Here is a 114,298-nt window from a genome sequence, read left to right as displayed (position 1 = left end):
CTAGCAAGTTTGGTTAGCAAGCTGAATGCATAAACAGTATGAGTGCATCACACAGACACAGATATGTGCTAAATTAAAGTTCAACTGAACAAACGTCAAACAGAAAACTGATTAAACAGAAGTGTGAGATGGTCGAAAATTTACTCGTGTTATATTTTAGGGAGCAAGGAGCAGACGACTGAGTTTATTAAACTCCACCAAGACAACTGGTGACGCAAATCTGAAGGTTAGACTGTCCCATTTCACAGCCTCGCACTTCCGGCCTTCTCGGATTTTGAAGGACCCGGCCCACGTGGACCGCGAAGGCCAGGTCCTTAGAAGGACGCAGCCTAGGAGTTGGGCATAGCTTATGTGGTGTGACTCACTGTTAAAGCCAACCTCAAGTAGACTTTAGAAGAACTGCAGCTTAGAACAACATGACTAAATTGAAACTACGACTCAACCCAGTTTATATGTATTTGCATCTGCTCTCATCTAGATCAATCAGACCTAAGGTGCAAATATACAACTTTCTAACACACTAAATGTTCAGACCTTCACCATACTTAACCATAAATCCCACCACAGTTTCCATGCACATACGAGATTTCCAACACATTTCTGAACGGTACCTTTTTTTAATGCTTTCATATTCAACATGCATGCGCATTTAAAACTCTAAAACCACGAACACTTCTGACCAGTTTAGACATTAACAGCATTTGTTTGCAGCAGTCAGCTTTCTGTGCAGCCCTTGCAGGCAGTAATCTCCATGGATGATATCTGATATTTAATTAAAGGCGGATAAATCTTTATTTCCTCTGTGTGTTCGGCCCTCTTGTCCCTGCACTGTCTTATCAGTGTGTACATTAGTTGTCAGCACGTCTCTGCATTAATGTCACCAAGACAAATCCCTGTGCATTCATTGTGCTTGGCGATTAAAGTGATGCTGGTTGTGATGTGCTGCAGGGACGTGGGCAGGGTGATGTGGGTACTTGTGCGTGAGGAGCCCTAAGTTGCAGAGGTTTTTTTCTAATTGAGTCAGGGACTTATGCTGGCAAGGTAGGCGTGCGAGTGGGGGGGAGACTAATCCCAAGCTGCTGTTGTTTTTCGTGCCTGCTGGCTCGAGATCAAAAACTTAACAGCAATAATCATGCAAAATGTGTGGCTGCACTTCAAAGCCTGCCTCAACTTTGCTCACACCCTTGTAGCTTGCATTGTTTCATCATTTCTACCAGTTTTTCTTCTCTACTCCTTCCTCTCCTGCAAGGGATTTTTTCCCCCCCCATTCTTTTTGTCGCATTTCAGCCTGTCAGCATGCGAGATGAGATGCCGATCTGATAGGTAGTCGTGACCTTTTTTTTCAGCAGCCCCAAATTAATACACTTAACAGATTAATCACACCTTCAGATCAGCTCAGAGCTGAGGTGTTTGTCACGCACAGACACACACCACACTGGAGGCCGCTGGTTTCCCTCTGACTGCAGTGTGTGGTCGTGGCTGAGGGAGTGTCAGCCTCTGCCTGGAGATAGCAGACATGTCAGACGTCAGCAGCGTTCTCAGGGTGAAGACGCTGTGGGCGGTGAGGGTCGCTGAGGCCTGTACGTGGCCAAAATGGGCAAATCCCCTCTACGTCAGCCCACGGCCTGTCAGCAGGGAGCTGCAGGGCTTCCCACTGAAGCTTTACAGGTGTTTTTGCAGAGCATTTTTAAACCAGCAGAAAAACTCCACCGCCTCAGTGACGCTTGGCTCATTTGTTTCTAAACCCAGGACTTTCATTACACAGTAAATGATGCAGGTTTGTCCTGAGAGTGACCTTTTTAATTTGCAAAAATAAAAAAAGCATCATGTTCCTCTGAATGTCAGGATTTTTCCAGTTGTGATAAATCCTTAAATGTCCCAATGGTGCGTCTGTTATGATACACGTATTTGTTTTTAGCTTATTCTCTCTTTATGAATGTGCATCACACTGTAAAATTTCAAAGGTACACCGTGTGGGAACAAGATGAGAATGTGCTTTGCTTATTAAGTTCAATACGCAGATGAGATTAAATTAAAATCCCCCAGAAGAACCCCACCTACTTAAAAAAAAGTTTTGACGCACCACCGACCCAACTCAGCGCCAGTATTTCATAGTATTGTAACCAAGTCATAATTTTTTTTTTAATTAATCTACCTTTACAGCTGTGTATTCTGTAAATTATGCTAAAAACAAAGATTTTCACAAATATAGCAAAGTACATGAGCGGAGTAAGTAATGTAGCCTCAGTTTATTGAGTAAAAATGACTAATCTCTGGGATGTGATTATTCTATTCATCAGACACACTCTGATTATACGTGATGTATACATATGTGATATCTCACGAGCAGTATGTCAGACACTCGATTGCTTTAGGGCAGAAAATGGGAACAAAGTGAACCTTGTAGAGTTTGTAGTGAGAGGAGGTGGAGGAAGAAGCTGTTTCCATTTGTCATCTGAGAATTTACCACACTTACTTCACTCACTACGATTTTTGTTTGGTTGTATTTTAGCTAAAGTCGCATAGAACCGTTGATTAAGGCTATAGATTTCAATATAAGTATTTTTTTCAAAAGCATCTTGTTATCAGTTAAACTCATAGTGTGCAATGCTGAGTGGACCTTGAGGTTTGATATTGATGAAGAAGCACCAAATCGAGTGACACATCAGAGGAAGTGTGACGGTCGATTGGCTTTTGTAGCGATTTAACCTTTCAGCTACAGTTCAGTCGTTCTGATCACAAGGCCACTCTGCCACACGCTGAGCCCACTTCAGAGGAGAATGAGTCACTTTCAACATGTGTCACATCGAGATAACACATGGGAACGAGGCACCTTGAATATTCCCTCAAAAACTTGATATTAAAGCTGCAAATTTGCATGTCGGGATTTAAACCATGCTGCGTTTGTCAGTGAGTCAGTTGGTATTTTAGTCATTTTGTCGTTGAGGGTCTGTCTACAAAAAGCAGGCATAGACCGCCTTTGCGCATTAGTATATGGTGCCATTTTTTATGCCTCTCGCCTCACTGAAGTTATGTGAAGGTCTGTTCGTCAGCAAGATCGTGCAAAAACGACCTTGCAGAACTTCATGCAACTCAAGGCAGAGGTGGAGCAATCACTGCCCTGCCGCCAGAACGCCCACGCTCTCCTTTTAGGCGAAAACAGCCACTGTTAAAGCACTAAAGTGACCAGATCCCAGTGGTGTTTCTGGGGGATAATGTGTCCAGCCCTGTCTCAAAACAAAATGTGAAACAGTGAGCACAAATGAGTACGTAATGTCTTTTAATAAGAAGGACATTTTGTGTCAGAAGCCCATGTGACCAAGAAAACAAAGCTTTAAAAGATGTGGCAAGTGTTGTATTTTAAACTAAACTGTGATCTTTTTCTAAACTGAACCTGGTAGTTTTTAGTCATTTTTTGTGCCTAACCCTCACTTAATCCTATCATATTTGAAAATGAAATGAAGAAGAAGATACTATTACATCAGATGTCCTTCCTGACACAACTCCAAAGGGATTTGTGTCTGCTCGGGAGATCGAACCAGGGATCTTTTGCTTGTTAGGCGACTGTGTAAACCAAAATTTGTGATGCCACCCCTCCAACTTCCAAATTTAGACTTTTTTTTTCCTTTTGAAAAAGAAAAGTGTGAAATTATTAATTTTTTCTACATGGACTCAAGCCAGTACAACAAAATTGGACAGATGACATGCTGTGCTCAGGGACATTCGTGTTGAGGAAGACAAATTAGCCACAAGACCGTGATGCTTGGGGCTCGTCTGAAATTTAGATGTCTAACTTAAAAAGATAAAAACATAATAAGTCAGTTGTTAATAATAATGAATTGCATTTATATAGCGCTTTTCAAGACCCTCAAAGCGCTTTACAATTCCACTATTCAGTCACTCACTGGTGGAGGCAAGCTACAGTTGTAGCCACAGCTGCCATATCGTGCCATCGGCCCCTCTGGCCATCACCAGGTAGGTGAAGTGTCTTGCCCCAGGACACAACGACCAAGACAGACAGAGCTGGGGATTGAACCGGCAACCTTCCGGTTGCCAGATGAGCTTCTCTACCCCCTTCACCATTGTCGCCCCCTGTAGTTTGCATGGAAGACCCAACACGTCGGCAAAAACAGTTCCTAACTAAGTGACGCTAAGAACTTTTGCCATCACCTTTTTAAACATGATGGTTTCTATATACAACTTTTACTTTAAAAGTGAACAGACTCTCATTTACAGTGTGGTTGCACTTTTTCACAGTTTCTCTACAGCTTAGTGAGTGGTTAGCAAGTATTTGCCAACAAGTTGGCATCTTTCAAACTACGCAAACTACGTTCTGGCCTTTGTTAACAGCACAAAAAGGCAAAACAGGCGCCCCATCTGCTGGCGGAATTACAACTGCACAACTGTTGTCGTTTTGGTCAGCAGTGCTCCTCTTAATTTTTGTAACCTCATGTGCAATGCTGGTGGAGAAGATTGCAAACACAAATGGATGTGGCTCTCTTATGACATTTTATCAGCATGTGAAGCGACCAATGTGGCGAGCATAAATGGGCCGTAAAGGTGGCTGCTGCAATCTCTTATCGACCAAAGCAACCACAATAAGGTTTTCAGTGCAGACCCATACACCACTTTGCAACCAGTTTCACCAGGCATAGCAGGCAACATCCAGGAACCACTCCCAAACTGGTCAGGGAATACAACTTTCCTTAGCAACCTATGGTTACCAGATGCTAACCATAGTATGGTTGGTCTATAATCCTTCATGACGGAGACTTTAGTCTCACAGCAGTTTGTGAATCAGTCCCAAATTCTAATCTACTGATTAGATCTACAGATCTGCTGTTTTTGAACTCAAATGTTTTTGTCTCCCTGAACACATTTTTTTCATTTTTCTTTCCGCTCTTATATGTTCTGATTTGTATCCATGTATATGAAATCAATATTTTCCATTTTTAAAGGGTGAAAAAGTCCAGATTTGAGAGTTGGTGAGGTCAGTGGTGGAGTGAATCATTTCAGGGCTCATGCCTGAGACTGAAGTGTGACTCATGCATTTTCATTCATTATTTTTATTATTTGTAATACATCCATCCATCCATCCATCTTCATCCGCTTTATCCGGGGCCGGGTCGCGGGGGCAGCAGCCTAAGCAAAGAATCGCAACCTTATCGTGGCCGTAGATTACGTAATACATTTAAATATTTAATGTCTAGAAAATTATATAAAAAAATTCTCTTTACTTCTTTTATGTGGTGGTTTCCAATTAATTTAGCCCAAAGCAGTAGAGCTGGCAATTTTTTTGGTCACCTTTCGCAGTTGGGCAGCAAAAGACAGGTTAACCTATGATAAAATGCCTGTCATTGAGCTCTCTGTGTGAATCAAATAAAAGACAGACATTGGAAAAGTACATGTCCTGTAGATCTAATCAAAATATGGGACATCTGGTCACCCTAGTGGGCACCCAGTTTAAAATCCAGAATCTAAAATCTGCTGTGTCGTGTTCTGTATGTAAACAGTTTAATTAAAAGAGTAGACATACGGACAATAAAAGAAATGTGTGGTTTTAGGTCATTCACAGACATGACGAAAGTGGTCAGTTGTGGGACTCAGTAAGTCAGTATGTGTAACAGTGGCCTCTTTTGCTTCTTTGTTGTTCTTTGTGTTTTTTTCCTCCATTTCTGTATTCATATTGTGTCAGTGTGTTTTGGTTATTTGTTTTCTCATGTATCTTCAATTCAGTTTTATTTACGCAGCACCAAATCACAACAACAGTTGGCTCAAGGCACTTTATATTGAAAGGCAAAGGGCCCTACAATCATATGAGCCCCTATGAGCAAGCGCTGGGCTTAATCCTGTATATAAATCCAAGTTTTACCTTCAGTGGTCTTTAGCTAGCATCCATTCAGAGTACAAAGTATTTATAACAATCAGCAGTGTCAATGTTATGATCATAAAGGGTTTGAATATGTATAGTGGGCTGAAAGAGTTGAACGAAATCCATTTTTGGCAGATTTCTGATATATGTTAAAAGCAGACTTTAGTCTGCTTAAGAGAATATCGGACAGAATCATCTGCATTAAAAAAATGTGCAACAATTTTGGGTGGCAATGGTAATTTTTATATGTGGTGAATTTAAGAGGACTAAGAATGGATCCCTGAGGAACACCTTAAATAATGTCAAGGAGACTTAACCTCAAATCTTTAGAAATGCCTGAGTTCTGCCAGAAATATAGTCATGGAGCCATTTTGCCTTTTTACTGTCACAAAGCCATCTACTACATTATAATAGGACTATGAAAAGTGAAGCTCAGTATTAATGATTTTCTCATGGGAAAACGTGCAATAGTCAACACAAAGGAAACTGTTTATTTGTGTACATGGAGACAAATTGTCTTGTTATTTCACCAAGAGTTTCTCATACAGAAAAAAAACAACATTAGAAGCCCTGTAGGGAGCTAACAGCCTCTGAGTTGATTGTTTTTATGTCTTTTTTTTGTTATTACTTTTTTTCTATTTGAAGTTTAAGCATTGAAACCACTTGGTTTGGGTTACAAAGTAGTGTCAGTGTCAGATAGCTTTGCACATTGTATACTTTTTTCACATTGCTGCTGAAGGTTTCTTATCTATAGGCCAAAACAGTTTGCACAAACAACCTTGGGGATCTCAAAACAAGCACTTTGGCATGACACTTGTATTTTTCCCTTAAAAATTTTCCAGGTTTTTGCCGAATTAATGTGCATTTCTATCATAGTCTACATATAGAAGATGGTCCATCATTTCACTTACTGCTTTTGAACATTTTTAAGCATCAACATTTTTTTTAGCCATGTCTAGATATGATTATGGATCACTAACATAGCAAAGTGCATTCATATTCACCAAAACTCAATCACAGACTTCTTGGAAGCGCTGCTAGCCTTATTTAAACACATAGCAAGTCTTATTGACTCTGATAATTGCATTAAAAATGCTCCAAAGGGCCCACAGAAATATTGAGAGGTCCAGTTTAGTGAACTGAATTAACAGTTGTGGGTTTTTTGTTCTGCAGAATGCAATTTTATTTCGCATAAGTCTGACTTTACTAATCCCTGTAGTGTCAGGGAGAAATGCAAAAAAAGACAAAAAGGAGCATAGTGATTGAAAGTGAAAAAACTGATTTGAATATTGGAGTATTTTTTGGAAGAGAGATCTAAAATGAAGCCCCTGTCAGGACGAGACAAGTCCAGTCTTTCATTCTCAAACGCAAAAGAAATACTATTTGTGGTGTCCTTTTAAGCACTCTGCCGTGACACATTTTCAGAGTGTTTCTTCTTCTCTGAGGTGATTTCAACTTAAAGTAGCAGTAGATGCGAAGTGAAAGCAGCAGATTTCCATGCTGGCACATTTGCAGGCAGCTCGGCCCCTATAGCTGTTTGTGCAGTCCACACTCTGCAGCAAAGTTTCACACACATAAACACACTGCAGGAACACTGCAGTCTCTATCTGTATGTCACATAACCTCCGCCTACGCTCACTACACCCACACACATCCTTGCCCAAAACGCCCACACGAGTGTAATGTGTGCAAAGACACACATACACACTCACACACACATCGCCCCTATACACACTCCCCGCCCACACAGGCACACACGTGTTCAGTCAGACATAAGCCGCTCATACCATCCCACACTTTCTCAACAGACACAAAGTAAGACTCTGCTAACAGGGAGGCTGTGCAAACACACACACAGACACACACACATATTCCCTCCGTACACACAAGCTGTGGCCTCGTACTGCATCGTAAACTCAAAGAATATGTCCTGCTTTTGCTGAAAGACAACCTGCACTGCTGCTTTAGCAGGTAGGATTTAACAAAAAAACCCCAAAAAACAATTCCACAATGTGAAGTCACATCCACGCCCGTCTAAAATGTGCCTGCCACCCAGGGAAAAAAACACCAACACAACTCTGAGTGTAGACGACAATAAGAGGCACCAAACTCCAGACAAGAGAGGCATTTGTTTAGTTTTTTTCTCTCTCTCTTTATTAAATTCTTTAACTCCTGTTTTTGGCATCACAGTCATCCTGTAACCCATATTCCCTCCAAATGAAAAGGGACACTCCATGACAAGCACTACCACCGCCTGGAGACTGAATCACGCCGCTCCGTTGTTCCTCCTCTTTTCTTTTTTTCCTTTCCTCCTAAAGAGGAACTTGGATGAAAAGAGCTGCTTTTTTAGAGCGCAAAGTGTCGAGGATGTGGGTTGATGGGAAAGGGAGGAGAGGGGAAGGGAAGAGACAGAGGGGAGGGAGAAGGGGAGCAGAGCAGTGTGGGCGCTCTGACAGGGCGAGGGGCTGACAGGCCCAGGCGTGGGCGTGTCATTGAAATGTGTTTCTACTCCAGGGGGGAGAAGAAGAAGGAGAAGAAGACAAAGGGAAAAGAAAGTTGCAAGGAATAAGAAAAAGGAGAAGAAGAAAATGAGGGAGAGAGAGAGAAAAGATGGTGGAGAAATTAAACGAACAGGCGTCTCGTGAAAAGTGAAATATGAAGAGGCTCCCTGCCAAATGAGATACATCCACTGTTTGGAGGCTTGGAAGGGGAGGGGAGGACGCAAAAAAAAAAAAGAAGTGACGCCTACTCTGCGGAGATGATTGACAGAGCGACATGAAAGCAGATTGCTGCTGTCATGTGGAAACCTTCTAACTCTTGCTCTCGGGGGTTTTTAATGTTTTTAGGACTGAATTGGAGGACGAGTCGAGTTCTTTAGTTTGTGGAAACATATCAAAACCTAATCGCATCAACTGAAAAAAGAAGGTGATGAACCTGGGATGCAAGGATTAATGCCAAAAGCAGTAGCTCTTCAAGTCAAAACATTACAGTTAATAAGATGTGGGCATATACAGTCTACTCTTAGTGCTCGCTGTGACTTGGGTGTTTAGTCCTATAAAAGAAATACTTTTACTAGTTCTTCTATATGTTATTGTTCTCTAGGGAGCTATACATTTTGACTTGTGCTAAAAATGTAGTTCCAATGTATGGGCTGGGTAAGCTGGTGAGTATGTGTTGCTTACAGCACCCGTGAGACAGAAATAAATCAGGCTGTCCCGTCGGAGTAGCAGAATAATAATGTCATGTACTGGCACATTTATTTATTTCCATCGTCCTCATTGAGGCTAGTGCTAGCACAAGCAACATAGCCAGGTTTTCATTGCATTAGCTGGCTTGACGAAACGTGAAACCCCAGTCAGAGATAAAAAGTATCAGGGCGATGGTCATCAACTTTCATTATTAGCTTCGAGCTGTTAATCCTCTGGATTCTACAGACTTGCTGATGTGTCCAAATCACATTAGCGATTTAAGATAAAGTAGCAGCTAAATGCTGCCTCGCCGAGCCTCTGTTTAAACTTGTGTCAAAAATTAGACTTCACACTAAATATCAGTTTTTGATCGTAACTGATTTTATTGACAGTTTAATGTATACAACACAAAAATGGATTGAAACCAACAAAGTAACCATGCTTAAGTCGTCTATGTTGTAGAAACATCTTACTGTAAGTATCACAGGAGCAGTTTAGATATTTTATGCTGTGATAATGATACTGTTAAACTATGTCAAATAACACATACAAAACGCAAAAATGTTCTAAATCATTTAGTGTTATAATTTAGATCATCTCGATAGACGTTTGGGATTCTGGTATTTGTTTTAGTTTGATATTGCAAAGCACTGTTTGCAGGCAGTGGTTGGTGCAGCTCTCCCAGTGTGTAGAGTAGGATTAGGGTTAGCACATATGATGACGTAGACATCAGAGGGTTACATAAAAGGGGGTCTTAGACACACTATTTGAGACTGCCTGTAAGAAAATCTTGATTGTGAATTTATCATCATGTTTAATACACCAAGTTCCAGACTTACTAAATGGGCCAAAATAGCACGTGAGTGCAATTCCCAAACAGCACTCATGGTTTGGTTAGTTTTACGGGTGATTTACAGAAGCTCACCCCCAACTGGTCGCGGCAGATGTCTATCTCTACCTAAGCCTAGATCGGCAAGGGAGTTTATCCTTCCCACTGTCACCAAAGAGCTTGCTCATAGGGGTCGTCTGATTATTGGGGGTTCTGTGTATTATTGTAGTGTCTTTATCTTATAATATTAAGTGTCTTTTTGGTGACCGTTGTTGTGTTTTGGTGCAATATAAATAAAATTGAATAGAATTGACTTCAGAAGACAGAAAAGCGGTATTTAATAATAATGGATTGCAGTTATATAGCGCTTTTCGAGACCCTCAAAGCGCTTTACAATTTCACTATTCAGTCACTCTCACATTCACACACTGGTGGAGGCAAGCTACAGTCGTAGCCACAGCTGCCCTGACAGAAACGAGGCTGCCATATCATGCCATCAGCCCCTCTGGCCATCACCAGTAGGTAAAGTGTCTTGTCCAAGGACACAACGACCGAGTCTGTCCAGTCCGGGGCTCGAACCGGCAACCTTCTGATTACAAGACGAACTACCAACTCTTGAGCCACGATCGCACGAGTTGTTTAAGCACAAAAAAATAAGACGTGTTTTTTGGGTGTAATTAGTATTAAATGTTAGTAAATTATTTTGTGTGGCTAATTTAAACATTCTCCTCCCAAAAGAACTCCCAGCAAGACATATGCAACAGGGTCAGTCACAAACATCTCAAGTTTGCACCGCTTACAGTTAATAATGATCTTCAATCTTCTCATTGCACTGTTTTTGTAAATATAAACAGCACTTTTTTTTTTTTTACATCATAACCCAGTTTGTACTTCAAGTGACAAAAAATCTATTAACTCAAGTAAATAGATTTATTTATCGGTTTTGCTGTTCTATCTTAAGTTTTAAATTTTGGAGTAAATTTAAAAAAGAAAAAAAGAAACAACAGCCAGCTGTGAGCTTAACATCTACAAATAGTTTTTACTTTTAAACTTTTACTTAAATTGAATTTACCCTCATTTAGCCTTGAACACTTTGTACTTCTTAGTGAACATTTTGACCATTAATAAACAAAAAAGGATCAGGACTTAAACATGAATTCATGTTAAAATAAGGTTAAATATCTTAAATGTAGGCATTTCTCTTAAAGCCCATGACTGGGTCAACGCCTGGTGCCGTGTCATAACATGAAATAAGTTGAAAAAAAAGCTTTTGTCTTTCATTGTGCAGTGATTACAAGTTCAACACTCAAAGTTTGGCGTGTTGCGTGTGTTTGATTAGCTAACGCAGTGCTTTCATTGCATTGCGCCATTGATTGAGTCAGAGCTGACATTGGTCTGAACATGACCTTTGATTTGCAGCTCATTAAGTTAAAAAATTATGAAACTATTGATGAGATGGAAACCATTGGACTGTTTTCTGCTGCAGGATCTATCAAACCTTTGTTAGACACTAAAAACTAGATTTAAATGCTAAAAACTACTCAGTTATATTACTAACCCTAATAATTACATTAGTAACCCTAGTAATCATTACTAAGCCTTTGTACATGTTAGATACTAAAAATAACGATTTGGTTAAGGCACAAAAAATTATTCACCATTAACTACTGTGTTAGGTTTAATTAGTAAAAGTTACTTGGTTATATTTAGGAATAAAATACAACTTGGTTTGGTTTAGGTAATAAAAGTTGTTTGGTTACATTTAGGCATTACAGGCTACTTGGTTAGGTTTTATGACCAAAAACTTCTCTGTTAGGTATAAGTACTAGAAGCTAATCGGTTATGTTTAGTTAGTAGGTTTAGACATGAAAAACTACTTGGTTAGGTTTATTCACCAATAACCAAGCTACTTGGTGATGTTTAGTTACTAAAAACTACTTAAAACTAACACATTTAAACTAACACAGTAGTTTCTGGTGAAATAAACCTAATAAAGTAATTATTAGTAACTAAACCTCACTGAAAGTACTAAAGGCTACTTTGTTAGATTTGGGCATAAACAAAACTACTTGGTTATGTTTAGGTAATGAAAATAACTTGGTTTGGTTGAGGTAACAGTTTACGTAATAACAACTGCTCAGTTAGGTTTGGTAGTCTCGGGTAAAACATGCTCCTTCGCCACAGTTGCCCAACACGTTGAATGATGAGTAGTTGGGAGTCATGGTCCAGCTCCCTGATACCCTCCCTGATACCCTCCCTTCTTCTCTGCGTAAATTACCTACAGCGGCAGCTTCAGTGTTCACAGTTTCCACAAACATGTCAAAAAACTGTTTTATACTCTTCTGTGTGTGTACAGTAGCTGCAGTATCAACCTACACCCAACCATCTTTACAAATGATTCCTCCCTGCCAAAAACTGTGGAGAATGATATAAGATTGTTTTTCCAATTATTCCCAGACAGGAGCAGGCTGTGGCCTTTTATTTACTAGACAGACGTGAGAGTGGAATCGATCTTCTCATCCGACTCTGAGCCAGAAAGTGAACCGGAGGATCTTCCAAAATGTCATGCTATTTTTAAGCATGCTTTTGAGTCAGTTTGGGGGGTAAAGCGGTACAGTTTTCACGCAATAAACCCTCATTAAGTGCTGAATAAGGGCAGCTGTGTAAAATGTGGTAAACTGGGAAGCTGGGACTTGTGGGAACAGGCAGCCTGGGTGTCAACCTACCTCACAGTGTGGGTGGACATCCTATTTCCTGCCAGTGTTTTAATTTGCTCTTGTTTGGTGCTGGTTGTTAGATATCAAGCGCAATATGTGTGTGTAGGTGAGAGGAGGGAGAGACTGGGGGAGTGAAGTGGGTGAGGAGAGAGGTCATATCACAGAGATATGGAGCTGATATTCTCCTCTTCGCTTATTTCAGAGCTTGATTTGATCCCCGTCTGCTCGGAAGCTGATCCATGGGAACGCCGTTAGAAGGTCATATCTGCATAATTACGCACGCACACACACACACACACACACACACACACACACACACACACACACACACACACACACACACACACACACACACACACACAGTGAGCAGCCAGACGTGGATCTAGAGGCTGAAGGTGGGCGGACTGGAATCCTACCTGCCTACCTGCTCCATGTGTGCGTTTGGAAAATACATCACGAGCATCAAAGTTCATCCTCGACCTTAGATGCACGCTGTGTGACAAAACAGTCCAACTCAGGCTGCTTTTATTAGCGTTTGCCTGAGCTTTAAGACACATGACATGGCCTTCTTCAACCGATAAACGCAGGCAAGCTGTCTCCTGTACAAAGTTTGTTTCCATACAACAAACGTGTCAGAGGCAGATTACAACAGAAACACTCAATATTTCTTCTAACAGAGTTAATCAATACCTTCATACAGATATCCTGTCAGACTTGCTAACTAATGTTACATTTTGTTATCAACACAGTATTCCTTCAGGATTTTATATTCCAGCTTAATCTGCAGTTTAGCTTTGATATTTGTTTTATTTTCCTTCTGAAATTAATTAGAAGGATCTGAGAAGCAAGCAGTTGCACCCACCTCCCCTTTCACTAGCTCTTTCACTCCCCCACTCTGCAAATACTAGTTTTCTCATCATTTGGGCTTTTTGAAAGCACATGAAAGGAGTTGCAGCTCTGAGTGTAAATTGTACTTCTTTGTATTTTGTTTTATTCTATTCTGCTGCATTCAGGGTGTTATGGCGGTGGTGGTGGGAGGGCAAGGGGGCGTTGACAGAAGCCGCTCTAGTTCTTGTCCCTTGGGTGTTTCACTGGTGGCGGCTGGCCTAATTCCCCAAAATAGCTCATTGATGGGGAATCAGGAACAGTCAAAGAGATCGCGTGGAGATTTGATCCGAGCTGCTGGCGGTCCTGATGAGCGTCGAGGCCGTCGCTCTGCAATCTACCGGGAGAGCGCCATTTACGTGCTTCTTCTTACATGCAAATGCACAAAGCTTCACCTAGTGTGTGAGAGCGCTATCTGCAGTTCTTTATGGAGTCGATCCTTCAAAAAGCTGCAGGAGACGCGCTTTAACTCGTTGCCTCAGTGTCAGTAATGCTTCTCATTTACGGTTGTCGGACACTGTGACACCATGACCCCATGACCCACTTGTTGGTTGCAAAGATGATGCTTCAGGAAGTGAAACTTCTTTTGATGTTTGCACAAGAGTGTGAGATGAAAATCAGTAATAAGCAGTGGCTTTTACAGAAAGGCAAACTCAGCCAATGAACCAGCTAGCATCCACTTCACCGGAACATCCACCCTGGACTCGTGGCAAAACGTGAAAAGAACGTGTAAAGGACTGTAAAGGACTTTTTTTTTTAATTTGTTTGTTTGTTTTTCATGATATACTTTATCAAGAACACTGTCAACACACTAATGTGAGGAGATGCTACACCCTGTTGACCAACAAAATGGAGCTTTGCAAAAAGTGTCTAAAGTTTTTGGTTTTTAGGTTTTTTTTTAACCCAGACATTTATTTTTTCTAAACCTAATGATGCAGGAAGGTAACAACTGATACTTAGAAGTTGGACAAACTAAATAGGAGGTTTTTATTTTAAAGATCTGGCACCTTTAACTGATAAACTTTTGCAACTGACTACAGGCTTTTATTTTAGTTTTTAGTTGTTTTTTTTGTTTTGTTTTGTTTTTCTGTGAGATGAAAAAAATAATCCTTTTGAATTCCTATAACTATCCCAGGGTTTTTATTTTGAAAACCAGACACCACTGTGGTCTACCGCATAACTTTATGTGTGTAAATAAGAGATTTTATGTTGAAAAGCTGCCAGAGACCAGGTGTTTCTGTGCTGCTGTCTGTTGTCCAGCAGTATGTGTCTGTGAGAAAGACTGACCAATCTGTCTCATAGAAGTCTATGGGAAAACAGTCCTCACTGGCTAAGTGACCTTAGTAAACTTTCCTGATGCATTTATGGGCTTAATCACTGATTTTAAGACTTTAAGACTTAATGAATAAAATGTGAAGTTAATGTTACAAATTATGGACCCAAATTTTATAGTCTCTGACTATAACTGTAATTGTAACAGTGAAAACTGAGCCAGGGGCGCTGCTGCTGCTCGCCACTCAGCTTTGCCAAGCTTCACCCTTCATTAAGAAAAAAACGGCACGTCAATAAAAATGACAATGACAGACAGGTAGTAAATCTAAAGGCAACAGCCACAGTGACCTCTGGTCACTAAGGGAAAATGTGTATTCCTTGACTAGTTAGTGAGTGGTTGTTGGGTCGCAAATAGGGTTAAGCACTAAAAACCTCCTTGTAGTTGTTTTGGTCACTAGCAGATTGCCATAGTTGTCTATAGGAAGCATGGAAGACCCCAACTTGTCTGCAAACACTTGCCAACCACTTGCTGAATGGTGGTGAAACTTGAAAAACTGTGATAAAAACCACAAAAGGAAAACATTTTCCTTCAAAGTTAAAGTTGTACATTACCACTGACACTAGTGTATTTCAAAAGGAACAACTTTAACTTGAAGATGAATGTTGTGCAATTCTGATTATGTTGCACTTTTTTCAATTATCACTACCATTTGGCAAATAGTTGCCAAGTGTTTGCAGACAAGTCAATGTCTTCAATGCAAACTATTCACAGCTGCAGGAACCTGCTAATGACCAAAGCAACTGCAAGGAGGTTTTCTAATTGCAGCACCTTATAACTCTTTGCAACCATTTCATCCAGCTACTGCTAGCAACCTCCAGCATCCACTTGCCAACCAGCTGGGTATTATACCTTTTTCTCTACCTACTCTTAGTTTCCAGGCTCACTGGCTGGTCTCCAGGCATGTACGACGAGGACTTTGACAACGTATGACAGCAACTGCTCAAAACCAATCAGGGAATACAGATTTGTTCCTAGTTAGCTTGTGGTTGCCAGGTGGTCACCAACCGGTCTCTAGGCCTGTGTGATTGGGATCTTACCAAGCTTGCTGGTGTTAGTTAATAGTTTGTCACTCCTCTGTAGTCAATTCTGCCCCCCCCCCCCCCAAAAAAAGTCAGCATTAAGGCTTCAAAATGTGTGAAATGAATACATGTGACACCACAATGTCTACATCCAACTTTTCTCATTCTAACTAATGCATGATTTTAGATTTAATTATTCAAGCTGATAGTAGTAACAGTATTAGAGAATATAGTTTCAGTTGCAGGAATAGTAGTAATGGTACTGTGTAATGTGCTAGAATTTCTTCTAGTAATACGAGTACTATGCATATTGGTAATAGAGTCTGTTATGATGGTAGTACTTTACAAATAAAAAGTTTGTATTTATGGTTTTGTAATGCAATAGTAGACGTTAAAGTAAAATAAGCATTGGAAAGAGTACTACTTGTAGAAGTATGTGTTGTTTAGTACTAGCAAAATTGTAGCATCGACAACAAAAGAAGCATTGGTATCCGTTTCTGTCAGACCTAGTTGGGGTATTTGTGTTAGTAGTAGCAATATTAAAGCACTGGGTTAAGTACAAGCAATAGCAAAAGTACCAGTAGTTGTCATAGTAATTTTATTAATAGTAGTATTACTGTCACTGACACCACAGCTGCTGCAGCTTTACCCCCTTCAGTAAAAATTAACTACAGTAATGGTTGTGTTGTCAGTAATTGTTGTTCAATAATAATAAAAAATTTCAGAATAATAATGCTGTGTGTGAAAGTCACTTTTGGGAAACACTTGAAATGCTAAGTCAGGTTCACATAGTCACACACACACACACACACACACACACTTTTCAGAGGGCTTCCTGCTACCCACTTCCCTGTGTTGGAAACCATTTGCATGCCCTGTGACACCGTAGACAAATGAAAAATTGTGAAATCTCGATTGAGCATTTGCATACGGGCGTGTTTCACTGACGCACTTGTGTGGTGCACAACTTTACAAACTCGCACGTGACCAAATCTGCCTGTTTAGATATCACTCAGCGCTAACGACAGCGTGCTGCTGCCACAGTCATAATGTGACACCTTTGAAAGTCAAAATCAAAGCTTGTCCGGGTTCAACTCATTGTTATTTTTATCAGATGATGGGAATGTTTTTCTTTGTTTACTTATGCAAGGGTCTTCCTGTCACAGTCACCCCGAAGTAGGAACCGTAAGAACCACGGCTGGAATATTTCCACCAACTTTTTTCGAGGAGGAAGAAAATTTCCAGTTGACACATTAGAAAAGTGGAGTTTATTCGTTCCAGAAACAAGCCGTGAGTTTTTTTTAAAGATAAGATGAAACGAGATACTTTTTTATCCCAAATGTTGTGAAATTCCAATGTATAAGCAGTCAAAACATTAAACACGACCTATAACAGAGGTAGGATACATCGATAGTACAACAAAAATGGTGCTTGGTAAGTTAAAATATAAATAAAATACAAATAAAGGAAAATTAAAATGCTGTGAAAAAAAAGCTCAATACAGTACATTAAAGTAGCTTTACAATGTAAAAATATATCAAATGCAACAGGTTTGTTTTATATTTTCCCCCAAATGCTAACTTATGTAAATTTACAAATACTGCCATTCTTCACCTGATTCCAACACAAACTATAAACTGACAGGCATGCTGTAACAAAAGTATATTCATATGAGCACATTATACACTTTATTCTGGACTACATGTTCATTTGGACACAGTGTATATACTGCAGTAGGCTACAATACATTATGACAGTAAAAGTAATACTTGAGAAGTGAAGATGCACTTCTCTAACATCTATTTATAGAAAAACATTAACTTTTACATTTTTTATGCCTCATTTAGAGCAGTTTACATGCTTGCACCACAGCCCTGAGTTCTTCTAGACAGCTGTCCAGCCGGTGCTCTGATGTCTAATGCACTTTGACAGGGTGTTGAACAGTCTTTAACCTGCCAACTGCTGAGGAATACTGTGGAAAATACCCAGCCAGGATTTTCCCCAAATTGCCCAAACTCATGTGTGAAAACAGGTTGAGATGACATACTGGTATTTTTTCAGTATACTTTACATGTACGTTTGCAAATGTAGAATATAGACAATGTTTACAATGTTCAAATGATATATATTTAAGTATAAAATAAATGTAATAAACATACTGTAAACATTGCAAATGTATATGCAGAAACAATGTAAAAGTCAGTGAAAGTGTCGCCTGCATAGACAATATGTAATAACTAAATGCACAGCTATAAAACATACGTACATTTTTCTGGGTAAATGTCTACACTGGACACATTGTACATATAAAACATAGATAATGCAAATGTAAATGTACACACTGCATGAAGAAAATGCATATATGAAAGCATTTTATGTAGCTAAATATAAAAAACTACATAAAATATAGACATTTATAGGGATTTAAAAATGTTTAGTTATGCACAATTTGAAAGAAAACTCACTGTGTGATGTGTTGCCAATCGTGTGTGTGTATGTAGAAATACATGTATGGAGGAAATGTACTGTATATACAGAAAATAATATGAAGTATTTTATAGATATTACAAGGTTACGCTGATATGCTCATCAGTTTTACAGGTGTTCATCATTAAGAGAGGTATATAAAGTGCATTTTATAGAAACATTTGAAGTTATATATAATATAAAGACATGCATTTGTTTTGTTTTGGGTTAGGGCTTTCTTAAGAGAAGCATCAGAAGACCACACTGGGTGCTACTCCTTGCAGGTAAGAACTGGAAAGGGGATGCAGTTAACACAACCTCACCAGAATTGAACATGTGTATGTAATGAAGTGGACAGTGAGTCTAAACACAGCTAGTGTCTAAAGCAGCTCAAGCCATTACAGGTGTATAGGCATGAATGCAGATGCATATTGAACGGTTTATATATTGAGAGGGACACATTTACACATAAAACAATGACTATATATAGAGATGCAGTACTGATGCCCACATTCACAGGCGTGCACACTGTTAATGTGAAAAAGAAAACAACATTAAAACATATAAGAAAGTTTGAAGGTGGAGCAGCTTGTAAGAATGCACGGTGATCAGGTTCAGTATTCACCGACTACTTGTTCTGACAATATTTACAGCTGAGGATCAAATAATGAGATAACATCCGCAGTAATCGTTCAGTTCGAGAGCATGAAGTGTGCAAACTGCTGTGTCTCTCTGTCTCTCTGTGGGTGTTGAACCTGCCTGTGTTTGGTATTCCGTGCAGAAAGCCTCCCACGCCCCGTGTGTCCGCCCACGCGCGGATTTGCGTCACGCAGGGAGCAGCGTGGGCGAGAAGGAGCGAGCGAGAGAGAGAGAGAGAGAGAGAGAGAGAGGCTCTGTGGCAACCGCGCGGAATATCCCACTTTCTGCGGCTGCCGCATCAAGCCGTGCGCGCTCACGACGCGTCAGACAGGAAGAGCTGGCAAAATAAAAGCGTCGTTCTGTTTGAGCTGATTTAAGCTCTCTTTATGGCAGTTTAATGTATGTAGTGAACGTTTAGTCGAATTTTTTTTTATTTTTTTTATTTACTTATTTATTTCGTTTTACTTTAATTTAATTTAATTTTTCTGCATTTTTTCATAGTTTTGCAAAACTACAGACACTGTCTGTGCTTAAAGTCAAACAGTCTGAACACTTTGTGCAGTTTCTCTGTGACTGTTAAACGTCTGATTTATTGATAATTGAATATCCAGGCATGTCAGCACTTTTAAAAACACTCCCAGGTTCTATTTCCAGTAAAATAGTTTAAAATATGAATCTGGTTCCCTGTTACGTCCGCCATGGAGGGTCACTGATGTGATTGACGTTTTAGTCAAGCAGATGAACCCCTCATTTGCATGCATTAGCTTTAATCCAGTTTAATCCCTGAGATGTCTTAATAGAAGAAAAACTGCGATTTCAACAGTACGTCTCAGTTTTTCCACAAGATAAAGAAATGCTGTAAATGAAACAATCTGAAGAGAACACGTTAGTGCTTCTTCTTCTTCTTTCTTTTTTAGGGCTCACCACAGCTTCTCCTGTCGTCGTTTATACCTCACAGATCCATAAACCATAAAACATCCAACATTTTTGTAGCTCTTATTTCAACGTGTTCTTTCTTTCTTTTCTTTTCCCGCCCACTTTTCCTCTATTCAGAAGTGCGTCCGCACCTTCACCCAGTACCTTGTGCTTTAATTCTTTTTTTCATTTTTTTTTGCGTAAACGCAGGCGGAAGCGCGGGATCGCACTACCGCGTCCGACTTGACGGTGCGGAAGGGGGAGTGGAGAGACGCTGGGAGAGGACTCAAACACTCACTCACATACACTCACACACACACACACACACACGCATTCATCATCCTCGCACATACACACACTCACACACACTCACTCACACACACTTTGGAGGAGGAAGAAGACGCACCGAAAGACGCACGAAGGTCAGCGGCTTTTTTACTCATATTCTGCGGTTTTTTCCCCTCCTTTCTCTTAACGGCAGTCGAGAGAGAAAAGTTTCCAGAAACAGAGAGGAGAGGAGTGTGGCTCGGTCTGAGCACGCAAACACAAGCAGGCGCGCTTCTTTTTGTCTGTGTGCGCCTTGGAGATAATTCTTGTCTTTATTCGTCTTTTGAATTTAGATTTTTTTTCCTCTCTTTTGAATTTTACGCACTTCGCTGCTGCTGCGGGACCTCTCCTTTGCGGGTTTCTTTGTGCGCAAATTGACACTCAGGAGGGGTAGTGTGAAAAGAAGAAGAAGGAGGAGAAGGAGAAAGGGAAGACGAGGAACCGGACCAGGGCGGACCAGAGGGGGGCAAAAACTCACCAGGTAGGCTCAATTAAAGACGGTGACCGTGCATGTAACCTGCTGCTGCTGCTGCTGCTAATAATAATAATAATAATAATAATAATAATAATAATAGTGATTGGAAATGTTTTGCAAATATACATTTTATGATTTTTATTTTTTATTTTTTTGGAAATGCTTGCAAACATTACTGCATGTGCTTTAAAGTCAGCTTAAAAATTCTATGAGGGGACGTAAAAACAGCTTTAAAGTCATTTTTACGCGCTGTAGCAAAACTATCTGCCTGTGTTATAAGACTGTAGGGATAATAATATCCACATGAGCGGGAGGTAAACACAAACCAAACCGTTTATTTATTTTTTAAAAACGGGATGGGAATGCCTCTAAATACACATTTATATCCAAATTTCTAGCATCCTATGCAGGGTGGGTTGGTTTGCGGAGAGTGTCACGAGAGTGTCAACGGACAAGTTGCTACAGGAATATTTGAGGAAAGAGCGAGAGGATCTCCGATGTATTGTGCGTCATTTTGTGCCGTTTTTAGCTGCTTCATCACTGGAGCGAATGCCGGGTTTGAGTGGCTCTTTTTTCACAAAGGGTTGGAGTAACATCCCAGACAGTCTGGCAGATGAGCTGATGGTTTCCAGGCCGCTCGGGTGATGATATCAAACAGTAGTTCTGGGAATTTCCTCCTGAATCACAGTGAAATCAAAGGATTTCTCAGCTCGCTGAGGGAGGACTGCTGCTGCTGCTTCTGCGTGGCACTTCACCTGGAAATCCACTCATCATGAATGCGTGTACATGTGTTTTGTGTGTGTGCCATTGTGGCAGCGCACGCCTCGTTTCTCCAGGTGAAAAGATCCAACTGGCAAAACTCGCTTTTGTGGAGCAGGACTTCACTTAAGATTCTGCCATTCACACACACGCATTCATCATCCTCGCGCACACAGACGCACACACACATACGCCTGCTGTGATGAAACTAGAGTAACATGGCTGGGAGTGTTTGTGCAGATGGTTGAAAGAATTGACAACAAGTGGAACTGAAGTGGAGTGAATGAATTCAGGGTTTCTATTTGTAGGCACACAGCAGTGTAGAGGGACAGATAACCTTCTGCTGCTGAAAACACTTATTGAACAAGAAAACTCCTCTAATCATTTCATTGTTAGTTCATCTGGTGGTTATTCTCTTTTTTCTGAAAGGAGGCACGCTTCGTATTCATTTTACTATCTTACATCACCGAGAAATCCCCAAAGAAATCATCCTATACTGTTCAACTTTTCCAGCTTTTGCTGCATTTAAGTCACAGCAGCTTAATGCCAAGGAACAGATGAGTAAAACACCTGAGTATATGATGATCTGGCAGGGTTGGGCCTTTTCACAGTCAATTTTATTTGTTTTTTGCCACTTTTTCCAACCTATCAGTCTAATAATGAAGCATCTGTGGGGCTAAGATGGTGGTAAATACCCGTCTTAGGCTGGCGAGGGCCTCCTGAGCATCTGAAGGAGGATGAGTGGTTTTATCATGAATACTAAATGATAGGAGAGGCGTTCGTGTTCATCAGAAAATGAAACTTAATTTATATGTTAGTTATGTGGGGTGTGCAACATGCTTAACAGTGGACCTGAAAAATAATAACAATAATGAGTTTATCCTCAAATATTCCATTTCCTAAACCAACATTTAGAAAAAAAAGCATGTGTATGTGGGGGTTAATGGGGTCAATTCTAAAGGCTCAAAATGTGGGTTCATTCTATCCCAGAAACATGACGATCATATCAGAAATACGCAGACATGCAAATAGAGGCTATTTTCAGAAGTAAGTGAGCCCATGAAATAGGTTAGCCAAACACACTCAACACAGTGACCTCAACACATGAGAGCAGCTCAGCCTATATGCTTGTGAAGTAAATTATTTTAAATGCAAAAAAGGGGGGAACCCATGGGAACATTTGATATGTGCAGTTAATGTGAAATGGATCCTAAGTGGTGCTTTTCCAGTTTCTCCATCCTTAATTTTTAATATGTATAAATGAGTGTGGCTTGTTGCAAAAATAATGCAAGCCTGGACGACGTGTATTTAGTAAAGCCCTCAAAACTCGAGACAGCCCCTAATAAATCTGATGTTGCTAGCCATTTCTGGGTAAAAACGCTCCTTTAGGAGGAATCCTGGCGGTTTCTCCCTGTTAAAAGGGGGTTTTTCCTCCCCACCGTTGCCAAGTGCTTGCTCATAAGGGGTTGTCCGATTCTTGGAGTTTCTCTCCGTTATTGTAGGGTCTTTACCTTACAACTGTTGGTGTGATTTGGCTTTACTTGAACTGAAATTAAAAAACACTGGAGCACTCAGAGTTAAATGAGCAGTGTGGTTTTTTTTACCGGGCGTACATTAAAGTTTAACGTCCATGCATGCAAACAAACACAGAAAGCTAAATACCAGCAATGTTTTCAGGGTTACGTCAACATGATGTTCTACCTGGTGGGTGGCTACAGAGGTATGGTTAGGCTAATATAAGCACAGATAGATGTAGGACAATGGTCAAATTGGTAAATTCCCAGTTCATAGCCTAGAGCACGTCTGAGATTATCCATTTGCAACTGGAGGGTCATCATTAATGAGTTGCTGCATGGTTTCAGGTTAATCAATTTGAAAAAGTCTTGAACAGAACAGAGAGGCCGACATTTACTAAAAACACATGAATAAACTGGTACATGTATCAGCAAATAACATGCGGACAGCGGGATGTTGCTACAGTGCTTCTTCTGGCATAATGCCTGATTGGTTGGTCACAGTCACATGGTGAGAATTTGCTCCTCAGAAAGCTTTGCTTTAGGCCAAGTGGGCAGTTCTACACAACTGTAATCACATTACAGTTACTAATCAAACAGTTATGGTAAGTTCCTCAGTTATCTGCATGAGAGGCAGATAGAAAAAAAGCCGTCGAGCATGCCGTTTTCCCTAGACGAACTCCCGAACCAAGCAGCCAGAGCTTTATTTTCAAAAGTACGGCACGCAGCATCGTAGCCGCCCTTTTCTGCTTGTACCGCCTTCGTTCATAGAATCACTAAAGTGCTCTTTGGTCTGGTTTTCGGCTTTGTGTTCAGGATCAGGATGTAAGCTAGTTTAGCCTGGTTAGCCGATGGCACATTTCCAAATAAGACATAAAAGAAGACATAAAAGCAGCAACTGGGAATGAATAACTTCAGAGACCAGTCTACGATTAAGGTTGGGTTTTGTTTTGGGTAAAGAAATTGGATGTTGTTACCTTTCAGTTAAAGTCTCTTTGAGAGGACTTTCTATTTTCCAGAAAGGCAAATATTTCATAAAAGAGGTGAAGGCTCGCTGGACACTATCCCTAGATGGGTGACCTGGGTGACCTGGTAGATGTTACAAGATAAAAATGGAAAGTAATGTGTAAAACCAAACTCTTTTTGGGTTTTTTTAAGTAGTGCCCATCGGACAGTCTGCCAACTTGTTTCTGGGAGCAGCAGGCAGTTTTTTCAGGGTTTTTATTCAAGATCCGGGCTAGGATTCCCAATCTATGAAGGCTTTTTAAAGAAGCTAATAATAACCTGATAGTAGGATGATTTTGAGACTGAGTTTGTGCTCACAGACTGTTCACCTGTTTGCAGCCAAATCCAGTTTTAATAGAACTCAGAATACAGGCGGAAACCAGAAAACTTCCAGAAGCAAAAATCCCTCGCCTACAGATTCACACGCAGACAAGCAAAAGCTCGGAAGCGTCTGCAGGTTCAGAGTTGAATGAGCCAAATTACTCTAAAAATCTCAGGTTTTTATAGCACCTTTTCTCAGAGTACTAAATAATAACATTTCAAGAAAGAAAAAAACATCCTTATTCCAAGAATTAAATCAAATGTTGTGCGCGAGCTGCCAAATCAGGATGTTTTGAATCATAAATGAACCAAATCATTAAGATCAGTCATTTTTGCTGTTTTCATAAGATAAGAAGCTCGTGTAAGCGCTAAAACAAAAGCTCAAGAGTTCTTTGTGAACTCGAGCTTCATTTAGTTTCAGTTTTTGTCACATTTTGTTCACATTGAGCTTAAATAAACAAACCTTTTGTCATTGAAAGACTGGAAACAGTCACGTTTTCATGTGAAATTTTACTCTTGCTTTGACACAGTGATTGTTTTTTGCCGCGTCATTACTTTCTGTTAAAGCCACCGTAGTTGTAAGGAAAGGCTAACGTAAACTCTTGAGGTGACATAAATGGAAAGCGAGCGCACTGAGAAGTTGTGCTCAGGAAACAACAAGCCTTTCTCGAGTTTCACATCACACGTTATATCCACATTTTTTAAAAGTTTTATAGTGAATGTGATGCAGACCTGTGAACTTTAATTACCTGTTATTACCGCCCGTAATCGTTCCTCCTTTTCCAACCGTCACTCCAGGAAAGACTATTTTTATTTTTTGGTTAAATGGAGAGATTTCTACAATCAGAAAGCACGTTGACCTGTTTGCAGCTGGAAGAAGCAAGAAAAAAAAGGAGGCATCTTTCCTCTAGTCTAGACATGTTTACAGGTTTGCTGAGGGACACTGTTATTATTCAGTTGGTCATTTGTGTAGATGCTACAAAAGTTGTTATTCTAAACAGAATTTGTGAGTTTAAGATAAGGACGTGGACTGGAAGTTTAAAAAGTTGTCTGATTCCGTTTTTTAAAAAATTATTATTTTTTTCCATTTATTGGGTTGTTTGCCTAAAACTCGTTTTTATAGAAGGAAACTGAGTTAGAGCAGCTCTTCTGGAGGTCACCTTGAGTGCCAGTGATCTCTGATATCTGTGTAGACTGAATAAATCCACGTATTTTAAAGAGGATGGTTTCAGTTTTTTGTCTTAGGCAGCTTTTGTCTTTCTCCCTGCTCACTCGACGCCTGCCTGCCTGGCTCCCTGGCTCCCTGGGCTGAGGCTCTCGGAGCCTATTCTGGGCGAGGCGAGCCCACCACCTACACATCCTGCAGGGGTGGAGAGAGGCATGTGGTCCTCCCAGTAACCCAGGCTCGCTGACTGCCACTCCTCTGTTAGCTGTAGGCCTCCGCAGAGCCTCACATGCACACAGGGAGAGTCGAAAAACAAGCCAGTTTCTGAGCTTCTCTCCTGCTTTCTCTGAGTTTGAGATGGCAAGTGACGAGATTCGATCATTTCTTAAAATTAAAGGCCAAGCGAGCGTCGTCGTCAAAGGACGGCGAGTGGGCCCGCAGAAGACGTTTATTCACAGGGATTCACAGATGTTTGTAGACCCACATTTAGAGCTAAAGCAGCAATTTAAAAATGCCATTTTTTGTACATTTTATTACTGTAATAACAAGTTTGAGAACAGAGTTTGCAAAGTACTTTGGCAGGCGAGCTCAGAGGGCAAATTAAAATAGAAAAAACAACTAAAGTTAAGAAAAAGTTGTTTTTTCAAATGAAAACTACAAAACAAGAACTTAAAATGTCTGTAATAAATAACAATACAAGATTAAAATAACAGTAAAATTAAAAAAACAGTAAACTGACAGTAAAATAACAACGTCACTTAAACAGCCCTGTAAAAATGTGTTATAACACTTACACAGTTGTGTGCACAATTCCTGTTTTCCCAGTTTTTAAAGCTATATCCGTGTGATTTATAGCTTTCAGACGGAGAAAACAAACCACTGTTGTGTGTATATATGTGTATACACAAGAAAGCAAAGGGCATGACAGGATTGTAATTGTTGACAGGATTGTAATTAATGCAATGCAATAAATACTTTGTTGCAACGTACATATTTCTTGTACCTTCTCAGTGGAGATATTGTATGCTGGATGGGCAGGTTGTAGCAACCTACCTGTGATGTGTCTGATTTATTAGCATGCTAGACCATATCCAGGTATGATCACCAACATGTGCACCGTGTTTTCTCCACACTCATTTGATCAAGTTCAAATTTCCTCCACGCACTGGAGTTAAATCTTACATGTGTTCCAGTAAAGATTTCCATCTATCTACATGTGTTGTATGAATGCTACATACAAGAGTTATCTGCTCGTGCATTGGTCTGTAGATTCAAGTCTCCACTTTGGAGCAGGAGAAGGACTCACCTGAGGATCAGAGGCTGAAAACAGCCAACATTTCGGTGATGTCTCCCTGAATTTTAATTGTAAACCACACAGGGATCGAATATAGAGAAGCCAGGATTGGGTTGATGCAGTGCTATCAACTAAAACCAATAATAATGTTCATTCAAGCAAAATATGGCACAGAAGCTCAACGATATTTGGGAAAAAAACACTGAATGAGCTGCTTACGCACCTGCATCTGCTGTTAATTATGATTTTACCTTGTTTTTCGATTGTGTTTTGGATGTTTAGTAAGTAAGTTTCAGTTGTAGGTTTTAGTAGTTTTACTGGACTACTGTTGTTCGTAATTATTATTATTATTATTTCACTTCATTTCTGCCTTTTTCTTTGGTTTTAACGTTTACTTCTTTATTTGAGACACTTGGATCGACGTAGGTTAGTTAAAGCAGGGCAAAGCGAAAGCTGTTTGTGGTTTCTGGTGGAAAAGTGGAGGCAGATTTCACCTATCCACGCACCTGTGGACTCCTGATAAACAGGAACCCTGCACATGCCAAGGATAACAAGTGCAGTCCAGATATAATTCCTGTGCATTGTTCTTAGAAATGTGTCTCCATGTCGGCTCACAGCAGCTAATTCAGATGAGCAATGGAGCCTCCAGTGAAGACAGTAAAAACTGCACATTTATTTTTACAACTTTTCTTCACATTCTTCAGCTGTGAAGATTCAAGTGAAAAACTTGACTTCCGTTTTTTTTGTCTCCAAGGTCAAAAGCCCTCATGCTCTCTTTTCAGTTTTAGTGTCTGCTCATTGAGAGAAACTCACATGTTCCTGCTTTGTTGAGATTGACTTCTGATGATCTTAACAAAGCACTGAGTTAGTGTCATGTGAGTGCATCGTTTTTTTCCCCCTTTCTGTTTTCTCCTTAAAGGGCAAATTGATGTTTCTCACCATTTGGCACTCAGCAGGAGGATTTCAGTCAGAACGTGACTGATTTGACATTTCTACATCTGAAGCGTTTCAACGACTCGATCTTAAAGAACTACCACAATCTGTTATTGTTATATTATGGAAGATTAAGATTAAGGAAGATTGTTTCCTGGTACGGAAGTCTAAAATTGCCAGAAGTAAAAATAAATGGGGGGATTGTATTTCAGTGGTTATTTACAGTTTTCAACAACAATTGGAGAATGCTTTTAAAAAATTAAACAAACAAATAAAGCAGAAAAAACACAAATTACTGACTGTAAAATTGCAGGATGTAGCTTTAGCTTATTATACCCACACATTTTACAGAGTATAATCTAAATGGTGGCACTTTTACAACTAAATTTCACCAGAAACAAAAAAGAAAGAAAATATTTATTTGTATTAATGCCTCTGTTTATATATTTGACAATATTTGTTTTTCTATTGTTTTTTATTTCTTTTTATTAATTTATTTTTAATTTCGACAGTGTCAGTCCTCCGTACAACTGAACCAATTAGTAATAATATGTAAATAATACAGTATAAAAATCATCACAAATAACATATTTAATTGCTGATATTTATTTATTATTATTTGGATCAATGCCTCGATCGTTATTATTTTTGCAATATTTATGTGGCACCTTCAATTTGGGGGTGGGGGGGGGGTGTGTGGATTTGGCACTTTTGGCCCTCCACACATTCATCTTCCCACTATATTAATAGGTTTAAATAACTGTTCATCCAATCGTGGTATTTTTTTTTTCCAGATCAATATCTCATGTGTGACTGTTTGTTAGCTTAGCTTAGCGCCTGAGTGACCTTTGACCTTCTGTTTGTCGTCTCTTAGGTATGGCAGCGGTGTTGCCGAGAACCCTGGGTGAGCTGCAGCTCTACAGGATCCTGCAGCGGGCAAACCTGCTCTACTACTACGAGGCCTTCATCCAGCAGGGCGGTGACGACGTGCAGCAGCTCTGCGAGGCCGGCGAGGAGGAGTTCTTGGAGATCATGGCCCTCGTCGGCATGGCCAGCAAGCCGCTGCACGTGCGCCGCCTGCAGAAGGCACTGCGAGACTGGGTCACCAACCCCGCCATCTTTAACCAGCCCCTCACCTCGCTGCCCGTGTGCAGCATCCCCGTGTACAAACTGCCCGAGGGCTCACCCACGCTGCTCAGCGCTCAGGACCGCGCCAGCACCGCCAGCGTCAAGATGCCCAAAGCCATCGCCGCCGCCTGCTCTGACCCGGGGAAGCTGGACGTGGCAAGGGACAAAGTGTCGGCCGGATCACCACTGCAGGGCAGCAGCGAGGTGAGGTTCTGGTCGGGCCACAGCAATGATAGCGAGCACAGCCTGTCTCCGTCAGACCTCGGCTCCCCATCTTCGCCCAGAGAGGCTTTAGAAGCTCTGGACGCAGCCGCCGTCCAGTCGGTCATGGAGTGTGTGGACAGAATGGCGCCCGGCCTCCCAAAGGCGGACCTGGCTGAGGTTAAAGAGCAGCTGAAGAACAACAAGAAGCTAGGAAAGATGATCGGACACATCTTTGAAATGAGCGATGATGATCCGCGAAGGGAGGAGGAGATCCGGAAGTACAGCGCCATCTATGGACGCTTTGACTCCAAGAGGAGGGACGGCAAGCACCTGACGCTTCACGAAGTGGGTGAACGCATATTTTTCTGGTTAATGTTATCCTGTGGGGGTCTTCCTGTGTAACCTGAGTTATCTGTACGTGTGTGTCCCACAGCTGACGGTGAACGAAGCGGCGGCACAGCTCTGCATGAGGGACATGGCTCTGTTGACACGCCGCGACGAGCTGTTCGGACTCGCCCGGCAGATTTCCAGGGAGGTCACCTACAAATACACCTACCGCACCAGCAAGTAAGAGCCCCTTTCCTTACTGAAGCCGACTTCAGATTTAAGTTGTTTGGTTTTAAAGCTAAAATGAGCCGACAGTGTTTGGACTACACATGTGACCATCTGTCTAAGCCCATCATGAATCACGTGTTCACATTTCTTGGCGTTTGTGATGCTTTCATTTTTAAAAAGCTTTCCCCAGGTAAATTGTCAGCTCAGCGAATTCTCAGCATAAAAACTGGATGTCAGCGGTTGCAAGGGAACTGACATGTGTGCATTATGACTTTTCTCTGCAGGTCTCGCTGTGGAGACCGAGACGAGCCGTCACCTAAAAGAATTAAAACAGAGGTAAGGTCAGATTTTTGTCAATTTGCGTCATGATTTCAACATTTGTCAAATATTTTTGGACTTTACTGAGATGTCTCTATTTCCTTTAAACTATCAAGAGACTGTCCTAACTCTGGACTGTTCCTCCAAGCTAAAAAAGCTTCTCAGACTCTCCATGGTGTTCATTAGTTTTCCTTGTTCGATTATAAAATTTACTGATATCCAAAAATCACTATCTGACATGATTTTAACATTTAAAAGGTGCTTCATACTGTAATGTAAACACCCTAAAATATTACAGGAGAACAAGAAAGAACCTCAGCTATCACATAATCCAATATTAGTAGCACTTGGCGACTGTGGGGAGGAAGAACCACCCTTTAACAGGAAGAGGCAATGAGAAATTCAGGAAAGATCTAATTTTTTTGTTGGAATAAAAGGTTTTAACTTGTTTTGTCCTAACTGATTGCAACCTGAATATATTTGGGGTTTTGGACAGTTTCTGGACCCCTCAGGGCTTGTCTTCTACCAAACAGTCATTTTAAAATGAGAAAGTAATCCCTAAGAAATGTTTCCTATTCATTAAATTCACCAGTTTATTTGAAAACACGATGACCGGAACTGCCTTGCTGGCTATTTTTCAGTATTTAAAACGTGCGAAATGTAAAGATGTGGCCAGCTGGAGCTCCTCTGCAAGACTTTTTCAGGAACATTAAGGGCGAATCAGCATCACCATTGAATAGAGTACAAAGGACTCTCAGTGCTCCTCTCCTGACACAGTTGACTGAGAGAGTTGTCTTTGAATAGCTCCTCTCAGCGTGTAGACCTCTGATCGAAAACATGTGGCGGACGCACACTCGGCTGGGACCTCGGAGCTGCAGATAAGCCGACACCTGCTCACAAAAACTACTCTGAGCTCTTAAAGATGGGGGAATTTCTGCAGAAATCCACAGTGAGAAAAAACTCCCCCGAGTCTGTTAATAAACAAATCAAAGGAAGTTGTATTGTGTAAGCTTTGATAAACCCAAAAACCAAAATAAGTAGCAAGAAATAGCAACAATACTACTTCTTCTTTTAAATAAATAAGCTTTATTAGTGTGTTATTAATTAGTTTTTAAATTGTAACATGAAAGAAAATAGTTGCAATTATTTATATGTTAACAAAATAAGTTCAAACTAATTAATAACAAAGTAAAACGCTTCTTAGCGACTTTAATCATTTTAATAAAATCCGCCTCCAGAAATGATATTGTTTTCTTATTTTAATTGTTTAATTGTTCTTTTCTATTAAAATGTTCTCTATATTGCCTGGAGTTTTCATTAATATTATCATTTTTAAATACCAGAACAAGCCTTGAACAGCGTATTTTGTGCAAATTTAACCTCTAAAAATTCTTGGAAAACTGTCTTTGACCTGCTGCTCTGTTGCTCTGCTGTATACAGTTTCATGTGCTCAGTGAAGGGTGAAACATAAAACTAACCGTTAAATGTTATTTAAAAAATATCAGCCACAAATTGGATGTCAGTTCAAAAAAACACCTTCGTGCTTTGAAAATAGTCCCCTAAGGTAGCTTTGCATGAATCACAGTTTAAAATAATCCATCTTTATATCATACTGAGCCTCCCCCTTCAAGCCAACTTTCTTTTGATTGGCTACCACTCCCAAACAGAAGGTTTAAAAAGCAGGTGGGTGGAGCATATAAGGAATTCCCTCTTACTGACATCATAAAACCCCTGAGTAGAAAAAACTGTTTGTGTGTTTGGAGCAGCTTTTAAAGAGTTCGGCTCATGGGGATTACCTGCACATACACTGACCTCATTATACTCTACCCGTGTGAAGATTTGCTGGTGACTGACACTTCACCAAGATGTTAGCTGTCAGTTACAGGGTTGGGATTTGTAGTTTCATACTAAAACACCATATTTTCTTGACTACTGAGAGAAACTCAATTTCTTCTTGGCTCTGAGAACCAACCAGAACCTTCAAATGAATCTTAAAGAAACAATAAAATGGAAACCCAAGACATGTATACGTGTTTGTCTGTCACACCAACAGGAGAACTTCTTCGACATCCAGGAGGCACTGCAGGCCATCCACATGCGACAGGAGATGCTGAGGGAGCAGCTGGCGTGCGCCAAGTCGAAAGGAGAGGAAACCGTTGGACGAAATCTGCAGGTAGCCATAACAAACACTTGCCATCTCAATTCCAGAGAAGCAGCTGATATTTTGAAGCCTAAAGAGTTTATAAAAAAGTGGCTAAATCTACTGCAGTGGTGATCATTCAAAAAGGCTGTTTCCTAAGAGCAGACGTCAGCACTTTGTATTTATTTTCCTCATCTGGATGTCTTTTGAGGTTGATCGCCCAGAGTTGTCTTATTGGAACGAATGTCGTTCCTCACCATGTCGCCAGATGTTTGAGGCAGTCCTAGTTAGACTCTTCACTGGTTTCCACGCCACCGCTGCTGCTGCTGCTGCTGTTCATAATTAGAGCCGGAGTGTAGGAGGACAGCTTTATGATCACTCATTAGCCAGAAAACATTTCTGTTCCCTGTGTGAACACATGTGGCCTAATGTATATGTACTCCAGCTGATCACTCAGTGTTTGTTACACCCGTCACACTGATGTGATTTCCGCAGACGGCATTCAGGAGAAGAAGAGATTTCACGGCTGTGTTCGCACTGCAGGCCTCTCTGAACTGCTGCTTGTCTCTCCATGCATGGACGTATCCTGCTGTAATTTAAAGTGACAGAGACTGACAGCAACCACACTGCACTGTTGTTTGTCAGACTTCACTTCGCTGAAGCTCATTTAAGGAGGTCATTTTCCTGCTTTGTAAATTCAAGCTCTTTCCCCGGGTTGGTTTAACGCACCCAGGAGGCAGATGCAGGGGGCAAAGGTTCACCCTCAGTCAGGTCACTCAGATTTAGGTCAAACCTCAAAGCAGTTCAGAGATATCGCACATGCCGTTTACCTTGCGGGTTTGAAACCTCACACGGGTGGATGACAGGATTAAAAAAGGATCTAGAAATCTTCATCGTGCTTCATAGTCATCCTCTAGGTATTATCTATTATAAATGAAGCAAAAAAACAACAACCGTGAGGCAGAGAGATATTTGCACTGATTTACATTAGGCCATGTTTAGTTTTAGCTCACATGCTTCTCCTTTGCCCTTCAGTAAACAGCAATTTTTTTTTAATCAGAAAGCATTTTCTCTCTTTTCTACTTAACCTGCATGTTAAATAAGTACAATATCAGAAACTAGAAGGTAATAACTTTGAAATTAAGACACTGCATTTATCAAAAAGAATAAAATTCAGCAAAAATCAGTGGATTTTAAAGGATTTATTCATATGTATCAATTAATCTGTGTATGAAGGTAAAACTGGTTTAACCTCAGATGCTTCTTCGTGATCTCACAGCTTGTTTAGCAATTATATGCAGAGGTGTAGCTAAAGAGGGGGAGCTGGGGTGGCCTTGGTGCCCACCTATAATTATACCAGAGCAACCATGTGTGGAAGTTACAGCGATTGTAGGAAAAGCTGTGTTGTCCTCCTTACAAAATATAACAAATGTTAAGTCACATAATAATATGCAATGAAAGCAAATTTACAACAACAAAACTTTTTTAAGTTGAGAAGAATAAATGAGTTCATTTTGCCTGTCGTTCCCGACTCCCTATGTGTGAGATGTTTTCTTAACTTCTACCACTCAGTAAACTAAAACACTGGGTTAGCTCGCCGTTAAATCTCATGCTTCAGGCGAGCCGCCATATTGTTAGAGGGCAGCGATGTCTCCTGATGCACATTTATGAAGGCAGTAAGTTTATCCACGACTAAATAGTTTTAACTGGTTTGTTTTTTATTTCCCACGGAGCCTCCCCACCTCCACCGACTGGTTTTTGTGCCTGGAGAAAATCCTGGAAACGCCTGTGTGCGTGACCATGACCTTTTCCTCAACGGTCTGAGTGTCACTGTATTTACTTGAGTCATTATTTCTGTAGTTGGTATTAGCAATAACTGAAGGTCAAATTTATATTGAAAAATTCCTGCCATTATGCATTAACTCCTACTTTAATGAAGGTTTCTTTTTTGTTTTAGAGATTACTTGTAATCCTAATCCAACAGTTACAAGTAATTTGCACTTAAAATGTCCTTTATTTCTTAAAGGTGCATTGAATTCCTCTTTTGTTTATTTTATAACATTGGAACAAAGTCCACATTGTGGTTGGTACTTGATTAAAAGTTTCTTTGAAGATTTTTAAACCAAGAACTGGATTTAAATTTGTTTGTTCTCACTTTCGAGGTCGTCTTTACGTGCACCTCTGGACCGTACTAGTTTGTATTTTTACCTGTTAAAGACCAGTAAAGCTCAGGATCCACTTTTTTATCTACCTATAATGTCTCAGCAGATCCATTTATCGCAGTCTTACTGAGAGTCCACAGATGAAAGTCACATCTTCATATAAAAGCTTGTGTTTTCTAACATCTAGCACAGGGGTCTCCAACTTCAATCCTCGATTGCTACTGTCCTGCAGCTTTTAGATGCATCCTTGTTCCAACACACCTGAATCACATGAATGGCTTGTTACCAGGCCTTTGCCAAACTTGATGGCATGCTGAAGAGGTAATTCCACCATCTGATTCAACTGTGTTGGAGTAGGGACAGTAGTAGAACAGTAGCTCTCGAGGACTGGAGTCGGAGACCGCTGATCGAGAGACTGCAGAAGATATTTTTACCCACAGTTCATATCTGACTGCTGTTTGTTTGTGTCCACCAGATGCAATTGGAGCGTCTGCTGGCGAGGCAGATGGAGATCCTGCAGGATGCCGCTGTCCAGGAACGACTCCAGGCTCTGGACTGGAGGATCCCCCCCGCCGCCTTAAAGTACCTCAACAATGCACAGAACACCAACGGAAACGCAGCCGTTGATGCCAGCAGAGACAGCCAAGGTAGGGCGGCCGTTAACAGAGGCGTGTTTCACCCCCGCTGTTAGATATGTACTATTACAGAAACATAAGAAATGAATTCAAATGTGACATGGAAATGAGGCTACATTTTAAAAAGGGATGAAGATAAAAACCACCCACGGCCCTCATGAAATCCCGCCGTCTTTGATGCTTATCAACGGAAACCTGAACTTATCAAAACATTTCTGGTCGCAACAGGCACACCTCCTCAGTATGAGGTCATACTTGTCAGTACAGCCGATAACAACACAATTAAAATTACACAACAAAGGAATTTAAAAAGGTGGAGTCTTTTCAAATTTTTATGATGCCTTGCTTTGGTTTGTGCAAGGAGAAAATACTTTTGACTCCAAACCAGTCAATCCAACGTTTAAGGTGTGATCATAAAGTTAAAGGACTCTGGCATTTAAATGGTTATGTGAAGTTTACCAAACATTTCTCTTGAAGCATATTATTATCTAGTAATAAATCTCCCAGGACATGTGCGAAAGACGATCTTTCCTCACTGTGATTAACTTTGTAGGTTCCTGACTGAATAAAGAGGTTAAATGCAACTCTGAAAGCAAACTGAAACTCAGGAATATTAAAAAAAAAGGCCCAAACTGCTTCCAGTAAACCATAAATCTGTTTTTCTGTCACATATTAGCAGAAGAAAAGCTTTTTTTATGCAAAACTGCCCATGACGGCTTCCGCGAAAGCATAAATCTCCACTCTGTTTGGTTTGTTGCAGTATTTTAGCACCTTTTGCTAGTTGTTGTTGGTCTTAATCACAGTTGGAAGTAAAATGAGTAAATCTCAGAGTAACTAAACTTTGACCTGATTGTTTTTACCCCTTGCCATTCACTGGAAATGTTCTTCTTTTTTTTTTTTAAATCTATGGCTGCAAAAAAAGAAGATCCAGCCAAAAACAAACCTTTGATATAAAAACACCCAGAACTGATTTCCAGTAAATTAAAAATTCTATATTTGTTTGGCTTTTTCAAGTATTTTTAGTATCTTTTGTTGGTTGTGGCTGGCTCACTGGTGCCCCCTGTGTCTAATCAAGAGAAAACACCTAGTGTTTTTTTCCTTTGTAGCTTCCTTGGTAGTTTATATGTTTAGTGTATGATAATCTCCAATAAATGGAGACTATGATGGGCATTTTTTCTGTCAATGAGCTAAAAAATAAAATTTAATAATATAATAATAGTTTAATAGTCACTCACATCTGTTTTCAGCAAAACATAAACCTCATATTTGTGCGGCGTGTTCGAGTCTTTTTAGATTCCTGCGCGATTGTTATAGTTGGCTCAATGTTGCCCCCTGTGTCCAGTTAAAAGAAAGCACCCAGCAGGTCTTTCCTTGGTAATTTTAATATTTTTGTTTTGAAACATAACTTAACAAAAATTGCCTGGCTAGTTTTCAGATTTTTAAAACTGATACCAGTGTAGTGATTTAAATATGTGATATTCAGGTTTTTGCTCTTATCAACTTTGCATCAATGAGCTGTTGTGTTTGTTGCAATCCAAGCACATGCTTACCCTAAGTTGCACCGGACCTCTGGTGGACAAACTATGCAAAATCAACACTCAAAAAATGGTTTAAGTGGGTTTCTGTCGTCTCGTCTTTTTATATTTTTAAAGTTTCTAGTCACATCAGCAATTATTGCCCTTCCTATAAATCAGTCCGGTTTTTTTGTTAAACATCTCAGGAGTTGAACCCGGCCGCTCTCAGTCATATGGCATGTAGTCATCCGCTCAACGCACTGAGCTAAACTGGAACCCAGTCAGTTTTTTGTGATTAATGAGCAGAGATCAAAAATCTTGAGTCTAGAAAAACATATCCCTTTTTTGGCTTGTCTAAGCATTATTAGCATCTTTTCTTGTTTTTGTTTTAGTGACTCACTGCTGCCCCCTGTGTCCAGTCAAGAGAAAACACCCAGCTGGGGTTTTGTTTTTGAGCCAAATCTTTGCTCTTTGTTGGTCTTTAAGCTGAATAGAGGCCGACATTCTTGGAGTGCACCAAGTAATTTACAGACATACTTCATGTCATAAATGTCACAGGATGCGTGGATGGAAACAACACCTATAGGTGCTGATTTTCCACACCCGGCCGCCGTGGCAGCTGTCACCTTTTATTTTGTATTTTTTCTTCATCTCCATTTGCTCCCACTCCAATTTCTCAAACAGAGACGTTGGGGGGGGGGGGGGGGGGGGGGGGGGGGGGGGGGGGGGGGGGGGGGTGCGCATCATTATTCAGGATCTTACTTCTCCTCCAGGCCTCATCTCATTTTTATCCTTTTCCTCCCTCACCCACTCCCGACAGCTCATTATATCGCTGTTCCCACAAATCCCACAATGCACCTGTAATTATCACGCCCACGCCTGTTTACCTCCAGCCAGTTGCCTGGAGGGGGGCGTCTCTATCTCTCTCTCGCTGTTTACTTCTCTCTCTCTCTCCTCCCCCTCTTCTTCTCTGCTCTCCTTTCTTATTTTCTTCTTCTTCTTCCCCCCTTTTGTCATTTTTTTCTTCTCCTGCAGGTTTCCTTTTTAGTCTCTCTTTCTCTGCCCCTTTATGTTTTATTCCACTGGGATAAAACCCTGAAATTTAACAACAAACTGCTCAGTAGAAGCACCTTTTTTTTTGCATTTTTTAAAATTAAAAACAATAAGAAATGTTGAGTGTTAATGCTGGGAATTTTAAACAGCGTGGATGCTGAGATAGTTTTTAAAAAGTTGGCTTTCAATAAAAGAGTTGATTTATCTGCAGAGGCTGAAAGATTAAATCATGGGGTACATGCAGCGTCCATCCTGGCTTTCCATCATTTGAGATTTGACTGCAGCTTTTTTAATTTCATTATCTTCCTACACATTAATTTAATGGCACCCAGCTCCTTAAATTCCCATAAGAGCAATGGATGAGGACTCACATATATAGGAGACTTGTATGGCCAATAAGGCAAGTCTGTTTCACCTAATTTGAAAAGAAGAAAGAAAATAACTGCAGTTTCTGACCGTTCTAGCTAAAACATCTGGATATTTTTAGATATTTTGCAGATTTTCTGGAAGGTTAGATGAAACATGGCATCCTTGAAAAGTCAGGCTAAAAGCAACACTTGGAGCAGCTGCTGGTCTGCGAAATATACTTTTATTTTCCCAGCAGAACTAAAATGACCAAAACTAGGAAGTCTGTATGTCATGTCATGTTATAATAGCAGACCTCATTATAAGGGTATAATTAACCTCAGTCTACTGCATATTTATTTGGTAATCAAACAGTGATGTTATATTAATCGATTAGTTAATTTTAGTAAATGACTTTGTTAGAGTCACTGCATTACACTGTTTGTACAAACTCAGCATTGTACAAGTAGTGTATAAAGTACATTTGGTTGCTTAACAAAGCTTTTATTGTGAAACATTTTAGGAAACATGCATTCATTTTCTTAACAGCTTATTTAATTTGGGGTCTCGTGATCAGGGAGTACAGCTGTCACAGGCCGAGAGGCGGACATCCTCAACATGCTAAAGAAATAAATGTCAGACTTACTTTTATCTTTTAGGAAACATGACAAAAAGAGAGAGAAATGACACATACAGAGAAGTGAGGAAGACGATCAGACAGGCAGAGATGGAGATTTATGATGATGAACATTTAATGATCCTGTCAGGTAGCTTACAGTTTACTCTAATGTACTGTGATTACATTAAACACCACTGTTTATAATGTCTCTGGATAAACTATTTAAACCTGAATATGTTAGTTGTAACAGCAAATGTATTATTTTACACACTATGTGTGACACCGCCTTAAAAATGAAAGTGAAAAGCTGCAATGTCACTGTCCTCTAAGTTTATGCAGTGCCTTTTTTATGCAGTCATCGGGGATTACACAGACAGTGTAAACACTTCATATGAAGTCCAGCTGAACAGGCTCAGACAGAAGTAAATCTTACGATACCTTCTTCTTATTAAAGCCCGTCTACCCTTCAAAGAAAAGAAAAGGACCTTTATATCTATTTCAGCATAATTGAATAATTTTATCCCAAAAACATAACTCTATCTCCTTTTTTGGAAAAAGTACATGGAAACTTCAGCAAGCAGGAAATATATGAAAGGCAATATCTTTTTGTACAGCACATGTTGTGTGATTGAAAGCTGCACTATTAGCTACAAAAATGACAAACAGTCATCTGGCTCTAATGTCACATTTCTTTGTATTCTGTGTAAAATTCATACCTTATACATGATAAAATATCAGCAAAACAATCCCAAGACAGGAGGCTAATGTGCATATGAACAACTAAATAACAGCTGCATTGGGCACGAGCAGTCGAATATGGTGGAAAATACTGTCACAGCTTCCCCTCATCCACCCTTTTCTCCTCCGTCTTTGTTTCTTTTTTGTCTCTCAGAGGGAATAAAAGGCAAACATGAGGGATCAGCAGCTTAACACACACACACAAACACACTCATTTTGTTGCTACTGGGAATATTGAACATGTAAAACAAAGCTGGTGTTACATCAAACATCTGGGCTGATGTTGACTTCTATCCCAGTGGATTTACTTTAGCTTAATCTCAGAGATAGTAGGTGAAATTTTCGTTTTGTACTGGGCTGTTACTTACTGAATATTTTTTATGTCACTATTGGTTGTTATTCCCTGAAATTCCTGGTGAAAATAGTGGCAAAGAGGGCAGTTATAAAAAACAGTTTAAGGTACTTTAAAGGTTCTTTAGCTCACTTTTCTTTGAGGAACTGATTGGGAAAGCTAACTGTATTCAAGATGTAAAATCTGAGTTTTTGCCTTTATTTTTCATTTTTTCCAGATGAACGACCAATAAACTTGCGAGTGGTAAGTCAGAACATGCAGGAAGGCGACCTCCCACTGGGCAAGCAGCTAGCCAATGAACTGAAGCGCCATCACAACCACATCAACAGCAACAACAGCAACACAGATGAGACCAAAACACCAGCAACAGGTTAGTGATGGCGACTAACCTGAAATGATATTCATACAAAAAATGTAATGATTTTTCAAATGAGCAGGAAGTTAAAAGGCTGTGCCTTACTCAAAGACACTTTGGACAAGATTTAAGCTCATGAAAGGATACATACAACAAAAGTGTTTTACAGTAATTGCTCTGCAGGCCTTGTTTGTTATTATAAAGCTCTTTGCTGATGACATTCTCCTTTTTCCTTCAGAAAATGGAACGTCACAGCGGGCGTCCACGAACGCAGAGAAGAAGACCATCAAGTCAGAGCCTGAAGACTCCACATAGTGCCTCCCGCCTCACCATTCGACCCCCCCCCCTTAGTACCCCGCCCCACTTCATTCTACTCACACTTGACAGTATGCAGTTACTATCCATCAATAGATACTAAGCAAGCACAGACACAGTAGAGCCTTAACAACCAATGTTGCCTCATGAATAGCATTTATTTTTCTTTGATTTAGTATGTTTGTTTCTTTGTTTTCAAAGGTATCTGCCAAAGCACCGAAAGAGCATTTTGAGAAGTTCTTCAGTGCTCTCTGGTCTTTGTCTGTTGATTAGTTGTACACATTAGATGTACCTGTAATTTAAGAGTTATCTATTGCAGACATTTGTGTCCTCTTTACCTCTGCCTTGGTGTTGGTTTTTCTGCTTTTTTTAGACAGCCAGAGTGCAGGCTGTGATGCTGGGGCTGAATCTTAACTCACGCGTAGATTCAAAGATGGGGAAAAAAGCTAATTTCTGGAAAACTTTTGCCATGGTTCTGTAAGTTTAGCTTCTTGATAACACTTTATATTTCCCAAATCTGAAAGGGGACATTATCAGATTTGGCATTTATTTACAAAATATTTAACAACCACGTTTTTGATAACGTTCAATAGTATAAATGAATTGGAAAAAACATTCGTGGTCCCCAGAGGACGAATCTCAGGCCTTGTTCAGACTGCTAGCTCAAATCTGTTCAGAATTTGGAAAATAAAAACTCATTAAATTTGATTATTCCAAACAGGGCCCATTTGGAGGTGCCTTAAAATGAGGGATTTAAGTAGACTTTCAAAAGCTAATTTTGGGCTAATCTCCCCTTATTGTTGGTAACGCTTTATAAAAGTAATATTTAAAGGCGATGACATCTGTGCCAAAACTCAGGATAAATAGCTAAATATTTTATGTGTCGTGTCTGAGTATTTTATTCAGTATATGTAGGAATCGGAATTTCAGTGAGTCAATCAGTTACCTACTTTGGTCAATATCTCTGGACTAGCATCAAATTTGGACATTCATACTCCCCAGAGGATGAATAAGGGGGCACATCTACATGGCTAGTTCAGTTTTTTGACATTTGCAGTTTAGTTTTTAGAAAGTCTGACTAGCAACAAGAGAAGAAAAAAAGAAGAAACACCACGCTTCTATTCAGCCGGCAGATCTATGTTCCTGCCCTCACCTATGTTCTGGTGAGGGCCAAAGGAGCTCAATCAATTGGGGGGGGGGGGGGGGAGCTCAGAGTAGCGAAAAGAGCAAATTGAGGTGGTTCATTTGACCTGGATAGCTCTTGGACTTCTAGGTAAAGTGTTTTAGGCACGTCCTCTTGGAAGGAAGCCCTGGGTTAGACCCAATCATGCTGAAGAGATTTTATCTCTTGACATTTGCAGTCTGAATAAAGTCAAAAAAGCTCTATAACAAGGAGATAAAGTAGCACAAATTTTGAGAAAAAAGTTTTTTGTTGTTCATGACATAAATTACACTCAGTTCCTTCCCATCACGTTCAGCTGCTTTTGTATTTAGTGCTTTTTAGCAAGATGGTGGCTTAATGTCACTGTGACCACTTTAGTTGCTAATACTAGCATTTAGCTCAAAGCAACACACATACAGGGTGTCTCTAAATCAGTGTAATACTAAACAGAAGTTAACAAGACATCCATAAATCTTCTAAAGTCTAAAAATGACCAAACATGAAAACATAAAAGTTTTTATTGTAAAATATGTTAAAGTAGCATTTTAAGATAAAAGTGATAAAGGTAGGTTTTTTTCATGACTTTAGAAGCAAAGCTTAACTTTTTAGAATAACAAGAAGCTTTTTTAAAAAAAAATATTTATTTTTTATTTTAGCTGCGTTTAGCTTGTGTCATCTTCTGAGCCTCCGTCACTCTCCCAATCCTAACGTAGGTGTCTGCATACTGTAACTTGAAACAAAGGTGTAAGTACTGTAGGGAGACTGAGTTAAGATACAGCCCCTGTAGCAGTTCCTATTTTTTTATTGTGTTTTTCATTTTTTTATCGTTCACTTCAAATAGGGAAACTGGTGAGGTGGGATTAATCCTCCCTGCCTCGCTCTTGTCTTGTGTATATTTATGGGATGGGAGGTAATTTAAAAAGAGGATGTACAAGAGCTGTTGTGGAGTAGCACCAGGGGACCTCTGTCATCCGTCTTGGCAGAATGGCTGGGCTGGCATGCCAGAGGCCGAGCTAATTGGTTCATTTCACTTTGTAATTTAGCAAAACACTGCTGTTGAACCAAAACCACGCATCTGCAAACAGGGAGTATTTCAGGAATAAAAAGATGCCTGTGAGGTTTTTTAGAACAGATCCAACAAGCTCCCAGCAGCCCCGTGGGTTAAGGAAAAATTTTCTGAAGACAGAATTAAAATCTTGCAGGTTTGCAGGTTTTGTTTTTTTTATTTTAATTTCAACAGCAGCTTGGGGGGGGGGGGGGGGGGGGGGACTCCTGTTTGCCGCTGCTGTGTGTGGAGCAGCAGCCTGGGTCTGTAAATAGTACCGTGATAACAAATAGTGCTAGCCTAATCTCTCAAACCAGGGTTTTTCCTTTGTCGAGTGTAACTCTGCTGTAGATTTTTGGTGTCAATACAATGTTTATGTATGTAGAGCAAAAACATTTAAAAACAAAGAAAAAGAAATCTTTTAAGTGTCACTGAGGAAAAAAAATACAACCACGTGAAAGTGTCTGGTATATAAAAAACATGCTTTACATGATGATAATGTTGTTAGCCTTAGCTCTTAACAGTGTTTAATCCACCTGTGATGGCCATCAGTGCATATTTCAAATGTGTTTTTGCTGTTTAGAGGTAGATACATAACAATTAAGTGTTCGCTGTGTTTTTACGTGTTCGCCACATTGTGTAAATATGTCTGTTTGGTCCGAGATGATGATGATGATGACGTCCAGACAGTTTTTGGTCAGACTCTTACCTTGCCCCCCTCTACAGATAGTTTTAGTCTCACTCGGCGTAACGACAGGCCAATGCAATATTTATGTAAGTAATAAGTCTATTTGCATTTATATGGATTCATCTTTTTGTGCTCAGTAACTGTATGTCTGTCATCAGGGTGGGAAATGTTTGTGTTGTCTCGCTTTTAGTGCACAGAGCACCATGTTTGTATTTAAAGACATCATTCTTATTTCACAAAAATTCCATGAGGTGGTTTTGTTTTAACTAGCAAAGACTTGGGCTTGTAAAAAAAAAAAAAAAAAAAAAAAAAATATATATATATATATATATATATATATATATATATAGTTTGGGAATTTTTTGTTTTGTTTTGTTTTTTTCCCAGCCCGATCGGCTCAAACACTGGCCTGGTTGGCGTGACTGTCGCATGTCTGAGCTGCCGTCTCACTGATCACCCTTCTCCTCACTGTTTATTGTAAAGTGATAGATTAGGCTTCACCTAGTTATGCACCTGTTTTTTAAACACTAATATATTTTATTTGTTATACAGCACATAAACATTAAACTTTATTTTTTGAACTCTATTGTGTGGTGAGTTCTGTGATCAATGTCGTCCAAATCCGGTTTGAACCTGCTTGTGAAAGGTATGCCTGCATCTGTGGGATGGTCCTGGGACTTCATTATTATAACTGATCGTCTGCCCGTTTGCCACAGACTTGCTGAATTCCCTTGAAAAAAATCTGATGTTGGCCCAAAACTTGAGCTTATTGTCAGTCATAATACTCAAAATATATCACAATGCCTCCATTACTTGTCGCGCCTGAAATACTGCTGACCTTTAAAATTAAATAAAATTTTAACTATTATTTTTGAAAGGTTCTTATTGTTTATTGCAATGTTTGAAAATAGTTTAAAAGGTTCTAAAATTAGTTCAAGATAACAGCTTCCATGTGTTGCGTTGAAGCGATATCAACTGTTGTTAAAAAAGGGCAAGGCTGCAATTTCATGCAATACCACTCAGAACCACAAGGAAGTGCAATGAGTCACGGGGTCAGCACCAGAGCAACTCACTTTGGTTCTTTCATTTAAATAAAAACATAAAACAAGAACAACAAAAAAATAGCAGAGATGAATGCTGCCACTTTTATATCCTTCACCAGCCTTTAAAGAGTCCTGCCGCCCACTTAAAAACCCCCAAAATCCCATGGGCGCCACCAAATCTTCACCACCCAACAGGGAGTCCCGGCCTACACTTTTGGAATCACTGCGCTAAGATACTGTTTATCCAAAAATTAATTTAAGCTTGGGTACTATAGTGCAGTCGATTTTGACTTTTTAACACTTTCATTACCAAATCGTATCCCTTGGTTTGATATTTTTAGTTCCAAAAGTGGATCAGAATTCAGTTGAGGGAGCACAGTGACCTGTTTGGCCGGTCCATAACAAGTAACTCATTAAGAACACATCCTTATTTATAACTGCAGACCCTCTTTAGTAAATGTGGAGTAGCTTAAAAGAAATATTAAAAGTTTAAAGGAGCACACATCTGAAACACACACTGAAAAATGCTGGCCCCTGGTGGTGAAAAGGTTAGTAGGGTAATGATAAACAGTACCTTTAACCTGCATTCTTTCTAATGGCCAGCAGGGGGCGACTCCTCTGTAAGTCTGATTGCATAGAAGTCTATGATGAAAAAAACACTGCTTTTCTTTTAATCTGTGACCTCAGTAAATGCTTTCCTCGTGAGTTTATGGTAAACATTGTCCTAATCAGAGGAAACTGAACCGCCCTCTTGCCCAAATATGGTCGCCTCTGAGTGAAACTTAAACTCCTGGTAATTAAAAGGAAGCATAAATAAGCCCTCTTAAGAAACTGAGCCATTGCTAAAGGCAGAATAAGAAGGTATGTGACTAATGGGGCAGAAAGCTCTTTGTAGTCCTCCAATAACAGGTTGTAGTCATAGTAACAAACCTAACATTTAGTGATAACAATGTTTAGTGTGATTACATATTAGCTTCCCGCTGCAGGGCGGAGCTCCGAAAGCTACTTGAGAACTCGAGCCGTGAGGAGCGCTCGTCCTCCAGGTGCCACCGAGACACCTCTAAAGAATTTTCTTCTTCTTCTTCTTCTTCTTCTTGTGTTTGTTTTCTTCTTCAACTTCTTTTTATTTATTTTGGTTTATAGAGATCAATCCCTGCGCCGACCATTTGCATCAGCGTCACATCAACACATTGTGAAACCGGCCGATGACTCACTCTGACGCAGGTCCTTTTCGCATACCTCCCATCATCCTCTCCCTCTCTCCTCCCCCTCTGTCTCTCCACGCGCACGCACACAGACACACACACACGTGGACAGATCTTCTCAGGAGAATAACTCAGCTCATGAACACCCACGCCGTTTTGCTGCTCACAGTGGCAGCCCTGCTCAAACAGCCACCCCTCCCCTCCCTGTCCTTCCACCTCCTCCTCCAGTGCAAGTCACTGCTCATGATGATGATGATGATGATGTGTTGCCGCGGCAACGGCAGGAGGTGGGCGGCTCCACGGGCGGTGGGCGGAAGCCAGCCGCTAAGCGGCGTGGGAGGGATCTGCCGAGTGCACCCATCACCCTCATTTTGAAAGGAGCAGGAATCCGACTGCTTTTGAGAAGGTGTGGGTGTTGGTGAATTATCGCCTCTCCTCCCTGCAGCTTCGTTAGGGATGTTTGTCTCCCCTCCTTCCTTGCGTTCTTCCTTCCCTTCCTCTCTTTTCTTCCTTTGTCTTCTGGTTTTAATGCCACATGCAGAGAAAACGCAGCTTAAACTTTGAGGGCTCCTTTGATTTGGCCAGTTTTCATGAGTCCTGGAGTTGCTTTTTTAAATTTTTATGCATTATAGCAGAGAAAGAAAGAAACACGAAGCCAGTCTTTAAAAGAAGTTGTTTGTAGTTTTTAAATGACTAGATGAAGTGAAGAAAAGCAAAGCAGGACTGTCTCCAGTCTTTCTTGCTTCCCCTCCCCTTTAATGCAATTTCCCAGCCGTCAGGGTCACACTAGAGTCAATGTAAACACATCAGTATGTAACTTTTACCAAGAGTGAACGTTTGACTCGGTTTGATCATGAACATAGAAAAGATACACATGAATAAGCTGGTCTGAAAATCAGGTAAATACAGCCTCAAGGTGAACAGCAACATATGACATAAGAAATGTTTAGACATTATTTATCTCATAAAACAAACAAAAATGCAGAAACTGTGTGAAAAACTAAGTGCACCCCATGATTCAGCAGCTTGTAGAAGTACCTTTTGCAGCAGTAACTTTACACTTGATCAGTGTGGAGGAGTTTTAGCCCGCTCTTCTTTAGGACATTGCTTCAGGTCATTGAAGTTCATGCACAGCTCTCTTAAATCCACACCACAGCATTTCAGTCAGGTTCAGGTCTGGACTCAGTGACTGGAAGGTGCCCAAATCATGACCTCTCCACCACTGTGCTAACAGCTGGTATGAGGTCTTTGATTTTATATTTTTATGACCAAACACCTTGATCCAGAAGTCCTGCAGTTTGTTCAGATGTAACTTTGCAACCCTCAGCAGTGCTGCTGTGCTCTTTTTACAGAGTAGAGACTTGTCTCATGTCAAGTTTTTCTGATTGTACTGTCACAAACTTTACAGGACAGTACAATCCTGTAAAGTTTGTGACAAGACTCTACAGGCGTAGAGGCCTGTAGAGTCTGACATGTAGCATTTGGAGAGAATTTGCTGGGACGTCCACTTCTGGGAAGACTGTGGCATTGTTAATATGCACCTGAACACTCCAGACCAGCAAACTAGCAAAACATCTGCTTTATAGAGGTACTATGGGTTTTCACAGGACTGTTAGTATATTTTGGCTCAGTTTCTGTTAAATAAATAATGACACAGTGTACTATGTCATGTGCTGTTGTTCATTTGAGGTTGTATTTATCTAATTTTAAGTCCCGCTAAGGAGTATTTTCATGATGTCCAGCATTGGTACAATCTTGTAACTTAAAGAGGTAGAGTGTGCCTTATTTCGCATGATTTTTTTTTAATGTTTTAAGAGAAATAAAATAGGAGAATAAAAGAAGCTGTTGTAACACAAACAAGCATATTACAAGCAGATTGTATCATTAAAAGCCTGAAGTTCTTTATATTCTTTGGTTTTACAGTAAGTAGGAGGTCATCAGCGAGCTTGTATGTTCAAACCTCTCAGCTTAGAACGAATCCTCTGTCAGAAATGTGCACATGGTCTGGGACATGTTGGGGCACATTTAATCCCACTGATTTTATTTTTAGAAGCTCACGATTGTTCATTAAAACGCCTGCAAGGGCTGCAAAAGTATGTGGACACCAAAAGATGTCTTGTATAGTCCAAATGAACAGCAGTAAAACAGCAGGTATTCATCTGCCGCCGCTTGCTGATAAACCTCTCCTCAGCCACAGTCAGTCAGATCATCTAGTTTAGCTCAAATCTGCATAAAAAGGGATTTTTTTTAAACGTAAAAATGTTGATTCCTGTCAAGTAAAAACCCTCTGCGTGCAATTGGTCGGAAGTCCCCTTTGCTTCTGATCACATGGAAATCAGATTTTCAGGCCAACTTCATGAATGTTTCATGTTCAAGTGCACTGGAGGCTTTATTAGTCAGCTCTAATTTGTTTGTTTTATCCTCTTTTGGCTCTACAGGTGGGTGGAGTTTAGCAAGATAGAGTCAGATAAAAAAAATGTAAAAAAAAAGTTTGGGAAAAGTAAAGCAAACACTTTCCGGTGAGTAATCTGCGGTGTAGGTCATTATTTAGTGATGGGCGTCAAGCTCCACCCACGCAGGCCGCAAAGGAGGTCAAAACAAGCATTAAAATGCTGCCTGACTCAGGAGGAACAGGCTGATAATCTGTAATCTGGTACATTGAGCTCTGCAGATTGAATTAGACCTGAGTGTGACACTGTTTGGGAAATTTCTGATGTGTTTTTCTGTGTTTTTTTCTGCAGAGCGTGCATGTGGTTCCCAGATTTCTATCTGCAAATCATCAATCTGTCACTTCATGAATGGAAAAAAGCTCCTACACGCCTGTAAGCTAGTCTCACATCACTTTCTAACCGGGAGATGGCGCTGTAGATGTTTTTTTTTCAAGGACACACACACACAAGGCGACAGTCTGCAGAGAAAGCCCTGAATGTGTGCAACACCAAAATGAACCACAAGGTGGCAGAGCAGCACAACGCATCAGTGACAGTCCTGCACAGGGCCGCTTAAGCCTCTTTATTCCTCATCACTGTACAGAGACGTGATGCTTTAATATTTAATAGGGTGTGTTTCTTTATTTTTGTTTATTTGTTTTTATTGTTTTAAAGTTCTACTTGTATCCCTGTAAGGTTTTATAGTTGCATTATATAATATTTTTATAGTTTTCATTTTTATTTATTACAGGTTACAGGCATGGACAACTGGTGGAGAGTGAGACTGTGACTCAGCTGAATGAATAGGAAGCTTAAAATAAGGGAGAAGCAGAATATTTTAACATAAACTCAGTGACCGGTCCAGAATGTTTTGTTTCTGTGTTTGTTTGTTTGTTGGCTAAGCCATTTAACACTGAACCTAAAACACACACACACAGTTTGACAGCTTAAAATACTATTTTTTGCACCATCGAGGTGATTCCCAAAGAAATATTAGCTGAGAACTTGTTTTATGTCTGCATGGTGTGCAGTGTGTTCTTAAAAAAATTGAGGAAAATGGAGAAGTGGGCGCAAAAGCAGAAGTATCAGGCGTAAACCCCCCCCCCCCCCCCCCCCCAAAAAAGAGAGAAAAAACCCCAACCAACCAACCAAACAAACAAACAAACAAACAAAACAAAACAGAACAAACTGAACGTCATGTCCTTAAGAAACAGGAACAAATCCAGCAAACACTTGACACAAAATCTGAGAGATCCATCTGGACCTTCAGTGGATCCATCGACTGTTCACTGAAGCTTCACATTACACAAGAACTGCACTGAAATTCTGTGACAACAGGTCTGATGGAGGCTCTGTCATGGTTTGGCTGCATTTCAGCCAGTGGTGTTAGACATCTTCTGATTGGCAGCAGCTTCATTTTCATCATGACAATGATCCCAAACACACTGCCAATGCAGTAAACACTGTCAGTCATGGATTGGCCTCCCCAGAGCCCGGACCTCAACATTATTGAAGCAGTGTGGGATCATGTTGACAGAGAACAGAACAAAAGGCAGAAACATCCAAAGAAGAGCTTTGACTGTCCTTCAAGAAGCCTGGAGAACTATTCCTACTTAAAGACATGGCAAGAAAGCTGCCTAAGAGAGTTCAGACTGTGCTGAAGAATAAAGATGGTCACACCAAATAATGACTTTCAAACTCATTACTTGTACAATCTCTGATTTTGACTTATATACTGTATTTACATATGTTTGCACATGCTTCAATAAATCACTTCCTATTTTCCTACCAAAGTATAAAGAAATGAGGGGTGACTCAAGATTTCTGCACAGCAGTGTGAGTTATATAGCTGTGCAAACTTGTTTATTTGAATCATCTGCACATGATTTCTGCAGGCCAAGCATGAAGACTCATGCACATGAGTCAGTCAGGAAATATTAGGCTTATAATATTTCAATATAGTGATGTTTATGACATTACTTCACTCATATTGTGTTTATTCTTAAATTCTTGTATATGTGTTATGTGATTTCCAGCATTTGTGTGGCACAAATAATAACATTTCTACAACTAAGAGTGCAAAATGTGCATTTAACTTAAAATGAATGCAGACTACATACTTGTGACTCATCTGATAATTTGTTTTTTTCTACTTAACTAAAACTGGATGCCTAACTTCCATTGTATCATGAAACATATACTTTCTGTCTCCCCAAAAGTTATGTCTGTGCTACAGCAGCCACAAACAAAGCCTACATGAAAATGGAGTGGATAAAGTGGGCCAGTAAAAAATAAAAAATAACATGAACAAATAGGTCTAACATGTATCATGCCTAACATAAAGCAGTTCAAATAAATAGAAAACGTGTAGTAAAACAATAAAATAGGAAATTAATTGAATAAACAATAATAAATGTAAATAAAATTCAATGAAATGCTTTGTAAAAACGTGACGTAATACAATATAGTGGCCCTATAAAGTAAAAGAGCTAAAAAAGATTAACTATAATAGATTAAAAACAGCCATTAAATGTAGTAAATTCAAAAATATGATTGTTTTCGTTATTTATTGTGTTTATAAAGACAAAAGATATCTAAACTGTGCCTATAAACATATAAAAATGGGCAAATACTTATAAATAACATAAACTTGTTCGCTAATTACGGGAAGTGATGGAGATAACAGGACCAAAACACGATTCACAACCGTGGGCGGGACTGTTAGGACTTCTCACCAATTAGGTGCGCCCATGGGTCAAGCCCGTCCAATCACAACTCACGCGGTGGATAAGGTTGGTTGTATCCCGCTGGAGAGCTTTTTTCCGCTGTTGAGTCAGCGGGAGAACCGTTACTCGACCGATACAGCGGCGCTCTCACCGGGAACCGACCTCTACGATCCCTCCACGCGGTCCTATAGTAACTCCACTGCACAGTTCGTCTGTACCACAGGGTTGAAATGTTACATCTTCGGTCTACAGTAACACTCAAGGAGTTATTCCAGACTCAGCTGAAGCGGCCGCTCACACGTAGGGTCGGCGCTAAAGCAGCACCTGCTCCCGCTGCCTGCTTCAGCACCCTGAGTCCTGATGGACGGTCACCGGGTAGAGGGCGGTTTTCTGGCTGGAGAGCCCCTCAGCACTTGGCCAGGAAGCACGCATTGAGAGGCTTTTGCTCCAATGACTCCACCGGCAAGGATTCTTCAACAGAGAAGTGAGTAACGTTAACAGTAGGACGAACTCGATAGAAAAAAGGAGCATTTTTAATGGGGCGGTAAGCAATCATGACATCAAGGTGCCTTTACCTTGAGGCTTCTCATTTAAAAAAATAAACCAGTTTTACTTACAGAAAGTACGCGGAATTTAAGAAATGCGTCTAATTTCGCATTGTATTTAAAAATGAATCACTTTATCTATAACACTTGTACAAAAAGGGACGTTATTTGAATTTAGGCTTTTTACAACGTAGTTTGGTGCGAAGGGTCTAACGCGCATCACGCGAAGTGGCTAGCTGCTAGCTCGGATGCTCATTTAGCTCAGCCTGCTAAAGGCTGGCAAGGAGGGTTGAGTTTGCCGGGGAACTGTGCAGGTCAGGGGTTGTAGATGGGGGGATTATGGGTGCAAGTGACCGGTGATAGTGCGCCCACCTACGGGCTCAGGCCAGTGGAGAGCTCCGGTAGGTAGCGATGGAGGTAAATCCAGCAGCCATTATCGGACAAGTTTAATATATCTAAGATGACTTAGTAGTTCCAGTATGAACCTTAAGGATGTTTTGTGGCATTAACTTGCTCTAAGCGGGTGGCGATTAGTCAGAATGTACTCAATGGAAACTGGTAGAAAGGAAGTAAATTTGAGACGTGTCCGAGAATGGAAGCACATGCAGTGGGGCAAGCTGATGCCTTCATCCATCCAGACTCAGGGGCTTGACTCAGCCTGCACCAGGTTACCCAGCCGGGTCAGTTTAAACGAAAAATTAAGGACAACTGAAGCTGGTTAATGTTTGGATCTCCACTCCACACCGAGCATCAGCTCCATGCATATTCAAGGTCACCCACTATTGCTTCCATAGGAGTGCAGCTACTGACCTGAATTAATACACTTATCATTAATTATAAAGCACAGTGTATGCCACATGATGAGAGGTAAAGTAAAGCAAGTCTAAAGTATAGACGCTTGTTTCTGCCTGGGGGGGGGGGGGGGGGGGGGAGAAGAAACTATAAACAAACTGCTGGGTAGAGCCAAGCTACAACTTCCAGGTATTTCAGAGTAAGTAAAGATTTTGAGATAGTAACCTGAAATTGTCCCTTATGGATGCCAAAAAATGTTTATTCAGTGGCAGAAACAAAGTTTTATTTTAAATGCCTCTAACTACCGACATAAATACAAAATAAGTAGAATAAATCAGTATAAATCATTAATAACATTAATAATAACAATAAAATAATCTGTTACGTTACTAATAGCAAAAAGAAATAGCACAATGAATCAAAATAAAATAAAGATAAAATAATGAAAACATAGACACAAGTTAAAATCAGTTTTTGCCATGTTAAATGTTTAACACATATATAGTTGTGGACATGTTCTAGGGTGGAACGATCATACAGTGACTTTAGAAAACAAGAATTTTGTGCACAAGTTTGTATTTATTTAGGATTTTCTCTAATCGACACAGGGTTAAAAGTATACATACAGGCTCAAATATATACATACACTCCCACTAAATGTTTCTTAGCATGTTGCACCTTGATTGGGTGGTTTTGGTAGCCATCAACAAGCTCCTGGTATAATTGTGGCTGATATTTGACCAGTCTTCTTGGCATTTCATTAACGTTGGTTGGTTTCTTGGCACAGACTTCTTGTAAGATCCGGAATCGAATGTGAAATGCTGCTCCTCACACACAAGGTCTTGAATAATCAGGCGTTGTCTTATCTTAGAGACCTTATAGTATCATATCACCACAGTAGAGCACTTTTCTCACAGACTGCAGATGTACTTGTGGTTCCTAGAGTATTTAAAAGTAAAGTTGGAGGCAGAGCCTTCTGCTTTCAGGCCTCTCTTTCTGTGGAACCAGCTTCCAGTTTGAGGAGCTCTTTCTTTTCCCTTTGTTTCCTTTCCTTTTCCTGAATGTCTCTTTCTCCGAAAGTGTGTCTTTGTCCTGTCTTCATTCCCTCACTCCCATCTGGTCATGCTGGTTCTGCTGGAGGTCCTTCCTGTTAAAAGGGAGTTTTTCCTTCCCATTGTTGCCAAAGGCAAGGGGTTATCTAGTTTTTGTGGTTTCTCTCTATTATTATAGGGTCTTTACCTTACAATATAAAGCTTATTAAGGTGACTGTTGTTGTGATTTGGCGCTATATGAAAAAAATTCAATAGATTTATTATGGATGTCAGTTTTTATTTCTGTTATGAGACCAAACAGGTGAGCGTCCAGTAATTTCTATAATGATGCTGAAATGGACAGAAAAATGTCAAAGTAAAATACAGAATTAAAAAAAAAATGTATGTATGCCAGTTGAAAAAAAACCCGATCTTCCAAATATAGAAATAAAAAAAATGAATAAGTCCTAATTAGTTATATCAAAAATAGTATAAATTAGAATTAAATAAATTAAATTCTGGATTATTTTTTAAGTGTATTATGTTTTTTTGTTTATTTACATAATTGGTTCCTCCACAGATATACACTGTCATGAATCATCTTTCTTTAAAATCATGAAATTCAGCTATACTAAAAGTTAGCTTACTGTCTATCAAATACATAAGTAGATAAATAGAAAAAACATAAAAGAAAATACAGACTAAAAAAAAAAATCTTGGTGATAAAAAGCAGTACAGGGATGAGGTGCTGTGTTTTCATGTAGCGGCATATTAATTGATTTTTGTATCATTTTAATTTACATTTGCTCTCTTTTGGACCTCCGTACAAATACAGTGAATGAAAATATGAGTGTCAGAATTTTGAGTATAAATTAACTCTATCATCAGGAGAGGGGGCTGCAGGACAGCCACAGTGGAGGGTTTATAATTTCATTATTCTTAGAGGCAACTCATTAAGAAAATATATAAAGATGCACATAGTTGCTGAAGATCCAGCATGATAACCACCCGGCCGATCATTTCTTCCCCTCGGAGCAGCTCTGACACCAGCCTGTCTCCTTAGAGAGCTTCCATAGTCATAAAATGCCTCATTGCCCCTGCAGGACAGAGTTGCCCCACTTGTTTCTGTTCACGGACAATTTGCTGAAGCTACCGGCGGCGTTCAGGCCGTCGCTCTGCTCAGCTGACTGGTTGTCAGCCCCCGGAGGTTAATCCAAGTCTGAGCCAAGCTTCGGCTTGTTCTGTGAAGATCACTGTGTGAATTTTATCAGCAGCGTGAATCTTGGTGAGCAAGCAGGTTCATCGTCTTCCTGAAAAACTCAACGCTTTTGAGGAACTCAGTGACTTTTCTCTATTAGGCAGCTTAAAGGAGCTTGGTTTACATGTCAGTGATCGTATATAGACAGCACATTTAGCTTCCAGGTGATTTCCATCTGCAGTTCCTGGACAGCTACACACAATATTAAATATCCTGTATAATATAAAACCTTATAAAATAGAGTAATATAAGAAGATATGCAAAGAAAGTCTAAAAATCCTCCAGCCATACTCCCACAAAACACATTGTAAAACCTTCACATAGCCACACTCATCTGTTTATTTCCATAATAGGGATTGATTATTGGGTTAGTTTTTCAGCATTTCAGGGTTCTTGTGGGTCATTAAATAGCAGTCTCCAACATCCAGCAAACCATAAAAATGTAAAGATCTGTAGTTTAATCTGTAATATCTGTTGTTTTGTTGCTGATCAGGCAGTTTGATTAAGGACTCAGTTTGGCTTTTTACCTGCAGTTTTTGATTGTGACTACAGTCTGTCTCGTTTGTGACTCTGCCCCTCTGTAGGCCTAAACTACAACATCGCCAGCTTTTTCTTCAGTTCTAGAATGTTTTTATTCACATTCTGAACTAAAATACTGCAGGTGGGAGTCACCAGACACCACACATGATATATGATATTTCACTTTTTGTGATATGCTGTCTACTGCAGAAACACACACTGTGATTTATCACTGTTTTGCTCTCCAAATTTTGTCCTCAAATTAACCTCAGTCAGTATCTCTTTTATACAGTAAGATAAAGTTATCTCACTTCTAAATGAAATTACTGGCAAACTGTTTCTGACAAAATGGCAATGAACTGATAAATCATGGAAAATCACATATCTGTTGCTGTCTTACATTTTAGCCCTCCGATAACCAGAACATAACCAGTCGAGTTGTGCTCATTCACAAAGACTGGTCCAGATTAATGGCAACGGCATCTGTCGGCATTTAAAAACTAGACGGCAATTATTTGCGGTCTCTCTGAGAGTGACTGAAATAGTCCAAGTCAGACTGCAGCTGTTTGCAGAAAGGTTGCACAGGTCTCCTGTTAGAAGGCAATCACCCTCAACAAAAACCTTAATACAGCCAGGAAGCAAGCTTTTTTCTTCTTCTTTTTTGTAGATGTAAACAGGTTGCTGTCCTATGTTTAGCTTGCAACATGAAATATTCGTGCACACATTCACTCTGATGGATGCATCTGGGGCGTCTCACCTGAGGATACTTCGACATGCAGACCACCTTCTTACACGACCACCCCACAGCTGTTTATTAAGACATAACAGTATTACATATTTATTAGTCAGGGTTTCTTCAGTCAGGTTGTTGGACTGTTTTGTTAGAGTTCAACACATAAGATGTACATCCTGGTGTTTGTTGCTTTCAAACACTGAAGTCTGAAAAGAAAAGACAGACAGGCTCAGCCTGAGCTGCAGTGTTGGGTAAGTTACTTTAAAATAGTAACTTAGTTACATTACTAGTTACTTCTATCAAAAGTAACTCAGTTACTTCAAGTTACTCGTTACTTTCAAAGTAACTAGTTACTAGGGAAAGTAACTTTGGTTTTACTCAGAATTCTCTTGTTAATGTGTTGCTTCCATAACTTTGCCAGTCTTCTAGCTTGCTTACCTGCCACAAGTGCACTGTGCCACCTACCAATAGAAAGGAAAAGATAATGTGCATATTTCCACGAGAGAAATCCCACGCCTGGACCGTCATTGACTGCTGCCATGATTCTAGCCTACGTCACAGCATCATGTGCGCCTTTTACATCCAACACAAAAAACTGCAGTCGTGGTGCTCTGATATGCATCAATCGTTTGTTGTAAGATTGAGATAATTATTTTTTAAAAGCTAGACATTTTAAATGAGAATAAGAAAGAAAAGTATTTCTTTGTGCCCCCCTCTCCCTGTTAATGCCCCACCTGGCGCCCCTGGCAAAACTTTGCTAGACCCGCACCTGCACAGTTACCAGCTGTCAGCTACCTAAAAAGGATCCTGGGGTTATCTGTCTCTCAGAAACAGTTCATAACTTCCCTTCAACTCATTCATATCACCTAAAAGGTAAACCTGTATCTCCATCACCTGTTCAGCTCTGATGATTCAGTAAGGACATCTCCTGGTTTCATGTTTCCCTCTCACCAGATAAACAAACCGACATCGTGACCAGCAGCTTTTTTGCAGCTGTGGCTCCAGCAAACATCAGCTGATACTAGGAATTAATATTAAATAAATCCTAACAACAGCTGATCAAGCTAAAACGTGCTGCTGCTGTTTAACGCGACATCGGCTGGTTTCCTCTTTCTGGCGCAAAGTGGGCGATAAACAAACAAGAGAGCCGATCAGCTGATCATTGATCAGTTTTCATGATTGAAGTAGAAACGGGAGAGGGAGGGGGGAGAATGAGAGAAGAAGAGGCAGCTGTGCAGCAAAGACACAGAATAACTCCAGCTTTGTGCCTTTTTCAATGTAGCTGAATTACGGGACAAACTGTTCTTTTTCACCTCAATAAGAAACGCGTAATATTTTCTCTGAACACCAGACGGGACGGTTGGCAACTCTAATAACTTATGAACAAAATAAAGTTCAACATCATTAACTTCATAGCACCCACCCAGCTGTATAGAAACTCCGTCATGCTAGCTAGTACGCAGTACGGAAAAAGTCAGAATAACGAAAATAAACTCCACCTAAACTTGGTTTATATCTGACCCAGATAGACTGCAGGTCATAACTTCTTACCTGAAGTTCAGTTCACACTTGGACCGGCGGCCGCCTCGGGTCTCTTTTCCTTCTCTTCCACCTGCTGCCTCCACCACTTGCTAATGTTATTGAATCTGTGGAAGCTCCGCGATAGCCACCACACGAAGTAACGAGTAACGACCCTATCTAAATCCCAGTAACGACTAACGCGTTCCTGATTTTGGCATAATAACTAGTTACCGTGCTCGTTACCACAATAATAACGTAGTTACTGTAATGCGTTACTTAATAACGCGTTAGTCCCAACACTGCTGAGCTGCACGCTGACTCTGAGGGCTCTGAGGCCGTGCTTCAGCTAGTAAGGGCTCAGAGCTTTTTGCGATGCAGAGGAGCTCATCCTGCCTAAATCATGTCTTCACTTTTTAGTTATTTATTTATTTTAAGCACCGTGAGCTGGCGTGCCGCCCAGCAGATGTCAGGGCCTCGAGCAGATGAGTCAGTCGCATAGATCGATTCGTGCAGCGCCGCCTCTCTCTCAGCGCTTCCAGTCTAATGTCTGCCTCCGCCCTCTCCAACCCACCAGCAACAATTTGTCATGATGCCTGTGAGGCGGTGAAACCAGCGCCATCGATCAGATTAAATAAATGCAGCAGATACTGACGGCTCAATTCACACAGAGATCTCCGCCTGTCAGTGCGAACACGTCAGGCCCCGACTTCAAGGGAGTCGCACCACCTGATGGTGGGCTCAGAGGGAGACTACGATGGTGGTGTATTAGTGTTAGGGCCTGGTTGAAGAAAACAATGTAATGTGAGGGTGAAATTCAGAAGAAATATTTATATATAAAATATAAAAATATATTTTTTTCCTCATAATTTTGTGAGTTTCTTGCAAATTTTGGTTTGATAAATTTTCCTAATTTTTCTTGTAAAACCTACATGTCTTTGAATTTTTAGCCTTTTTTAGGCAGGATAGTTCAGCGAGGTGACAGGAGAGCAGGCAGAGAGCTCACCTGCTTATTCAGGTGAGCCATGGTGGTGCATAAATTTCCTGCCTTTTTCCTGTAAGTTTCTGCTTTTCCCCGTATATCTGTCAGTTCTTTTTCATAAATTTAATTTAGTTTTTTCTCACAAATTTGCCAGTAAATTCTTGTTAATTTCCAGGGTTTTTCACCATAAAGCTCCCAACTTTTTAAAACATAATGTGGGTGAGTTACATCTGTTTAAACAGCTGCCTTAGCATTGATGAAAAAGGTTTGAAGCATTTGTGTTAGTAGTGCCGGGTAAAATACAGATCCTGTGGGGGGTCTAGGCACAGAAAGGTCACGTGTGAAGGAAACGTCTCCAGATTCCTGCCTCAGTTCAGTTAGATGCCGTTTCGATGACTCTTCTGGAAGAGGCTCACTCCTCTGCAGAACAGGAGAGAGTTTTGTGGAGTGGCTGCTGCTGTTTCAGCTTCTGTTCGCGTTGACCTTTAAAAACAAACAGAGCGAGAGGAGGGGGAGGGAGAGCGTGAGCGAGAGTACTAATGAGACCAGCTGAGGTAGATTAATGAGACCATCCAGATGTTCCAGTGTCCACCTCTAACCTGCCTCTGGTAATGATACTCCCACAGGGGAAGTCTCTCACTCAAGAAGGACCCTCTTACTTCACTATTATTTGGTTACAGTGTCATGTTCCTTTCAAGTGTTACACGGTTAAAATCCACCAGCAGCCATTTCTGTTTCATTTTTAGGCCAAATGTTTATTTATGTGGAAATGGCTGTTTGCTTTTGATTGGAGCTGAGACCTCTGACTCCCAAGCCGGCTGGGCCTCATCTGTTTCAGTGGTGGGAAAATGTATAGTGGTAGTAGTAGTAGTAGTACTCAGTCATAGTAGTCATTTCAGATTATACTATTCGTTTGTATGTCTCATAGTGTATTTCAATGCTGCATGTTTTTAATGTGATTCACTGTGAAACGCTACATTTAATGTCACAGCTTCTGTTTTATTTCTTGTCCTTACAGCAGCGTGATCTGAAGACGTGCACTGTGCTGATCATATGTGTGCTCGCTGTTACTGTTTCAGTTTAATGCCACTGTTACTAATTCAGTGTTATTCCTCTTCACTCTCTCTGTCTCCCTGTTGTTGATCTTCTTGTTTTGCATTTGTAAGTATCTTTCTACTTTGTCGTTTTAGACTCTTTTTAAAAAGTTTTTCAAAATAAAATCCAGTAGAAGTAGAGGTTTTCTACGGAAAGCCAACAACTGCTTTTACTTAGACATGACCCCACTTCCTCCCAGTGGGTGCGCTTCAGTCCCTCTCTATTCTACCTCACCCTCCATCCTTCCATCCTGTCTTCCTCCTCTTCCTCAATCACGCACTCTCTGATGTGTATTCCTTCCTCACCAGCAGCCTGCATTACTGCGGTCAGAGGTGGAGCACAATGCAGCGACCCCGACATGCTAACCCAGACAGCGTGTGAACTGTTTGTAGTGTTACTGCTGCGTTCCACTGATGCTGGAAAGTCAGAGCTTCCTCCTAAGGAACTGTTAAAGAGTCCGATTTTCAAGTATGGGGCGGTATTCCTCTGAGAGGTGCAACCTAATGTAATCTATTCAAACAGACACACTTTTAAACTATATGTGTTCCTCGCTGAGACGTCCTGACTTTTCACCCTGAGTGGAACTTGGCACAAAAGCTATAAATCTGACTTCAACTCGCTGCCAGTGTTTCCTCTCCTGGTTTCTGCAGCAGTGGTGCTCAGGAAAACCCCTGTTCACGTCTGTTATTTCAGTCTAAGTCACTCTGTGTTTCTCACATATTCAGGAGCTGTGTGTATGTCAGAGATGCTCCAATCCAGCCTTTTTTACTTCCCACACTCATGTAAATAATAAGCTGTACTCCTTACCCTGAGGAAAAAGACTGGGAATCATTCTTTTATATTTAAAACCACACGAGACTCGACAAAAAAATATTGGGTTTCTCCCCTTTTGAATATAGTACATCCATAAATAGAAATTATCAGGAGGAAATCCTTTTTATTTTAGTTGGAAGGACAAACTATAGTTTCAGGAATTCAGTTCAGACTCAGTTTAATTCAGTTCTATAAGTGCAGTCATCACAAGGACGAAAGCAGCTTGAAGTAAAAGGCGCTGTTGCTTAAATAAAGGCTCTGGTTTCTCCTTTACTGTGAGTGCCCCTCCTTGCACACAGAGTGGAGTAGACACTGATTGGAAGCTTTTATGCTAATGGTAATGTGACATGGAGTCAAAGAGTGAGCGCAAGAAGTTGAGAGTGAAAGCTTCTGTTAATTGTCCATTTCCTCTATTAGATGTTGTAATTTTCTGATGGTTGCTGCTGCTGCATGATTCCAGAGGAAACTCTGCTGATGCTGAAATTATAATCTGGTACATTTCTGCTCTCATGTATCCAAACTTGGCTCCTTTTCTTTATTTCTGGTTGGCTACCGAGAGGAGCCGCCTGCCAGCTCAAGTTTGACCTTCAGACATCCTCTCCTAGCACCAAGCCGCCCCCCCATGATGCATTGCAGGTCATCGTGAGCACCCAGAGCTTTGTACAAATCCAATTTGGTGTTGGTATGAATCATAGCAGAGAGCCTGCTGTGAACCGTTCGTCCCATCTGCCTCCTGACACGCTACTAACCTTCCTCCCAGAGACGACTTCCTGTGGACACTCTGCTCCGAATACCAGCCAGGAAACAGTGCTAGATGCTCAGGTTTCCTTGAAGTGGACATTTTCTGCTCCGATTTCGGTCACGTGTGTGATGTTTCACACTCACACTCAGGTAGTTTTTTCTACTTGTGGCTCTCTCAGAGAGGATAACCCTTAATAAGGCCATCTGAGCACAGAATCCCCACCCACCTCCTGTCCAGAACCTTATATTTGGCGAGGGACAGGAAGTCAGAAGAAAGTTGTCTAAAAAGGGGAGGAGCTAAAAAAGCTTATTTTAGACAGAGGGGGAACTGAGAGGCTGCAGTATAATTTAAAGAAGGATTATTTTGAACTATGAATCATCCAGAGCTGCTCTGGTAAAGACCAAGAATTAAAAAACTTGGAGATGGACATGAGCAGAATCGGTTAACTGTGATGATTTTTATCTTTTACTAAAAGCTCTGTGACCAAAATGCCAAAAAACTGACTTGTAGCCACAGCTAATTTGCAGACCTTGTCCCTGGTTAGGCTTTTAAGACGCACCATATCAAATATAAAATCAGACAGAATACAGAAACTAATACAAATAGAAACATTAAAAAAATCTATTTTAATGATCATAGATTTGCTTTTGTTTAAACTATAATCTTCCATTTACATTAAAAATTTAGTAAGATAATGTTTCAAATCTGAGCCAATTAACTGTAAAGGACGACTAACCAAATGTTGTTAATATTTAGGTATTTACAATAACTGTAGTTCCTCTTGTGTGGGACTATTATTGGACCCCATCACTGTCTATTTGTCATTTATTTCTTTATTTGCTGCTAACTCAGCTCTGAAGGATAAAAATGGAGCTCTGGTGACGCTGTAAGTCTGACGTAGGGTTTTAGCTGCCACGCCGAGTGCTAACCCATCACTCTGGTTGTGTGTGTGGGGTTGGGGTTTTTTTTGTTGTTTTTGTTGTTGGTTTTTTGGGTTTTCTTCCAGCCACTGAACACCGTCAGCATGCCGGAGGCCTTGGCTAGTCTCCCTGTCCCAGCTGCAACAGTTAAGGCCCAGTCATCACATCCCAGACTGTGCTTTTATTCAGCTGATTGCACCGACACTGCCACCTCACACACAGTGTGAATGACGAGGCCTGTAAGGGTTGTCTGTCATGAAGTGTTGGTAGTTTTTGTTGTGCTGCAGTCTCCAAACTTAAAACTAGGAAAGAAATTTAGCACTAAATTCTCTTCTTGGTTTGAAGTGTTTTTTGGTTAAATTCTGTGTAAATCGTTAAATCGTTAAATCTTGGGTTTTGTTAGCTTGCATGCTGGGAGCTTTTCAAACACATTCCTGGCTGATATTCAAGCAAGGTACAATTAACAATTCCTGTGGCCTCAAAGCAGCATATTAACCTCCTGGAAAAGTATGTTACTAAAAGTATGGAGGTATACTTTTCCACAGGTTTTAATGCTGAGGTAAGGCAAGCTGAGGCCGTGTTTTCCTTACTGTTATTACTCACTGCTTCTCCCTGCAGTGAAAAAGCGTTTTCTTCTCCCTCTGCTGCAGCCCCCCCCCCCTCCCCCCCTCCTCCTGTATGTCCACATTTCCACCACAGCTCCTCACTGTGGAGTTATTTTTCTCACTTTTCTGTCTCTGCCTGTTTATTTTTGCTTCCTGCAGGAGAAGAAAGGCAGGCATCCTGCCCAGCCTGGAGGATCTGCTGTTCTACACCATCGCAGAGGGCCAAGAAAAAATCCCTGCACACAAATTTACCACAGTGAGTTATCACAGCAGTGATATGTCTGAGAGTTGGATATTTATGGTGTCGGAACCTTTTGTTAAATAGAAATATTACTAGAAATAAATTATACAAGAGAAAATGGCCCCAAATCGCCCACAGGAATGGAGACAGAGTAACAGAGCAGATCTCACTTATTATTAAACTTCATTAGGGGAATAATGGAGAAGATTAAGTCATTAAACATTGTGCAGATTTGGATAGATCGTAGAAGTGAAATCAGGTGTTGGCTTAGAATCACACAAACTTGTTGAAGATATTTATGTAGTCTAAATTTCTCTTGGCGTGAAAGTACAGTGGTGTACTACCATCCTGCAGTGTTGGAAACCAGCTTGAAACAGGAACTTCAGGGTGGTTTTATACAACAGTTCCTCCCCTGGATAAACGACCTATAAAAACTACTAACTAGATGTTGTGGTTATCGTCTTCGCTGCAGCCCATCCAGCTGCGGCAGATGGCCACTCCTCGCTTAGCCCGGTTCTGCTGGAGGTTTCTTCCGTTTAAAATTCAGTTTTTCTTTCCCACTCATTGTTCGTAGGGAGTCATATGATTGTTAGGGTTTTCTCTGTATTATTGTAAGGTCTTTACAATATGAAGCACCCTGAGGCAGCTGTTGTTGTGATTTGGTGTTATATAAATACACCAAATCACATTGAATCAGTTATGAAGGTGAAAAGAAGATGGGAAATCCACGCAATGTTTACAAATGGATAAATAATGCTGTGGTGACTTAACTGAAATAAGACTTTCATAAAATGTACGACAAAAAGCATTTACAGTACAGCAGCTAAATAAATGCATGTCACACATAAATTACTGACTTGTTGGCTGTGATTCAGCCCTGTAGCTTTCTGAATTATGAGCTCCTCCTGTCAGGCTCTGGAGGAATCACAGCTCACAGCTTTATTGATTTTGTTGTCAGGCTGTCTTAATCCTGGTGTCTCTCTCCTCTCCTTGCACAGGCTCTTAAGGCCACAGGTCTTCGCACGGGAGACCCCCGGCTGAAAGAATGTATGGAGATGCTGAAGGTGACCTTGAAGACAACCTCAGACGGAGCGCTGGACCGACACCTCTTCAAAAAGTATGCCTGTCTTTAATTTACTGAGCAACGATGGATTGATATGCTCGAGCAGGAGTTTTCTGCGCTCTCATTTAACAAACTGCAGCCTAATTGGCTCCGTAAAATTTAATAAAAGATCCAGATGTGCAGCTTGAGTCAAAAGCCAGATGTTGGATTTTACTGTTATGTATAAGAAGACAGAACCTTGCATTATTGAGACTATATGGATATTCTTTATATATATTTATATATTTCGTGTTTTTAGCTGTATCCCGTGTTTAATACCCTGCCTGCTGTCCCACCTTTATGACCAGCATCAATGTTTCATCACAAGAATTATTAAAGCTGGTTAGAGTCCTCTGCTTGTCCCTGCAGCAGAACAGGGTCACCGCATGCCATTAATCATTCATCATCCCTCGCTTTGCACGTCAGCAACCTCATCTTCAGGTTTTCATCACCCAGAAAAATCTGCTCAGGGAAACTGGTAGACTTCAATAACTGGAAATCAAATTGATAATTGGGAGTTTCATAGGTGAAGATTGGAGAAGATTTGGCGCAATCTGATTGTGTTTCAGTGTTTGGAGGTTTAATTTTGACACTGGCTGCTTATTCTGAAAGGGGGAAAAAACCCAGGTGTTTTTAGTTTCCACTTTGCATAAAAAACTTAACAATGTTCCTTGTAATCTAACTCAGAATGATGGTGCACTTGAAAAGTCCACAAATTTACCTCTTGCCTCCTTTTCCACATGACTTTACTTTGACCCGAGGACTGAGGAACAGGAAAAACGGCAGTGCTCAGGGAATACAACTGCACTCGATCACGGCCGATATGTTCTGTCATGGTGAATGTTGCTGACTTGGGTCTGCAGGGGGCCATCACACGACCTTCAAATTCATGTTTATTTGGTAATCAGAACATTTTTAGCCACCCAAACCTGTTGTTGAAACACAGCCGGAGAGGAAAGAAAGATAAAATGACATCCCCACCTCCACCCTCACCCCCTTGTGTCATTGGATCACTGCTGTGTGACCCCCACCACCCTCCCCGGAGGAAACGACAGTGAGACAGAACTGGGTGGCAGCTTGGTGAGATCAGGCATATGATGGCTCACCGGGGAGCGAAAAATCCTCACTGAACAGACCCCGAGCCGGAGCTCCTGGCTGGCGTCCATCACTTCCGTGCCCTGGGCTTATTTATAGAACCTCTCAGAGGGAAGCACGTGAGCGGGCGGTGGAGTGTAGCGTGTGTTTTCTCTGCAGGGATTAGACCGCTCGGATGCAGTGAGATAGCCAAGCTGTAAATCTCTCTGCTAACGGAGAGCTTCTATCTCACCGCCTTGTTACATGGAGCTGTGTTTACTACGAGGTCTGCATCCATAATCGCTCACATAAAAAGGCCCAGGACAAAATCTATAAGTGGTAAAAAAAAAGCCAGACCATGCTGCTTTAAGGGTGATCTAGAGTACAGAACGTGTTGGGTAAAGGAATACATATTTTCTTTTATTGTGTAATTTTAATTCCATGCTGCGAGGGAACAAGTGGGGATCTTTTCCTAAAACTACAGCAGCCGCAGCGAAAGGTCAACAGTCGAGCTGAGGATACAGCTCTCCCAGAACGGTTACTGGAAAATTTTAGCCTGGAAATAGAAGCTTTGAACCAGAAAAGCAAATATAGTCAGGCCCGTCTGTACACCAGCACCACAGTCGGTCTTTGAAATGCACACTTTCAGCTTTAACTCAAGGGATTTAATAAAAGTATTTTATTAACTCTTTTTTATAAATTGGACTTTTTTTTTTTTTTTTTTTTTACAATTTTTAGATCCTCAAAAGTACTTGGACAATTGACTGACAAGCCCGTCAGCCTTTATAAGGTTTATAAAAAGATGCAAACCACTGGTTACACTCAACAAAAGCAAGGCCAGATTAGACTTTACCAGAGAATATCTGAAAGAGACTCCACAGATCTGGAAACAAATGTTTTAGAGAGATGAAACCAAAATGAGCTTGAACCAAAGAAACGGCTCCTGGTCTGAAGCATATCTGTCAAACATGGTGGAGGTGGTGTTATGGTTATGGGCATGTATGGCTCCCAGTAGAACCAGACCGCTGGTGTTTATTGATGATGTGCCTGCTGCCAGAAGCAGCAGGATGAATTGTGACGCATACACGGCTATACTCTCTACTCAGACTCCTCAAGTTTAGGTGTTATTAAGAGGAAACGAGCTGAGCGAGCGCAGACTCACTGTATTTAGTCTTATCTAGTGTTCAAAAATCAGAACATTCCCTAATTACATCTAATGTTATATTTAGTCATGCGTGACCTTAAAAGCTTTGTGTCCATTAACTAGCTCCATACATGTCATTAAAGTCTCAGAGGATTTAAAGCAGTCATAAAGGTCAATAAGGACATTCTGTACTCCTCAGCCTAAATATTTGTCCTCTTTCCTGCCTCAGATGTGTCCAGAGCAACATCGTTCTGCTCACCCAGGCCTTCAGGAAGAAGTTTGTTATTCCAGACTTCCAGTCCTTCTCTGCTCACATCGACGAGCTGTACGAAAACGCCAAAAAAATGTCTGGAGGGCAGGTCAGTGAGAGCAGAGCTGAGGAGAACTGTATCGAACCATTCTTTATAGAGCACTTTTAACATTGTGAGTCATTTGTCTGTTTGTCGAATACTTTGTGACATTAAATAACAGCCAGGACAAGATGGTTGGGAGTGAGGAATAGGTCAGATTAAACCTCATTGTTTCTTCACCCTGTAGGTGGCAGACTATATTCCCCAGCTGGCACGCTTCAGCCCAGACCTGTGGGCCGTCGCCCTGTGCACAGTCGACGGACAGAGGTATTCTGACTACGTGTAGAAGAACCTACAGAGGATGGTTTCTTCACCAGAAGCTTTGTAGTAAATGTATTTTTCACAAGTGGCTGTCAGATATGAGAAAATGGGGATGTGGTCAAGCCTTTATCTGTATAGGAAATGGTAAAAGCCAGACTTATCATTACGTAGATTTAGAGAAATTTTCTATTTCCTCTGACTCTGAAAAACTACTAAGATACACCTTAAGAGTTTGAAGGTATAAGAATGGCAGTGCAGTGAGACACTTGTGTCTTTCGCAGGCACACGGTCGGCGACACCAAAGTTCCCTTCTGCCTGCAGTCCTGCGTGAAGCCGCTGAAATACGCCATCGCCGTTCACGACCACGGCACCGAGTACGTACATCGCTTCATCGGCAAAGAGCCCAGCGGCCTGCGCTTCAACAAGCTCTTCCTGAACGAGGACGGTGAGGAAACAGTCACTTCACACCTTCACATGGCGCACAGGTGCATGCACTCTCTGTAAGAGGAGCCATTCACGTGGCCTGGTTTCCATGGCGCCATGATAAATTGTTAAGGAGCGTAGCTGGATAAAAAAAAGTGGGCAGTGTGTAACAGAGACAGAAAAAACCTGAAAAACAACAAGCTGTTGGCATGTGGGTCCTTAAAAAGCAGGCAGAACGGAGCAGCCGAGACACAGAGGCGCTCTTTTAGTATCAGTCCTGCAGTGCAGGGGAATCAGAGCATGGTTTCCCACAGGTCTGAAATACACCGAGGATGTCAAGCGATATCAGTTATCACAATATAGAGCAGGTCATTTGTTCTTTGAGCACAGTGGGCCTTATGAGCTCAAAAAAACACTTTATTTCTGGACTCTACTAGAGTAACTTTGCATCTTGCACAGTTCAGAGTAATCCTCATACAGCTGTGGTCAGAAGGTTACGTTCACCTATCGTGGGCATTAATGTCATGGTGATTTGGGGTTTTGGTTGAATCATTTCAATTTAAATAAAAACAAACAAGAAATGAGTGAATAAGTTTGAATTTATTTTAGATTGGATGGCGTGTTTAGGTGCTCAACTGGGAGTGTTTAGGGAAGCCATATGTTGACTGTTGTTGTGTGTTTGCACATATCACATGTTTAAAACACTCCTTCCATTCCTTGTTCATATGTTTGTTTGTTGTTTGTTTGTTTTTTTGTTTTTTATGGTCTGTCTCTGGTTTTATATCTGTGAGATTATTCTGGTTTTGTTTGCTCGGATAAAAGAGATGTTGACAAAGTTTAACTTTGAGGATTTTATTTGCAGTTGAAAAAAGCTTATACATTGGAACATATGTTACTGCAATACTCACCATGTCGAAATGTTAAAGAGCAGTAACGTGGTGAAGTGAAGTAATGTGAAATGTTGAATACAAATACGGTTAGCAGTTTTTGTTCAACCTGAATAGAGTTGGGTTTTATTGTGTCTGTAGCTTCTCTGAGCAGAAACTGGTGTGAAAACGTTTCCAGGTTTCCTCTCTTTGTTGTTATCAAACCGAGCAGAGAAGTCGGTGGTGGCACAGATATTCCAGCTGTTTATTTTCCCTTTAAAAAAAGTGAAAAGAAGGAAACTTGGCTCTTCCTGTTGCTTATGACGATTACAACTCAGAGGGGAAGTGTTGTAATTGTGCCCTATATGTTTTTTAGTTCACTCAGTAGATTATTCACTTGTGTTTTGATCTCTGGCACAAAAAGGCTTCCCTTCTTTTTCTTTTACTGTATACTTTTTGAGAAAGTAAACAGTAAGTCACAAATTACTGTGTTCCCAAGTTGCTTTTCCAAGGTCTTGTAGAACAAATCAGGTTGAACATATCCAGGATATCTTATCCTAAGGCGTAACATGAAAGGTGTTTGGGTTCATAAGGTTAACCCAGCGTTTCCCAATCTAGCTTGGAGCGTGTTCACATTAAAGAGGCGGAGCTTGCAGCATCTGGCTAATCAGAAACATGAGCAGGACTATCAGCAGCAGAGTGGCCAATTTTTAAAAAGAACATCAAACAATATAATATGGAATAATAAACTGTGGACTCTATCAGCTTATATACAACAGAGTATTATGTGGCTGTGATGTGCTCAGTGAAGGTGTTCCTGCAGCATTAGCTTGCTAAAACCTGCTCTTATTAACTTCTATTTCCTGTCCTGCAGATAAACCACACAACCCCATGGTTAATGCTGGTGCTATTGTCTGCACCTCCCTCATTAAGGTAAGCTTTTATTCTACATATATTCACTGTGGAAGCAAATGTTCAATCACAACCCTGTAAATTTGATTTGAGGCTCCTGTGATTTTTGCTTCTTTATCATTTTATAAACCCACATATGTAGATTTATATATGTTTTACTCCCTTAAAGATGATTTTTCTGGATGTCTGACTGGAGCAGGGAGTAAAATAGTTGGAGAGAAATTGAATGGAATAAAATTATAATCGTGTGCAGAACGTGTTTCCGCCAGATTAGTGTATACAGGGAGATTAAGGTTATAGATAATCATGCTGAAAGGGGATTTGGTTGAAAGCGGCATCGCTCGGAGATCCTGCGCACACACACTCCACAGAGTGGGTGGAGCTGGAGAGCAGCTTCCTCCAGGCAGGTCAGCTCCACCACATTTAATCAGAGAACTGTTCTATTACCCGAGTGTTTCATTAAATATCCTCCTCTGACCTGCGTACAGACGCACAGGGAGCTGGGGTGAATACAAGAGCACCACCTGCTGATTGAATCAAAATTAAAAACTCCTTCCTCATTTGGCCGGTGAGGATGAGTCCAGGAGGGCTTTTTAGAGAGGAGTTTAATTACATTCAATAAGAGAGAGATGGAACGCAAAATCAAACAAGTTGGAAAATCTTCTGGCAAATCCTGGAAGTGAACATGTTGGAGTGCTTGTAGGAAACAGCATTGCATACTTTATTTTTCCCAAAAGCTGGAAAATGGTTAAAGCAGCCAAAAATGTCTAGCTTACTAAAATAAATACAGTATTGCAACAAAATGTCTGAAAAGGTGAAGAAGTATTTCCATTACATAGAAAATAGAAATAGACTGAGTGAGGCTACTAACAGTGCAGTGGTTTATAAATTAGCAGGTCAAAACTGAGCAAATGTGATGAGGGAGATACAGGGTAAGGGCAAGTTTTATGCATGTTTATCTCCAGAAACAGTACAGCTATTCAGATCAAGGACAGGCAGCTGAGTGAGAACACATCTGAGGTCAAACTCCTCAAACTGTAATAGCTGACTTGCAGGATAACACAGCAGCCTTTGTTACCATCAGATTTTGACCCAACACTGTGGAAAAGCGTTTGTCCTGTTCCTGATTATCTATTTTTTTGTATGTTTGTCACACGCAAATGTTTTAGATCATCAAACAAATTTAAATGTTAACCAAAGATGACACAATTAAACACAAAATGCAGTTTTTAAATGAAGATGTTTGTTATTAAGGGGGGTAAAATGTGAAAACCTGATTGCCCTCTAAACCTGGTGCTGAGTAACAACTCTAAATGTGCCAAAGCTCCTATTTCTGCCAGCTCTGCAAGGCCCCAGATACAATATTAAAGTAAAGGGAAGAAGGCACTTGTAGGCAGAAAAGTGTTTCCACTGATGGTTGTATTTTTAACATTTCAGTATGTTACGTCCCAGATCTGATACTAGAGGGAAGTAAAAAGAAAACTACATGAAAGTGAGTTTGTGATGTTGCAGAGCTCTACGTGCCGACTGCTGAGAAGAAACGCCGATACTCTTGTGTTCTCTGCAGTTTTTATTTTTGAGATGCAGAGATATGACTTACAAACTCAAAACACGGCAAACTCCTCAACTAGCTGTAAGAAGAAAATTTGCTGCCCATAACACCGAATACAAAAATCTTTAATCTGTACCCTGACAGCAAGAACCCGCCCAGAACTCCCCCTTATCCTAAAAGAGCAAAATCACAACAGTTTTCAGCCTCAGACTTGTTAGAGAAGAGCAAAAAAATGCACAATTAACTCAACGAAAGGAAAATAAAGCCGCTGTGCTTTCCACTATCGTACCGTCTCTTTTCATAAAGGTTTGTTTGAAAAGATTTCCATAAACTAACACTGCTTCATCATTTGTTTAAAAACAGCAGCACAACTCCAAAATGATGATAACACATCTACTGGACTGTGAAATGTAGACGATTTAGGGAAAGGATTATATTACATGAGGGTTAGTAATTCTTTGTGTCCATCATTATGCTTTTATATTGAAAAGGTCCTTATGAGTCACACTGTGGGTGGTTTACTCTCGAGGGAGGAAGGATTTAGGATTCATCTACAGGAATCCACAGAAAAGGAAAATGATATCTATAAAAAAAAAGACGTTTTTTAAGTTTGTCATTTCGTTATGACCCAGTTATTTAATAGTTTTAAGTGTGAGAGAGGTCAGCTATTCTATTCCTGATTTCCTTATCCAAATCTCCTCCCTCCAACACTATAAACAGCCCAGCTTTCCATCCTTAAAAAGAAACATTTTATGTTGGTAATGTTATGATGAATCATCCCGTGTATCTCTTTTGGTAGAAACATTGTATGAAGATGATTGTTGCAAATTAATATCCAGCTGAGTGGACATAATGTATGTCATCAGCAGAGGAAAAAGGTGAACTTTTCAGCTTCTGATAATCATTCCCACAAGATGTAAAATCAGCTTTCTTGAGTCCCAGCCAATCACTGTTTAAATCACTTTAAACGCTCTCCTTTGTGATGTACCTTTTCAAGACTCGTTGTGTGGTTTTATGTGTTGTTGCATATTTTACAGCATTAGGATCTTTGGGAAATTATGACCACACAGCCTCAGGTCAATGACGTTGGTAATTTTTCCTTTTTAATTATTTTTTTCCCTTATTTGATCTGGATTTGTGAGAAGCTTTAGCCTCCACATGGCTGTCTATGAATGTTTTAATGTTGCTTTTTATACTTTTCCACCTGCATTTCCCCTCCCCCCTCAAAAAAACCAAACTGTTTATACACCTGGATTATAAACAGTGCAGTTCTGGCACAAACACTGGTTTTATATCATACTCCATTCTTCTCTGGAGAGGGAGCTCTTTTTTTGTGCATATGTTTCTTTTCAAGCAATTTGTTTGTCTTTAGTAATCGTATGAAAGAATAAGTCGTGTTAGTGGTGATGCTCGTAAATTCATGGGGATGTTTTGCTGTCTTTATTCAAAAGTGTGGTCCGTCAGTTTGAGAAACTTTTCTGGCGGCAGATTAAGAGCTCCATCATATGTTAGAGAAAAGTAGGAAGAGTCACACACTGATTAGTCATAATATATTCATTAAAACATCCGTTTTAATTCTCTGAGAGTGATGATTTGTCATGAGCAACAAGGACAATATAACTCCAGACTGAGTTATGTTTTCGCAGCCATCTCCAGAGTGCCTAACTGGATTTATTTATTTATTTTTATCACTTGTTTATTTACAGAAGCAATCATTTGTTCACGATGTCAGAGAGTTAGGGATTGGTAGGCACTAGTGGTGCAACGGATCACTGTTGATCCGTAATCCGAACCGATCCCACTCCACGGTTCGGCACGCACGTGATCCAAAGATTCGAAAAAGAATAAAAAAAGTATGTGTATGGTGCGCGTGGTCAGTCTGTCAAGCCATAGTTATGGCCAGCGCTAGCGGTCCAGGTGGAGGAGCAGAGGAGTTTGCGGCGTTTAAGCAGCCCTATTGGGGTGTTTAGCTGCAGATGTGAGGCCGTATTCCGTTGTGCAAAACAAGGGGTTTAAACTATGATGAACGTGCTTGAGCCACGCTATGATATCCTGTTGCACATCCACTTCAGTGACAAGATCGTTCCAAGCATGTATGCGCAGGAAAAGTCTAAAGTTATGGCAGAACTGTCCCAGGCGTCTTCTGTTGCCCTAACTACAAATGGGTGGATCTCCACAGCAACGGAAAGCTTCGTGAGCTTAATTTGTTTTTATATAATTGCGTGGAATGAGTCTTGAGTTGAATGTTTTTTAATAGGAAAAAAATACTTAAATAAGTAAATGCCGAGTTAAATTTGTCTTTTTGTTTTTTGTTTTTTTTTTTGCTGATCCTAAAATTGAGCCGATCCGTGACTTAAAACCATGATCCGATCCGAACCGTAAGATTTTGGATCCGTTGCACCACTAGTAGGCACTGGACTGAACTTCTGTAGATCTATTGTTTTGCATCTGTAATTAACACGAGGGCTTTCAGTGCCTCATATAATAATATTTAACCTTATACAGTCATATTTAGAGTAATGCACTGAGGAGGACAACACTGTCTTCCTAGAAATAGGGGATCAGGACCCCCAGGTCCCACCTTTGATTTTCACCTATGGTCACAGCAGATTCATCACTTTGGGAAAGCAAAATGACAGAGTAAAGGTTGAAGCTGGAGCCCAGAAAAACTCTGCAGGCAGCAGTAATTATAAATATCTGAGGTGCAGTTTAAAAGTAGAGCAGCAGCTTTCAGGGAGACTGTTACATGATCTGAAAATGAGAATTCATGCTCAGGCTGTTGAATAAAGGCAGTAATGTTCCCCGTGCTTCAGGCTTTGTTATTCTTGTCACATTTGGCCAAACTTTTGGTTTTTGTTTGATTTAAATTGAAGGAGGTGAGTTCACACTGCGAACCACATGACTGAGTCTGTTATCTGAGAGATAACGGTCACTCACTCCATCTACTTTTGCTGTATTATAGTAATAATGATGAAGTTCTGCAGTGTTTAGTAAAGTTTTAAATTTGGTTCTTATTTATAGGTTTAAATACATTAGTGCTCCGTAACTTGATCTGGATCAACTGTATAAATATTTCTGGAAATGTTTATAATTTTACTGTAATAATAAAAAATGTAGGGAAACATGATTTAATGAAAGGACTCAAATAGAATCGAGTAGAGTTGAAACAATTTAAATGACATTAGGTGTAAAATAAGTAAGATTTCATTCTACATCAACATCTGTATTTGTCAGTTATCGTAATTATCAATAAAATCTGTAAACAGGTAAGACAAAGAAATGTTAGCCTCAGAAAAGCTGAAGCAACTGTTGGGCTTAAAATACAGTGGCTCCTACATTTCCCACAATGCACCAGAAGTTTTCTTTGACTTTGACCTGTAAACCGGAGCCTTTAACCCTTAACCCCTTATTTTAGGGACTAAAATGACCAAGGAGTGAAATGATATTTTATAAAGCAGACGTCTTTAAAATGACTCTGCTGTTGTTTCTCATACTTCAATCCAAGTAGAAGAAAAACTTAAATGATACAAACATACTGTGATACATAATTCATTCAAAAATACCTCAACAAACCAAATCTAGATGATCTGGTGACTCTGTAATACTCTGAGATCAACACAAACTGTAATGAAGTCTTCTTTACAAACATCTGGTTTGTAGAGATTCAGTGATTGGAAGTGAAAAGAAATGCAAAGAAAGGCTTCAGTGTTAAAGAAACGTAATATTTCACACAATTCCCCATCGTCCAAGCCACACCAACGCACCAGTTACTGTAAATGACTACAGAAAGCTGTAGAAGAAGCAGATTGATAAATATGAACTTAATTTTGTGGCTCGCAGTGTGATTGCACCTTAAAGTCCAATCACGTAACCATACAGTAAACACGCCTGTAGTAATCAGTAGCTGTGCTCTTAAGTCACTTATGAACCTTTTATTTAATTCTCTATTCAAAAAAGCAGAAGCCCCAGAGTGGATTTAACAATTTTCGTTCACCTCCTCCATCTCCAGCTAGTCTCCCACCCCTAATCTTAATTCATCTGACGTCATGCCTGAATGGCCTTTTTAACTGGTCACATGAGTAGTGATGTAAACCTGCACTGTTTTCCTGCCGTAGCTTAATTTCATAGAGACGTGGATCATACGTGATAGTGCTAATGTCGTCACACGGGTGACTGTTGTTCATGCTTTTATTACTGCAGTTTTTGTTTTATGAATCTTTTGATTGGTTCTGTTTGTGTTACAGCAAGGGGCAAGCAACGCTGAGAAATTTGATTATGTGAGTACTATTGGGAAGATTTATTGAATATTTAAATATTGACTGAAGGAGAAGTTTCCAAACTGAAGAAAAAAATGTCAGGCTACATTATTCTTGGAATTATACCTTTTTCTTCAACACTTACACTTTAAAATTGTTTTTATTCTCAAAAATTTGATTCTAATTGTGAATATTTCTACTTTATTTTCAATTTTATTCTTGAAATTTTAGCTTCATACTCGAAATTTCATTGACATTTGTCAAATTTGAATTGTATTTTTATATATTGTAGTTTTATACGACATTATTCATTAAACATTTTATTTAATTAACTTTTCTGTTGTCTTTAGTCTTGACATAGTTTTTACTTTATTCATAACGTTTTTACTTTGTAGTCTCAAAAGTTTGGTTTAAATCTTAATATTTAATATTCTTAATATTTCGACTATTTAAAATTATAATTATTATTATTTTTTGAATACTTTGACTATCCCTTTGTCTTTAAAATGTAATCTTTAAACTGTAAAGGATGATTTTATTGTGAAAGTTTTACTTTTTTAAGTATTATTTTAGTTGTAGAATTTCAGTATTATATTCCAAATTGCAATATTTTGGTTAAAATTTAGATTTAAGTTTATGATTTTGTACTAAAATGATAAGTTTATTTTGGATATTTTAATTTTATTGTTGTAATTTCATGTATAACTGATGAAGTTACAACAATGATTTTCTACCCAAATTTGTATATTTGTTTTCTTAAATCGAGTAAGTGTTAATGCCAGAAATTGTGACTTATTTGTAGAAGTTTCAGTTTTATTCTTTCAATTTTAACTTTACTTTTTACAAAAATGTCAGCTTCTCTGCATTATCATTATTATTTATTTATTTATATGTATGCTCAGTGTCCTTGAGCCTTCTTCGTAGTCTTGTGTTTGTGTCGTGTGTTTACTCTGAATCTGCTCTTCTGCTCTGCAGGTCATGAACTTCATGAACAAGCTGGCAGGAAATGAGTATGTGGGCTTCAGCAATGCCACGTGAGTGCAGCCGAGTTAGAAATAAAACAGATTTTCCGTGTTTAGATGAAATGAAGCACTTTAATGTCTTTGACAGATTTCTTGTTTACAAAACAGTTCTGCATTTCTGAGGTGAATCTCAGGTCTCGCAGCAACTTCCTGGTTCAGTTTGAGTTCATGTAACAGGATCTGAGTCGCATCATGAAATAAACCTCTCTCTTCTCTCTGTGTGGCTCAGTTTCCAGTCAGAGCGTGAGTCTGGAGACAGAAACTTTGCCATTGGCTACTACCTGAAGGAGAAGAAGGTGAGATTAGATGCTGCCGACAACTGAGCCGGGATTTTTTTGTTTAAAAGGAAGTTTTTCTTCCTTTTGTGAACACACTATATTTGTGATTTCATTCTTAGCTTTTGTATTTTGAATTTTATTTTTGGTATTTCTGCATAAATGTTAGGATTTCTGTTCCAGTAATTAATCAGTTTATCACATTATCACCTGGTTTATCCTTTGATGTCTCTTGGTTTTCCTCTTTTCTGTTTGAAGAAAAGCAGCAGGTGTGTTACGAGTTTCCATTTTAAAGTGTTTTTATCTTTAACAGTGTTTTCCAGAGGGGACGGACATGACGTCCATCCTGGACTTCTACTTCCAGGTGACTAGAGCTCATCCCGATGCAGTGGAATCACTAATGGGACAGGATTTTTGTTTGTCATTGTGATCCAATCATTCACGAATCTTTGTTTTTCAATCAGTTGTGCTCCATCGAGGTGACCTGTGAGAGTGCCAGCGTTATGGCGGCAACTCTGGCCAACGGCGGTTTCTGTCCAATCACGGGCGAGCGTGTGCTGAGCCCTGAGTCTGTGCGAAACACCCTGAGTCTGATGCACTCCTGCGGCATGTATGACTTCTCGGGACAGTTCGCTTTTCACGTCAGTATCTCCTTGTCCTGATCTCATGTTCAACCTGCTACCATCTCCCTGTTTTCCCGTTTTGCACCAGAACTTTAAAAATCTGCACATTCTGTCCTTATCTTGTCATTAAAAAGGCTATTTAATTTTACTTACATTAACTTTACAATTTTCCCCAAACTGCACACAATTGCAGGGTTTCTAATAACTTAGACAATTGAAAATACAGTGCTCTGCTACTGGAAAAAGTTATAAATAATAAACAAAAATAGCAGGTTTACTTACGTCAGTATGTTTATAACTTCACCAGTTAACCGTTTTCTCTTTTTCACTCATCTCCATAATTTTCCTCATAAGTGCTTTGATCTGTTGCTCATACCGAGGCTTGTAGTTAGCAAGCCTGAAAGGAACCATTTCATAATCAGACATGCATGAGGCTGATCTCCGGTCAGGGCCCAGAACGCTGCTGGTTCTGCTGATTCTGTCCGTCTCTAATTTTATGTTTTTCAAAACAAGACGAACAGCAAGCGATGGATGCTAACCAACAATATTTACAACTTGTAATAATTACAAGAAAAACTCTTTTTATTCTTTTAAACGTTCTGGACTAAATTGAAATAAAGTAATGAAGAAATAGACACTAAATCCGACTGTGTGTTTGCTTTCAGGCTCGGGAGTATTCAGGAATTTTTATGTCTTAAAATTTACCTTTGAGCCTATCGAAGGTGGCGCCTTTGTGTTGCTTTAATCAATAAATAAGACTTTCCTGTCATTTCAGGCCTTACGTAACTTATGTTACCTGTAATGTTTTTTTTGGGGGGGGGGGGGGGGGGGGGGGGGGGGGGGGGGGGGGGGGGGGGGGGGGGGGGGGGGGGGGGGGGGGGGGGGGGGGGGGGGGGGGGGGGGGGGGGGGGGGGGGGGGGGGGGGGGGGGGGGGGGGGGGGGGGGGGGGGGGGGGGGGGGGGGGGGGGGGGGGGGGGGGGGGGGGGGGGGGGGGGGGGGGGGGGGGGTTTTGGGATCTGTTGGTTACTTAAGAAAGATGTGAGCCACACTTTTAACAGGTAATCTCACATTGCACATTCTCTCTTTCTGCCTCAGGTTGGTCTGCCGGCTAAATCGGGTGTGGCTGGCGGGATCCTGCTGGTCGTTCCCAACGTGATGGGCATCATGTGTTGGTCTCCTCCGCTCGACAAGCTGGGTAACAGCGTCAGAGGCATCCAGTTCTGCACGGTAACGTCATCTTTAAAGTCATTTCCTGGACTATGCTTGAGTAGCTTTGCATGATTCAAAGTTCAAAATAATCCTTTATCTCCTTTACCTCACCCTAAGATACTTTTATTATTCTTTTTTAATAGTTGGGTCATGTTTTCTCCTTTTAGGATTTGGTTTCCCTGTGTAACTTCCACAACTACGACAACCTGAGGCACTTTGCAAAGAAGCTGGATCCTCGCAGGGAGGGAGGAGACCAGAGGGTGAGCGCCAGCACCATCAGCCTTCATCCTTCTCCGTTTTCACAACCTCGACTATTTTGACCTTTACACGCTGTAAACGTCCTTCTGCTGGAGTGCAGTGTTAAAATCCTGAATGTTTGATGCATATTTTGAGCCATAAAGGCTGCTGTTAGCTTGTGTGTTATGATCTTCTTCACAGTGAGTAATGTCTGAGTTACATTACTTTGGGGTTCAGATTGAAAAAGACTGATCAGAAATCACCAGACATCACTACCCAGACTGCACTGCAACATAACTAACATAAGTGGAAGTTCCTTTTAACGCACCAACAGAGATCATTAATGTAATTATTTTGATTATTTTCTACAGTTTAGAGCAGTTTGTGTTGATTTTGACTCTAAGTGTCACCAAAAAGGCAGATCACCCTCCTTGTTTGTGGAAGCTTAATCCACAGCGCCATCTACTGGAAGATTACTGCATCAGATGTGTTATTTTCCAGCTTTACACAACCTGATCATTGGTGTCTTTCACTGTACATTAAATCACATGTAAAACAACAAATATTAGTTTTTTCAGTTCTACCATATTTCAGAAACACAGTAACACTAAGCTATGATGCGTTATTATAACATCACTCTGCTTTGTTTTCTCGTGTTTCAGGTGAAGTCTGTGATCAACCTGCTGTTTGCTGCTTACACAGGAGACGTGTCAGCTCTCAGGAGGTACGCCAGCTCTCAGGTTTAGTGTCAGTAACACTCAGGACCGTTGGACAGCACGGAGACATTCATTTGATTTTAATTTCAAATATGATTTTTGGCATTCAGCGATTAGAAAACAGAAGAACCAGGATAAACTTCTGGATTCATTCATTTTTCCACCACACACAGATAACAGGCAGGTACACAAACCTCCGTGTAGACTTGAGCGCTCACCATCTGATGACAGCATCTATATCACTTGGGCCCAGGAACACCAATTGGATTATTTGACTTGTTGGTTTGGAATACAAAAATTGCACTAAAATTTGGCACCAATTTAAATCAGCAGGGTCCTGCTCTCATCTTTACATTCTGCTACATTCCTGTAAGTTAATATTTCTAAATTAATCTTTGCAGGCTAATAATTAGGGATGGGTATCGTTTAGGTTTTATCCGATACCGGTGCCAAACCGGTACTTTTGAAACGGTGCCGGTGCTTAAACGGTGCTCAAACCGGTGCTTAAAGAATGGAGAACACAAGCTTTGTCCAAAAACCTCTCATGTTCAGCTGTTTTTTTGTAAAAAGATAACAATGTTAGCCTTTTCTGCAGCTATAGGGCATATATGGTATCACTCTTGGCTGGAAGCAGTGCTTAAACAATGGAAAAAACACAAATTTGTCCAAAAACCTCATGTTTAACTGTTTCCCACTTTTTCTTTGGTCATTTTAGCCTTTTTGGCCAGGGTGAAGGGAGTATCTGCCATCAAACAAGAAGACAGCCGCATGTAGCTATGATGATGTTTGCTAGTTCACCTTACATGCATTAATGTAATAACGTGGTTAGCCTACTCAACGTAAATTAAACACGAACAACATTAAGCTACTCACGCAGAGAAGAACGGCTGCTGCTGCCATCATCATCCTCATCATTTCTGCTACACTGGCAGGGCTAGGGGCCAGGACTCTACTCTTCAGCTTTTTGGGGGATGTTGCTAACTCTGGGTCCGATAACAGGCACCACACCTGCAGTAGATGCGCTCGGTGTGAGGTCTCGCAGCAAGCTATCAAATACGGCGCATTTCTCGGCTTTTAAAAAAAGACGCTATGCGTCGCCAGGTGTTTCATCGGATTTCAGGTGTTACCTCCTTTCCACAGTATCAGCTTAAAGCACTTGTTGCAGGCTGCTGAGTTTGCATCTTTTGCTGTGAAGTACAGCAAGACTTTTGACCGCTTCGTCTTGGACATTTTTAATCTGTAGCTCTGCTCTAAAAGAACGTACGTACCTGGACCCGCCTACTATCCCCGGAAACGTAAAATGATTGGCTACAATTCGAAGTGTATCACATCTCAGGAAAAAAAAGCACCGAAATAAAGCACCGAAATGTGCGCTGCTTTTCGGTCTGGTTACTACCGCTTATGTCAGAACCGGTGCCATCATGGCACCGGACACCGGTACCCATCCCTACTAATAATATAAAGTCTTTCATTCCATTCATTGTGCTCCCATGATGGATGTGAATAAAACTACTCGACGATTCCTCTTTTTCTGCTGTGATGTTCTGCAAACACTGCAGGATTTTGACACTTTGGAGGGGGATAATGTATCTTTAGTAAACTGATAATTTTCCTGAAACTAGCGAATCATGTTTACTGCATAGTTGTCTATGGCCAAGTGGAAAGTGATTGGTTGATTTCAGTCTATTTCAGTTGAGAGCTGGATGGATACAGCCTCGCTTTTATGGGACACCTGAACCGATGTTGAACAGTTCTAGTCTAGTCTTCAGGTTATTTACCTTCAGCACCATCGCAAAGAGCTTGAAACTTAAAGAAACCCACATGATTGAACCAAGTCCAAATTTAAAAACTAAATGCAGTCGCTCCTGGTTGTTTCCACATGGCTCTCACTCCTTCCTTCCTGCTTGGCTGTTCTGTCTTTGTGCAGGTTTGCGCTGTCCTCCATGGACATGGAGCAGAGGGACTACGACTCGAGGACAGCGCTGCATGTGGCCGCCGCTGAAGGTGAAATGCGTACAGTCAGGTTGTCGTCATGGCAATTACTCTGTTCAGTCAGCTGACCCGATGTTTGTGTGTTTCAGGACATGCTGAGGTGGTCCGCTTCCTGCTGGAGGCCTGCAAGGTCAACCCAGTTCCCAAAGACAGGTAACAGAGACCACACTTTACTTTAGTTATCTTTTTAATAAACAAATAAATACATGTAAAAAAAAAAAAACTTATCTAGATAGATAGAGATGGAGGGAATTTCTTTGAGCCAGATGTGTTAAATGAATGAGGTGGATTTGTGTTTAAAGTTCTTCGTGTCTGGTGCAGGTGGGGGAACACGCCAATGGATGAGGCCGTGCACTTCGGCCACCATGACGTCGTCACCATCCTCCGCGATTACCACAATCAGTACACCCATCAGGAAGGCAGCACGGCCAAGAAGAACGAAGAGAACCTGGACGGGATGCTGTGATAGAGAATGCGCTGCTCAGGCGTGTGAGGCCGGGCGCTTGCCTCCGCCGGCGAGGGGAAGAGATCAGGCGGTGCTTTAGACAAAAAACTGGAAAGATCGCAAGTAGACTCATCACTGAAATAACTGAAAACAAACCTTTACAGTATCTGTTAGCGCAGCGGCCGCCTCCCTCCGAGTGTAAATGCTCGTCATCATGTTCTCTTTAGGTGTCGTTGGGTTTTTGTATTGCGTGTGTGTACTCTGAGTGTGGAAGTACTCTTATTTTCCGTGTTTCAGCTTTTACGCTGACGGTTCTTTTTATTCTGAACATCAGCAACAGGAAGCAGCAGCAGTATAAAACCTTTGTTATCGAATGTAACTCCTCCCCCCCAAACACTTTTTGATGTGCGTTTGTGATAATCGATGTAAGATAAACTGTACATTACTGTAGTGTTTGTGTATATTAACCGAGGACGGCGAGTCTCTGTAAATAGGTGTAAAAATGTGTAGTCGATCGGTCTCGTGTGGTGATGGGTTCAGATTTGATGACAGTGTGTGTTTCAGTCAAACTTTTGGATAGTATTTGAACCATGAAATTATTATTCTTATTTTTTTTGGTAAGCAGCTTTTTAATGTGGCGACAGATGAGTTAAAAGATTTTTTGTTTTTATTGTTGTTGTTTTGCCACTAAAACTGGAATTTTCACCCTTCTTTTCTTTTATTTACTTTATTTCTGGTTTATTATTTTTGTAAAGTGGTAATAACGTAAAGCAAGCCAGCCAAAGTTCAGTTCGTACTTCGTCTCCTGACCATTGAAAGCGTTTCTGCATATCAGACGCGACACTGCCAGGGCTCCTGCAGGGAGAGTGAATGACTGTAAACATGCAAGAAAATGTTTTTCTTACACTTTGTCTTAGTTTAAAGAAGTCACAGCAGAAAATGGATGCACTCAGCAATGGACATATTTCAATACTTTTATTTTGAAAGTCTGTCTAGTGTATTTCAGTATGTGGCATAAACAGTGAGTTGATTGGTCCCTGTGAGTTGCTTTAAAGCAGCGGTCTCCAACCTTTTTTGCGCCATGGACCGGTTTATGCCCGACAATATTTTTCACGGACCGGCCTTTAATGTGTCGCGGATAAATACAACAAAATAAAACTAGTACCGGTACCGAAAAAAAGACGATTTATTCATAACACATGTGAAAAGACCCAGGAAAACCGAGTTAATGATCAAAACGATAACAAAATAATGCTGAAAACCGATAAAAACCCTGAAAACTATACATTTCACACCTGAGCCTCAACTCTCGCGGACCGGTACCAAACGACTCACGGACCGATACCGGTCCGAGGCCTGGGGGTTGGGGACCGCTGCTTTAAAGTAACTAAGGAGTACTGTGAAAGTTGCTACTACTACTCTTACTATTCTAGTTATTATCGCAAATCCTTTAGTGGCATTGTTTGAAAACAGAAAGCGTCACATTTTAATCAGTTTAAACATTTTAAGGTCTCGCTAATAGAGACCTAGAGACTTGTCGCTGAGTTGAAATTGGTTGCAAAGAACGTGTTGCTCTGATAGCCAGCAGGTTGCTGTGATCGCCTGTCGTTGGCATCGAAGATGCCGAACGGTCTGCAGAGGTCCGTTCTCAGTCTTCATAATTTCTCTACCACTCAGTGAGCAGTTGGCAAGTGTCAGACAAGTTGGAGTCTTCCATACAAACTGCACAAATGCAGCAGCCTGTTAGCCACTAAAGCGAGGTTTTTGCTACACTAGTCTTTGTAACCGACCTTAAAATTAATACGCATGTTTCCCTAGCAACCTGTACGTTCTCTAGGATTAAGATAACACAGAGCAACTCGACAGTTTCACCTTTTCTTTTGACTTCATATATCATCTATATATCTTATAGATGGTTCTTAATCTTTCTCCTCATTGAACTTCTTTTTAAAACTTTATTGGTAATTCTACCAGTGTCTGACGACAGCCTCTGTAGTTTCTAGGCACAAATTGTAAAATCCCCCCAAACAACATTTAAATGCAGTGTTATTTAAATGAAGAATTAAAAGAATCTGCTTGAGTACTTTTTTTTTTCTTTCCCGCTGTAGACATGAAAATTCCACATGTAAATCCTCGGATCTACATCTTAATTAATCCTGCATTTTAAGCTAGTTAAAGGTGGAATTAAAAACATCCAGCATTCGTTTAATAACCAGTGAACTGCTTCCTTTGTTGATCCTCTCATTTTCTGCTGTTCAAATTTAAAGACTTTTATTTTGGAGGAGCAGTCATACTTGAAAAGCAGATGTGTTTTTGTGTGTCTGAAGCACGTTTGACTGTTTTTACTTCTTTTTGAGCAAACAAACTGAACCAGACAGTCTGTAATGTAATCCACAACTTAGAAAATCCACAAAAACAGTTTTTGTTTTTCCTTAGGTTTGGATCAGTTCATCCAGTTTACATTTCAAATTAAAAAAGGAACTTAAAGGAAGCACAAAACACCAATATTTATGACACTAGTAGCAATAAGATGACGTGATTGTAGGATGAGGTGAACTGATCCAAATCAAAGTCCAAAGTATTCTGAATGTAACGTGTTTGGTGTTCTGTTTCTTCATGTGTATGTAAAGCTGCTGCAGCTCACTGAGCAACTGCAGGCAGCCCAGATATTTATTCACAGAATAAAAACATGGAAAAAACAGCTGGCTGTTTGAGTTTTATATGAATGATTTAGGAGGTTCCTTCACCGTCATGATGCTGGTTAAACCCACGACCATCTCCATCGTCACGTTTTAATATCTCTTTTCTCGTCTGAAAAGATGGCTCAGGCAATACAAGACCTACCACACGCCTTTTTCTTTATTCCACCTAAAAAAATGGGAAAACTTCAAGAGCATTTCAGTATTTCTTTTCCTTGATAACTCAATGGGTTTTTACTTCCTTTCACAGCAGGTGAAGGCTTGGTCAGATGAAAAGCAGACCAACCCTTTTGTGCTTCACTTTTCAAGTCTCTAAAAGTCACTGACAGACCCGAGGTTGAACCCACAGCCAGTGAAAGCTCAGAATAACCGACAAACAATGCGAATGACCGAAGACAACAAAAAGTGCTAAAACTCTGTAAATGTGTAAAGAAAAGAAAAAAGTACCTTTAATGTATATCCTGTCTCAGAGTGACGCTGAAAAACTAGTTCATGCATTTATTACTTCCAGGCTGGACTACTGCAATTCATTATTATCAGGATGTCCAAAAAACTCACTGAAAAGCCTTCAGTTAATCCAAAATGCTGCAGCAAGAGTACTGACAGGGACTAGAAAGAGAGAGCATATTTCTCCTGTTTTGGCTTCCCTTCATTGGCTTCCTGTTAAATCCAGAATTGAATTCAAAATCCTGCTCCTCACATACAAGGTCTTAAATAATCAGGCCCCATCTTATCTTAATGACCTTGTAGTACCATATCACCCTATTAGAGCACTTCGCTCTCGCTCTGCAGGCCTACTTGTTGTTCCTAGAGTATTTAAAAGTAGAATGGGAGGGAGAGCCTTCAGTTTTCAGGCCCCTCTTCTGTGGAACCAGCTTCCAGTTTGGATTCGGGAGACAGACACTATCTCTACTTTTAAGATTAGGCTTAAAACTTTCCTTTTTGCTAAAGCATATAGTTAGGGCTGGACCAGGTGACCCTGAATCCTCCCTTAGTTATGCTGCAATAGATGTAGGCTGCCGGGGGATTCCCATGATGCATTGAGTTTTTCCTTTCCAGTCACCTTTCTCGCTCACTATGTATTAACAGACCTCTCTGTATTGAATCGTATCTGTTATTAATCTCTGTCTCTCTTCCACAGCATGTCTTTTATCCTGTCTTCCTTCTCTCACCCCAACCGGTCGCAGCAGATGGCCGCCCCTCCCTGAGCCTGGTTCTGCCGGAGGTTTCTTCCTGTTAAAAGGGAGTTTTTCCTTCCCACTGTCGCCAAAGTGCTTGCTCATAGGGGGTCATATGATTGTTGGGCTTTTCTCTGTATCTATGAAGCGCCTTGAGGCGACATTTGTTGTGATTTGGCGCTATATAAATAAAATTGAATTGAATTGAATTGAATTGAATTAATGTGATGATATAAAACTGACGTTTAACTGGCTGAAATTAAATAAGAGAGCAGTAGGTCTTAAAATATAAAACTTCACCCGTTTGTATTTGATCAAACAGATTTTTTTTTCCTGACATTCAAAGCCTTCAACTTTTGGCATTACTCGAGTATGTACAGTAACATATTTATATAAATGTATTTACAGGCAATATGGTAGTTGTTGGTGATATTACTCATGTCTCACCTGGTAACACTTTACTTATGACTGAGTAGTTTTAGCATTTTATAGCCAACAGCATGTGTGGTTTGTTTTTAAATACAATTTTCAGTGAAATACAAGAGAAAGAGAAAGTGATGTATTTTGGTTAGAGTGAAGGTTAAGATTGGATGGGCCCCATGAGATTTCTTTGGTTTTTAAGTGAGCCGCAGCACTCTTGACTTTGGGAATGTGTGCTGGAGAATATTTCGCTTGTAGGAAACATTTTTGTGTACAACTGGTCTAAAGTTTGATCTATAAATTCACAGCAACTGTCCTAGTCTAGAACCAGTTCAGAATAATGGAAGAAATAGATTTTAAAACCAGTTTGAAACATGGTGGCAGATACATGAGGCCAGTAGGCAGGATTTCATCTTATCTAGATAACTCGCTCCAGAGCAACAGGTTTGAAACTAGCATCGCGACTCCTGGAAGATTCCTCTGACCTCTGTGTGTCAACGCCAGGAAGGTCTAAAGTCTTTGTGTTGTGAAATTTGTTTTCTAAAACACAATTTTACTCTGTTGGCTGTAAACAGTTCAACAGTTTTATTGTTCTTTAAACATTACTATACAGTCCCCAACAAAAGTTTAAGACCAATTAAAAATGTTTAGTCTCACTCCATTTCTTCTTGTTGCACATTGAAGCTCTACCTGGAACCTTGTTAAGATCCAACCATGCAAAATATGATTTTTTCTTCCATTTTTCGAGTCTTAAACTTTTGATTGGGACTGTATGACCCTAAAAGAGGATATCTGTTTGTACTTTGCAGGTAGACTAAGCGTATTTGAATTGTTTTTATTTTCTTTACTCTCTGAGTGCTACTGTACATAGCGCCGAAGCAGCTGAAAGACTAACAATTGAAAACCATCTTTTTTTTAAAACGAATGTATTGAAATAATTCAGATGCTCCTGCATCTCAGTGATAGAGCTGTGAGTCTCAACTCACTTCCTGCCTTCACAAAGTCTAAACTTTATTAATGTATTAGTTCCTTTTCCAATCTTACTGGCCAAAACTTTTGAAGAACATCCTTTGAATAGTATATTACCTCACAATGATTTTCCTCTCACACTGCAGCATCTGTGTTTTTAGTCTGCATTGTTTAAACTTTCATCTTTGTAAAATCAGTTGCTCTGTTGACAGTACAAGTATCAATAGTTATGATTACATACCCTATTGATACTGATGTTACTTTGCCCAGTTTAGAAGCAGCTGAATAATATCAGTGTAAAACCTGTAACCTTAACAGTGTGTTCGTTCAGTTTACCCTCAGAAGACCCGAACTCTTTCATGGCATGCATTTTTAATTTCTCTTTGCTCTTTGGGCTGATCGGGACCTGATGAATGTAAAAACAAACAATTAGCAGATTTTTTTATTTATTTTTATCCGATTTTTGTTTCTGAGAAAAATAAGATCCACATAAGAGGACATTTGTTTTAAATTTTGATAGAACAGTGGCAGCATAACGTCCTCGTAAGTGGATATCTGACCCTTGTAGAGCAAAATTTTGTATTTTGGTCTAGACAACCCAAAATGTGATGTCCACATATGTGGACGCCAGGTGCTAGGAGGTTAACTTAATTTTATACTTTTTATATAATTTTATAGCAGCTGTTGTTTTAATGCTTTTTATTATAAAGGTAAAGACCAGACGGTATTACTGAAAGAACCCTAACCATCAAATGATGCGATGGTGAGGAAGAAGAACTCCCTTTAAACAGGAAGAAACCTCACAACAGGATCGGGGAGGGGGTGAGTGAAAGAGTACGTTTTTTATACCTTAAAAACAAAGCATGACTGACTCATTTTAATACAAGCATTTATTATACTGATAAAATGAATCCAAACAGTCATTTATGATGATTATTTCTCATGAAGCAAGCAGAATGACATTTTAAATGCTACAGTTTTACAGCAGAGGATACTGAGGGCTTTAAAGTTCACAGTTAATCAAAAAGAAACACTATGTACAAATAAACAGGAGAAAATTTTCCTGTTTATAAATAAACAGGTGAAAAAAATTTTCACCTGTTTCTGAAAGGTGACCGTGCTGTCAAAATCATAGAGGAATCTAAGAGTCGAGTACATAACCTGATGACCTGTATTGAATCGTATCTGTTATTAATCTCTGTCTCTCTTCCACAGCATGTCTTTTATCCTGTCTTCCTTCTCTCACCCCAACCGGTCGCAGCAGATGGCCGCCCCTCCCTGAGCCTGGTTCTGCCGGAGGTTTCTTCCTGTTAAAAGGGAGTTTTTCCTTCCCACTGTCGCCAAAGTGCTTGCTCATAGGGGGTCATATGATTGTTGGGCTTTTCTCTGTATCTATGAAGCGCCTTGAGGCGACATTTGTTGTGATTTGGCGCTATATAAATAAAATTGAATTGAATTGAATTGAATTGAATTAATGTGATGATATAAAACTGACGTTTAACTGGCTGAAATTAAATAAGAGAGCAGTAGGTCTTAAAATATAAAACTTCACCCGTTTGTATTTGATCAAACAGATTTTTTTTCCTGACATTCAAAGCCTTCAACTTTTGGCATTACTCGAGTATGTACAGTAACATATTTATATAAATGTATTTACAGGCAATATGGTAGTTGTTGGTGATATTACTCATGTCTCACCTGGTAACACTTTACTTATGACTGAGTAGTTTTAGCATTTTATAGCCAACAGCATGTGTGGTTTGTTTTTAAATACAATTTTCAGTGAAATACAAGAGAAAGAGAAAGTGATGTATTTTGGTTAGAGTGAAGGTTAAGATTGGATGGGCCCCATGAGATTTCTTTGGTTTTTAAGTGAGCCGCAGCACTCTTGACTTTGGGAATGTGTGCTGGAGAATATTTCGCTTGTAGGAAACATTTTTGTGTACAACTGGTCTAAAGTTTGATCTATAAATTCACAGCAACTGTCCTAGTCTAGAACCAGTTCAGAATAATGGAAGAAATAGATTTTAAAACCAGTTTGAAACATGGTGGCAGATACATGAGGCCAGTAGGCAGGATTTCATCTTATCTAGATAACTCGCTCCAGAGCAACAGGTTTGAAACTAGCATCGCGACTCCTGGAAGATTCCTCTGACCTCTGTGTGTCAACGCCAGGAAGGTCTAAAGTCTTTGTGTTGTGAAATTTGTTTTCTAAAACACAATTTTACTCTGTTGGCTGTAAACAGTTCAACAGTTTTATTGTTCTTTAAACATTACTATACAGTCCCCAACAAAAGTTTAAGACCAATTAAAAATGTTTAGTCTCACTCCATTTCTTCTTGTTGCACATTGAAGCTCTACCTGGAACCTTGTTAAGATCCAACCATGCAAAATATGATTTTTTCTTCCATTTTTCGAGTCTTAAACTTTTGATTGGGACTGTATGACCCTAAAAGAGGATATCTGTTTGTACTTTGCAGGTAGACTAAGCGTATTTGAATTGTTTTTATTTTCTTTACTCTCTGAGTGCTACTGTACATAGCGCCGAAGCAGCTGAAAGACTAACAATTGAAAACCATCTTTTTTTTAAAACGAATGTATTGAAATAATTCAGATGCTCCTGCATCTCAGTGATAGAGCTGTGAGTCTCAACTCACTTCCTGCCTTCACAAAGTCTAAACTTTATTAATGTATTAGTTCCTTTTCCAATCTTACTGGCCAAAACTTTTGAAGAACATCCTTTGAATAGTATATTACCTCACAATGATTTTCCTCTCACACTGCAGCATCTGTGTTTTTAGTCTGCATTGTTTAAACTTTCATCTTTGTAAAATCAGTTGCTCTGTTGACAGTACAAGTATCAATAGTTATGATTACATACCCTATTGATACTGATGTTACTTTGCCCAGTTTAGAAGCAGCTGAATAATATCAGTGTAAAACCTGTAACCTTAACAGTGTGTTCGTTCAGTTTACCCTCAGAAGACCCGAACTCTTTCATGGCATGCATTTTTAATTTCTCTTTGCTCTTTGGGCTGATCGGGACCTGATGAATGTAAAAACAAACAATTAGCAGATTTTTTTATTTATTTTTATCCGATTTTTGTTTCTGAGAAAAATAAGATCCACATAAGAGGACATTTGTTTTAAATTTTGATAGAACAGTGGCAGCATAACGTCCTCGTAAGTGGATATCTGACCCTTGTAGAGCAAAATTTTGTATTTTGGTCTAGACAACCCAAAATGTGATGTCCACATATGTGGACGCCAGGTGCTAGGAGGTTAACTTAATTTTATACTTTTTATATAATTTTATAGCAGCTGTTGTTTTAATGCTTTTTATTATAAAGGTAAAGACCAGACGGTATTACTGAAAGAACCCTAACCATCAAATGATGCGATGGTGAGGAAGAAGAACTCCCTTTAAACAGGAAGAAACCTCACAACAGGATCGGGGAGGGGGTGAGTGAAAGAGTACGTTTTTTATACCTTAAAAACAAAGCATGACTGACTCATTTTAATACAAGCATTTATTATACTGATAAAATGAATCCAAACAGTCATTTATGATGATTATTTCTCATGAAGCAAGCAGAATGACATTTTAAATGCTACAGTTTTACAGCAGAGGATACTGAGGGCTTTAAAGTTCACAGTTAATCAAAAAGAAACACTATGTACAAATAAACAGGAGAAAATTTTCCTGTTTATAAATAAACAGGTGAAAAAAATTTTCACCTGTTTCTGAAAGGTGACCGTGCTGTCAAAATCATAGAGGAATCTAAGAGTCGAGTACATAACCTGATGACCTCTGGTGAAAAGTACAGTACAAGGAGAAGAATGAAGGTCAAAGGAATAGGACTTCCCTTCAGTTTCCATCTCGAAAGTCTGCTGCACTCATCTGAAAAGAAATAAGTAAAAGTAAAAAATGTTTTATTTTTAATATAATGCCAAATTACAACAACAGTTCCCTCAAGGCGCTTTATATTGTAAGGTAAAGAACCTACAATATTACAGAGAAAACAGAAAAACCCAAAAGACAAACTCTTGACACAAAACGTGCTGGCAGTTACAGGGTAACAGGGTTAGCAAGAAAGAAGAGCTTCATGCTTTTATTATCAATGTTCTCATTTCAACAAAATTGAGACAATTTAGGCCAAAATACATCTGGAAAATATTCTCAGCTACATGAAGAACAATGTGTCCTGTAGCCAGTGGTCTAAATCACACAGTACAGAGCTCAACATCATAGAGGCAGACTGGATTACGTGAAAAAGTACAATACTGAGACCAAGCGCAGCTACTGACTCAAATAAAAATAAAAACAGACAGAAACCAGTCAAAACTCATGTCAAAAAAGGATCAGAAACCAGTTCAAAGTCATGCTAGAAATGGGCCAGAAACCAGTTCAAAGTCATGTCAGAAACAGGTCAGAAACCAGTTCAAAGTCATTCTAGAAATTGGCCAGAAACCAGTTCAAAGTCATATCAGAAATTGGCATGTCAGAAGCCAGTCTAAAAACCAGTGGTGCAGTTTAGTTTACTGGTTAGCAGGCACGCATGCCTTATAGCTGAAAGCTTGGGTTTGGTCGACCAGCAATCCTTTGCTTCATCTTTCTTTGCACCCTCTCACCTTCCTATCAAGTCTTGACTGCTAAACTGCCAAATAAATGTTAAAATCTTTAGAAACCCTCCCAAAATCATGCTGGACCCTAAACTTTGAAAATAAGAACGAGGAGCACTGTCCAAATCACGGACGGCGTTGTCCTGTCAGATGGGAAAAAAAATGGAAATAAACCAGGGTGGCCCACACAAGTGAGGATGACGTACTAAACACTTGAGGGAGTTTAAACATTAGTATGGCAACATGCAGCAGGTGTGTCAAAGCTACGCCGACTAAACTAACACACAGCAGTGCAACACTGAAGCTGCATCTACCTGATGGTCAAAGTCTTCGAGATCCAGCAGATTGTTGGCCTGAAAGCAGACCTAGAAGACAGACAGAAACATTGTAGAGGGATAGACAACAGGAACTGATGCAGTAAAGGGGGGCTGGAGCCTGTCCCAACACTAGAAACTGGTGTCCATAAAAGGAAGTCCCTTTTCAATGACATCATGCAGTGCCAAGAGGAAAAAACAAAACAAAAACTGTTTCTCCAGGGGCAGAAGGTCATTTATACTGCCATGTTTTTAAAAAAGAGACAAAGATTACTCAAAATTTCTCTCTCTTTCCATCTCTAAATGACATCAGAGTGTAAAGATTCAGCGCCAGCTGCTTTCAGACGCCATCAATATGCTCCTTCCAAGTGAGGGGAATCACTGCTGATGGGTTTTGGACAATTGTCCCCATTCAGAGCATGCAGAGCAAATTTCCATTAATTTGCATCTTTGCGTAGACAGAAGACAACAGTAACATGTTTTAGGATGTTTGATCTTCAGGTTCACCCTCCTGGTTGTAACAAACTTGATGGTCTTGCCGACAGGACCTCTCGGTTTTGTGGCGACCTCGTTCACCAAAAAGTAAGTGCGCGCACACACACACATACACACATACACACACACACACAACTGACATATTCAAGAGTGGAAACAATGAAAGTGAAGATGAACCAGAATCAGTCCAAATCCTCGGGCTCCTGCTTGTCCGCTGCAATCTGCATACTGCCACAAGGTGGTGCTGAAAGGGCCATCCACACAGAAAGCAGCAAGGTGGTGACTAGAGAGTGAATGACAACCAGCAACTTCAAGTGATGATGGGTAAACTGAGGATTTGAGGACACATGACCAATAAGCATGTGATATTAACTTGTCCGCCATTTTGTCATTGTGACGATGTAGGATCGAGCAAATAAAGTTCCACTCACACATGCTCAGAGACCAGTTGTGAGAGAGAAATCAATTGTGATAGCTGGTGGGAAAATAATTGCTAAAGCCTCAGTTAAACGGACTGACAATTTGGTCCCTGACAACCACCTGTTGCTAGGGAAAAATGCGTATTGCCCATCCGATTGGCAAAGACCTCGTGAGCAGTTGGACTTGTCTACAGACATTGCCCAACTGCTCAAGATCGTTTGCCTTCAAAATAAAAGCGCTGGCAAAGGGTGACAAAGAGTGTCTCTGAAGGTTCTCAGTCATCCAGGTCATCATAGTCTAAAGAGCTTGGAAAGAAAAGCATCTGGACTTAAAGCCACTTCATAAACGCATGGCACAACATAGAAGAACCTCCTCCACAGGACAAGACTCAGCTGTTCATCTGCATCTGAAGGACAAAGGTCGCTCTTTTAAGGATGCCAATGTTCACATTTTGGACAGATGGTTTGAAAAAGAGGAGTGAAAGAAGCCATCTATGTCCACTGTGAACGACTGTCTTTGAACAGAGGTGGTGGTTTACATCTATACTCCAGTTTTGAGATCCCTTCCCAGACACCTTAACAGCCACTCACACCCTGGGCCATCTGACCTCAGTAAATCACATGATAGGGTGGGGCTGGGCTTCACAAGGGGTACACCCGAAACCTTGGCTGATTGTGACCCACACCGTTTTCACACCTTGGACTGTGTGATTTGATAGAGGATCAATTGGGGGTCCATGACCCACTTGTGGACAATACCACAGGGCTGGGACTCTCCACCAATTGCTCTTAGAACTGAAGAAGCTTCTTGGATAGGAGGTGAAACATCTTAACCTCCTAGGACCTGGCGTCCACATATGTGGACATCACATTTTGGGTTATTTAGACCAAAATACTCAAATTTGCTCTACAAGGGCCTGATATCCACTTACGAGGACATTATACAGCTACTGTTCTATCAAAACTTTAAACGAATATCCACATATGTGGCTCTGATTTTTCTTAAAAACAAAAATAAGGTAAAAAAAAAAAAAATCTGGTAATTCTTTGTTTTTACATTCATCGGGCCCCAATATGCCCAAATATCAAAGAGAAATTAAAAATGCATGCCGTGGAAGAGTTCAGGTCCTAGGAGGTTAAAGGAAACTTAAAGAAGTCCAGACGCTTTTTTTCCCAAGCACCCTAGGTTACAAAGATTGCAACTTTTACTTTGAAGGTGAACAGACTTCATTTCTGGTTTGCGTTGTACTTTTTTGAAGTTTTACTACTGCTCGGCTAATACCAAATTAATAGTTTAAACAGTGCTGACTCACCACAGCGTCAATGTCTCTGGGGCTCACGTACTGCTCCAGAGCCTTGTAGTCGTCCGGAGACATCGGCATCATGTTGTCCTGTAGCCTGGACGGGTGTCTGAACCACACGGACACAAACTCTGATTACACGTTAAGTCTTTCTCTTTAGTCGTGATGCGTTTGTTTCTCTCTGCTTACACTTCTGAAACCGAAATGAGCTCCGTCTTCATGTAGCCAGTCTTGTCCGTGTCCTCAAACTCCATCGGTTCAGCAGCTGGAAGGTAAATGAAGCTTGGATGAAGGTCTGCAGAGTATCAGAGTATTTATGGGCGAAAACCAAACGTGACGGCAGCTCTTACCCTCTGATGGTTTGGGGTAGTACTTCCCAAAGGCTTTGTCTTTGGGTATGTTGGGGTAGAGGAAGCGAAGCGGGTTCTCTGGGATGTTTTCCGCTGCCATTACCTTGTAGGTGCGGATGATGTCGGGGAGCGAGACGGCGGAAAGCTCCTTCTTCGTGTACGGCTCCACAGAGTGGAAGACCGGCTTGTCTGCGTGGAAAAAGAGACCGATGATATTAAATCTGAGGACTAAACCTCCTTCAAACTTACTTCTTGCACAGGACATCAAGGCTATTGGTTCATGTGGTTTGATTTGAAGTCGTAGAGAAATCTCCCAAAGTAAAAATGTCTCGTCAGCCACTAGAGTGCAGCCGCATCTTTAGAGACGTTTAATCATGAAACCCTTCAAAATTTCAAGTTTTGTGTTGTTGAAAGTGTAAATGAAGGTCAAATGAAGTGACTTTATCTCATTACCGTGGACGTCGTGTTCGATCCAGGTGAAGGTGATGGCTCCCTCTCGGCTGCTCTCGCTGAACCTGAGCAGGAAGGTGCCCGGACACTTGTCAGTCAGCAGAGCCTTCTCCCTCTCCTTACTGATGAATCCCATGATGCAGCTGCAGGAGGAGAAAACAAACAAACTCACATTTACCGTTTAAATTCTCCCCCCACGGACTCACAGCTTCACTAGAGCGCCACTCACCCATCGTTCCAGAGGGACAGCAGGTGTCTTTTGATCAGATCCAGGATACCTTCAATCCACAACCAGAAAGGGAACGCCTTCTCGTTTGCGCTCTGCTGCTGGACGAATCAGAAAGTCTGGTTCAATGCACGATGAATAAAAGCGATTAGAGGCGAATATTTGTTGGCTCAGATCACGAGGCGGCCGCTCCAGAGTCAAGGCTTTGGAGCAAGCTGCCTGAGGAGGCTGCAGCCATGGGAACGTGGCTCAAGCGTCAGTTATACTCAAAGCTTTTAAAGATTGTTTTAATGTTATTTGGGAGTAAACTTAGGGCCAATAGAAAAGAAGCTGATGACAAAGATACCCACTTGTTAGATGGATATAGATGCAGACACTGATATAAATACACTATGTTGCCAAAAGTATTCACTCAGCCATCCAAATCTTAAAATTCGGGTGTTTCAGTCATTTCCATGGCCACGACTGGATAAAATCCACCACCTGTGCATGCAGACTGTTTATACAAACATTTGGGTCGCTCTGAGGAGCTCAGTGAATGAATGACTGAATGAGTCCAGCATGGTATTGTGACAGGATGCCACCTGTGCAACAAGTCCAGGCATGAAATTTCCTTACTACTAAATATTCCAGTCAGCTGTGGGATGCAGACTTTCTCCAAAGTCAATCACCAAAGACTGCCAATGTAAAGTGTCAGATGCAGTGGTGTAAAGCACTCCACCACTGGACTCTAGAGCAGTGGAAACGTGATCTCTGGAGCGAAGAATCACAGTTTTCAGTCTAGACCAGGGGTCGGCAACCTGCGGCTCCTTAGTCCTTATACTGTGGCTCCGCGTGGTTTGGGAAAATAAATGACAAGTATTTAGCTGAAGTGTATTTTTTGTGTTAGTTCTTTTTAAACTTGTAGTTTTAAATTGGAAGATTATTGTGATTTTGAAATATAAAAATAAAATTATATTTTATTATTTTCCGTCGCTCAAAATAAGCGCCACACTCGCGGAAGCCGGTATACCCGCCGAAACGCCGTGCATTTATCCAGACTTTCAACCCCAGGTAGGCCAATTATGGATCTTCGGATCCACATTATGTCAGCAGCTCCACCGTGAACTGTGTTAAAAACAAACACCGCTCACGCCTCACAGATGACAGCTTACAGTCCTGCGTAAAGATGAAAGTGACACTGTGCGCAGAGGTTCAGGAGCAGAGGTTCCGTTGTAAACATATCACAGCAGACCCAACGATGTTTCCATGAACACGCTTTTCGGCATCTCTTTATTGACCACTTTTCACACACGGTTGCTGTACGCATACAGCCGGCTGTAGCTTTTCAGCTCACAGCCCAACAACACAACAGCAGAGAGAGCACAGACTTCAAAGGAGGCTGCAGACCACGCCCCGCCGCACACATTTACCAGGTAAAATAAATATAAGTAAATAAATACATATTTATACAGAATTTTGCAAATATTTGTTTTTAATTTTTTTAGTAAATAGCCTGTATTTATATAGCGCTTTACTAGTCCCTAAGGACCCCAAAGTGCTTTACACATTCAGTCATCCACCCATCACACACTGGTGATGGCAGCTACATTGTAGCCACAGCACACTGACAGAGGCGAGGCTGCCGGACACTGGCGCCACCGGGCCCTCTGACCACCACCAGTAGGCAACAGGTGAAGTGTCTCGCCCAAGGACACAACGACTGAGACTGTCAGAGCCGGGGCTCGAACCGGCAACCTTCCGATTACAAGACGAGCTGCCAGCTCTTGACCCACAATCGCCCCGTTGCATAGGAGCATAGTGCTTTTTTCCAATTATTTTTTAAAATTCAGGTCAAGGCTCTGCTACGCTCCAAAAGTCCAAAGGCGATATAAGGGTGGCACACAACAGTTTTTCTTTGCTACATGGATCATTTTCCTTTTTGTTATATTTCTTTAAGAGTTCAAAATGTGTTAATTACATAAATAAAATGCAGTTTTCTCTGTAGCACTTCATGGATTTCATAAGCAACACACTTTAGTTGTTCACACAAAGCATAAAGGTAAAAAACAATATATAGAGTGTTATCTTCATTTTAGATGTCAAAAAGTATTTGCGGCTCCCAGTGTTTTCCTTTGCGTAGAAACCGGGTCCAAATGGCTCTTTGGGTGTTACAGGTTGCTGACCCCTGGTCTAGACGGTACTTGTCTGACTGCATTGTGCAAAGTGTAAAGTTTGTTGGAGCGGTTATTATGATGTGGGTTGTTTTTTAGGAGTTGGGCTCAGACCCTTAGTTCCAGTGACAGGAACTAAGAGGGTTCAGCATATCAAGACATGTCGGACAATATCATGTTCTCAGCTTTGAACAGTTTGCGGATGGTCCCTTCCTGGTACAACATGACTGTGCATCAGTGCACAGAGTAAAGTCAATGAAGACATCGATGAGTGAGCTTGGTGTGGAAGAACTTGACTGGCCTGCACAGAGTCCTGTCCTCAAATCAACAGTTTGACCTCACAAATGTGCTTCTGGAAGAATAGTAAAAAATTCCTCAAAACACTCCTAAACCTATGGAAAGCCTTCCCAGAAAAGATGAAGCTGTTATAGCTGCAAAGGGCCAACATCATATCAAACCTTATGGATTAAGAATGGGGCGTCACTCAAGTTGATATATGTGTGTGAAGGCAGACGAGTGAGTACTTTTGGCAGGACAGTGTATCAAACAGTCTTTACAGACTTTTATTTGTAACTTTTACATCAACACCTGCATAATTGCATTTTTTTTTTTTAAGTTTTAACCTTTGTGATTGTTACGTTGCCCTCTGAGTCTCCTGGTTTTGAATATAAATGAAATCATTATCAGCTGGATAAATGAGGCTTATCAGACTATGGCTCACCTTGCAGAACTTGGTCCAGGGGATGAGTCCCTCCGGGTTCCTCTGAGCTTTGGTTCCTTCACAGAAAAACAACCAGGTACAAACATCTGCAGGTTATTCATGTGTGCTGCAGGTAGAAGTTTATTAGCACAGCAGTAACAGTCGGCCATTTGTTGACTTTGAGCCATTCGTTTTGGTCTGCAGCTTTCTGAGCCTCGGATGGTCTTATATTTCATCAGTAGTAAAGAAACGACAGATTGAGGGTTAAGAGCTTTAGTTATAGTTAAGGTTTAAGCCTGTTATGAATAAAACAGAGACTTTAAAAGATATTTAGTGGCCTTAAATTTTCTTAAAACGTTACCACATGTTATTTTTGTGCGTCTCACCGAGCAGTTTATCAGCGAGCATGTTGAGCTGCTCCTGGTTCAGGCCTCGCTTGGTGACGGAGGAGAACTGCCAGCTGAGCACCTCGGAGAGCTGAGACCACTTCGCCGCAGGAGGGGAGAGGAAGAACTTCAGGTTCTGGAAAACATGACAGTTGGAGATCGATAAGGGACAAAAACGAGGGTACGTGGAGGTGCTAGGAGCGGACTGAAATCAAAGCGTGTTCTCACTTTGGGCTCCGTGGTCAGCATGTTGTACCAGAGGATGGAGGCCCAGCCGCTGGGAAGCTGGCAGACGTTGGAGATGACGACCACGGGCAGAGAAATGGCCTAGAAATAAAAAAAACGACAGGAGGAAGCAGCAGGGTTTAATCTCCTCTATCAACTCCAGTTTAATTCTGAGCATGAACAAAGGGCAGGCGGCGGGTCTCACCTCAAGTTTGATGTCGAGTCCGGACTGGTTGAGCTGCAGCTCCGACTCAAAGCTGAGCGAGTGGAGCTCCTCGGTGACGATCAGAGGACCCTGAACACCCAGAGACACACTCAGCTTACCCAAAATACATAAGACCCTTCCCCAAGCCTCTGCAGGATGCATGCAACGTTCCTGTAACTAAACTTCACTCTACATCACCAAACTACCACCACATCAAATGTAGTTTACAATCTTTCTCCAACAAAACAAACTATGTGTCCATATCTGTCCTTACGTCACATTTACAGAGGTTACATATAAAGTGGAATAAGGTTCCTCATATAGCTATGTAAGCTGTAATGCGTGACAATGAATTCTTATCTTTTTCTAGTGTGCATTACATATAAAATGATTTTTTAGGCCACTGTTAGTTCTATAAAATCCCTTCAATTTTTTCTAAAGAACTTTTATTTTGAAGCATTCGCACTAACATGTCCTGGGAAGCTGAAACGGTGATTTTCATGTGACATTCGGCCTGGACAGCATTACTAATTTAATGGTTATATTCCACCACACAAAAGAATAAGCGCAGAGAAGGAGGGCGCGCTCCTACAGCTAAAGAAGAGGAAGAAAAAACATCCAGGTAGACGAGTCTGTTGCATATTGAAGGCCTCTATGATGACTGTAAAACAGCCAGTATGTGACCTGCAGTCTCAAACACACAGAGCAGGTTTGTGTATTATATAGAATAAAGTTTTAAAGGCTCTTACGTCATTTGTTCTGTTTCCAGGTCCTTTCTGTTCTTTGAGTTGCTGTATGGAGATTAAGTTGGAAAGGCGTCACTATTAGGGTGTCTAAGAAATCTTCCTATATAATAAAAACAATATATAACCAGTGGAAGGGAATACTGTGGGTTTAATACTAAGACACTGATTTTACCAAATGTCTGAACTCTGCTGCCAGACTGCCGTTGGACTCCTCCATGTTCATGACTTTGGTGTTTGTCCCCAAAATGTTAAACCTCCTGAACCTGATTCAAAGATGATCAATGGAAAGCTATTAATCAGCTGTGTTACTGAATAACACGTTATATATTTCAATATGTATGAATGGATTTCAGACGCACCCTTTCTTCTCTGTAACATCCCTGAGGAGAAAAAAAAAAGTGTTACATATTTGGAAACATGGCAGTATGATGATTCAAAGCGGCAAAAGCAAAGGTGAGAATTTGCTTACTTATCAAACAGGGCCTTGACTTTGAGCTGGTAGTTAAACTCTTGCAGTTTCACCAGAAACCTGAACAGAAAGGAAACGAGACTGAAACAGGAAGCTGACGCACACCAACGGATAAACATCACCTGACGCAATTTCTGCGTTTTCAATTCATTTGGGTACAAAACAAAGAAGGAAAAATTCTTATTTTATTTATTTTGTGGGATGAAGAACTCTCTTTTAACAGGAAGAAACCTCCAGCAGAGCAAGCTCAGGGATGTATAGATAGTATGGATACCAATGTTGGTATCAGTATTGGATCAATACCAAGCACGACAGGACCAAGAGTGTAATAAACTGGTTTTGTTTTATTTATTTTTAGAAATTATATAAATTATTCTATAAATTATATAAATGTAAAAATGATTTAGTGGTCAGGGCAGAAAGACACGTAAACACTTCACATTTAACTTCTTACCGAAGTTTCACCGTAAACTGGACGCCTGTTTTCAACACCAGTGGTCTCTGTGGGTGGGTGGGCATGCAAGGCTGCCTCTCTACAACTAGAGAGCTTCACACAGATCAGAATCCAGGTTAACAGTCAATAGGACTCAGCAATAATAATGATAATAATAACAATAACAATAAAGAGTGAAGGCTTTCATACTTGGAGAGCAGGTTTTTGAGGAGCTCCAGAGCTCGGGCTTCCAAGTAAGCCTTCTTCCCTGTGATGGGGTCGTTCTCATAAGTGAACTTCTGCTCCAGCTCCTGCAGCTTCTTCAGGTGCTGACGGACCTGCTGCAGACTCTCCGCTACTGCCGTGAACCTGCAGGAGGGCGAGGACAGAAGATCAGTTAACACACCAACATAAAAGGTTGTCAACAGATGAAGCAACCAGTCAACCGAAGAACTGTTCATGAACTGGACCTTGGATTACTTTTAGTTCTCCATTTACTTTCAGTCATTTATCTCCTCCACTTAGGATCTTTCCATATCGTTTAGTGACCACTTTCATCTGTTTATCTACCATGTAACATCTTTTATCAAACTATTTTAACATCTTATTAAACCCCTTTAGCCTTTCTTCTCAAACAGGTTCACATCCTCGCAGGTGTTTAATCAAAATGAACTGATGAAAGAAAACTGATGGAAAAATTAAGAGGTAGATGAGGAAGGTGAGGGAAATATTAAATATAGGTGGAAGAATGAAAAAGATACTAAGATTGATGGCTAAGCAGAAGAGGAAGTGAAGAAAGAGGCGGTTAAAGAGAAAGAGATGGGATGGAGAGGGCAGCTCACCAGTTCTGCAGCTGGTCCACGCAGGCGTTGGGCGGGCCACCGATGCAGGCGATCTTCTGACGCTGCTTCCAGTCGGGCAGCTCCTCGGAGATCAACTCTGCCAGCAGGGCCTGAGTGACGTTCAGCAGCTCGTTCAGCCCAAGCACAGCGTCCTAAAAAAACCAAAACAAAAAAAAACAACCCACACCCAAGAGTCCATCGCATCAGTCACATCAAATGTCCTGTTATGGCGTTTAAAACTCCTCAGAAAGAAAAAGTTTATAAGATCAAAATGACTTTATTGTTACAACCCAGTGACCTCAAAGGGATTATATGTTAGTCGTGTTTCTCGTCACCTGACGCTTGGCTTTCAGCTCAAAGCACATCCTCCCGACTGTCATCTTCTCCTTCTCCAGCTCCTTCACCGTCATGCCGTTCATTTCATTCTCTGCGGAGGAAGAAGGAAAAAAAAATCCACACAATTGAAACTTGGAAGCAACATAGATTAAATGTTAATATGAAGTTTTAAGACCATTTAATATATGTCAGTTTGGAAAAGCCCTTTCACTCTGTAATTTTACCAACACAAGCTACTTTGTTCCAATTTTTTAAGATCAGAATAAACAGATCTGACCAATCAGATCACCGCATCTGGCAACAAGTGCGCTTTAGCTCAAAACCTCAAAACTCAGTCAGCTTTCTGAAATTATTTCTCTGCCTCCAAGAACTCAAATTGCCCCTTGACATCTTGATCTTCACTGTATTACCAAAAGTATTTCCTCAGCCATCCAAATCACTGCAATCACATTTTGGGGTTTGGCTCTACAGCTGAGCCTGGACGAGTTTGCTGATTTCCTCACCTCTGTTCTTCAGTGTGTTGACTTTGAAGTCGTACTCGTCCTGCAGGTCTTCTACGTTCTTAATGTTCTGATCCACCACCTGAAAAAGTCAAAGGAACCGAGCCCGTTAGAGATTTTCCAGCAGAGCCGGGCCAACCTCGAGCTGGGACCTACACCCGGCGTATAGTTTTACCTGGACTATGTGCTTCATCTCTTTCACTTTGTTGTCCAGCTTCTGTTTCTCTACCACCATGGCCGACACTGCCCCATCGGTCTCATCCTACCGAAACAAACGTCACACATTTTAACGTCTCCGAAACAGAAACAGGTTTAGACTCTTTGGGATCTTGAAAAGTAAAACTGAATTCAGATATTAATTTAGACATAGAGGTTAAAGTTCTGCTAAACAACAACATCAGATCAAGATTACACCCACTCCAAGTGTCTCAATCTTAAGACAAAATCTGCTCTCCTTAGCTAACATTAAGCATCATTATCACGGAGTATATCATAGTTTTGATAGCAAAACTGCATCAATCTTAATGTATGTGGTGTAGATGAACAGAAACCCGTGCTGCTACCCTCATGTTTGATCAGATTTCTAGATAAGGCATTTAAAAGTAAAAACAAAGAAGAGGGAAGAAAACCGAGAATCGCAAAACATGCTAAATAAAGAAGGAACACTTGCTGTAGTTTTAAGGTGTTCAGACTTTTCAGGTATTTGACATGTGTTCTGACTTGTAGACGTATCACTTGGGTCATAGTTTTGTCCACTGATCTGTCTGCAGAGGAGCAAATTTTAGCCAGTTTCTCATCAGGGCCAAAAACATCACTCTGGGATCGATGAGGATATCACAGGCAAGTATTTTCTTTTCCAGGCATGTCCCACCGGGAGAGGCCCCAGGGCAGACCCAGGACACAGCTGGCATGGCTTGGTGTTCCTCCAGATAAGTGGAGGAGGTGGGTGGAGATGGCTTGGGAGAGGGAGGCCTGGGCATCTGTGCTTGGGCTGCTGCCCCCGCGACCCGGCCCCGGATAAGCGGAAGAAGATAGATGGATGGACAGATGGTATTTCCTTTTAAATTAAAAGTAATTTATCCCACAAGCGTTGCAGTTTTATACATTACAAAAAAAATAGGTATAAGGGGTGTAATGAAGTAGATCCTTTCTATCTTTTAGATCTAGAAGGTCGCTTTAATGTTCTGATTACGGCTTGTGGCTGTGAAATAGAAATTTCTGTGTAAGAGTGGAAAGATGAAAAATTACTGGGGAAAAAAAACAAAAATAGGATTTTTTTTTTTTTACTCTGTGAGAGTAAGAGAATATAAATAGCATGAAGATGAAATGGTTTATTTAATGCACTAAAGTTATAGTACATAAGAAAAAAAGCTGATTCTGAGGTTGTTTCTGTTGATTTTTCATTTTGAAGAATGAGAACTCAGTCCCTGTGTGCATATTGGGCTTTGAGTCATAGAGCATGCAGACATGTATGCACCGTGCATCAGCATGATTTTGAAGCATTCAAGCAGCCATTAAGTTGGAAAAGTAATACAATTCTTATCATTTCTTCAGCTATTTTTGTCTTGAAAGCATCTTTTCTCTTGCATTAAGTTGCATCTGGTAGGATTTCAGATGGTCTACGAGCACCAGAAGCTGGCTGTAATCCACCTATAAGCTGTTTGAATCTTGAACACTCGTTTATAACTTAAACCCCAGATGTGTGAGCCTAAAAGTAAATGTGTATTTAAAGCCAGAGTTTGATTAATGGAAGGATTTAGATCTGTCGGGTGTTACTCTGCTGTTATAGTTATGTTCTAACAACGAAACCGAGCTGCAGCTTTTACCTCGGTGCTCTTTGCAATCTCCAGTATCTTCAGCTCCTCCTTCAGGTTTCTGGAGATGATCATGGCCATGTGGACGGGATCTTCCTGGAAGCGATCCTGGAGAGAGAACCGCTCGTACTTTTAGTTACATAAAGGAATTTAACCTGCCTCACACAGAAGTGTTTCCAATCCAGGGTCGGACCTGCAAGTTCCTCTTGATCTTGCGAATGTTGTGCTGCAGCAGGAAGTTGTTCTCCAGAGCGAAGCGGCTGTGTTGGTCGTCCAGCTGAGCGAGAAGGTCGTGGAAACGAACGGTGGCCAGAGAGTCCTGCATGGCCACCGTGTCCCTGAGGAGACCACAGTAACTCTTTGAGTAGCATGAACAGAAGACGCTCAGTTTGGGGTTAACCTTGAAAGGGTTACAAATTGGTTTTCAGCAAATGCTGTGCTTCAACAAAACCTTTATTCAAATATTGAGAAGTCCATGATTATCAGTCTCATTAGCTCAAACCCTTTTGCTTTGGTCTGATAAAAATCTAGCAATGGAACCGTTAATGAACAGATGCTGAAATGATGACGAAGGACAGGTATTTCTGCACTTTTACAACCAGGATTTTATGGGCTGTGAGGACTTTTTCCCCCACATGTAATTAACTTTGTGCAGCTGAACCAAAACTCTCAATATGCACAATCCCTGCATTGTGGATACAATGTCGTGAAGCTTTCCATATCCTTGGTGACCCTGTTGTTTTCAAGTGCAGGACCATAGATCCAGATCCACGTCCACAAGTGTGAGCTCGCTTCTGTTTGGTCTACGATGCCGATACAAATGCACCTACAGTTTTCTTTTCCATCAGGACATCCAGTTTAACTTTTCCTCTTTTTATTGTATGGAGGGGATATGCCAGATAAAAAAAATTCAGGTAGATCGGTACAGGTATTACAATAAAAACAACTTTTTAATGGTTCAAACGAGTCGATGAGAAACGTGTGCCAAAAAAAAAAAAAAAAAAGACGCTGCCCTTTATTCGGACTTCTTACCAGTCGATGCTTTCGATCCACTTGCTCAGGTACTGCCGGATGTCCATGGGGAACGAGTCATCGTACAGCTGATCCACCTGCTCCAGGTACTTGCTGTCCAGCATCTGAAGCTGGCCCCACTGCGCCATCTTCTGGTGAATGAAAGCAGCTCTGTCAGGACATTTTTTGCGCGACGTGGCACAGTCAACGTAAAAGACAGGAGAGTCTAAAAGCTGCATTCTTACTAATGAACAGCAGGGGTAACCTGTGAGGTAGCCTCTTCCCCTGCTCAGTGATGCCAATAAAATAAACTCTCTTGGTGCGTTTTTTCACTAAAATCTGTATTTTCACATCTTGCTAATTAAACATGAACTTAATTTTATTGCTTTTTATCTGTGTTAGTGTCAGAAATAAAAGGTAATCAGTGCCCCTCAGTTTCAAAACAACAGATAGGTGATGGCCAAATTGCTCAGCTTCATGATTTTCCTAAAAAAAAAAAAACAGAAGGTGGCTACATATATACAGGCTTTTCTACCGAGCATCAGCAAGATTATTCACCATTTTAGTTTCACAGTTAAGAAATGTTAAAGTGTTTTTTCTGTCATACATATCCTGTTTCGTGGTGGATGTTCATATGAAACATGCACCAGAGCTTCAAATAATGAGGACAGTGTATGTGCGAGTAATCGCTGTAGCCTCAGACTGCTCTAAATACTCAGTTTCAATTATTTATTTTCCTACTCTTTGATCTTTATGATGTCATGGAGGGCACATATCTCTAACATGTGCAACAAAAGCCTTGATAGTGAGGGGCAGCCAATCAGAGAAAAGTCAGCTTAAAAGTGAAGGAGCTAAAACAGCTTAGACAAAGGATGAACTGGAGACCAAGTATGAGATAAATAAGGATTATTCTGATCTGGGAATCATGCAAAGCTACTCTAGCAGAGTCCAGGAGTGAAATTATGGAGCTGGAAATAAGCAGAAAAAGTCTGATTTTATATACTTTTTCACTGGTGTGTCATCAAAGACTGAAGAAAACCCTAGCTGGGTTATTAAACTCCCACAAACGCAGATCATGTGTGTAAATTTATCGACATGTATGTCACATTTCTGTCTGCAGTCTTCAGCTGTAGACACACAACAGTTAATAAAAACATACAGAATCTATTATCATGAGGCTGTGAGATAAAAGTGGCAGAAATCTGAGACTTTTTTAAAAACCCTTTAATGGGAATTTACGCTTTTTGAGAATTCGCTAGACGTGGATACTCAGTTAAAGTTTATATACAGTGTAGATGTGTATAATAATCCTGAATAAATAAAGGAAACATTTTTTAGTCATTTGTTCAGAGCTTGGTTTTCCAATAAGTCATCTTAAACCCATAAATATATGAGGATAATTCAATAATTTGAAGATCTAATTGAAAATATTTTTTTATTTCTGACTCTCCTTGCATCACTGTGGACAGAAGACAAAAGTCAGGAAGCTCCAAAACATTTTTCTCACTACAGAAAACCAGCTGCTTGTTTACAGTGTGAGAAATTGTGAAATTATAAGTGCTGACTCGAGGATTGTCACGGGCTGCCACCCACCTCCTTCCTGGCTCAGTTCTACTCTGACTTAAGATCCGAAAGTAAAAGCAAAGAAAGATGTGTGTGTGATGATGTAAAGGAACATCCAACACTGATTTCTGTTAAAAGCAGCTGAATTTCATAGACACTGAAGCTCAAACTGTAATTAGCTGCACAGATTAATTCCCATATTGTAAAACAGGATTGTTTGACAGCTAAAGAAGAGACAAATTAACCTTTTTGTTGTTTACTTTTTTTTTTTTTAATCAAACGCAATCTTATCTGTGTTTATCTTGTTCTAAGTGGCTAAACCTGAATGTAGGAGGCGTCTAAGGTCAGCTTAGGTTTCAATTTCCCCACAAATGCGACTCTGCCTCCAGCATCAGTTAAAAAATATATCATTAAGAGTATTTAAACGTATGTGTATCTATATATATATATGACCTAATTCCACATTCATAATACGATTATATCCAATAAATCCATTTCACAGCTTTAATTTTTAATCTTTCTGGCTCCCCAAGTCACTTAAGGCAGCCCTGTGGTCCTTTCCAGCTCTCATCAGCCAAACTCTAATCGGTAATCTGTCTTTTTTAAGATTCAAGCAGAGCCCCTTATTTTAACGTCTAACAATACAAGACTCAATAGATTCTCTATATGTTGGTGCCTCACCTGAGAGATCGGCATATACAATAATTCATCTGGTGTTACACATCGACTAAGATCCCGACTTTTACACTGGGTTGACAGGTAATTATTTACGTTTCGGACCCCTAATGGTTGGAGGTATGGACGTAAGCGTGTAAAAAGTTAAGATTTGATTTAAATAACGGCTACGGACAGATACACAAATATGAACACATACACAGAGGAACTCTTATATCGCGTAAACTGCCATCAAGTGTTTGCAGGAGTCGTTTTTTTATTAAGCATTACCGATTAGCAACGTCAAGTTTAAGTGCTCTCCTAGCACGGCTTGCTGTATAAAGGGGTCACAGAGGCGATTTATATATAACAACGTCACCTTTTGAACATGTAAGTCGTGTAACTTACCTTTAATGTAAAGGTAACGTGTACAAGCTTCCACGGGAAGTAAGTTGTTTCCGAAAACGCTTGAGTCCCTAAATGTGCCTAACAAGCCACACAGCTCTCCTACCTTTTTTCTACTCCGGTGGCGCAGCTTACTTTACGGAAACACTATCAGCCAATCACCGCACACCATTTACGACAAGCCCCCGCCTTTTTCCACGAGTCAGCCAATCACAAAGAGGGAAAAACGGCTGTTGTTGACAGCTACCTAGCATGCCTAAAAAAAAATACACAGAAGGAGTTTTTTTTATTTAACCCTAGAACACTATCGCCGGGTGATTTTCACCCGAGCAAATGTATTTACATAATTTTCAATATGTTGCGTTTGTCTGAGTGTGGTGGGTCCCTGGGTAGCTTCAGCATTGTCTTTGACGTCTTTGAAGGCGTGGGTGTTTCCCTACCCCAAATCCCACTTTTTCCTACAGGCATGTGTTCGGGTGAATTTCACCCGGCAATAGTGATAGAGGGTAAAATAGGTTTTGGGTGGATTTCACCCGGTGATAGTGTTAGTGTATAAAATCAGGTGATCTTGCCGCATTTCAAGGGTGAGAACATTCAGGCTCACCATATTTACTGTCCCTCTTCAACTACAGCTGTCACCCTGTTGCAGGTTTAGTGTCTTTGGCATCCCAGCTAGTGAGTAACACATAAGTAAGGTTTGTTTAACTTGGCAATTGTTAGCTGATTAGATTTCTTTTTCTTTTCTTTTTTTAATCTAAAAGCTATGTTATGTAGCTAGCTGTGGCATGACCTTAGTGGGAACAATAAAAGCAAACAAAGGGGAGATCCCACAAGTGATGAAAGTTAAAGAAAATCACGCGCCAGGCTCCAGTGCATTTCTCTTTACCAAAGAACTAACCTTGGTGTCCTTCCTCCCTGACAAAGCTTCAAAAAAGAAGGTTGTACTGCTCCTGTCATCCATGCATACACAACCAAGCATAGGACCCACTCGTAAGCCTGAAGTGATTGAATTTTACAACAAAACAAAAGGAGGTGTCGATACTTTTGACCAGATGTGCGCTCACTATGGTTGTGGAAGAAAAACCAAGAGATGGCCCCTTTGTGTGTTCTATGGCATGATCAGTGCTGGTGTGATAAACTCATGGATCATTCACAATGAGAATGCAATGAAGAGAGGTGAAAACCAAATGCAGAGGAGGCCTTATATGCATGCTTTGGCATTGGCACTCATCAAACCATGGGCAGAGCAGAGGCTCCCCTCTTCAAATCTGTCACGTCAACTCAGAGTCCTGATCTGTAGCGTGCTCGACATCCCTACCCCTGGCACTCTTGAAGGTGAGGCAGGACCAGTGGCAGCAGAAAGCAGTGGTCCCTTAGTGAGGTGTGCTGACTGCCCCACAAGCTTGGACAGGAAGACGCGATACAGGTGCCATGTCTGCCGTCGACCGGTGTGTCCACGCCATTACTACCCTTGTGTGTACTGACTGCATATAAGGAATAGGTAAGTAAGAGTGGTCCTGGAATTTGCATGTTATCCTTATTTAGTGCAGTAGTTATGAATAAATATCAACAAGTGGTGATTTCCAAGGGAATTCACATGGTAAAAAATATATTTTAGTCAACTGGTCATTTTTACCCACTCAAAAAATGTCATTTTTTGTTTCTCTCTCCTGCAGCTGTTCGCGTGTCAAGGAGACTGTGCCTTCACCAGGGAAGACTCAAATATCCCAGGAATGGGTGGACCAAAGACCAAGTTTCCAGCATCATTATATTTTTGTTTAGGATTTGTTTTGTTCTCCAACTGCTAATTTTCCAGAAATTTTGGAGCATTTTTTAGGGTCCCCCCATGAAACTTTTTTTCCATTTTGTTAGATATGGCACAGCTGAAAATAAAAGAAAACCACTCTAATTTGTCATGTGTTGTCATATATTTCATATATTTTGATGACAAGTACTTTTTGTTGGGTATATTATATTGGGTAAAAATCACCCGGCGTTAGTGATGGTGTTACTATTTATAGCGATAGTGTTCTAGGGTTAAAGCTGCCCCTCTACGCATAACATCAAGAGTCAAGATGTATTTTGTCATTGTTCATAGTCAAAGAAAACGACACTGTACATAAAATGTATTTTTTAAATTTAGTTTAAAGCAACATGACCCAGGCTTTTCGGAGGGAGAAAGTTAGTACACAGAAGAGCCGAGAGTGACCACGTGTTTTCAGAGAAAGCGAAAGCTGCAAGGACACCTACAACCCTGAAACTGAAACTTAACTTAAAAGTTATGTTTGATTGTTGACATGTGAAAAAATTCTGGAATAAGAAAGTAATAACTGAAAATAAAAGACGTATTTAAAAAACATAACAAAAAAAACGAAACTTTAAAAAATATATATTATTGTCTAAATATCAAAAGTTATAATCTTGTACCGACAACAAAAAGGTGCTAATCACCGGTTTTAAAACGTAATTATTTCACTAATATTTATTCTTTGTAGTTCTTATATTTTACAAAGTTGAAAACTTCAATGGAGTACAAAAGTCTTGACCCAGCCCACATTTCTTTCAAGAAGTCAGAATTTCCTGTAATTTTCTAAGTGGTTTTGAGCAGTATTTCCCCAGGCTTTCCAAAGACCTCTCAAAGTTTTTCTTTAGGCATTAGCCACATTTCCACTTCACTTAAGTCTTTCAGAGGAAAAAAAGAAGTGGTAGATGCATCTGGACCTTCAGCGGATCCATCTAATGTTCACTGAAGCCTCATCAGAAATGGTCTCAGTGGAAGGTGGCTGTCAGGAAGCCATTCTTAAACAGGAAGAAAAACAGGAAGAAAGGGCCTGAACTGAAAGGAAGTGGAAACCAGTCTGATGGAGTGATGAATACAGATCTGAATGTTTATGGTTCTAATCATCATTAGTATGCAGACCAGTAGGCAGAAAAGAGGTACAGTGAGTGTTTACAGTCATCTGTATAACATGGTGGAGGCTCCGACATTGTTTGGGCTGCATTTCAGTCAACGATGTTGAAGATCTTTGTCAAAACTGATGAATTATCAACATAGAAAAGTACCATCACATTTTGATCCAGCATGCAATACCATCTGGAAAGCATCTGATTGGAAACAGTTTCATTTTTCTTCATGACAATGATCCAAAACACACTGCCAATGCAGTAGAAACATACCTGGATAGACAAAAAACACAGAGTGGAACACTATCAGTCATGGATTGGCCTCCCCAGAGCCCAGACCTCAACATTATTGAAGCAGTGTGGGATCATGTTGACAGAGAACAGAACAGAAGGCAGAAACATCCAAAGAAGAGCTTTGAATGTCCTTCAAGAAGCCTGGAGAACTATTCCTGAAGAAATGACAGATTTCGATAAATCAATCACCTGTTTGTCATTATCCTGCTAGGAACCTTCTAAAATAGGGGTGTGGAACTCCAGACCTCAAGGGCCAGGTCCTTAGACATGTCCTTGGTCCAACACAGCTGATTTAAATGGCTAAATTACCTCCTCAATATGTCTTGAAGTTCTCTGGAGGCCCGGTAATGAACTAATCATTTGATTCAGGTGTGTTGACCCAGGGTGATATCTAAAACCTGCAGGCTGGCCCACCAGACCTTGAGGCCTGGAGCTCCCCACCCTGTTCTAGAGGCTATCATGAAGTTGCTGAAAGCAGTGCATCATCCACCAACCAGTTTTACCAGTAGACAAACTGCAAAGGGTCCAACTGGTGGCCTGTAATGTCCTTCACATGGGCTAACACCAGGTGTTCAAGGGATTTCATGACCACAGACGTCAAGGCGACAGGCATACATGACAACCCTCCTAATTTTTCGAGGAGAATTCCGAATTTCAGTACCCCTCCCGAAAATCTCCCGGAGCCACCATTCTCCCAAATTTCTCCTGATTTTCCACCCGGACAACAAAAATGAAAAACCATATCCCAGAATTCATTCCAGCCATTTCCAGTTTCCAACAATGGCGGCAGCTACTTCGGTTTAATATTACTCTTATTACTCTTTCTGGGTTGCAAACTAAACTTTTAGCATATTGTCAGGCGAGAATGTAGGTGTGTAAACTTCAAATATCTGAGCTGGCAAGAACAGCGAACTCCCAGCACATCGTTTTCAAACCCCCGCGGTCTTTCGCCACTCAGGTTAAACATGATATATGAGTCACTTAGATAACCTAAAAATGTTATTGTTTTTTATTTATTTCAGTGTTTTATTTGTTATTTGTTATTTGAGTAAATCGGTTTGGCTGAGATTAAAGTTATTAGATAAGATTAGATTAAATAAAACTTTATTAATCCCTTGGGATGGTTCCTCCGGGGGCTTTCACACAGCTGAATAAACGTCAAACAGAAAACTGATTAAACAGAAGTGTGAGATGGTCGAGAATTTACACCAGCGTCTGGTTATATTTAGATAGCAACGAGCAGATGTCAGAAGCTCGTAACATAATTCTGAAGGGTAGACCGTCACAGTCGCTCACTCCCGGCTTTCGGAGGACCCGGCCCACTTATGCCACGAAGGCCGGGTCCTCAGGTGGATGCAGCCTCTGAATTTGGACAGCACCGGCTCGTGGATTGTAATAATGGTGACATTTAACTTACTTTAAATACATAATTTTAAATAAATAAACACTGTAAAATTCAAGTTTTTTTGTATATGTGTATACCCCCCCCCCCCCCCCCTTATTAAATGTCTCCCTAATTCTGAGGTCTCAAGGTTGGCAAGTATGGCGACAGGTCTATAATCATTCAGTTCTATAATGGTGGGTTTCTTGGGGACCGGGATGATGGTGGAGTGTTTGAAGCAGGAGGGAACTTCACACAGCTCCAGGGATCTTTTGAGGTTGCGGGTAAAGCTGGGAGTTCCTGTTTTTTTAAGAGTTGAGAGTTTTCATGCATTTACTACAGAAGCATTTCTTTGGGAAAAAAATGAAACCTAATGTTGAAATAGCCCTTTGTTTTCTTATAATAAGATATCTCGGGAAATAAATGTGTAATTTATATTGATAAAAATTTATAATTTATATTGATAGAAAAGGGTGTTTCAGAGATCTGGCACACTTAAGATTAAAGTAGGCTGTATATGGCCAACAATGTAAAATGAGTTTAACATTGCTGGTCTAATAGTGACATGTCTGTTAATTTCCACATCTTACTTCCTCTTCTTCAGTAACCTTCTGCTTAAAAGAAATCCTGATTTCATAATTTCTCAAACTGCTACTCATGTTCTGTTTCTGATCTGATCTGTCAAAAGGGAACTCACAAACAGCTTCAAGGTCTGAAAATCAGCAGATGCAGTGAACACTGAACATCAGACTGCTGCTCTCTGGAGGTGATGGTCCACTTCTTCATCTGTATGGTAGGTTGTAGCCGGGTTGGCTTAGTGCACTCAACTCAGTTTTTAGGGTTTTCCATTAGGTGTTAGCACCTCGTACTGGGTACTTCTTTAGTACTTAAATACTTTTTTAGCAGTTCCAAGCGAGCCTAGTCAAGCCAAACCCATGATGTAAACAAACTGCAATACACTGATTGGCCAGGAAGTGACATCACTGGAAGAGTCATGAGAGCAACTCCCATTTTTGAAACCAGCCAATGAGCCAAGACACAAACCAATATTTTGGCCATTAACCATTGATTTAGGAGAAGGTATGCCATCACCTCAGTGTCCTCTTTTGTTGTGTTGCGTTTATGTCGCACGCAAATGACATCACGGGACTTTTGGGTCATGTTGCTTTGCTATAACCAAGCCCACACTGAGGTGGTAAACTATTGTAATTTTTCCCTTCACGGTTCTGGGTCAGTTTCGACCCAGCGTCTTGTGTTCTTATGTTTTGGTTTATTTTTGAATGATTGTTTTGTTCTCTGAGGCTACGATGATTATTATTGTTAGTTCCATGTTTCTGTTTATTTGTGTTTCAGGATTTGTGTCTCGTGTTTAGCATTTAGGTTCCATGTGTTATATTCAGTCTGTCTCTCAGTGTCAAGTCGGCATCTTTGTGTAGTGAGGTCTTGTTTCCTGTTTTATTGTGAAGGTTTGCGTCTCTTGTGAATGTGTTCAGTTTTACCTCTTGTCTCGTCCCGTTAATTACTCCCAGCTGTGTCCACCACCTGTGTGTAATCTCCCTGTGTTTCTCTGTGTGTATTTAAGTTGTGTTCTCTGTTATTGTAGTTGCTGGTCCGTCTGTGTATCCACTGTGCTCCTTCTGTGTGTTCTCCCTGATGTCCGTCGTCATTCTCTGCTGCTCATCCTCCATTCCTGCCTTTTCTGAGCCTACATTCTGTGTTAATGACTGTATTCACCCTGTTGTTTCCAAGCCTGGAGTAACTGAGTCTAGCACTAAGAACGTAGGGAATTTAAATGTCAGGGAAGCTTTTTCGTCTCCATCAGTTCTTTCAGGGAAAGCAAACCTTACTGACACAGGTTTTTCTGGCCATATTGTCCCATCCTCACTTTCACCCCAGTCAAACATCAGGTCTGTAAAGCTTTCAGTCAGCCGCTCCAGCCACTCCACCTGTTACACCTTCGCTACCTGTAGCTCAGTTGCCACCAGTTCAGCAGCCTACCCACTCGTTCATTCAGTCACCATCCTCACCGTCTCATTACGAGCAGGGAACACACTTCATCATTACATCTGCTGGTTCTCTTAAGCTGGCCACCTCAGAGACAGTTACTCCCTCTAGGGCCTCCCGAGAGGCTGGCTGTCAGTCAAAGCCAACTCTGGACCCCTAGAGGTCAAGGCGCCAGCATCTCCACCGGAGAACTCACCTAAACAGTCTCGGCTCTCAGCACCCCCTGAGAGTTCAAGTGAGTTCACCCATCCGCCTCCATCCTCTGCTGAGTGTGTTGGGGAACACTTTCAGCTCTCCGAGGACTGCAACCCACTGTTGCTGCCTGAGTCTAGCCACTGTGCTGCTCAGTCCCAGCCAGTATCCGCACTGCCAGAGGTCTCTGTACCTGCTGCTCCAGTGTCTGTCTCCACTGGAGGGCCCGAGGAGCCCGTCCAGCCTCAAGTTTCGTCAGCTGGGGGTTCAGGAGAACCCGTCCAGCCTCATGCCTCGTCTGCTGGGGGGCCCGAGGAGCCCATCCAGCCTCATGCCTCGTCTGCTGGGGGGCCCGAGGAGCCCGTCCAGCCTCATGCCTCGTCTGCTGGAGGTCCTGGAGGACCCAGCAAGCACATCCTCACGTCTGCTGATGGTCCGGGGAAGTCTGTTCAGCAGTCACCTGCTGAATCATCCCCTGCGACTTCTACACCGTCACCTGCAGCATCGCCGCCTGCGGCATCGCATCTCTGACACTTTTGTCCTGTCTTCATTCCCACTGTCACCAAGTGCTTGATCATAGAGCTAAATCTAATTGTTGGTGATTATTCGCTATAATTGTAGGGTCTTTACAATATAATTTAAAAGCACCTTGAGACAACTGCTGTTCGGATTTAGTGCTATATAAATAAAATTGAATTGAATAAATGGAAAACAAAACTGAGTTGAGTCGACTCGAGTGGAAAAGAGCTAGTGGGGAAAAAGGCAATTGTTCCAGATAAGTGATCAACATGTAGAGCACCATCACCTGCAGAAAAACTGTTCCTTTACCTGGCTTCACTTAACAGAACATCCCCTCATGGGAACACTATCGATACAACGCTGTTATTGTAATCAGATCGATACTAGCGGGATAGGACCAATACTCTTTTAATATGCTATGAGTTCAGTATGTAGCCCACTAAACTGTTTTAAACACATAATTATTACTTGATATACA

General features: G+C 40.6%; 3 protein-coding genes and 1 long non-coding RNA gene across 12 annotated transcripts; 2 read left to right on the top strand and 2 right to left on the bottom strand.

The window, feature by feature from the left end:
- The first annotated feature begins 20,086 nt into the window (after positions 1–20,086).
- Positions 20,087–42,327, top strand: LOC146491651 (NGFI-A-binding protein 1-like). The gene is made up of 9 exons (XM_085151623.1): positions 20,087–20,285; positions 20,576–20,671; positions 28,531–29,333; positions 29,422–29,555; positions 29,828–29,879; positions 31,915–32,034; positions 34,639–34,810; positions 39,637–39,789; positions 40,013–42,327. The coding sequence occupies exons 3-9, from the start codon at positions 28,533–28,535 to the stop codon at positions 40,087–40,089; spliced, it is 1,509 nt and encodes a 502-aa protein (XP_085007749.1). The 5' UTR covers positions 20,087–20,285; positions 20,576–20,671; positions 28,531–28,532; the 3' UTR covers positions 40,090–42,327.
- An 8,142-nt stretch (positions 42,328–50,469) lies between these two features.
- On the top strand, positions 50,470–83,341 carry LOC146491649 (glutaminase kidney isoform, mitochondrial). 4 transcript variants are annotated; one of them, XM_085150748.1, is made up of 18 exons: positions 50,470–50,871; positions 62,106–62,196; positions 63,180–63,298; positions 65,731–65,860; positions 66,039–66,118; positions 66,394–66,557; positions 68,276–68,334; positions 74,110–74,142; positions 75,097–75,155; positions 75,373–75,439; positions 75,732–75,782; positions 75,883–76,059; positions 77,137–77,268; positions 77,418–77,510; positions 78,150–78,211; positions 80,131–80,207; positions 80,285–80,348; positions 80,517–83,341. In XM_085150748.1, the coding sequence occupies exons 1-18, from the start codon at positions 50,618–50,620 to the stop codon at positions 80,659–80,661; spliced, it is 1,857 nt and encodes a 618-aa protein (XP_085006874.1). In that variant the 5' UTR covers positions 50,470–50,617; the 3' UTR covers positions 80,662–83,341. The 4 variants fall into 4 exon arrangements, with proteins under 4 accessions (XP_085006874.1, XP_085006873.1, XP_085006876.1 ...); XM_085150747.1 differs by having other exon boundaries at positions 62,100–62,196; XM_085150749.1 differs by lacking the exon at positions 50,470–50,871 and adding an exon at positions 58,941–60,309 and having other exon boundaries at positions 62,100–62,196.
- Positions 77,043–79,951, bottom strand: LOC146491650 (uncharacterized). The gene is made up of 2 exons (XR_014872296.1): positions 79,645–79,951; positions 77,043–78,596 (listed from the first exon to the last, which is right to left on the bottom strand). It is a non-coding gene; the product is annotated as an uncharacterized LOC146491650 (long non-coding RNA).
- A 2,971-nt stretch (positions 83,342–86,312) lies between the features above and the next one.
- Positions 86,313–106,653, bottom strand: LOC146491648 (signal transducer and activator of transcription 1-alpha/beta-like). Of its 6 annotated transcripts, XM_085150744.1 has the most exons (25): positions 106,530–106,653; positions 103,926–104,056; positions 103,087–103,231; positions 102,906–103,001; positions 101,255–101,341; positions 101,083–101,161; positions 100,579–100,670; positions 100,244–100,395; positions 99,612–99,770; positions 99,423–99,515; positions 98,969–99,028; positions 98,859–98,879; positions 98,672–98,762; positions 98,503–98,544; positions 97,754–97,843; positions 97,552–97,650; positions 97,324–97,459; positions 96,959–97,014; positions 94,088–94,185; positions 93,862–94,001; positions 93,409–93,597; positions 93,248–93,323; positions 93,071–93,167; positions 90,844–90,894; positions 86,313–89,807 (listed from the first exon to the last, which is right to left on the bottom strand). In XM_085150744.1, exons 2-25 carry the CDS (start codon positions 104,051–104,053, stop codon positions 89,775–89,777), a joined length of 2,310 nt encoding a protein of 769 aa, XP_085006870.1. In that variant the 5' UTR covers positions 104,054–104,056; positions 106,530–106,653; the 3' UTR covers positions 86,313–89,774. The 6 variants fall into 6 exon arrangements, with proteins under 6 accessions (XP_085006870.1, XP_085006871.1, XP_085006872.1 ...); XM_085150745.1 differs by lacking the exon at positions 90,844–90,894; XM_085150746.1 differs by lacking the exon at positions 90,844–90,894 and having other exon boundaries at positions 94,088–94,182.
- Positions 106,654–114,298: the final 7,645 nt, after the last annotated feature.

Source organism: Neolamprologus multifasciatus, chromosome 23, assembly GCF_963576455.1.
Source record: "Neolamprologus multifasciatus chromosome 23, fNeoMul1.2, whole genome shotgun sequence".
Classification (NCBI taxonomy): Eukaryota; Metazoa; Chordata; class Actinopteri; order Cichliformes; family Cichlidae; genus Neolamprologus; species Neolamprologus multifasciatus.
This window is presented reverse-complemented; position numbering and strand designations above follow the sequence as displayed.

Bases quoted from the DNA above. Each gene is read 5' to 3' on its own strand.
- LOC146491651 (XM_085151623.1), top strand. From the start codon at position 28,533: ATGGCAGCGGTGTTGCCGAGAACCCTGGGTGAGCTGCAGCTCTACAGG. The intron at 29,334-29,421 runs GTGGGTGAACGC...TGTGTCCCACAG, and splicing joins AGCACCTGACGCTTCACGAA to CTGACGGTGAACGAAGCGGC. The intron at 32,035-34,638 runs GTAGCCATAACA...TGTGTCCACCAG, and splicing joins CCGTTGGACGAAATCTGCAG to ATGCAATTGGAGCGTCTGCT.
- LOC146491649 (XM_085150747.1), top strand. From the start codon at position 50,618: ATGTTACATCTTCGGTCTACAGTAACACTCAAGGAGTTATTCCAGACT. The intron at 66,558-68,275 runs GTGAGGAAACAG...CCTGTCCTGCAG, and splicing joins GCTCTTCCTGAACGAGGACG to ATAAACCACACAACCCCATG. The intron at 76,060-77,136 runs GTCAGTATCTCC...TTTCTGCCTCAG, and splicing joins CGGGACAGTTCGCTTTTCAC to GTTGGTCTGCCGGCTAAATC.
- LOC146491648 (XM_085150740.1), bottom strand. From the start codon at position 104,053: ATGGCGCAGTGGGGCCAGCTTCAGATGCTGGACAGCAAGTACCTGGAG. The intron at 98,763-98,858 runs GTGCGTCTGAAA...TCTTTGAATCAG, and splicing joins GATGTTACAGAGAAGAAAGG to GTTCAGGAGGTTTAACATTT. The intron at 97,015-97,323 runs GTGAGACGCACA...TTTTCTGTGAAG, and splicing joins GCTCGCTGATAAACTGCTCG to GAACCAAAGCTCAGAGGAAC.